This window comes from Nicotiana tabacum, chromosome 3 (assembly GCF_000715075.1).
Source record: "Nicotiana tabacum cultivar K326 chromosome 3, ASM71507v2, whole genome shotgun sequence".
Taxonomy (NCBI): Eukaryota; Viridiplantae; Streptophyta; class Magnoliopsida; order Solanales; family Solanaceae; genus Nicotiana; species Nicotiana tabacum.
The window spans coordinates 85,419,293-85,563,471 of NC_134082.1; positions in this window are offsets into that span (position 1 = coordinate 85,419,293).

Below are 144,179 nucleotides of genomic sequence, written 5' to 3' on the forward strand. Positions count from 1 at the left end.
ACGGGTCTAATTCAATACCCCTCCAGCTAACTATAAATCCCAACAACTTCCCAGATGGCACCCCGAAAGCACATTTCGCAGGATTGAGCTTAAGATTGTACCTGCGAAGCCTTTGAAAGAATTTTCTCAAATCTCTGACATGGTCGGATTGCTGTCTAGACTTCACGATCACATCATCCACGTATACCTCGATTTCTTTATGTATCATATCATGGAAGATAGTTGTCATGGCCCTCATATAAGTTGCCCCAGCATTTTTCAAACCAAACGGCATGACCCGATAACAATACGTTCCCCACGGCGTGATGAATGCCGTCTTTTCTGCATCTTCCTTGTCCATTAGAATCTGATGATAACCCGCATAACAATCCACAAAAGAGCCAATATCATGTTTGGCACAATTGTCGATCAGTATATGGATGTTGGGCAGTGGGAAATTATCTTTTGGGCTTGCCTTGTTAAGGTCTCGATAATCGACGCACACCTTGGTCTTTCCATCTTTCTTTGGAACAGGCACGACATTGGCTAACCAAGTGGGGTACCGTATAACCTGAATGACCCTTGCCTCAAACTGCTTGGTGATCTCTTCTTTGATCTTCACACTTATGTCTGTTTTGAACTTTCTCAACTTCTGCTTGACAGGGAGGAGTGCTGGATCGGTGGGCAATTTATGAACCACCAAATCGGTGCTTAGACCCGGCATATCATCATATGACCATGCAAAAACGTCTTTGTACTCATGCAATACTTTAATTATCTCCTCCTTGAGTTGTGGCTCCAAATGAAAACTTATTTTAGTTTCCCGTACATTATCTTGGTCCCCTAGATTAACTGCTTCTGTGTCATTTAGGTTAGGTTTGGGTTTTCTTCAAAGTGACTTAATTCTTTACTAATTTCTTCATAAGCTTCATCATTATTACAATCCACCCTATCATCACACTCGATCTCTTGTATTATTACTTCTGAACTAGATTGGCTTTTAAAACTGGGCCGAAAATTCCTCATGCATGTCATGTCATTTATATCAGCATAAAAAGAACTGTACAAAGAAAAGAAAAGAAAATGGAAAGAGAATTAGGGACAAAGAAAATTGCATTTCATTAAACGTAAAGACAACAAGGTTTTAACTCATCCAAATTGACGGAACATAACAACTGGATTACAAACCCTGGAATAATCTAGGCGACAAAAAGGAAAACAAAACCCACTACCACGACTCCCTCCGAACTGGAAGAGGAGTAGCTTCCCAATTGTTGATGTTAGCACGTGGTCCGATGTACTATATGTCTGCTCTGCTTGACCCTTCCCCGGCCTCAACCATGTTCACTTCAGCAAATACTTTCTCAAACACCTTATCCAAATTCCCATCCGCCTCAATTAACGAACCTGACATCTTTGCCAATGATTGTTTCTTAATACTCGGTTTGACGAAGGACCTGGACAATCGAGGAATTGGTTTAGGGAGCACCCAAGCTTTCTTCTTCAATTTACGGGCCTTTCTGACATCTGTCACTGTTGGTTTGAACCCTAACCCGAAGGTGTCCAGATTTTTGGGCAAAGACACAGGTTGAGTAATGCCCTGTAGTTCAACCCCCAAACCCTTCCCGGGCACGAACCCGTTATTCAACATTTCTGACACTACCATGACGGTCGCAGCTGACACCCTGGGACATGGCATGCTTTTATCCTCAGGCACCCTGCTCACCGGAACCGTGTCGAGGATCTGATACACCCATGGCCCCTTATCATCTTCGGTCTCTATAAAGGGTACAATGGCATCATTCATGGCGCATGTGGGATCTTCCCCATGTAACACAATTTCTTGTCTGTCCCACTCGAATTTGATCATTTGGTGCAGTGTGGAGGGCACGACTTTTGCCGCATGAATCCACGGTCGACCCAACAAAAGATTATAGGATACTGCAACATCCAACACCTGAAATTCCATCGTGAACTCGACTGGGCCAATAGTCAATTCGAGTACAATATCCCCTACCGTGTTTGTTCCCCCTCCATCGAACCCTCGAACACAAATACTATTTTTGCGGATTCTATCCTCATCAATCTTTAACTTGTTCAATGTGGATAACGTGCAAATATTAGCGCTTGACCCGTTATCGATTAGTGCCCGAGTAACCATTGAACCTTCACATTTGACCGTCAAATAGAGAGCCTTGTTGTGTTCTGTGCCTTCCATAGGCAATTCATCATCAGAAAATGCTACCCTGTTCACTTCAAAGATCTTGTTGGCAATTGTCTCTAAATGGTTTACTGAAATTTTGTCAAGCACATGAGCCTCATTCAATATCTTCATTAAAGCTCGGCAATGCTCATCGGAGTGAATTAATAATGACAACAACGAGATTTGGGCCGGTGTTTTTCTCAGTTGCTCAACAATGGAATAATCTTGTCCTTTCATCTTTTTCAGAAACTCTTCTGCCTCTTCTTCCGTTACAGCTTTTTTAACTGGCACTGGATTGTCTTTCGCGCCTTTAGCTTTTCTTAACTCTTCGGGGGCGAAACAACGTCCCGACCGGGTCAGTCCCTGTGCTTCACAACTTTCTTCCCCAATTTCCTTTCCTTTGCATGCCACCACTACCTTGTCATATTTCCAGGGTACGACTTTGCTATCAACCATGGGTAATTGGAATACCTGTTTTATGACAACCGGTTCTACATAGGCTCCCTTCACAACCACCACGGGCGCGGATACTGACCTTGGTACCACTATCTTGACTGGCTCATGCTTTTTCTCGGCCGCAAATGGTCTCTTTCCCATTACTAGCACTGGCTTGTCTTTTATTGCTTTCGACTGAACCACTGGCCTTGCACTCACTGTCTTTTCTTTGGTTTCCGTAGAACGAATCACCATAACCACCTGCGAAGGTTTCTTAGGCTCTGCCCCCTTATGTATCAGTTCTATCATGTTGGCCTCATAATGCGCTGGTAACGGATTTTGATTGATGTTCGGGGCCTCTGGAGCCTGTACCTCAATACGACGATTATCAATGAGCTCTTGGATTGCGTTTTTCAACTTCCAACATTTTTCAGTATCGTGCCCCGGCATCCCTGAGCAATACTCGTAGCTAATAGAGTGGTCCAGGTTTCTGGGAAGAGGATTTGGTGCTTTGGATTCAACTGGGGTCAGCATCCCCAACTGTTTCAATCTGTGGAAAAGAGAAGTGTAAGATTCTCCCAGCGGAGTAAATATTTTTTTGTTTGGGGCCTTCTCATTTCTAAAAGCTTGGTTTGAGCGGAAGCTGGTTCCTGGTCTGTTAGCCCTGGGAGGTGGATAGGTGTTTTGTGGGTGTGGCTGTGTATTTTGGGGACTTGGTGTATGCCATTGCGAGTGCACTGGGGGTTGAGTGTAGGTCTGGGCGTGGTGAATAGAAAAGTGTGGTTCTGGTGGTGGATAATAGTGTTGTGGTGGACCATATGGGGTATATTGATAGTTTGGGTGGTGGGGTCTGGGTTGGTTGTAGTAGAGTGGACGATTATTGTGCCTGGACCAAATATTAGCTTCAACTGTAGCAACTTCTTCTTTCTTCTTCTTCCCTAGCACACCACCAGTACCGCTTTGGATGGCCTGGGTGGTTGCTTTCAACGCCGAGTAGCTCAAGATCTTGTTAGATTTCAATCCTTCTTCAATCATGGCTCCCATCTTTACCACTTCATTAAACGACTTCCCGACAGATGTCACTAGATGACCAAAATAGGTAGGTTCCAATGTTTGCAAGAAGTAATCTACCATCTCACTCTCCCGCATGAGAGGATCAACCCTTGCAGCTTGTTCCCTCCAGCGGAAACCAAACTCTCTAAAACTTTCCCCAGGCTTCTTTTCTAGTTTCAACAATGACAGACGATCAGGGACTATTTCGAGGTTATATTGAAAATGGCCAATGAATGCCTGGGCCAAATCATCCCATGTATACCATCGGCCGGGGTCTTGCCTCGTGTACCATTCTAGTGCTGACCCGCTCAGGCTTTGCCCGAAATATGCTATCAACAACTCATCTTTTCCCCCGTCCCCTCTCATTTTGCTACAGAAACCACGCAGATGGGCTACTGGGTCACCGTGCCCCTCATATAAGTCAAACTTCGACATTTTAAACCCCGCAGGCAACTGTACATCAGGAAAAGGGCACAAATCTTTGTATGCGACACTAACTTGGTTTCCTAAACCATGCATGTTCCTGAAGGATTGCTCCAGACTTTTGACTTTACGAATCACCTCCTCTTGTTCTGCATTCTTAACCGGTTTCTCAACTTCTCCCGGGATTTCAAAATGGGGAGAGAAGGTATATGGCTCAGGCGCTTTGAAAGTGGGTTCGGGAGGGTAATATTGGGTGTCGTGAGCTTGGAATAGCGGCTCACTGGATGATCTATGTAGTGGAGCTGTGGGAGGTGCCACAAAGACGGGAACCGTGGGTGGTGGAGGGTTTTGTTTGGAGGGTGGAGCTGGGGGAGCATATGATGTGGTACCATAACCCTGAGCCTGATAAGGGAAAGCTAAAGATGTGTGGGAAGTGGTAGGCTCCTGAGCTTGAGCCAAGGGTGGGATGTAAGATGGGTTGGCAGGATATAGTGGTGCTGGGTGTCCCTGCGACCATGCCTGATGCATTTCAGCCATTTGTGCTTTTAATTTCCTCATCTCTTCTTTCATAGCACCCACATCTGTTACCTCAACCTCATTCGAAGGGTCTACGATGCTGATTTCCGAATCCTGCCCTGTCATTTTTACTTGATCTTTCGACCGGGTGTTGTAGGGATGAGTTGCCAGAATTGCCAATCAATTAACCACCTGCCTGGTATCACACATTTAGACAACCACTTTGTTAGCGATTAGGTCTTAACAGATTTAACAACCACACGTTGGCATGAATGCACTTATACAGTTATTCCTTTCTATTATGCGTTTGCCCGATTGCATGCATCATCCCGGCATTTCATTCCTTGTTTCATTTTTCTTCTCCTCGCCTTATCCCTCTCTTGTGCTTTTTCTTTTCTCTCTCTTGTTTTTCCACTCTTTTCTTTCTTTCTATTTTTCTTGGTTTTCCTTATATTTTCCTTTTCATTCTTTTTGTTTTCTTTTCGGTTATGGTCGAATCTTATGGAGATTGCCTACGTATCGTGACCCCGCACGAATCAAACCAAGCGTAGTTCATGAAGATAAATGTAAAAATAAGGGTGGAAATAAAATGCTCAACTTTCATTAATAAACAGACTCTTACAAACTTGACATCTTTTGTTTTGGAAAGAAACTAACAAACGCAATCTGAAAGCAAACAAAAACTCTAAGCTTGCAAACATACTCAATCCAGAAAGATAACGGACGTACAAAAGACTTGACTCAAAATGGTAGACACTCACAGACACGGACTATGCATATTCTAGTGCTTCAAACTTAGGTATCCGCGGGGCGTCGTTCGGCCTCGCCGCGGGTCTGGGATCCAAATCCCTTTCAAGCTGCTCTAACTCATTCATGGTTCGCTTCACATAGATCATCACTGCTGAGATAAAAGTAGTACGGGTCATGTCTTCACAAACCCGACATCTCCTGACAATAGCATGAGCAATGGCTCTAATCCTGTCTTTTGTTTGCTTCTTTTCTATGAGCAAGCATCTTATCTGATCGCTGCACGTCTTTAAAGCTCGGGAGTCTTGCAAGTGCTGGTCTTGCAGCTGTTGCACTTCTGCCTTCATTTGGGCTAACAAGTTGTAACAATGTCCGCTTTCAGTTTCGAAGTCTCTAGCCTGCCTAACCGCTCTACCTTCAAGGGCAACTACTTTTCTCTTTAAATTGGCAACAATTTTCTCATGGTCCCTTTTCAACTGATTCAAGTATTGGCGATGCTCCTCGGTTCTTGTCGCCCGCTGTGCTTTAAGTTCTGCCATGACATTTTCAGCTTTTCCTAGCTCATCCCGCCATTCTCTGACTTCGCTTTCCAATCTTTTTACCAATTGTTCATCGGATCGGCTCCTCGGTTGCTTATCGATGGTTATCTTCAACTGTCGGACTTGGCCCTTAAGAGCGTCATTTTCTCTGGCTAGTCTATTCTTTTCACCTTGATCCTCGGCAACCTGTACACTGTTCTCGAATTTCAGACTCTCGACTTGTTGCTTTAATTTACCAATCTCAACTCGATAGCTTTCTTCCTTTGCTAACCAATCCCACTGCTCTTGGGATGACTTGGCGAAATCTTCGAAATGAGGTCTTTTAGCCGGTCTCCCATATGCCACGACACCTCTGAACCATTCATGATACCCTGGAGCAATTTCCCCTCTGACCCTATCGGACACACAAGTGTTTGCCATCAGATATTGACACTCACTCCAAATTTGACGAACCTCTTCCTCGGGGAATCGACCGTCAGGACTAATTTCGACCACTTGGGTACTCAAATCTTCATCTCTTGGTATTACTTGATATCTACCGAGTTGCCTCAGAACCCGATACGGTGCATAAGGTTGAATGCTTTTGAGTCCCATTAACAAAAAATGCGGTCGGGCTGCTGGCATATATATGACTTCCTCGACAGACAACCATCCAAGCACCCACTATATCTGGCTAGCCTCGAGGTTCTGAAATAATAATGCCCAAGCCGTGACTCCTTCAGGTAGACCAGCCCCTTTGATTCTCGTACAAAATTCCCCTATTCAAGTTTTCTCAGCCGAGCCATAACTCAATAACTGAGAGCGCGGGCACAAATGCTCAATCATCCACATTTGTAACAATAAGTTACATCCCTCAAAAAATTTCCCCCAGCTTTGCACGCAGTGAGAGCTCTGAAGATATCAGCCACAATCATAGGTGCTAAAGTGCTTTTCCCCATGGTTTGCAAAGTACTGACGACGCCTTCTACTTTCCTTGGGAATATTACGAGACCCAAAAAAGCTACCATAAATGCCACTCGCCTGTGTTCCTCCCATTTTTGTCGGCTATTTCTGCTGCAAAGCTTAAAGTCTGGATTATTGAACCCGCCCACATGGCCATATCTATCATACACAAAGCGGAAACTGCAGAAACCCTTTGCAAAATCTGAGTGATGAACTGTCCGGGGTACTTTCAAGGAATCCAGGAATCGATGTATGGTAATGGACCTAGGAGCAATCAAGTATTTGAATCTCAATGGAGATTGGTCACTTCCAATGTACCCCGCTATTTCCTCTATTGTTGGGGTGAGTTCAAAGTCTGAAAAATGAAACACATTATGTGCCGAATCCCAATGGGCGACCAATGCCCTGATGATATCCCCCCGAGGCTGAATGTCTAATAAATCCGGAAGGTCTTTCAAATATTTTCTCACTTCGTCTTTCCCTTCTTTTCCCAAATCATTCCACCACAATTGCAGCTCAAAAGGGATTTTGGTCATTATTGAAAAAGGCTCATTTATTGTCGTGCTCATCCTGCACATTTATTAAAGCGTTTAAGCAAAAGAAAACTTTTATTTAACTCCAAAAACTACTATCTATATTATCGACTCAAAATTAACCCAATATTTCAAATGAAGAACTCAATTCTTAATTCTAATATTTTTAGATAAAAGACCCGATATTGCGACACGGCCTTCCTGCGCCTCAGGGGCGAAAATTTTAAGGCTGTGAGGGTCAAAAATCAAAATACGACCAAAGGTGGCTGTTTATGCAAAGTCAGCCCTCCGGTGCCCCGTTTGGGAATATTTGGCTACTTATGACATAACAACATCACCTGACTTATTTATGACTCTTTTTTTTATTGTTTTCCAAATTAGGAAACTCAATATTGCAAACACGGCCTTTCAACGTCTCGAGGACGAAGATTTTTAAGGCTGTGTGGGTCAACTGGACCAAATCTTAAATATGACCCAAAAGTGGTTGTTTATGCAAAGTCAGCCTTCCGGCGTCCCCTTCGGGAACATTTGGCTATGTCTTGATAAAACAACGTCACCCGACTTCTTAGAAATTTGACATGTTTTTTATTTATTTATTTACTTTTGGCTATTTTAGCAAAAGGTGGGTTGGACCCGATGAGGGTTGCCTACGTATCTCACATCCGGTGAGAATTAAACCCGCGTAGTTCGGGCAAATTAACCGAACTATTTTAAAACATGACTCTTTTCCATTTTTATTTTTTCCTGGCAAGACAATCTATTTTCCTTTTCTATTTTTGAATAAGACAAAATAACGATTTTTTTTATTTTCAACAAACAATATAACAATCTATTTTTCCAAAAAAAATAAAAGACTCTTTTTTTTCCTATATTTTTTAGTAAAACAAAATAAAATATTTTCCTCTTTTTTTTTTCAAAATTTCGGCAGAGTTTCTGCCAGTAATTGGTCATTGATTTTTTCTAAAATAATCAATTAACTCCCTAACTGATATATTCTTTTTCCTCTTTTTTTTTTCTTTTTTTTCTTCAATTTTCCAACATTCCCGAGATTCAGAAACCGGTCAACATGCAAGTTCGAAACAAATATATGTACAGAGCAAGTAGGATGCATCAGAATGGTCTTTTCATTTCAGGTTGCTAGTCCTAGACGGACCCAACCCCTGTGTTGAGTCCCCTAAGTCAAATGCAACGTGATACAAATAAGCGTTCCTACTAGGGATCCGGCATGAAGTCACGTTATTCTATATTCAAAACCTGGGTCAGTGTACTAGACTGTGTACCCAAGCGGACAACTCGAGTCGAGGAGGGGGCAACTTACCGGGAACCAAAAGGCCATCCGGCTTCGTAACTTGTCCGACCTCTTTCTTATTTCAGGGTATAACACTAACATAATAGGGAGTCTCAACCAGTAAGCACATCCCCGGAGGTGAAGAGAGAAGGGTTCGGCACAGTTTATATATACAGTCAAATAATATCAAAGCAGTAAAAGCAGCATTTAGCACATTAGGCTCAAACATGTAAAAATCAGATAAAGCCAAATATAACAATTTATCTAAGCTCGAATCTCTTACCCCGAACCAGTGGTTCTGGGTTACCAACAGGATTCCCCAGCAGAGTCGCCAGAGCTATCACACCTTCTTTTTCCGCCCCCGCGAGGGTACGTAGGGAGTTTTTCCAATTAAAGGACGATCGAAACGGGATTTATTTATTTATTTCAGAGTCGCCACTTGGGAGATTTAGGGTGTCCCAAGTCACCAATTTTAATCCCGAATCGAGGAAAAGAATGACTCTGTATTACAGTCCGCGAACCAGAAATCCGGATAAGGAATTCTGTTAACCCGGGAGAAGGTGTTAGGCATTCCCGAGTTCTGTGGTTCTAGCACGGTCGCTCAACTGTTATATTTGGCTTGACTATCTGATATAATACGTATTATAAACTTATGTGCAAATTTAACTTTTAAAAACCGGTTTTATCATTATTTATTTTATACAAAATTGCAACGTCGTGAAAACGCATCTCGAGCCACGCCACAACCAGTGCACGCGTGATTTGTTGACGCATTTTGACTTCGTCAAGATCGTGATTTGGGTTACATAAATGTACACCCGTATTCAAGAAAATAACCTTATTAAATATGCGCCAAAATACTACGCGTTATGATATTATTAGGTAAGACCGTGAATTTTACTAAATCGCCCATCTTGAAATCTAGGTAATTTCTTATATAAAAATAAATAAATAAATAAGATTGGAGGACTGCAATTTTTTGTATTATTTATATGTATTTATTTGTTAGCGAGATCCTCCCTTATTTTATGAATACCCTTTAATGACTACATCTTTATTATTACTAAGTTTGTCCATAATTATGAAGTCAATCTCTACATACTTAAAAATAACATATTAATTACTAATTCAAAACAAATATTAATGGAAAATAATATTACTAAAATGATAATTACGAACAACATGGAATTTCCCAAAAAGTAAAAAAAAAATTTATCCCATAGTTGGATTAAAACATATTGTTAGTATGACTTAAGCTTATTGAAATTAATTATTTACAAATACTGAAAATTAAAAAAAAAACTTGATTACTAAACCATATTTCTAGAAGTTAAACAATTTAAACTTAACTAACTTTGTTTTAATTCACATCATGTCCTAATACTTGATTCGCAAACTAATTCATGTTTTAACTGAAATTAACTACATGATTCCGATTAACTTAATGTTGACAAAAAAAAACCTTATGAATAATGAATTAATCAATTTTTGCCCAAACTGATTCAATAACGCCATTTTTTACGTTATTTCTTCTATTTTTATTATTAAACAGTTTTAATTAGTAATCCGTCTTGAATATATTTCCTAATAATCCGGTTAAGGCGTTATTTAATATATCGCTATAACATGTCTAATTATGCCAAATGACAGTGATTGACAGAATAATAATACATGAATAATCTAAATACAATACAAAAAAAATTAAAACTAAATTAAAAATTTAACATTCCGTTCTTCATTTCAGCTTACAAAATGCCAAAATTACAGTTGTGTACCTGGTATTGCCAATATAAGAAGAAGAAAGTCAGCCACGCAGTAATAACAATACAGCACAACAACAAAAGTCCAATAGCAGTAACAACCCAGGAACAGAGTTTGCAAACCGGTGGAGTATTAATCTCAAAACAAAAGCTTCAAGCTTTGATGAAAAACAATTAATTCTGATTTCAAACAATGAAAGAAAACAAAAGATTTTTTTTTTAGTTTTTTTTTGAAAGTTTAAATATTTTTCGGAATTTTCTCTCTCTTAAATGTTCAGCCTTTTTTTTCTCTCTCTCTTATTTTCTTTCTGTTCAGATTCGTTCTTTCTCTTCTGTATTCTCTCGTATCTCTATCCTTTTTTTTTCTCTTGTGTTCAAGACTTCCTATATATAACCCATCCCATAAATCTTTCAATCAATTAAAATTAATACTTTTTCTCTACCAAACCCATTATCTTCCCACTCATCCCCATTACATTAAATAAACATATCACACCACCCCATTATATTTTGTCCCCCATGCCTAACATAAATAAATACAAGATTCCCCCACTAAATTTTGTCTTGTCCCCTCTTTATATTAAACAACTATATCACAACCCACCCCATTTCATTTTGTCCCCCATGCTTCACATAAAAAATTACAAAATGTACAATTCCTAAACTACCCCTCCGACCTTACTGAAATTACCAAACTACCCCTGAACGTACTGCAAATTACCAAACTACCCATCAGCTATAACACATCAATTAATCAAACTTAACCAAAATATAGACAATATGATTAATTTCTAACAATGTTCAAACAACAAATTTCATGAACATGATTTCTTCAACATTTCAACAACAAATCACATGAACATGATTTCAACAACATTTCAACAACAAATCACATGAACACAAATTGAACAACCAAGAACAACTAAAATTTGATTGAACAATATTTTAGCAACAAACAATCCTATTTTTCGATTCAACAACAGCAACAAACAAGTATATTTAGATTTCTAAATTCAATAATATTGAACTTAAAATCAAATACTCTAACAACATTACCACAAACAATTCCTATATTAAACTTAAACAAGATTATGAGACAAATTCAAGAAATAATCATAAGTGATAAACAAGAAATCAAACCATACAAATTTCGGATTCAAGAACAATCAAACAAAGTATGAACATGAATGAGTCTATTTTAACACAACAAACATGACGGATTAAATGATTAAACCAACATTAATAATTTCTGGAAAATATATAACAACATGAAACAAATTGAAGAAATAATCAATTAAATTTCAATTTGAATCTAACAAACATCAAACTAACAAATATTTATTCTAACAACAATACAAACATGAAATAAACATGAAAAACAACTAATTAACTTCCATTTGAAATCTGAAAATTAATTTAACAAAACATATGAATATGACTAAAAAAAAAAATCAAATATCTAACCATAGACATGAACAAAACAAACATTTGCCGATTTTAGATTCGAAAATATCAAAACAAAATACGGACAAAATAAAACTCAAAATCTACCAACCGGATTGAAACAACGAACAAACGACCAACCAACAACGAACTCGAACAGTGATCGACGACATCGACCAAAACTCATCCATGTACGCGAAATCGACTAGAGTTGACGCCGAAGTGAAGCAATAGTCGACGCAGCAACGTGGTATGTTTTCAACTGTTCGACGTACACATAGGGTCGTGTGGGCTGGGAGCAGTTGCTTGGTAGAAGGAGGAGAAACAGCATGAACGAGCCTTGATGAAGGCAGAAACAACAGCAGCTCGACGGAGGAAGTAGCGTTGATAGTCGCGGCGACGAAGAGAAGACGCAGTCGCGACAACAGCCATGAAACGCGAGCAGCAGCAGAAGGAAGTTGAAGCAGTAGCAGTGACAACCATGGCAGCAGCACGACGAAGACGATCCGAAGCAAACAAAGAAGATGAAGAAGGCGTTGGACGTAGCAAGGTCGACGGACTGTGGAAGACGTAGCTGAAGCAGCTATGGTCATCGACCTGCTGCTGCGTTCAACGACTAAGGTCGTCGATAAGGAACAGCAACAGTCGACGCAGCAGAAACTGTGCTTGAGCAGCAACAATATCCATGGCCGACGATGAGGAAAGTGAAGTAGAAGCAGCAGCGCTTGGTTCGTTTTTGTCCGAGTTTCGGGACTATTTGGTGCTGATTTTCACCTGAGTCTTCGAGGTTGTTTACTGAGTTTTGGGTTCATTTTAGTGATGCTTTGGAGTAGAGGAAAGAAGAAGAAGCGAGGTGGAGGAGGGCAGTCATGGACGTCGAGCTCAAGCTCGAGCTTGGCGTCGAACGACGAAGATGATGTCGCGATGATGGTCGCTTGGTCGGAGACGGAGACAGAAGCAACTGGTTGAGGGCAGCCATGGATGGGGTGTGAAGAAGCTTGGAGAAGAAGAAGCAAAGGGAAGGGGGGGGGACCATTTTTTTGGTTTTTTTAGTCTTTAGGGTTTTCTTCATTTTTCTTTTTTTGTTTTGTGTTGTTTGTAAGATAATAGGGGTGTTGGGTTATGGACTGGGTCGACCCAGTTTGAAATGGACTGGGTCGTTTGGGACGATTGGGCCATTTTCTGGGTCTATGGCTTGAAATCGAAGAAGAGGCCCAATTCCGACTTTCTTTATATTTTCGCTCTCTTTTCTTCTTTTATTTCTCTAAAACTAAATTATAAAAATACTTAAACTATTATTAAGAATTAAATAAAGTTATAAAAGCGCAAATTAACTCCCAATAACAATTAACGCACAATTAAGTAATAATTAAGCATAAAATTGTATATTTGGACATTAAATGCTAAAAATTCAAACGATTACTATTTTTGTAATTTTTAATTTTTGTAAAACAAATTTAATTACTAACAATTGTAGAATTAAATCCTACATGCAAAATGCGACATATTTTTGTATTTTTTATTAATTTAGAAAATAAACATGCACAGACAAATACAAATAATTATTCAAAATATCACAAAATATCACAAAATTGCACACCAAAGAAAAATCATTTTATTTTTGAATTTTTTGGGAGTAATTCTCATATTGGGCAAAAATCACGTGCTTACAGGTCTTTCCAGAAGGATTTAGGCACACACGTAAATCTCAGCACTGCATTTCATCCGCAGATTGACGGACAGGCTGAACGTACCATTCAGACACTAGAAGATATGCTACGAGCATGTGTTCTCGATTTTAAAGGGAATTGGGATGATCATCTTCCACTCATAGAATTCGCCTATAACAATAGCTACCATTCCAGTATTAAAATGGCCCTATACGAGGCACTATACAGGAGGAGATGTAGATCACCAGTTGGATGGTTCGAAGTCGGTGAAACAGAATTATATGGGCCAGATTTGATTCACCAAGCTATTGAGAAGGTGAAAGTGATACATGAGCGATTGAGGACGACACAAAGCAGGCAAAAATCTTATTCTGATGTCCGACGTCGTGATCTAGAGTTTGAGGTTGGTGATTGGGTTTTCCTGAGGATCTCACCAATGAAGGGTATTATGCGTTTTGGGAAGAAAGGTAAGCTGAGTCCAAGGTATATCGGGCCGTATAAAATTCTTCGACGGATTGGACAGGTTGCTTATGAGTTAGAATTGCCATCCAAATTGGAATTTGTCCACCCGGTATTCCATGTATCTATGTTGAAAAAATGTATTGGAGACCCTTCTCGAGTCGTCCCTATCAAAGATGTACAAGTTACAGAGGACCTATCATATGAAGAAGTGCCAGTGGCGATATTAGATCGGCAAGTCCGCAAGCTGAGAACAAATGATGTAGCTTCCATCAAAGTATTGTGGAGGAACAAAAATATGGAAGAAATGACATGGGAAGAAGAAGAGGAGATGAAGTCTAAATACCCTTACTTATTCCAGAATGAAGATAACAAGGATGCTGGTGGAAGACAGGATACATTGGAAGGTGAAACGGCTCTATGAGGTAAGCAATAATTTGAGAATACTTCTCCTTAATACAAAATGGTGATATGTAGATAATGTAAATACGCATAATGCTTTGTTTAGACTTGTGAAGACATATGTTGGGCTTAATTACTTGCAAGTTTTGCTAGTGACCATTTTATAGGGGAAAATTGATCGGAAATTTCCATTGGAATCCACGATGATTTAAACTCCCCATAAACCCTTACATTCGAGGACGAATGTTCCTAAGGGGGAGGGTGTTACAACCCATATCCACATGTGTTAGTTCATGCCATATATTAGTTAACATAAATCCAAGAAGGAATTATCTTTGAGATGATAAGAAGTCAATCCTATTGGTCTTAAGTGATACAAGAGTGTATAAGGGTGATTAACCAGTATTAGAAGTTAAACGAATCAAGGATGTTGTAACTCGTATTTTCAGGTAATCTAGCGGTGATTAATACACTCAAGAGGTCATTTATTAAGGTATTTTAATCATATAATATCCGTATCATAAGTTTTGAAGTCAAACGAGTTATGAAACAAAAGTCGACAAAAGTTGTCGCAACTTAGGTTAATAATTTTACTTAAACATTAGGTCAAATTTTCTAATCTTTTCTCATAATTTACAAGGAATTACGGGGTGATCTACCAACAAAATTAAAGATCTATGAGTCTAGTTTCCAACGCATTAAACTGTTCATCGATATGATCTTGGAGTAGAGAGATATTCACATTTTTGCGAGACTGCACCAAGCACCTCTCTATGGGGCCCACTAAGGCAGTTTAAGATATTTGGACCTATATAGGATGCTTTCAACCCGTTTTAAGTCATTTCTTCTCACTATTTTCAGACCTTAGAACCCTTGGAACATCCTCTCAAGGTTCTCTCAAGATTCAAGACCCAAGAAAAAGGGCAAACAACACAAATCAAGTGTCGGGAATTCCGTGGCGCTAGTAAGTCTCTTGTTCTTCTTGTTGTTGCTCATTTTTGTGTCGTTCCAGCTCGTGTGGGAGGTTGTTTTAAAGGGTTTATGTTCTGTAAATACTCCCTCATGTTCTTAATATTAATCCTAGGTGATTTCAAGCCTTCTAAAGTGATTCTAGTACCGAAAAACACTAATTGATCGCTAGTTTCGCCTTTTTGTTGTTGTGGCAGCATTGAAGGGATATTTCATGGAAATTTAAGGTCAAATTGGATTTGTTCTTTCTATATAAAGGTAAGGAACCTCTTACTCTATATGTATTTAAGATTATCCAAGTTGTGGCTAAGCCATTGAAGCTAGAACTTGTGAGATATATATCGAAAGGCTTGGTAGTAATGTTATTGTTTTGTGGACTGTTTTGCGTTGTTGTTGGGCTGCGTATTTTACTACTATCTTGTGGAGTTTTGGAGGAGGAAGGGTGTGGATAAACACCATATATATGTAGGGTTATGGGCTGATAGTTATTCGTAACATTTACAGGTTGTTTGACACGACTACGGTGGTCGTCGTATGTATGGAGTGATTAGGCTGTGTGTGGACTATTTTGGGAGGCTCAATATGTTTATTATTGATACTGTTTGGGCTGTTTGGTGACTGTTTTGAATGGTGTGAGGTCATATATATAGGGGAGGTGCTGTCTGTTTCATCGTAAAATAAGTTGTGGTCGATACATAATAGTTATGACGCTTAAATGATAACGATAGTATCGTTTCTCTTATTGTAGACTAAGGAGTTTTGACAATTGCATAGCTTGAGATTGGGGCAGTATATACAAGGTATGTGAGGCTATCCCTTTCCTTCTTTTGCACGACTCCGATTGTACATAATGTAATGAACGAGCTTCCAAGATACTCTACTCTTAGAAGCTAGCAGTACTTACATTATTTTCCCTCTTATGGAACGATTGATGTTAATGTTGCTTCTCTTATTCTTATGTTATCAATGTTGTTCGTACTTCCTAAATCTTATAAGGTTCATAGTGAAGAGTTAGTCCTAATAACGTGTACAGAGGATACCGACTTTACGTCACTCCGAAAGGTTTAGAATGTGATTCTATGAGTCGAGCATGCATTATATATATGTATCTATTTTACTCTACCGAGCCACGCTATAGTTGGCCGGGTACGGCACCTATTGTGCAACCACTGATCAGTTGGGTTTTACCGAGCTCCACGTGGCCGGGTACGATTCTACCGAGCCTTATGATGGCCGGGTACGTTTTTTTTACCGAGCCTATTATGGCCGGGTACGATATGATGATGATGATGCCCACAGAGGCGAATGCTTTAAAGGTTTATGTATTTATACATATGTATCATGCATTTCATGTAAGTAGCCCTCAGAGGTACTAAGATGTTACAGGTTGTATATTCTCTATCCTTGCTTACATTACTGATCGTATTTATGGTTCCTTGCTTACATACTCAGTACTTTATTCGTACTGACGTCCTTTTATTTGTGGACGCTGCATGTCGTACTGCAGGTCCTGATAGACAGGCAGGTGCAACTCCCCCACCACAGTAGACTGTCCAGTTCAACGGTGATTGGCGAGATCCCTTCTCCGGACTTGCCTTGGTCTTGGTATGCAATTTTTGTTATAGACATTATGGGTATGTCGGGGACCTGTTCTGGCTATGTTGCAGCACTTATGTTCTTTTAGAGGCTCATAGACAGGTGTCAGCTCATGTATAGTTTGGTATGCCTTGGCGGCTAGTTTTTGTTGTATAGTCTTTCACAGTAGCGTGGTAGCTCATACCTTATATGTAGTTTCTTGATTGTCTGGTCATCCCCTGCTATGTATGTTCATGCCATCATAATTTATTGCTGGTTGTCCATGATCTAGGTCTACCATTTATATTGATCTCGTCAGCCCTAAAAGATAATAATGAAGGTTAGATGAAATGTACGTTGGTGCTCGGCAAGTGTGGTCGGGTGCTAGTCATGGCCCTTCAGTTTGGGTCGTGACAACCGTGCAGATTACAAAGGTGACAAGTAGGTGTGTCACCTACTTGCTTAAATGAATAGACCAAATAAGTCCACAAAAAGGGGTTAGTTGGGGTCGTCCAAAGGGGAATTTTAAGGGTTTATTTATTTTATATATTTCACTCATTATAGAGCCAAAAATCAGAGATAAATCCCAGCAAACTTCTCCCAAAAATTCAACACAAAATCCTAAATGATTTTCAGTTTTAATTGGAGGAAAATCTATGAGTTAAAGAATAAAGTTAGGAGTTTAGATCATCACCAAATAAGGTAAGTATATTGTCCTATTTCATTGTATTTTAGTGGAAAGGCAGAGAAATTCATTCCATAATAGTAAGAATTCACGAGACGGTGATCGGAAGCCGTGAGTTTGAGTTGTTCAACTTGTAGTGGACTGTTTTGTGGGCTGATTCGTGTTGTTGTTGGGTTGTCTATTTTGCTACTGGTTTTATGTATTTTTGAAGGAGAAGGGTTTGGAGAAACACCACATAATAATAGAGTGGTGGGATGGTCGTTCGTCATAACATTTTCTGATTATTTGACACTACTATGGTTGTCCTTTTGTGTATGCAGTGATTGGGGTATGTTGGGTTGTTTGTGGTATTTTGTGATGGACATAAGGTTGGAAAATGATGTATATATGTTGTTATTGTTGTTTTCTTGTATTGTTGGTATTATCTCGAATTGGGAGGAAGTAAAGATTATATGGGAGATGTTATCCGTTTTAATATAAAATAAGCTTGTCGTTCATTGTGCGATAGTTGTACTTTTCATAGCTTAGTATTATTATCGTTGTTGTAGATTAAGTTGTGATGAGACGAGTTCAATGTGGCTATTGGACAGATTGAGACAAGGTATATTAAGGCTAAACCTTTTCTTTGTTTTGGCATGATCCTATAACTACATGCATTTGATAACGAGACATAAAAAGAAGTTTATATTCCTGAATTTATGTACATTATCCTAGTCTCATAAGCTACATCGTTCTCCCTTATCAGAACTTTATATTCAGTTAAGTATTATCTTCTTTCAGTCAAGTGAGCAGAAGGTATATATATATATACCGTATTACAGTATTTTCACTATCACCGAGCTATAATCAGTAGGCAGGCCCCTATTGAGAAACCTCTCATCAGATGGTAAGTTATATACCATGCCTACTGTGGCTGAATGCCTATGAGCGAGCCCAGAGTTGTCGAGATACCGAGCCTAGTATGCCGAGCGCCTATGAGAGAGCCTATTACGACAGAGCAGTTACACGCACCGAGCCTTATAGGGCCAGACATCTATTTTACTTACTATTTTGAGAAAGTTGAGTCAGTATCAGCACTAAGCATATCTTCAAATCATCTTTGAATCCCAATTACTTTCAGTTATTATATTATCAGTTCTTTTTCAACTTTCAGTTATTCTATTGTCTTATACACTTGGTACATTATTTCGTATTGACGTCCCTTTTGTCGGGGACATTGCATTTAATGCTTGCAGGTCCTGATAGATAGTTGGATAGACCTTCCCAGTAGACAGAGCCAAACATCAGCTTGGTTGGTAAGCTACAATTCCCCAAAGTTACCAGGTCTAGACCTTGGAGTCCATTTTATATATACACTAGTGAAACCGCTCACGTCCTACGTGATTAGAAAAGAAAATTTAAATACTATATTAATAATTATATTTCTTACTTATTAAAAGAGAGATTAATTTTTACTAATTAAACATATCATTATGATTTTACTATGAAGTTCTACAGCAGATAAATTATTTGTACAATTGTACATATTTCACTAACAATGAGAGTTACACATCATGTATAAATAAAAATTCTGATCTTGAAAGTGAAGCCAAAACTTAAAATATAATACCCCTAACTTCTTCTAATGAAACTTCTCCTCCATTTTACTACTATTAGAAAGAAAACTAAGACTTATTTCCTCTAGAACTAAATGATTCTTCCAGTTTTCAGAGAGTCCATATCTTATCTATCTAGGGCTTTGAAATTAAAAACAAATATCATCATTTTATCAAAAAAGTCCACTGACAATTTTGCGGTACGATTTCAAATTAACCTATCTAACTTTCAAATAATATCACCCTCCTTTGATCCCCTTTTATTAATCTGATGATCTATTGACAAAGCATTCATCAATAGTCTAAACATCTGGCTAGTCTTTTTGCATTATCTTGGGCAAAAGTTACCTGCAACTTGCAAATTAATGAGCCAAACCCTTGAGATATGCCTCATATTTGTATGACTGAAACCTTAAGGAATTGTGGCACCAAAAGAAAAAGAGAGAGAGAAGAAACTTGTATACATATAAGCTATACCTGGCTCAATAATCAACTTGTCATTGCCTTACTTAAATTCAATCTTTTTCCAAAAGAGAACTCTAATACTCTCTCCCCATCCGAAAACATAATGTTATGGACAAAGTAAGATGTTGGCATTTGCAATGCCACTTTTGAAGTAAGCAATGTATCAATCTGATAAGCTTTGTAGGAGTCAACACTTCTTTTCTTCCTATAACAGTAGAGTTAAAAGCACTTTCAGATGTTTGTCTTCATCTGTCAGCCTCCCCACCTATGGGATCTCACTGGGTTGTTGTTGTTGTTGTTGTTGTTGTTGTCTGTTAGCCATTGCTTTTTTTTTTTTCTTACGAAAATTATCATCAATTGCCAACAGTTGTTTTGACATAGCTTTCCAATTGTGCCTTATCATCTCCTGAAGGATATAGAGTTGCATCCCCAATCTTGTGCAACTATCTAATACTCTTGTTCCGTGGTCCTCTCTTAATTACCTCCGACGACCATGACACAGTGAAGAAAATAAGCGCCGCAAGAGAAAAAGAAAGAAAACAGAAACTTAAAAATAGATATTTGATAATTAAACACCAATCATACGTGAAGTTTAAACCGTACCATGAGTTTCTTCTCTACCGGAGCTTCCTCAATGATAGTTGATAATTATACCTTTATAAGGGTCTTTATCACAATAATATTCCATTCACAAATAAATAAACTTCATTAGAAGAAAGATGAAAATGACGAAGGATTGAAACGAACGATTTCCTTTTAATTCCTTATTTATTATGGAAAGAGCTCATCACATGGAAAAAAGTTGAAGAGTTGAAGGTTGTAATGGTTCGAGCAAAGAAAAAATGTTGTAACAGTTGAAAATATTGGTTTTCCTTTCCGTGTATTTTGGAGACGCAAAGGCTTAATTATTCCAGTTTAATACTAGATTATTCTATTTAATTGAGTGAGGAAAAAACCAAAAAATTGACAAAATAGATAAATACATTTTCTTGTTTATGAGATGTGCCACATCATCTCTCAATGTCCCTTCTTATATATATATATATATATATATACATATATATATATATATATATATACATGTTTGATGGGTAAGTCGAGGCCCTATCCCGACCATGATACAATTTAGTTATTTCTAGAGACTTGTAGACGAGTCCTGTGTATTTTGTATATCAGTATATGTTTATGGCGCCCTCGTTGACCTGCACAGTTATGTATATGAGCTTTCGGGTATGTTTATCCCTCAGATGAGAGAGACGTTATTTTCAAATAATTCAGAATATAGCCCCGTCAGTCTTGTTTGGTATTGTTAGGTAGGTCTCGTCGGCCTAATTTGAGGTCTATCCCTCCAGAGTTCATAGTTATAGAGTGATAAGTTCGGGCCGAGCATGGTATTGGGTGTCGTCCATGCCTCCTCATATTTGGGGTGTGATAAACTTGGTATTGGAGCAATTTTATTTTAGGGAGTCTACAAGCCGTGTGTATGTACGTTTTTATCCGTTTATCTCTTTGCTAGAATTGTTTTCCCTTTTCAGATTTTTCTCTTTCAATCTACATCGTAAGTATATCTCTTTCCTATTTGCACATCTCTTTATTTACCAATTTTCTTTTCCTTTGTAATTTGGTTTACAGGGGTTTGACGATAGAAACTTTTTGGTAAAAGAGTTTGAAGCAGCGCCTCTACATCGACATTGATCACCTTTTATACCTGTAATATTCCGTTGCTTATTTCCTTTTATTATTATTATTATCTTTATATGTTTTAGTTCATTTTGGTGAGTAATTCTGGCAATGCTTAGCGAGGATTTCATTAAAGTTGCAGTTTTTTTATCCCTTATATTTTATAGTATCTTGGTTTGATTTTTTACGTTAAGACCCAGTTTTATTAAACAATGAGTAACCTTATTTATTGTTGAGTCTTAATTCTTGTCTTTTGAACTATATTACATGGATTCTTCATATTGGATATGGCTCTTGAGAATAGTTTTGTAAGATATAACTCAACATGTTTTACCCATTCAACTGTTGATATTATTTTCTTGCGTGCTCATTTAATGTACTTGAATTGTATAACCACAAGGTAGAATTGTTTTTCGGAAATCTTCTTTTAGTCACAAATTTATAAAAGCATCAGTTTGTCCTATCTACTTGAAATTTTATTTTTTCTAGTTGCCTTAGAGTATTTGAATTGTATAACTAGCCACAAAGTAAATTTGTTTTTGGGAAATCTTCTTTTTCACATGCTAAATCAGTTGTTTTCTGCTTGAAATTTTATGTCTTCAAGTTGCTCGCAGTTGTAGATGTGTCGTTCTTGTTCTGGACTTATTATGCTAAGATCATATATATGGAGATCAATTCTGTGGCTGGATTTTACATAACTGGATACCAGAGATGCTTATGGGTTTGTATAAATGTATCAGCCAGTAAAACAAGACAAATAATCAACCATTCTGTATACGGTCAAAATCAGGTATATTTGATCGAGACAAGGGAATGACATTGGGGGTAGCCTCGTAATGAATCAGACCCGAGCTCGAAGGCGAGGCATCGAGTCTAAAGATCGAAGTGTCTGCTGAGACTGAGGCCAACATTAATCAGGATTAAGTATGACCGACGTCGAGTGAAGTGCAATAACGGAAATGCGAGATATCCGTAACCGGTCAAAGATCACAGCGGAAATCTTGGAACAAATCAAATCAAGGGCGGTTATTTGTACCAATCATGAGATTTACTTCCGTAATTAGAATTGTACTATAATTAGGATTCCTCCGTTATATAAAGGGGGATTCCCATCATCTGTAAACATATTACATTCATAAAGATCAAGGCAATATAATTTTTCTCTATTGTTTATCAATTTATTGCTCTTTAATTGTTCTTACTTTACTACTCTCGAGGGTTCATCAGCTCGAGGGTACTGTCCAAGCATCGGTTTATTTTACACTCTTGTCAATTCCCATCACTTATCTCTAAATTAATCAATTGGTATTAAGTAAAATCACGTATCCTTAAAACTATATTACAAGTTTAATTATTACTCAATTTTTAAGGTAAACAGTTTGGCGCCCACCGTGGGGCTAAGGATAATAGTGGTTGCTTAAATATTAACCTTCATAACACACACTTCTTTTACACTTGTTCTTGTAAGTGTTTTTGATTTCAGGAATCAACATGTCAAACTCTCAAGCAGTACCCACTCACACTGACACCGGCCTTGGTCTTCATGGTGAAAATGAACACATAGTCGCCCCCGGAAATGGAGTGCCTCCAATCAATCCTGACGCACCACATGTCATGGATTCGGTTGATGTCAATTCTCATGTCGCCATTAGTGGAGATTTAGGCGCCAACCCTATAAATAGCGTCCGCAAAGACGCCCGGGCAGCCGATCGGAACACACAAAATGGCGAAGAAGGCAAAATTAGCCTTCGAATGATATTTGACATGCTACAATCCCAGCAGGCCGCGATAGTGCAACCCCAAAAGAAGAATCGATCCCCAAGCAGAATCGAACTCAATACATCACAGGAAGTTGCTCATAGGGTTGAACCCGTACATGAAAAATTGAACGATAATGGATCGTGAATTGATCCTGCCATCATGAAAATGCTCGAGGAGCTCACTAAACGGATATAATCAGGTGAAAAGAAAATCAAGGCTAATGACAAAAAGGTAGAAACGTATAACTCACGAGTTGACCAAATACCGGGGGCACCCTCGATCCTAAAGGGTTTGAATTCGAAGAAGTTCGTGCAGAAGCCTTTTCCTCAAAGTGCGGCTCTGAAATCCATTCCTAAGAAGTTTCGTATGCCGGACATCCCCAAGTACAATGGGACCACCGATCCTAAAGAACACATCACTTCATTCATATGCGAAATAAAGGGAAATGACTTAGAAGATGATGAGATTGAATACGTTTTGTTGAAAAAATTTGGAGAAACTTTATCGAAGGGGGCAATGATGTGGTACCATAATTTGCCGCCCAATTCCATCGATTCTTTTGCCATGCTCGCCGATTCGTTCGTAAAGGCAAACGTCGGAGCAATAAAATTCGTGACTAGGAAGTCGGACCCCTTCAAAGTAAGATAGAAGGACAATGAAATTCTAAGGGAATTTGTATCTCGATTTCAAATGGAACACATGGACCTACCCCGGTTACCGATGATTGGGCTGCCCAAGCCTTTACTCAGGCATTGAACGAGCAAAGTTTGATAGCATCACATCAACTAAAGCAGAATTTGATTGAATATCCAGCGATGACCTGGGCCGATGTGCATAATCGATACCAATCAAAGATCAGAGTCGAGGATGATCAGTTGAGAGCTCCATCCGATTCTGTTTACCCAAACAGGTCCGAAGGCAAGATTCAAAAAGATATCGACAGAGAGCCCCGATCGAATAGAGATCGATACCAACCATATAGCGCAAATCGAAGAAATAACGGATCGGGATGTAATCCTGTTTGAACTGATCGAAGGAATGATCGAGGTCAAAATGCTCGAGGGCTCATGAGTAAGAATGACTTCGATAAACACGTCGAGCCTAAGGAAGCACCACGGTTATTGGAATACAACTTCAATATCGATGCTTCAGGTATTGTGTCAGCCATTGGATGAATCAAGGATACTAGGTGGCCCAGACCCCTGGAAACCAATCCAGCTCAAAGGAATCCGAATCAAATGTGCAAGTACCATGGAACCCATGGTCACAGAAGGACTGCAGACAATTAAGGGAGGAGGTAGCTCGTTTCTTCAACGAAGGTCATCTTCGAGAGTTCTTGAGTGACTGAGCAAAAAATCACTTCAGAGACAGGGATGCAAACAGGAAAAACGAACAAGAGGAACCGTAACGCATGATTCATATGATCATCGGTAGGGTCGTTATCCCTCAGGGTCTGACATTTAAATGCACCAACGTCACAATCACAAGGGAGAAGCATGCACGAGACTACTTACCAGAAGATACCTTATCCTTCAACAATTAGAATGCAGAAAGGATCGAACAACCTCATAATGACGCACTAATAATATCTATCCTTATGAATAAAATTCAAGTTAAACTTGTGTTGGTTGATCCAGGTAGCTCAACAAATATTATTCGATCGAGGGTCGTGGAGCAGCTCGACCTTCAGGATCAAATCGTGCCTGCAGCTCGAGTGCTTAATGGTTTCAACATGGCAAGTGAAACCACCAAAGGGGAAATCATGTTGCCAGTGAATGTGGCTGGAACTATCTAGGAAACAAAGTTCCATGTAATCGAAGGTGATATGAGATACAACGCACTCTTTGGGAGACCTTGGATCCATAATATGAGGGTAGTACCTTCAACGCTTCATCAAGTCTTGAAATTCCCAACACTGGAAAGAGTCAAAATGGTGTACGGCGGGCAACCAACAGTCAAAGAGATGTTTGCAATTGATAAAGTAATATTGGTATCGGTACTAACATCAACAGATAGACCAGAATCAAAGGCAAAATAGAATGTCAAATAGAAACCACAGTTGTAGGCCTCGACCAGATCAGAACAACAGGAAAGTATCAAGGACGATGATTGTATGATACCTCGAACCTTCGCAATCCCCGACGACTCCGATGCCACAAAGTCAACGGTCGAAGAGCTGGAGCAAGTCATACTGATCGAGCATCTACCGATCAAAAGGTATACCTGGGCACGGGGTTAACTCCCGAGCTCAGGGAAAAACTCATTAAATTCCTTATTAAAAATATGGATTGTTTTGCTTGGTCCCACCTTGACATGATAGGGATCCCATAAGAGATCACCACTTATCGATTGAGTTTGGACCTGAAGTTCAAACCGGTAAAGCAAAAGAGAAGGCTACAGTCCGAGGTAGAACATGCATTCATCTAGGATGAGGTAACCAAACATCTCAAAATAGGATCCATCCGGGAAGTAAAATATCCTGAGTGGTTAGAAAACATTGTTGTAGTCCCCAAGAAGGGGAATAAACTTAGAATGTTTGTACAATACAAAGACTTAAACAAATCATGCCCTAAGGACTCTTTTTCAGTGTCAAATATCGATCGCATGATCGATGCCACGGCCGGCCACGAGATCCTCAGCTTTCTTGATGCTTACTCCAGGTACAACCAAATACAAATGAACCTGGAGGATCAAGAAAAAACCTCATTTATCACTAAGTACGGTACTTATTGCTATAATATAATGCCGTTTGGGCTAAAAAATGCTGGTGCTACTTGTCAACACCTAGTGAACCGAATGTTCGAAGAACAAATATGTAAGTCAATAGAGGTTTATATTGATGACATGCTAGTTAAGTCCCTGCACATAGAGGACCATTTGACACATTTGTAGGAAACCTTCAACATATTGGGACAGTACAACATGAAGCTCAACCCCGAGAAATGTGCATTCGGGATCGGTTCAGGCAAGTTCCTCGGATTTATGGTGTCAAATCAGGGAATTGAGATCAATCCCGATAAAATCAAGGCAATCGAGGACATCACAGTCGTGGACAACATTAAGGTCGTACAAAGATTAACAGGGCGGATAGCCGCTCTAGGTCGGTTCATATCGAGGCCTCGGATCAAACTCACATGTTCTTCTCACTTCTCAAAAAGAAGAACAATTTCACTTCGACCCCGGAGTTCCTGTAAGTGGTGTCCTAGTTCGAGAAGAGAAAGGTACACAATTTCCTATTTACTATGTTAGTCGAACTTTGAGCGAAGCAGAGACCCGGTACCCACATAAGCGCCTCTAGGAAATTAAAACTGTATTTTCATTGTTACCTAATTTGTGTCGTAACCACTTACCCCATTCGTAATATTTTTCACAAGCCCGAACTCTCGGGCTGATTGGCCAAATGGGCCGTCGAAATTAGTGGGTATGATATCGAATATCAACCCGAAACGACCATCAAGTCCCAAATCTTAGTAGGCTTTGTGGCCGACTTCATGCTATCCCTCGTACCCGAGGTCGAAAAGGAACTTTTGATAAAAGCGGGTACGTCTTCGGGGGTGTGGACCCTTTTCATAGATGGTGCTTCAAATGTGAAGGGGTCCGGTCTAGGCATCATTTTGAAGCCGCCTACGGAAAGTACAATTAGACAATCTATCAAAACCCCTAAGTTGACTAACAATGAGGCCATGATTGCAAGTCTCAGGCTGAATAAAAGCCTAGGAGAAGAGGTCATCGAGGCCAAGTGTGACTCCCAACTCGTGGTTAACCAAGTCAACAAAACCTTCGAGCTTCGAGAAGATCGAATGCAGAGGTACTTGGACAAATTGCAGGTAACCTTACACCGATTCAAAAAATGGACTCTATAGCATGTACCTCGAGAGCAGAAAGGTGAGGCCGATGCCCTTGCAAACTTGGGATCATCAGTCGAAAATGATGAAATTAGCTCAAAGACTGTCGTACAACTTTCAAAGTCGGTGGTAGAAGAAGGCCACACGGAGATAATCTCCACAAGCCTAACTTGGGATTGGAGGAACAAATACATCGATTATCTCAATGATTTTAAAACTTCCATCTGATCCAAATGAATCGAGGACTCTATGAACGAAAGCTGCACAATTCACTTTGGCCGAAAGGGACATTGTACAGGAGGACGTTCAATGGGCCGTTGGCAATATGCTTGGGTCGGGGAGACACGACTACATCTTGCGAGAAGTTCACAAGGGCACTTGCGGGAACCATTTCGGTGTCGAATCACTGGTTGACAAAGTCATCAGAGCAGGGTATTATTGAGACAATATGGAAAAGGATACTAAGGAGTTCATTTGGAAATGCGACAAATGCAAAAGACATGTGTCGATGATTCAACAGCTCGGGGAGTAGCTCCATTCAATCTTATCCCCATGGCCGTTCATGAAATGGGGAATGGATATCGTTGGCCCTCTGCCATCGGCCCCAGGTAAAGCTAAGTTTATTTTATTTACGACTGACTATTTCTCTAAATGGGTTGATGCATAAGCCTTCGAGAAAGTCAGAGAGAATGAAGTTATAGACTTCATCTGGGATCACATCGTATGCCGATTCAGGATACCCGCTTAGATAGTGTGCGACAATGGAAAATAATTTATCGACAACAAAATAACAAAGTTCCTTGAAGATCACAAAATAAAAAGGATATTGTACAAACAAGCCGAATCAACGAACAAAACCATCATTTAAAACCTAAAGAAGAGGTTGAACGATGCTAAGGTGAAATGGAGAGAAAATTTGCCCAAAGTTCTTTGGACATATTTGATAACGATAAAATGCAGTACGGGGGTAACGCTGTTCTCTTCAGTCTATGGCGCCGAGTCTCTGATACCGATCAAAGTCGGGGAACCAAACGTCAGTTTTCGATACACAATGGAGAATCAAACCACGAGGCAATGAACACGAGCCTCGAATTTTTAGACGAAAAACGGGAATCCACCCTCGTCAGAATGGCCGCCCAGAAATAGTGAATCGAAAGATATTATAATCAAATAGCCAATCTTCGACACTTCAAAGTAGGGGACTTAGTTTTGAGGAAAGTGACCCTCAACACTCGAGATCCAAATGAGGGGAAACTCGACCCAAATTGGGAAGGACCATATCAAGTCCTCTGTGTCATCGGAAAGGGATCTTACAAGCTTGGCACGATGAAAGGTGAACAACTGCCAAATAATTGGAACATATCACTCCTCAAACTATACTATTGCTAAGGTATGACTTTCTCCTTTTTTCATTTATATTCGATACTAACTTATTGCAGGTGTTCGATCAAAGATATCAGGAAATTCTTCATCACGAAGACCTCAGGTTTTAAAGCATGCGCTGCACTCTTTTTTCCTTAGATCGATTTTTGTCCCAAATGGGTTTTTCCGGCGAGGTTTTTAACGAGGCAACAATTATCTGTACTACCTGGAGACAGTTCAACAGTATTCGAGGCTTCTTTACAATCAACCTCGAATACTGGGGGGTATCACTCTCAGATGCTATGTTTTCAAGGAAGATGTTTTGTGTCAACAGGATCTCAATAAGAAAATTTTGTAAAGGGACAAATGGTCAAGTGAAGTGTACCCATGTAGGTTTCCCGATCCCTAATGACAAAACATATACGTATGAATGATCTATTGAAAGAAGTACCTTTTCCTTATCAGATGTTCCATGCCTTAGTGAAATTTCTACTTTACAATTTTGTACTTACGATATTTTACGGAAACCGTCTCAAGAGCCAATCGTAACTAAAGCTCGAGCAATTAACCCCGTACTCGGGGACTGTCGTTCGAAAATCGGCATGCTCAAATTGTTAAACTTTTAAATCTTAAGACCTTAAAAATGCAATCCTCGATTTTATAAGCCATGGCCACCCCACTCAGGGATTGGTACTTCGAACAAGTTTGAAGTATAATCGAGAAACAAGCCCAATGGGATAATATCAAGTTAAAGGCTATGGCCAAACTAACACGGCTCGGAGACGTCCAAATTCCATAATCAAATAGGCCTTCAAATATTTTCATAAAACCGGTTAAAAAAAGGCTACCCTCAGCAAATTTACATAGGGTTCCGATAATATCGACCCTAGAAAACCTTAAGAGGTACCAAATTGAACAAACTTATGCTAAGGCATAACAAAGTTTTTCGATAACACTGAATCCTGATGGGTACAGATCTATCTCATGCTAAGGCATAACAAATTTTTATGATTAAACTTTTATGCCGAAAAAGGGGAAAAAGCCACTTTTTTTGAGGCCATATCAGCCTGATTCGAGAGCCTAAGGGCTATTACATTGTTGAGCTCGAGGACTCGCCCTCGCTTAACCAAAACCCAATGGTTTTCACTACCCCGAGTTCGAGCAAGTACTCACTTGACTATAGAAACTATAGTAATCTGATTCAACAAAATTTTCACAAGGCAATGAAGTGAGTCAAATTTCTCACAAGACCTAAAGTATATCATAATCATCATAAGACGAGAGCAAAACAAAGTTTTCACGAAGTAGAAATCAGAGACAAATCGGAAAGAAAATGATCTTTCATATATACAAAAGTATTTACAAGGACCACTCAGGGTCTTACACAAAAAAACCAAAAAAGAAGAAAAAAAAATTCTAAAGTTCCTAATCTTCCCCGGGAGCCTCATCTTCATCTTCTCCGCTCTCGAATCCACTTGTGCTTCCGGAGTCATAATCATTAAAGAGCAAAGCTTTGGCTTCGACCTCTAGCACCTTCACTTTCTCAATATCGACAGTAAGGTTAAAACTATGAGTTTGAATCTCTTCAAGAGTCTCTCTCCGAGACTGGCACTTGGCATGTCGGCAACGCAGGATGATCGAACCTGAGTAGCATCGGAAATTTCCTTTGCTCGGGTGTTAGCGACTTTAGCATCGGCTCGATAGACGGCCACGACCGCATCCACACCGGCCTTTACTCTTTTTACTTCAGATGCAACCTTTGCAAGCTCAACGTCCAATCCAGTCTCGAGCTCCTCAATTTTCTTGGCTCAGGCCAAGCTCTCTTCCTTCATGCTTTGGAGTTGACGCTAGGCCAAAGATAGTTGAGCTCGAGCAGTATCTTTCTCCGAGGCGAGACAGTCCATGTTCTGCTGCCACCCCAAAGTCTCTGCCTCTTTCATCTCATCCTCCTCGTGAAGTTGCTCAATCTTTTTGGCCTTCTGTTAAACCTGAAGGATCTAAGTGTTAGTCGCCAATATCAAATTGATATGTCAAGCTTCCAAAAATTTACATTACCTGCTCGATGAGATCGTTCTTCTCTTTATGAGCTATTGCCAATTCAGCTCGAAAGTCCCTGACCTCCTCTTCTTTTTGCACATAGAGGAGTTTGAGGGCATTTCTCCACTCCGTGGGCCTTTTGAGATCGGCCTCATACCGGTTCAGCTCAGCTCGGGATTTGGAAAATGCTTCCCGATGAAGCATCACAACCTATGGAGAAAGGAAGGAAATCAGACAAAAAGAAATAAAAGCAAATGTAAACCTAATAATGGGGGTTGGAATCTACCTGGTTCAGGAGTCGCTGAGCCTCATCAAAAATTATTGATGCATCCAGGTCAGAAACATCATCGACCCCCATAAAGCAGCCACAAAATAAGTCATCCCCTTCGTGGGCCATTCCCACATCGGGGGTCTCCACAGACTGGGCCTCCTGAAATTGCCCTTCAGAAAATGTGGGGAGGGGCGGCGAATCATCAATATTGATTGCCCTAAGCAAGACACTTAGGGCACTCTCTCATTTTTGGAGGCCCTTATAATTGGACCCTTCAGGCACACCCACCTATTGTTTGTCACAGCAGACAGGCACACTCGTCGGTTATTTGTCATAGCGGGAGATATCTTCAGCCCCTGATGACTCGGGGACTTTGCTCGAACTATCTTCTGAGATCTCCTCAGTACAAAGATGAACCTCCTCGACCATCACCGGCTCAACTGCTTTTGAAGCTTCGTCGTTTCCCCTCTTTCGAGCTACTAGCTCATAGTCAACATCTTCTTTCTCTTCTTCTTCATCTTGCAGGTTTTGGGCTACGTCGGCAGGCAGACCGGCGCAGTCACTCTTTGACTTGTGAGTCTTGCTTTTCTTAGGTTGTGGAGTGTCAGAAGGTGAGACCCTTCTTCTCTTCTTATCCTTAGCCGATTTTGGGGCCTTCTCTTCCCCAGGCAGGGGTAGCCTCATTTTGGCAACATCCCCAAGACCTGCATAAAAGGGAATCAAGTAAATGAAAAGAAACATTTCAGAGAAGAGCATCAAAAGCGTATAAGATAAGCTTACCATGATTCTTGGCCTCCCATCCGTCCCTTACTAAATCGCGCCACGAGCGGTCAGCATATATGGAGGTCGAAGCCAGCTTTCGAACCCAACTTTCAAGGTTTGGGATTGCATCGGGCACCCAAGAAACCGCTACATCATAAGAAAAAATGTGGGTGAGGGAAGATAAAAGAAACAAAGCAATCAACATAAGATGTTGATGGGTTTGTACTTACGCTTCATGTTCCATTCCTCGGGGAATGGCATCTTCACGGCTAGGATTATATCAGAGATCCTCACTCGGACAAATCGACCCATCTATCCCCGATCCTTGTCGTCGTCTATAATCAAGAAGAACACCTTTGTGGCTCGGTGTTGGAGCCTTATTAACCCTCTTCGATAGAGACAGAGACTATACAGTCTAATGAGGTGGTCGAGGGTGAATGGCATCCCTTCGACCTTGCTCACAAAGAATCGAAGCAAGATAACAATGCGCAAAAAAGAAGGGTGTGTCTGGCCAAGAGTTATTCAGTATTGGCGGCAGAAGTCGAGGTAACTGGATCAACGGGACTCAGCATAAAGGTGTAAGCGTAAACACTTAAGAACCCTTCTACGTAAGTGGTGATGTCCTCTTCAGGGGTAGGAATCACCACCTCTTTGTTTTCTAGTGGCCATCTTTCTACACCTGCTCGAGATCGCCTTCGGTTATCGAGCATATGTATCTCGACATTGGTTCACAATGGCTAGGGAGCGATGAGGGGTTTTCAACTTTAAAATCAAAAGTAAGGTCGCATGACCCAAGAATGCACTCTTCGATGCGTGGCTCCACCGGCGTTTTATCACTGGCTGACCGCGATAAGGAGGCTTTTTCTTTTTGAGGAATGATTTTTGATATTTTTGCCATTGTTATATGATTCAAAGAAAGAAGAAGACAAAACTTGTTGTTTTAAGAAAAGATTGGCAAACAAGATTTGAAGAACCAACAGAATTGTTAAGCTTGGATGGAATAGAAGAGTTTTTGAAGATTAGGGGAAATTTTGACAGTAAAGTTTGAGAAAATTATGAAGATGGTCTATTTATAATAACTGCTATGGAGGTTTGAAAACACTAGTGGCCAACCATCAATTGTCAATAATTAATGATCTTGAGAATTGTGCAGACGCGATGCTTCGGTCGCCTCCGTCACTCACGTCATGAGGGTGACGTTATAATTAGTCGAGGTACTAAATTGAAAGCTTAGTTCATTCCTTCTCATTAAACTCCAAGAAACAAGGGCACTATCTTTATAAAGTCAAAATCGGGCATACCCAATTTTACTATTTGATCGAGACAAGGGAGTTGTATCGGGGTAGCCTCGTAATAAATCAGACTCGAGCTCGAAGACGAGGCATTGAGTCTAAAGATCAAAGTGTCCACTGAGACTGAGGCCAAAATCAAGTATGATCGACATCGAGTGAAGTGCAATAACAAAAATGCGAGATATCCGTAACCGGTCGAAGATCATGGTAGAAATATCGGAACAGATCAAATCAAGGGCGATTATTTGTACAAATCACGAGATTTACTTCTGTAATTAGAATTTTACTATAATTAGGATTCCTCTAGTATATAAAGGGGGTCCCCATCATCTGTAAACATCTTACATTCATACAGATCAAGGCAATATAATATTTCTCTTTTGTTCATCAACTTATTGTTCTTTAATTGTTCTTACTTTACTACTTTCGAGGGTTCATCTGCTCGAGGGCACTGTACAAGCATCAGTTTGTTTTATATTCTTGTCAATTCCCATCACTAATTTCTAAATTAATCAATTGGTATTAAGTGAAATCACATATCCTTATAACCACATTGCAAGTTTAATTGTTACTCAATTTTTAGGGTAAACGCATTCATTAGTGAAGTTTTATCTTTTTCTTTCTTTCCTCAATTCAGAGATGGTTATAATGGTATTATGGCAAGTAAAATTTGACTAGTTTTGACCTTTTCTGTACTTTGTTCTTCTGTTATCATGAGTATAGAAGTTTAAGCCAACTGACCACACTACCATGTTCTTACTTGGACCAAAGACACATGAATCAGTCGTCCTAGTTTGTGCCCGTTGATATTGTCTTCATAGTTACTAATGTATATGCTTGGTGCAGATATTAGTGGAAACTATTATGATGGAACTTATTTTGTGGCTAGTCTTAATCTTTTTGTCCTATGGTTTAAACAGGTAGGATTGAATGGTCTAATGGAGTCTAAGGGTAGGAAGAAAAAGTCTAGCAGTAGTAAATCTGATGTTTTATACTTCAATACCACACAAGAGGAGAATGATTTGTGTGGTGTCCAATTTTTCTCTTAAACTGATTATAGAAGGGCCTGGTTCTTCTAAGTATTCCTTAACCTACTATTGCAGAAATAGTAAATGCGGAAAGTAAAGAACACAAGTATTTCACGTGAAAAATACCTGGCTCAAAAAGTGAAGAAACCACGACCTACTTTCCAGTAGGATTTTCCCAAACTCTCCACTAAAATCTTGAGTCAAAAACTGCATTTAGAAAAACTCTTTTGTAAACCTAGAACTAACTATAATCACGTTGTAGCACACAACATCTGACTGTTGCAACAACTTCAAGTTAACTCTAACTTGAATACTCTGAGTACCTATTACAGTTGCCTCTAGATAAAGCTGAAAGGTACAATATAAAAATACCTACTACAATTGAACTAGAATAAAAGATAAACATTTGGAACTGGTTTTTCTATCTGGTTCATGTAGCTTCAGGTTTGCATACTTGAATCACACACGAACTGCTTGCAAAAAACCTTACTATTTTGCTCTCATTTCACGTTTAACTTCTGCGTTTGTGCATTGCCTGTAAAAGAGAACAACACTGATATTTATAGAGTTAGTAAATAAAGATTAACTAGAATTATGATGCTGCTCTTCTTTGGTGGAAGAGTTCTAGTTGATCTCAACCTCTAACTCCTTCCCTATCTTGAACAATGTTCTCTTTGTGTAAGGAGTCCTTCTCCTTATCAATTATGCAACTTTTCGATCAGGATCAAGATATATCAATTATGTCAAGTTAGGTTTATCTCCTTCACGTGCATCCCACATGCTCAAATCTGTCCGTATCTATGCTCAATAGGGATGGACCTAGTTCATGCATGATTCCTTTGTCAGTCTTCAAAACTAACCTTTACTTGGGCCAACAAATTCCCCTTTTTGATGATGACAAAGTCCGTGCTTTTCATACGCTTAGGCCCTGTTCAAACTCAGCTCAACATCAACACAATGTTAGAAATATTTTTCCTTTTTATCACTTATCATTAAGGACCAGGTTCATTAGGTTATAAACATCACCTTTTCAAAGCTAAACATCACTTGTTTAAAGAATAACCTATTTATTTTCCCCCTTTTGGCATCATCGAAAGTTGCATAAAAATGTGTAGATCCCATATTATAAAGCTTACTCATGGCCACTGGGGCTATCCCAAATGCAATCATGGATTAATCATCATTGATCAAGCTAAGAATTTCAAGCATCAAAGAAATAAAAACAAACAGTTAGAGCAAAAACCAATAGATTTCATTAATTTCATTAAAAGTTGATATGATTCTACCACAATGCATAAAAGGAAATAAAAATACTGAAAACATTAGCAAAAAGCAACAAAACAAACATCCCAAACTAGGTCATTGAAGGAACTACACTAGGCTAGGATTCAAGGTTTGGAAGAGGTAGGGGCTGGGTTATTGCTTGGAGAAGTTTCAGCATGTCTTGAAGAATTCCATCATTCTTCTCCTTTTCCCTTGTAAGTTCAGTTCTAAGAACATCTCTCTCAGACTCTACCTCAGCCAACCGTGTCTTCAGCCTTGCCATCTCAGCTTCCTTTGCCTCACTCTCATGTACCAAGATTCTGACCTTGCTATTGATGGGTGTCTTTTTAGATGAACCAGGTACATTAGGAGCGGCAAGAACCTCATAGTCACAAGTAATCAGAGTTTTTGCCCCAAAGTGATCTTGCTTGTAGCTAGCTCTCACTTCTTCAAAGTCACCTTAAAATGAGCAAGCACAGTAGTAAGAATGAACCCATAGGGAATAACATGAGACTTGGTACAATTGATAACCCTATCAAGAAGCTGGAATATAAACCCAAGCCAATTTATCTGCTTCCCACTGTCTAGACACTCCATCATAAACAAGTCCATGAAGTTTGCAATGTGCCTCCTCTCTAGGCTAGGCAGAACACATTTGATGACAAATTCAAATAGCACCTTGTGGGAAGGCTTCATTGCACTCTTGTAAACACCTTGGGTTCACTTTCCTGATCATGGTCACTGAATTTTCTGGTGATGGTAAGGGCAGTCGGAAGATTTTCTAGGCTTGGCCACTTAAGCCTTGTGTAATCATTGTACCCCTCAGTAGGTACACCTAGAATTTCACCCAACTCCTTCATATTAAAAGAGATTTGCACCCCTTTCACCAAGCTGGTAGCTCTTCCATTCTGCACAACAGTATTTTCCACAAACTCAACTACTTTAGCCCTAGCTAATCTACCATCCATTTGAAGGACCATGTCCTTCCATCCTTGCACCTCTAGCTTTTCCACTAGTAAGACCATCCATTCTTCTTCCGGATCCTGTAGGAGTCTACCCTTCAAGATAGTCCTTTTTGCCAAACTTGGCCAGCTTGTCCACTTCACTGTCTGATCCATCCTCCTCTTCTTCACTCGATTCCTCTTCTTTAGCAATGTTTACTTGTTTAAGTTTCACTACAGACCTGGTCCTCTTTGCTAGGGTAGATGGTTCAGTAGACTTGGATACAGATTTAGACTTCTTAGAAGAAGTCTTGGCTTTCTTGGGCTTGCGGGTCTGAACCTCCACCTCAGCAGTCACTTTTTCACCCTGATGGACCAGGTATCTCATCCACATCAACAGCCTCAACATGATCTCCCACTTTTTCTTTCCCTTTGTCCATCCTTTTCTTCTTACTTCCTTCTAAAGCTTTCTGTAACTCCTCCTCACTTTGCTTCAGCTTGCTCCTTGTGGCTTTTCCTCTTGGGAGAGGAATATCAGTAGTGTCAAAATGGGCACCCTTCTTTTTCTTGTTGGCTCTTGCTGTTCCAGGGGTATTTGTTTTTGGAGTTCTCCTTTTCTTGGAGATATAACTGTATCTGCTAGGGTTTCTTCAAAGGATGAATCGGGTTCATCTATATGCTTTCCAAGATTAACCAACCCTTCAGCGGCTTCTCCTGATCCACTCCCCCCTACTTTTTTTCCGCTTTCCTCCACCTTTTCTGACTCTGCTCCACAGATAGCCATTCTATCAGCTTCAGAAGTAGGTGAAGAATCAACCACGTCTTTCCCTTTTCCCCTCTCATCACTTCGCATAACCTTACTCTCTTTTTCTTTTTCTCTTTTATTTTTACCTCCTGTCCTTCTGGAATCAAGCGTTTCCACATCCACCACAGACCCAACCAATATAAATCTATTTTCTAAATTTTCAGCCAAATCAGAGATGACCTTAGTAGAAGGGTTTGGCACAGATGTTACCTGCTCAGAATCGGAAGACCCAGTTCCTTCCCCCTTAGTTGTAGACTTGAAAGAGTTGTCAGAGTTTTGGGTTCTTGGGCTTGACTTGCCTATAATTGTGCATTGAGTTTCCTTGAAAGCATACCTCTAGCTACAGTTTTCCAATCAAGCATTTTTACTCGTCGTCTCCTAGGTTGAGGGGTACTAGAAGATGAGGAACATGGTGGGGGTGTACCAGGGTTATCTTGAGGATTAGTCATTGTTCTTGATTCTGTGAGGAAAAGGATGGGTAAATTGAATTTTGGAAGAAGAGAGAGGAGAGAAATTTTGACGATTTTTGGGAATTATGAGAGAATGGGAGGAATGATGATGAATGATTTAAAGGAAGGGGTACTTAATGAGTAACAACAGTTTATCAATCAAATAGAAGTCTAACCAAACTGAAATTTCAGTTTTGAAAAGACGGTTGAGGCTTCCCTAGAATCTAGGTGAGTTAATTTTTGTGTGAGCCTTTGAACAAAACTTGTTCACTTATTTATATATGTTCAAAAGAAATTTAGCTTAGGTATGACTCTACTCATGATTCAAATATTATTATTTTAAAATATACAGAGTGTAGAAAACATACCATGTTATCTTGATAAATCAGATTCTTCACTGATAATTCTCTTGTCTAAGTCTAAATTCGCAAAAATAGAGAAAACATCATTAGAGATTAATGAGTCATTTTAACACATGGCATAAGAGTATACTATTGAAAGTATGAGACTGAGCAAGATTTAGTCTACTTATGTACAATTTATAGACTTTCTAACCAATTTTTTTTAAATTTTAATTTTTTTTCCGTTTAGCATTGAACTGGGCCTTTTAGGTGATCTTGATCATCCCTAATTCCAACCTGTTCGTTTCAAAATGATCTCTACTTAAGGATTTTGTGAAAATATTAGCAATTTGCTTATCAGTAACACAAAACTCCACAGTGATCAAGTCTTTCTCATAGTTATCCCTCAGAAAATGGTGCCTAACATCTATGTGCTTAGTTCTCTTATGATGAACCGGGTTCTTTGTCATACTAATGACACTAGTGTTATCACAAAAAATAGGGATGCAACCAACATCAATTTCAAAGTCCATTAATTGATGTTTGATCCACAACAATTGAGCACAACATGAAGCATCGACAACATACTCAGCTTCAGCAGTAGATAAAACAACTGAATTTTGCTTTTTAGTAGCACATTATACAAGACATGAATCAAGAAAGTTTGCTATACCTGAGGTGCTCTTCCTGTCTACATGGAAACCTGCATAATCAGCGTCAACATATCCCACTAGGTTAAAATTCTACCTTTTGGATACCAAAGGCAAAGGTCAGTGGTGTCTTTCAAGTGTCTCAATATTCTCTTGACAACAGTCAAGTGGGACTTCTTTGGATTTACTTGAAATCGAGCACAAAGTCCTAGACTGAAAATAATGTCAGGTCTGCTAGTAGTAAGATACAAAAGTGAACTAATCATTCCCCTATACAACTTCTGATCAACAGATGAACCAGGTTCATCTATATTTAATTTTGTGGTTGTTGCAATAGGAGTATTGATTTCCTTTGATTCTTCCATTTTAATCTTTTTAAGCAACTCTTTCACATATTTCTGCTGATGGATCATAGTTCTATTTGAGTTTTGTTTAATTTGTAAGCCTAAAAAGAAATTAAGCTCACCCATCATACTCATTTCAAATTCACTTCCCATTAGTTTAGCAAATTCCTTACTTAGTTTTTCAGTAGTTGCTCCAAAGATTATGTCATCAACATATATCTGTACTACTAGAAGATCTTTACCTTTTTCTTTCATGAATAAAGTGTTATCGATTTTACCTCTCTTGTAGTCATGTTCAAGCAGAAATTTTGATAATCTTTCATACCATGCTCTAGGAGCCTGCTTGAGTCCATAGAGTGCCTTGTCAAGTCTGTACACATGATCAGGACACTCCTTGCTTTCAAACCCTGGAGGTTGCTTGAAAAACACTTATTCCTTTAAATAGCCATTAAGGAAGGCACTCTTGACGTCCATTTGGTGAACAGTAAATTCCATGTAAGCAGCAAAGGCTATGAGGAGTCTTATTGCTTCCAACCTTGCAACTGGAGCAAAGGTCTCATCATAGTCTATGCCCTTCTTCTGGCTATATCCTTGAACCACTAATCTTGCCTTGTTCTTTGTAATAGATCCATCTTCATCAAGTTTATTTCTGAAGACCCATTTTGTGCTAATTACGGATCTGTCCTTGGGTCTTGGAACCAAATGCCAAACTTGAATCCTTTCAAACTAGTTGAGTTCATCTTGCATTGCATTTACCCAGTCTACATCCTACAAAACCTCAACAATATTTTTAGGTTTAATAAGAGATAAGAAAGCATCAATAGCACACAAATTCTTTAATGAAGATCTAGTTTTAATTCCAGAGGTTGGATCAGTAATTATGTTCTTAGTGGGATGGGAACTTTGGTACTTGTAAGATTTCACAACCAACTGGTTTCCTCTTGTTGTTTCTCCTATGTTTTGTTGCTGAGAAACAGGCTCATGGACAGGTTCCATTGAGGTATTAGATTCAGTTCCTCTTTGTTCAGTTCCCCCTGTCAGGTTGCCCTGAATAGAAGAACATGTTCCATAACCTATTCCTTCTTCTGGTGCAGCTTCAGCCTGAACTATGATTTCATTTAAACTTATTACTAGCCCAATAGCTTCATCTTCATGTTCCTATATCTCATAAAGAATGTTAGTTTCATCAAAAACTGCATGTACATTTTATTCTACACACATAGTTCTTTTGTTGTAAACTTTATAAGCTTTTCTATATGAAGAATATCCCAAGAATAGTCCCTTATCACTTCTGGGATCAAACTTACCTAGGAAGTCTTTTCCATTATTGTGCACAAAGCACTTGCATCCAAATGCCCTAAGATGGGATATATTTGGTTTTCTCCCTTTAAGTAACTCATAGGTAGTCTTTTCTACAAGAGGTCTAGTCATACACCTATTCATGATGTAGCATGTAGTATTTACAGATTCTGCCTAGAAACTATGGGGTTGTTTACTAGAAAGAAGCATAGTCCTGAAAGGGCATACCATTGATGAGTGCCACTCTCTGAACGATAAGATCCAAGCTTTGATTGACAACAAGATCATTGTGGCAAAAGAGTCAGCTCCGAACGTCCGTAGCAACCCTCTACCAGACCACAAGGGTGGAGGAGTTCACATGATTGAGATAGAGGATGATTGGGACCCTAAAGGATCGATCGGATCAATTGAAGAAGGTGATGAGCCAAAGAAATCAACAGTTACCCTTAACCTGATTGTGGTCCAGATTCAGCTTTTTGGGGATGCCGAGGTGAATATGTCTGTACCACTTGAGTTTGAAGCACCACCCCTTGCAAAGACGCCAACACCAATTGAGGTCGAGTTTGGGTCCCCAAAGGCACCTGTTCCATTTGAGGTTGCTGTGTTACCTTCCAAAGCAAGGGTGCCCATTCCAGTGGCAATGACAGCCATAACACCGTTCCACACAAAGGCCATACCATGGGATTACACAGCCGAGGCAAGAAGGAAAGGGAAAACCAAGTTCGGAGAAGTAGTTGCGGCACAGGGTATGACAAGGACTGGTAGGGTTTATACTCTAGAACACTTGGCTGAGTCGAGTAAGCAAGCATCTGGATGGCCAACCATCACTGAAGCTGGGCCTGACAACCTCTAGAGGAAGATACAGGCCAAAGAGTATTCAGTCATTGATCAGTTAAACAAAACGCCAGCCCAGATCTCTATCTTAGCTCTGCTACAAAGCTCTGATGCACATAAGAATGCCTTATTGAAGGTGCTGAGTGAGGCATATGTACCAAGCAACATCACCGGAGGAGAAATGGAAAATATGGTGGGACAGGTATTGGAGAGTCACAAAATCACTTTTCATGAAGATGAGTTGCCACCAGAAGGACTGAGCCACAACAAGGCGTTGCACATCACCGTGCAATGCGAGGATTATTTTATCACCAGGGTCCTGATCGATGGAGGGTCCAGCCTCAACATTTGTCCGCTGGTAACACTCAGAACATTAGGGAAAGGGCAGCATGAGATCAAAGACGGGGCCATTAACGTCAAAGCCTTCAACGGTTCCTAAAGGTCCACTATTGGGGAAATCAGCCTGTGTTTACAGATGGGGCCTACTTGGTTTGATGTCGACTTTCAAGTAATAGACGTGCCGACATCTTACAACGTGCTCTTGGGACGACCATGGATTCATGCCGCTGGAGCTGTAACATCAACCCTACATCGGGCAGTGAAATTTGAGTGGAATCACCAAGAGGCGATCATCCACGGCGACGGTAGCAATCTCATATACAGTCGCCAGACCATCCCAGCGATCGGAGGAAGAAAGAAGATAGGCGGAGAAACCTATCACCATATCGAGCGAGTCAATGCCGTTGACAAGGATAAATGGTGGGACAACAAAATCGAAAGCATATTGAACTGGTGCAGATATGATCCAGGCAAGGGACTTGGCAAGAACCTCCAAGGAATCGCTAAGCCTGTCAAGCTGAAGAAACATGGTACCACCTTCGGTCTGGGATACGAGTACACCTGGAAAGAGTTCAATGAATGGTCGCCGCCATGACGCAGGCCTTATTATCCACTAGAGCATCCGATACCTCGCTTGGAGCAGATTTTCCAGCCAGCTGATGCTATATATGGGTCAAAAAAAGAAGAAGCACTAGCAGCGATGAGGGATTTGTTTTTGGAAGAGGATGACATGGATTTCTGTGTCATTTTCGAGGAGGAGGGGGAGGAAGGCCCTTCCATACAAGCCATGAGCCGAGGAGCGCGCCTCAACAATTGGTCCATCAGAACCACCAGAGCCCGAAAAGCCTCGAGGTAGCAAGGCTGAACAAGCATCATGCACTATTTTTCATTTTTTACTAGTTGACTTTCCTTTTGCCTTTAAATTTCGCAATAAGATCTTCAATGTTCAAAACAGTTATGGAATTTTTCAAAGCATTTCGATTTTCTTATGAATCTTACTCTTATTACTTTCTCTTATTTACTTTATTTACAGTATTACTATTACTTATCTTGATGAACCAACGACTGTGATATGTAACGAGACAACGCGACAAATGGACTCAGAGGAAGATGATATACCAGAAGAGGTTGTTAAAGAGGTGGAGGATTTTAAGAACAAACCTAAGTCCAACTTGGACAAGACCGAGATTGTTAACCTGAGAGATGTAGAAAATGTCAAAGAAACTCGGATCAACGTTCATTTGTCACCGACAGAAAAGGAAGAATACATAGAATTTCTGAAGGAATATGAGGACATATTCGCCCGGTCGTATGACGACATGACTGGTTTGAGTACATGTATTGTGGCGCATAAGCTGCCAACTGATCCGACATGCCTACTGGTAAAGCAGAAGCTCAGGAAGTTCAAGCTTGGCATGAGTTTGGAAATCAAGGAAGAAGTCACCAAGAAAGTCAAAGCTAAGGTTCTCAGAGTAGTAAAGTATCCAACATGGTTAGCCAACATTGTGCCAGTACCAAAGAAGGACAGGAAGGTCAGAGTCTGTGTCGACTACCGAGACCTCAATCGGGCCAGTCCTAAAGACAACTTCCCTTTGCCAAACATACACATTCTAATTGACAACTGTGCCAAACACGAGCTGCAGTCGTTTGTTGATTGTTTTGTTGGGTATCACCAGATCTGGATCGATGAAGAAGATGCTGAGAAAACGGCCTTCATTACGCCGCGTGGAATGTATTGTTATAAGATGATGCCGTTTGGGTTAAAAAACGCTGGGGCCACCTACATGAGGGCCATGACTACCATTTTCCATGATATTATACACAAGGAGATCGGGGTATATGTAGATGACGCCATCATCAAGTCCAAGAAAGCCACTGATCACATGGAAGATTTGAGGAAGTTCTTAAATAGACTAAGAAGGTACAACTTGAAGCTGAATCCCACAAAATGTGCATTCGGGGTTCCTGCAGGAAAACTACTTGGGTTCATTGTGAGTCGCCGAGGAATAGAACTGGATCCGTCAAAGGTCAAAGCCATTCAAGAGTTGCCACCGCCAAAGAACAAGAAGGACGTAATGAGTTTCTTGGGAAGCCTTAACTACATCAGCCGGTTCATAGCACAATCTACTGTCATCTGTGAGCCAATCTTTAAGATGTTGAAGAAGGACGCTGCTACCAAATGGACTGACGACTGTCAAAAGGCCTTTGACAGAATCAAGGAGTACCTATCCACACCGCCAGTCTTGGTCCCGCCCGAGCCGAGCAGACCTCTATTGCTCTACCTTGCAGTATTGGATAGAGCATTCGGTTGTGTTCTGGGGCAACATGATGAAACGGGAAGGAAGGAGCAGGCCATCTATTATCTCAGCAAGAAGTTCACCCCATACGAGGCCCGGTGTTCTCTATTGGAACGCACCTGTTGTGCTCTGACTTGGGTAGCCCAGAAGCTGAGGCATTATTTCTGTGCCTACACTACATACCTCATATCCAGAATGGATCCGTTGAAGTACATCTTTCAAAAGACCATGCCCACTGGTAAGCTGGCCAAGTGGCAGATTCTGTTAAGTGAATTTGACATTGTCTATGTGACTCAGAAAGCAGTCAAGGGACAGGCATTGGCGGATCATCTTGCTGAAAATCCCGTGGACGAAGAATACGAACCCCTGGAAACGTATTTTCCAGACGAGGAGGTATCCTTCATAGGAGAAGACATTGCAGAATCCTATGATGGTTGGAGAATGTTTTTCGACGGAGCAGCAAATTTCAAAGGAGTTGGCATAGGAGCAATTCTAGTATCAGAAACCAGTCAGCATTATCCGGTGTCCGCCAAACTTAGATTCCCGTGCACCAATAACATGGCCGAGTACGAAGCCTGTAGGAATTGCTAGTGATCGGGGATTCAGACTTGCTTATACATCAGGTCCGAGAAGAATGGGCAACTAAGAACTCTAAGATACTCCCGTATTTGCATCATGTACAGGAGTTGAGGAAGAGGTTCAGAAAGACAGAGTTCCGGCATGTTCCCAGAGTCCAGAATGAGTTTGCCGATGCATTGTCTACCCTATCATCTATGATTCAATATCCAGATAAGAACTTCATAGATCCTATTCCGGTGAAGATTCATGATCAGCCATCTTACTGTGCTCATGTCAAGGAAGAAGTGGACGGAAAACCTTGGTTTCATGATATCAAGGAATACTTGGCAAAAGGAGAATACTTAGAGCTCGCAAATCCCACTCAGAAGCGTACACTTCAGAGGTTTTCTAACAATTTCTTTCACAGCGGAGGAATCCTGTATAGGAGGACTCCTAATTTGGGATTATTAAGGTATGTCAGTGCAAGGGAAGCATCCAGGCTACTAGAGGAAATCTATGCTGGGATCTGCGGTCCACATATGAACGGTTTTGCCTTAGCCAAGAAGATACTTCGGGCTGGTTATTTTTGGATGACTATGGAAACAGACTGCGTCCAGTATGTCTGAAAGTACCGTCGCTGTCAGATACATGCAGACATGATAAAGGTGCCCCAAATGAGCTTAATGCAATAAACTCGCCGTGGTCGTTTGCCACTTGGGGAATGGATGTCATCGGACCTATCGAGCCCACCACATCAAACGGGAACAGGTTTATTCTAGTGGTAATTGATTATTTCACCAAATGGGTTGAAGCAGCATCATATAAAGCAGTGACTAAGAAAGTTGTGGTAGACTTTGTCCGTGACTGCATCATGTATCGGTTCAGAATTCTAGAGTCAATCATTACTGATAACGGCTCTAACCTCAACAGTGATTTGATGAAATCTACGTGTGAGACCTTCAAAATCAAACAGAAAAATTCTACAACTTACAGACCTCAAATGCACGGAGCCGTAGAAGCCGCCAACAAGAATATCAAGAAGATACTAAGGAAAATGATAGAGAAGCATGAGCAGTGGCATGAGAAGCTCTCATTTTCTTTATTGGGATGCCGCACCACAGTCCGCATATCAACTGGGGTAACTCCCTACATGTTGGTATATGGTACAGAAGCAGTCATACCCGCTGAGGTAGAAATTCCTTCCTTAAGGATCATACAGGAAGCAGAGCGCGACGACGTAGAATGGGTGAAGAGTCGTTATGAGCAACTAGCTCTTATAGACGGAAAGAGAATGAATGCAGTTTTCCACGGTCAGCTCTATCAGAACAGAATGTCGAGAGCCTTCAACAAAAGAGTCAAGCCGAGACAATTCACACCGGGGCAGCTGATGTTAAAGAAAATTTTTCCGCATCAAGAGGAAGCCAAAGGGAAATTCTCTCCCAACTGGCAGGGTCCGTACATAGTTCACCGGGTTCTGATAGGAGGAGCCCTCATACTTGCAGAAATGGACGGAGAAGTTTGGCCAAAGACGATTAATTCAGACGTAGTCAAGCGATACTATGTGTAACCTCTATGCTTTCTTTTATGATGTAATTTGAACTACGCCTGACCTAATTCCCGTTCAAGAGGGGATACGTAGGCAACCCTATGGGTTCGGTCACAATTCAATAAAATTTCCATTTCCTCCGTTATTGGAAACTGGGGTAGAATTTTGAGGAGGACCATCAAAATTTTGAAGTCGATTCCAACCATTTATCATTAACAGCCGTCAAGAGCAGCATACCAGTAACCTGGGGAAGAATTTTGAGGATGGCCATCAAAATTCTGGAGCAAGCGATGTTGCAATGTCTTGAACCACGTCGCAGTCGTCGGTTCATCTGAAAAAATATTCTTAATTATGCACTTATATTATGCTTTTACTAAATCATGCATGTTCATTACTAAAATTGCCTTGTTTAGCAACGCTACCCTAATGATACGTACAATATCACCAGATCAAAGCCGAGCAGGTTAAGCAAAGCCAGCGGGGATGCGAACTAACTTTTCCCCCTCTACAAACTCATGATTTTTCTTTGGATACAGGCACTTGAGTTGCAAAATCATCAAATGTACTATACGCTCACTCACAAAGTTTAAGAATACAACTCTCCGAACCGTTGCACTTGCTCGTAACTGCTATCCGCACAACAGTGTCCCCAGCAGGCACAATATCCCCAGCAATCACGATACCGCAATCCTCTATCAGCTAAGAAAACTCTATTGCCATTTGCCATTTTTACATCCTGCATAAGGCTACCATTCTGCCTTCCGAGGCTAGGCTCTACCTCCATCTGCATTTTCTGCATTGCATAAGGCTACCATTCTGCCTTCTGAGACTAAGCTCTGTCTCCATTTACATTCTCTGCATTGCATAAAGCTACCATTCCGCCTTCCGAGGTTAAGCCCTACCTCCATCTGCATTTTGCTGCATTGCATAAGGCTACCATTCTACCTTCTAAGACTAAGCTCTGTCTCCATATGCATTCTCTACATTGCATAAGGCCACCATTCTGCCTTCCGAGGCTAAGCTCTACCTCCATCTGCATTTCGTTGCATTGCATAAGGCTACCATTCTACTTTCTGAGACTAAGCTCTATCTCCATCTGCATTTCCTGCATTGCATAAGGCTACCATTCTGCCTTCCGGGACTAAGCTTTGTCTCCATCTGCATTTCTTGCATTGCACAAGGCTACCATTCTGCCTTCCGGGACTAAGCTTTGTCTCCACCTACATTTCTTGCATTGCATAAGGCTACCATTCTGCTTTCCGAGACTAAGCTCTGTCTCCATCTACATTTCTTGCATTGCATAAGGCTACCATTCTACCTTCCAGACTAAGCTCTGTCTCCATCTGCATTTCTTGCATTGCATACGGCTACCACTCTGCCTTTCGAGACTAAGCCCTGTCTCCACCTGCATGGCTGAAATATCGCCACTTTAAATATGTCTTGTGTGACTGAAATATCTCCACTTTATTTATGTCTCACATGGCTGAAAGATCACCACCTTCATCTATATCTTGCACGACTAAAATATCGGCACTTTTATTTTTCTTGCATGGCTGAAATATCGCCACTTTCTATTTACATCTTGCATCGGCTAAAGTACCGCTACCTCATTTACATTTTTGCATTGGCTGAAAGATCGCCTCCTTCTGCATCTCATGGGCTGAAAGATTGCCAAATTGTCCGAAGGTATCATTGTTCAGAGTCACCATTTTCATAGCCAGAGAACGCCATTCCATGACCTGAGGACCCCATGCTATCTTTTGCATATCATTATTCAAAGGCATCATAGCTCAGAGGCATCATCCTCATAGCCCGAGAGCATCATTTCATGGCCTGCGAATCCTTTATTATACGCTTCATAGCCTAGGACGTCATGGTCTGAGGACGTCATCTTAACCATCCAAAGACAGCATTCATGGTCCAACGGGAACTTGCATCACGTTTAAAATTATGCACAATATATGTTCGTATTGCTCATTTGTAGGTAAACCGGCTAGCAACGACCGTCTCAGTAGGAGCGATCCTACTCCAGTTCCCGCAGCCCTACTAGACTATAACCATCCACCCCAACCCGAATATCTCGTCCGTTCTTGAAAAAATCTCCGTCAGCATATTCCGCCGATGGATCCTGAACTACATATGGCCTGATTCCTGTAAGACAAGGGATATGTAGGCATCTCAGGAACTAGAGCACGGTCAAATTCTTCAATTCGTTTCATTCGATCAAAATTGGCCATCATATCTTTACCTGACAACTCTTTCATCCTTCCCGGGTAAAGAGAGGCAGCTGTTGATACCCAATTTTTCCCTGTATATTTTTCATATATACAAAATACTTTCAAAATAACATATGTACGCATATATAAGTATGCCCAAGTGTTTTAGTATTTTTCCAATTTTTAAAACCAATTTATTGTCCATTTTAGCAGTACAAAATCAATAATTACTCCCAAAATCATCAATTTTGGTGAATAATTTTTTATTCCCATATTTATACCAAAATATAGTTAAGGTAATTTTTATATATTTTTATAAATTTATTTGGTATTTTTAAAGCTAAATTGTATATAATTGCAATTCTAGCCTACTTTAAGATTTAATAGCATTTTGTATAATCATAAAATTGTTTTCAAAATCATTTTTACTATTTTTGTAAAATAAAAGGGAAAAACTGGCTATGTAAATTTTAGCCTCATTTCGTTTCAATTGTAGCCCCATTGCATTTCAATTTTAGCCCCCAATTGACCCAATCTTGACCCCCAATTGGACCGGTCCAATTTCAATTTTAACTCGACCCCGAACCAACCAATTAACCCGCCCGGTCTTCCTTTTAATCCAGGCCGTTGATCGTTTTGATCAACGGCCACGATCACCCCTTACCATTTTTACCTTACCCTAATCCCCTCATTTCTATTTCTCAGCCGCCTTTGAATACTCTCCCTCTCTCAAACTCTCTTGAAGGTTCCTGGAACCCTAGCCTCTCTCATCCTCTCCGACCACAACCTCACCGGAATTCATGGCATCTTAGGCCATGGATGGCCTGTACTCTCCTCCCTCTACTCTCAAACATTTGGGGTTCGAAGTTTGAGGTCTGACCTCAATGGTGTCCGTTCAGATCCTCTCAGATCCATGATTTTGAGACCTTTCCAGCCTTACTCCGACACATCCAAAGCATTTCGAGCCTGGTTGTAACCTCTCCGACTCAAGATCGAACTTTTCTTCCAAGCCTTTCTCATTTCTAGGGTTTCTCTGAAACCCTAGCCATTCGAGGTTTTTATCTGGTTGTTTTCTTAAATCTATGCTATGTCTGTGCTATACTGGAGTTTTAAAACGTTTCCCCAATTTTTTCTTTCAAAATTTGTTTCTCTTCGATTTAGGGTTTCTCAATTTTTTTTGAAATGTTTCTCTTCCTCTTCCTCTTCTTTTCTTTGTGTTTATCTGTCTATGCTACGTATGTTTTCTTTTTCTACCTAGCATGTTCTTCTCCTGTATCTTTATGTTTGCCTTATTTTTCATGTTCTTCTATTATGCTCCGTTCTTTCTTCTACTGGTTTCTATATCATGTTTTCACATGTTTATCTTATGTGTTCGTTTACCCTTATGTTCCTTTACTGTATTTTTTACTAAGTTTTTAGGTCTTTAGTTGCCTTCTTCTGGACTTTGTTTGAGTTCTTTGTTAAACATGTTTCCTCTACTATTCTCTTAAGTGCTATACTATCTCGTTTCTCTTCTAAAACTTGTTTAAGTTCCAAGCTTTCTTAAAACGTGTTCTTTATACTTCAAATTAGCTTTCTCACTTTGTTGTTTCAAACTTGCTATTACATTTTTTTTCTCATAAGTCTCTGAAAGACCTCTGAGCCTGTTTTCGTTATTTGTCTTCTTTTCTCTGTATCTGACTCGAGTTGAAAACCCTAGGGTTTGGGGTTTTTTGGCGATTTTCGATCTTGTGTTTGAGACTACAGTTCTATTTTGGAACTCTAAGTTTCTCAGACTCGTTTTGAGTCTTTGTACTGAACTCGAACATCTTTGACTCTGAACTTTTCTATGCTATGCTTTTCTAATTAGCATGACAACTCTTTCTTGATTCACATGTCTGTGCACTTTATATATGATGAATTCTTCCTTCAAAAAAGGTTTTGCCAATTTGTGATTGATTCAGAATTCCTTTTAATAAGGATCGATTGATTGTTACTAATTTTTCTTTAATTAAACCTTTCATCACCTTTTCTGGTTGGATTCATTCATACCAAAACGCAATTTCTAATTTTTTTTACTAGCTGTTGATTGATTGCCTTTCCTTATTTGCACAAACCGTGTTGCTATCAAACTCTTTCCTTAAATAACTTCTGTGTATTTACCCTTCTTGTAATTATCTTGCCCGTTTGAAATCAGAATCCCTTAATTGAAGGGAGACCTTATGTGATTGATTTTGAAATTATTTTCTTACCTTTTCTTACTTTCTTTCTGCACTATAAAGGGCACGACCTTTCTGCACTTTTACACACTTCCAATTCAATATTCTTTAAGACCTTGAGTTCAATACTTATTGAACACTTTCAATTTCGATATCCTACATTCTCAATTCAACACTCTACTCTCTTCTCCAATCTTCTGGCTGTATGTTTGCAATTTGGCTTTACTACTGCTCTTATCTTCTTATTTCCCTGAAACTGGTATGTTCTAATTTAACTTTCGGCTTCATCCCTATGTGTTTTCTTTACAGTTTCAACAATCTTGTCTACTTTGCTGTTTATATTCTGTATGGAATATGCTGTTTTCTTTGCATCTGTTGCTGTGTGAATTCCCCATACCCTTATTCCCTTCTATGTTTTGAGTTAAGGTTCAGGCATGGCAGTATCCAAATTGCTGCTCATGTCTGGACCTAATCCTTTAATGGATCCTAACTCCCAAACAATGTGGCTAACAGGCTGGTTAGGGGTGTGCCGACACTCCTAATTGCTGGGTATGACCACCAGCCTATCTTGTCCTTCCCCAAAATCACCTCTATGCACTTGCACTCTCTCTTAGATTCTAAGTTCTGCCCCCTTCTTATGAGCCTTGCTTTGGGACCTTGAGCTCCCTCTAAACTTGGACATTTGAGGGCTGGCCATTCCACACTTCACTATAATCCAATTCTGCAATATATTTGGATGTAAGATTGCCTGGAGTCCACTTGAGACTCTTAGGGAACTCTAACACATCCTAAATAGGAGAAAGGCTTTGGAATTTGATATTTGGAGTTGATTTACTTCATGCTTCAGACAGAAGTCTAAATCACGCTCTCCTTGGTTGGGATTTTAGCTTTCTGATGTAATTTTTTACTTTCTTTTCTTTATTCTGGATTGTAATAATTTGTAATAACTCATGGGGGCTTATAGTGAAAAGGGGAGGGGTACTCATGTATGCATAAGTGTAGATATCATGCTCATTAGGTCTTTATTTCTGCAAATCATGGCAAGGTGTGCATTTCGGCATCTTTGAAATCCTGTTTTAGGTTCTGCACTTCTATATTTTCATATAGAAATCCTGTCTATAAACTTCTGCACTTTTGCATCTTAGAAATCCTGCCTATAAGTTCTGCATATATATCATATCAATAGCTTTTGCATTTCTGAATCTCATATAGGGAACATGACTACAGGATTCTGCATTTTGCCTGTCATATAGAAAGCATGTCTATAGGGTTTCTGAATACTGCATACGTATCCATCGCTAGGCAAACGATATATAGGCTTAAATAATAAAATCAGCGTTTTAGACGCCATGCCTATAGGATTTCTGCATTTTCATAAAGGTTAAAATCAGTCACACTTAGAAAGTATGCCTATAGGAATAAACAACTAATCTGAATCCCTCAACTTGCTTATAAGATTAAAATTAGTTATAGCATTGCTTAAACGCTTGCAGAACTTATGTTCCTGCTGTTAATAAATCTGCTTCTGAAATCAATATCTTTCTCTCGTATTTAGATATCATGCCTATAGGCTTCACCTAGGCAAGCTATAAGGCAAATTAGCTAATTGAATTAGACTCTGTTAGTTCCAACCAGCAGGCATGTCTGATTCCGGTTTCTTATCTGAAATATGTAATGGACCAGTCTGCCTCCTTAACGTTTAAGTTTAATTCAGACCATAACCAGTATCTGCAAGACATGCTAAACAATCTGTCTTTAAGTGAGGAGGCCTGTCTGAGCCTTTTAAATTGTTATGTGTTTCCCATATCTACCTTATGTGTTTTTGTTTGTCGCTTTAGAATTTTATCCTTTTAAACCATACAAAGCCTAAATCTCCCTTCCCTTTGGGACTAGTAGTCCCAAATGCCTCCGGGACTGATAGGATTGGGGCGGGTGCTAGCATGCAATAAGTAAACGAAACCATTCTGCGTTTAATACCTTAACGAGGTGGGAAAGGGTAGATATGGATATGATGACCGGTGCGCTAATACCAAGTGTAACCCCTCTTCTGAGGAGTGATTACCTAGTATTGCATTGATGTGATCCATATTATTTATAAACCTAGGACCCCCTTCCATTTACTTGTTTATTTTATTACTTTCAAAATTTCAAAACTCCCTTTTCTCAAATTTCAGCTTCCTTGTTTCTTCAAACTTTAACTTATTTGCAATCACAATGTGACAATCCCTCATATTTGAAACCCTTATTTTCTTATTTATTGTTTGTACTTAAGTCACAATTGTAGTATGGACGGGAACCACACTAGTGGATCTCGAGGGGTACCTAACACCTTCCCCTCGAGATAATTTCTAGCCCTTACCCAAACTCTGGTTTTTCTAAACAAATTCTTCCTAGTGTCCTAATGCATTTAATCATTAGATGGCGACTCTTCAAATCTAAAAACTCAATTCCCCAAAGGGAACGAGTTGTCCTCCCAAATGTCATAAACCCAATTTTGCGAGAAAAAGAGGGCGCAACAAACAGTAACAGAGGTATGTACAATCAGCCACGACTATCTTAGTCATGCCCTATGGGAGCTAACAGATATGGTTTAAGAGAAGAACGAGTTATCAGGATCCGGCTAGGGTTTGAATAACCCAAAATAGGGGGTGGATTGGTAAAGTTAGATTGACATTCCCGAAGGATAGTGTAAGTATGGTAATGGATCTCCTTGTGAGACACCTAGATGGTGCACTGCTACAAGATAGGCACTGGAAGCCTGGAAAGGATAAATGTTATTTTAGTATAACTCCCGTCCCTAGTAGAGAAATAATGCTGAGCAACACGAGGGGCTAGTGGATGGAGAAAAGGGGAGCTAAAAGCAAAAGAATATTTTGGTGAAATTTTCAGAATAAAGTGATAGACAGAAATATTAGTAGGATATACGAAGGGAGCTAATGAAGCATTAAGAGTAAGATGTGATACATGGATGACAACGGTAGGTCTAAGAAATGGCGGTATTACAGAGTCTATAGTCAAGTAAAGGAAAAGACTAGAGGTGACAGACTTTGAGACAACAAAAGAATATAGGTCATAAAGTCATATCCTCACTTCGAAAAATAAGTTCGTGATTACAACGCAACTATCGGAAGGAAAAGTTAGACCCTAGAATAATAGAAATCAGTATGGGCTGGTGAACAAGATAAACTAAACATGAATTAAGGACTAAATGATTGGATAATACTCGACATCAGAGTTTCAGATTTTGTTCCGGCGATAATAAAATGGACAAAAGAAGAAGATTCATGAGAAATTTAGAGAATGGTCATCCAGAAAGACGCTTCCTAGGAAGCAATATGAGCATAGTTAAGCTTAAGGGACTATGTGTGCTAGTTACACTAAGTGCCACTCTTGCAAATAAGGAATTTTGTTATCCTTGGTACAGAAGGATTACCACAAGGCAAGTAAGGGTCATCAATAATGTGAAAGGACGTCAAAGATGAAGAGGAAAAACATCTATAGGCAGGTCGTCATAGCTCCAAGTCTTAGTACTCCCCTAAATGGGGGAAATATGAAATGATAAAGGAAGAATGCGATAAAATGAAAAAGGGATGAGATTGCACTTACTCTGTCACGACCCGGATTTTCCATCCTCGGGAGTTGTGATGGCTCCTACTAGTGTGAGTTAGGCAAGCCGACTGTTTGAATAAATTACCTTTTTCCCATTTTAATCCTTTACAAGAAATTATGAGAAATAATTTAAAGACAACAAAATTTATATCAAGCGGAAGAAAAAATACTAGAATTACTGAGTATAACCAATACAACTGTTTAAACAAGACTACCCAGAATTGGAGTAATAGCTTCACAAACAGTCTAAGAGTACTACAAATAAAGGTTTGAAAGAAATAAAAGATACACTATTTCTAAAATAAGTAAAGGAAACATGATAAAAGAAATATAAGAGGTGACGCCAAGGCCTGCATACGCCTGCAGGACTACCTCGGTCGCCTGATGAACAAGAAACATCAATCTCACTACAGTCCGTAAGCTCCGGTACTGGGATCTGCACACAGTGCAGAGTGTAGTATCAGCACAACCGACCCCATGTGCTGGTAAGTGCCCAGCCTAACCTCGGCGAAGTAGTGACGAGGCTAGGACCAGACTACCAAATAAACTTGTGCAGTTAAATCATATACAACAGAAATAGAAGCAGATAATCACAATTAAAATTGGGCGGGGGAAACATGCTGCGGCGAGTAACAAATAACAACAGAATATCAAGAGGAATATAAAGAAACCAAAATCCAATTACTAACAAGGATAGGGAAAACAAATGCAGAGTTCACTTTCATTTCACATCTCGTTGCAGGCGTGCAACCTGATCCCATTTCATGTATCTCATTACAGGCGTGCAACCCGATCCCATTTCATATATCTCGTTGCAGGCGTACAACCCGATCCCATTTCACATATCTCATTGCAGGCGTGCAACCTGCTCCCATTTCACATATCCTGTTGCAGGCGTGCAACCCGCTCCTATTTCACATATCTTGTTGTAGGCGTGCAACCCGCTTCCATTTCATATATCTCGTTGTAGGCGTGCAACCCACTCCCATTTCATATATTTTGTTGCAGGCGTACAACCCTCTCCTATTTCATATATTTCCATGGCGGCGTGCCACCCTATCCCATTTACAAACCAACAACAATCACAAAAGAATCCCGGCAAGGGAACAATTATATTTCAACAACATCCCGACAAGGGAACAATAATATCAAGACAACATCCCGACAAGGGAACAATAATGATAATAACATCCCGGCAAGGGAACAATAATGATAATAACATCTGAAGCGCAATAAACCACAACGGAGTCATAACAATTATAATACAAGACTCACGGGCATGCTTGACACCGACGTATAGATACTCATCACCATGCCTATACGTCGTACTCCACAATTAACACGTAGCAAATAAGACACAACTCATAATCCCTCAAGCTAAGGTTAGACAAAACACTTACCTCGATACCACTAACAGAATTCAAGCCTCTACTATCGCTTTACCTCGTGATTCCACCACCAATTCGCTCATATCTAGCCACAAGTTACTTAATTACATCAATAAATGCTAAATGAATCAATCCTAATGCATGAAAATGAGTTTTCTAAAGTTTTACCCAAAAAGTCAAAAATCGCCCCCGGGTCCACATGGTCAAAACCCGAGGTTCGAACCAAAACCCTATTACCCATTCCCCCACGAACCCAAATATATAATTTGTTTTGAAATCGGACCTCAAACCGAGGTCCAAATCCCCAATTTTTGAAAAACCTAGGTTATACCCAAAACACCCAATTTCCCCATGAAAATCATTGATTTTGAGTTGAAATCATGTGAAAAGATGTTAATGATTAAAGAAAACGAGTTAGAATTGACTTACAATTGATTATGAAGAGAAGTTGCCTTTGAAAAATCGCCCTAGGGAGTTTATGTTTTGAAAACATATGAAAAATAGTTGAAAATGCATCTACGATATGAACTTACAGGTCTCTGATGTCGCAATTGCTACCAGGGTTCGCAATTGTGAACCCTTCAGGATTTCTGAGACTTTCGCATTTGCGAACAAGATGTCGCATTTGCGATATATAAGTCACATTTATGGCTTCAGGCATTAAATGAAAACTTCGCATTTGCGAAGGGTATCTCGCAAATGCGAGATAAGGGCTGGCCTAGGCTATACGCATTTGCGACTCAGCCTTCGCATTTGCAAGCCAGGTGCGAAGCCTGCAGGCCTGATCACACCAGCTAAAAAAACCTGCAATTTTCCAAGTCCAAAATCCACCACGTGGCCTATCCAAAACTCACCCGAGCCCTCGGGGTTCCAAACCAAATATGCACACCAACCTAAAAACATCAAACGGACTCGCTCGTGCATTAAAATCGCTAAAATAACATCAACAACTATGAATTTAGTATCAAAATCATGAAATTTCTTAAGAACTTCAAACTTTCCATTTTTCTCAAATACGACCTGATTCACGTCGTTTCAAATCCATTTCTTACAAAACTTCACAGACTTATCTTAAATCACATATAAGACCTGTAACGGGCTCCAGAACCAAAATACGGGCCTGATACTATCAAGTTTTAAACACATTTAATTTTCTAAAACTCGTAAATATTCCAGAAAACAATTTTCTTTGAAAATTCATTTCTCGGGCTTGGGACCTTGGAATTTGATTCCGGGCGTACGCCCAAGTCCCATATTTTTCTGCGGACCCTCCAAGACTGTTAAATCAAGGGTCCGAGTCCGTTTACCCAAAATGTTGACCAAAGTCAACTTAATTCATTTTATAGTCAAAATTCATCATTTTTCATAGATTTTCACATAATGGCTTTCCGGCTACGCGCCCGGACTGCGCATGCAAATCGAGGTGATGTCTAAAGAGGTTTTTAAGGCCTCAAAATGTAGTCATCACATACTCAAAGCCTACATATACCTACGATACTAGAGCATTATGCAAACATGACGTAAAGCAGAGGAAGTATTATTGATTAATAAGGAGCTAGTGCAAGACGTAAGTTAAGACAAAAAAATAACCCAAGAAAGATTACGCGGAATATTGATACGGGAACGAGGCCGACAAGTAGTTAGTAGTTGATTCAGGAAGAGCCTAGCTATGGTTAGATAAGAAGTTACAGACAAATCAGTAACTCATGCAAGATAAATGTAGTAAACCCCGACATGGAAAATTCAGCCTCACAGTAATGTCATTATAATACTTGAGGTATATTCAAATAGGAGTCGAGGTAGTTAAAAGTACCGTATGAGTGTTACGGGGATAAAAGAAAGTGACACTGGGAAGGCAGTCAAAATATCAGTTCAGAAGTAACCCTACAAGCACAATGGTACAGAGGTAAGCAACTACAAATGATTATAGGCAAGGGAGGACATCAAAAAGGTCCTTAATAAGCTCCTAGCTTTACGAGAGACAAGGGTTCTCCCTAAGTACTACAACGAAAGACTAGCTGAGGAAATAAGGAAGAAGGCTTCAACCTAAGCACAACGACCTAAGGAGGAAATGGTCGTGTAACCACAATCTCGCAACAACATTGTAAGCACTCCAAAGGAAAGTGGCACCTACAGTGGCTAATAAACGGAAAGTAAAATTAAAAGTAATATTTGAGATCATGTGAGTTGTATGAAAACTCTGGCATGTGTGGGCACTCAGATAAGATAAGTATGGACGTAACAAGGGGGTAGAAAAACCAGGAAAAGTAACAGCTTATGCTAAAAGAAAGCTAATATGGAATGAAAGAAATTATTCGATCAATGATCGATAGTGGATTATGTTATGAACGCACTTAAGGGTTCGGAGTTTTATACATGCAGCATATAGGCCTCTTTCTCGCACCATGACTTATGGTCAGAATCCTTCCAATCTCGTAACTTTTGTTACCTTCTATCATCCATCCTGTATGACTTTGACCTTGTAAGTGCTCCTATGCGACTCTTCTCCCCTTTTTCCTCCAACTTTTGGCCAATCTCTAAGACCCACTTTGTAAACATATACAGAACTTGACAAGATGTCCCTCTGGGCATCTATAGGTAAACTGAAGTTCTTCGCTCGGTGCTTTGTTGAACTTACAAATATTGTTATACCTTATTTTATAGATCCGTTTATCCATCCGTATAACTTTACTGCCATATCTCTTACTTTGATTTATCATTACTGAGGTCTGCTACCAAACTCTAGGTCACTCTCTTTGCTTATCCTACATGTATAAATCTATGTCCTTTAATGCTTCTTCATTACAATTCATCTTAAGAATGACAACCTAATCTCACCTCATACATTATGACTTTTGTCCAACCATTTTTTATTCACCTTAAAGTTGATCTATCCTCTATCACTGATAACTTGATCTCTTATGCAACTCTGCCGCTAGGGCTCACGGCTCATCGGGGAACATCTGGGAACATCTGAAGTAACTAGACTGATCCACTTGGGGCGATACCATACTTCCATAACCGCATATTATAGCATCCTAGTGTGATTCAACTTACGTGGGTATTCTACTCCTGTACAATTCATGAAATCTGCCTCTTTTTTTCCTTCAAATCACTGCTCAATCGAAGGCCCAAACGTCATCCTTTATTTATCATAATTATACTCTCATTCCATTATCAGGGCAACATTTCATTTCTTTCTAAATGCTATTAATCTTAGACTCCTTTGAGTTCATTCAGGTTATACTGAACTTTCTATAACTTAGAGAAACCATTAGCTCTCTTTTTTTCATGGGCTTAATCCCGAGGACTTATCCATTCTCGTCACCTTCTCGTTCACCCTTTCCTATCCTTACTCTTGTCTTCCTAAAACTCTGTTGCTTTACCATACTTTATCTTGGAACTTACACATATCTATTTGTACTATTCGTAACCATCCTTGAACTTGTTTGCACCATAGATTTCCTTATGTTATTCTGGAACATCAAGCGAGACATCACATTGTCTCTAACTCTTCTTTACTCTCTTGACTAGGCCTCTCGATACCTAGAAACCATAGGCTGGAAGGTATACCGACGATGTCGCTATCATTCCTAGATATTGAATCCCCGTACTTCTAGCCTTCTATACGAAGTAAGGACTATTCACAACCTTCTGTATTTGAGTATTTCATATGTTGTCCACCTTTACCTTACTTATCTTAAAGTAATCATATCTTCTATCTTTTTCATGACCTCCCTTCCACATAGGTATACTTCACATCCACAACTTGAAAGTCTCTTAGAATACTTGCACCTCTGGTGCATACATAATCTGGTGGTAGCTCCATACTGGTACTCTTCTAACTAGCTCTATTGTAGAGCCGTTATGGAATATGGTGGTTTTGTTGTACTATTCTCTTGTGCCTATTATATTAAGGATGATCCTTCAATGTTCTCAATCATTATTTCTATAATTTTCTGGGGCCAATAATCAAACTTCTGATTTACTTGGTTGATGTAACTCTTTAGTTTCCTCTTTCTTCCGATCAACCTTTATTTAGGCTTAATCTATCTTCCGATTTGTGGCTCATGGTATTTAGTTATTACTTTAGCCTTTCATGGACGCTATGGAAAACCACGATACAATCTTCTAATGATTCAATCCTTTGTCTATGATCTGGACCCAATTCCTTCTTTTAACTTATACCAGAGTCTTCTACAGTTGATCATTAATCGAATAATTCCTTTCGTTCCATATCAGTTTTCTTCAAATGTAAGCAATTGCTTTTCTTAATCTTTTTGCCCCTTGTTACGTGTATACTTTAGCTTATTTGAGTTCTCACACATGCCAAATTTTTTGTGCAACTCATATGGTCTCGAATATTACTTTTGGTTTCACTCCCCGCTCATGGTAGGTGCCACTTTATTTTGGAGTGCATACAATTTTGTAGTGAGACTATTGTTACACGACCATTTCCTCTTTAAGTCACTGTGCTTAGGTTGAAGCCTTCTTCCTTATTTCCTCAGCTAGTCTTTCATTGTAGTACTTAGGGAGGACCCTCTGACTCTTGTAAAGTTGTGAGCTTATTACATCGTATACTCGATGGACCTTTTGATGTCCTTCCTTGCCTATAATTATCCGTAGTTACTTACCTCCACGCCTTATGCTTGTATGGTTGCTTTTGAGCTGATATTTTGACTGTCTTTCTAGTGGCACTATCTTTTATTCCCATAACATTCATATGGTACCTTTAACTACCCCGACTCCTATCTGAATATATCTCAAGGTTACGATGTTATATCTGCGAGACTGAATTCACTATATTGGGTTTTACTATGTTTATCTTGCACGATCTGCTGATTCGTCTGTAACCACTTGTCTAGCCATAACTAGGCTCTTCCTGAATCAACTATTAACTGCTCGTTGGACCATTCTCATATCAATATTCTACGTAATCTTTCTTGGGTTATTCCTTTTGTCTTAACTTGCCTCTCACACTGGTTTCTTATTTATCAAAACCATCCCAGGCCGGAACCCTTACTTCCTCTCCTTGACGTCATACTTGCATAATGTTCTTGAATCATATCATATCTGTAGGCTTTGAATAAGTGCAATCTCATCCCTTTTTCATTTTTTTATATTCTTCCTTTACCATTCCATATAATTACTGAAACCACTAAATTCTGACTTAATTCCACACCACTAAATATCCTCCCTTTTAGAGGAGTACTAAGAGTTGGAGTTACGACGACCTACTTATAGATGTTTTACCTCTTCATCTTTGGCGTCCTTTCACATCATCGATAACCCTTACTCGCCTTGTGGTAATCCTTATGTACCAAGGATAACAAAATTCCTTACTCACGACGGTGACACTTAGTATAACTGGAACATACAGTCCCTTAAGCTTAACTTTGCTCACATTGCTTGTTTTAGGGAAGCGTCTTCTTGAATGACCTTTCTCTGAATTTTTTATGAATCTTCTTTTATTGTTCATTCCATTATCGATGGAATGCAATATGAAATTCTCATAATGCCGACCATTATCAAATCACTCAGTCCTTAATTCATGTTTAGTTTATCTTGTTCACCAGTCCATATTGATTTCTATTACTTAGGGGTCTAACTTTTTCTTCTGGTAATCACGTTAGCGTCATGAACTTATTTCTCGAATTGAGAATATGACTTTATGGCCTATATTCTTTTGTCGCCTCAAGGCCTGTCACATTTCGTCTTTTCCTTCACTTGACTATAGACTCTGTAATACTGTCATTTTCTTGACCTGCCGTTGTCATTCATGTATCACATCTTACTCATAATGCTTCATTAACTCTCTTCTTATTTCCCGCTCACATCTATGTCTATTACTTTATTCTGAACACTCGTACAAGACATTCTTTTGCTTTTAGCTCCCCTTGCTCCATCCATTGGCTCTTCGAATTGCCTAACATTCTTTCTCCACTAGGGACAGGAGCCACACTAAGGTAATATTTATCCCTTCAAGGCTTCCAGTGCCTATATTTGTAGTACTCATATCTAGCTATACTATTTTTGAGAGTGCACCATCTGGGTGTCTCACAAGGATATCTATTATCACATTTGCAATATCCTTCGGAAATGTCAACTAACACAAATATTCCATCCACCCTTTTTGGGTCACTCTAACCCCACCCGGATCCTGATATCCGTCCTTTTCTTATAATACTTCTGTTTGCTTCCATATGGCATAAATGAGATGTGTGTGGCCAATTGTACATACCTCTGCTACCGTTGAAGGTAACTCAAAATGCTTATATCTCCCATCCTGAATGGTAAATAATGATAGTCTTCATTAACTGGGCACCTCGTACCCTTCTTTACCTTGCTTCTTTTACTTGGTGAGACTTGTATCTATCTTCTGAATATCTCATTGCCTTTCACCATAGGGTTGGATAGATATTCTTGCCTTAAGTATCCTTATCAAGAGGCTTACACGTCTTAGTACACACATGATCTACTGAAGACCTTACATTTTCTCATAATAAGCATCATGAAAAATCGAGTTCCTCTGGCTCAACTCTTCCATAGCCGCATTCAATCTCTTACCAACTGGAGGTATCGTCATATTGCAGATAAAATAGAAGCTACGAGTTTGAATTCTTATAAATGAGCTCTACCACACGATCTAGAGTAAGAAGAAAGAGTGATAGTAAATGCCCTGTAGCCTCCTGCTTATAAGTGTGGTGCACTTATGACGTCCAAATCCACCACTAAAAATTAAATGGACATGGTCGCATGCAATATAATTTGCCCAACTATGAGTCGGGGTCGAATCCCGCAGAGAACAATATGTAGGCGATTAGGAATGTAAGAGAATTATCACTTGTTATGCAATGCTAAACACTTAGAAGTGATTTTAGAAAATGTTTATATCTAAATGCAAAAATGTAAACTAACCTAGAAAGCAAGTAAAATAATCAATGGCTACAAGTATGGATACACGGAGAATTACACTCAAGTAACTATCCAATGTATTTCACGATTTTATAAATATGAGCGAGTTTATGTTAATTAGCCACATGTAATAATTCTGTAGTAGCTTCTTCCAAAGGCTAACAAGACTTCCCAATTGAATTATCCCTAAATTAATTAAGAGATTAAGCACACCCGGATATGGCTACAAGTAGTTCAATCCCATCTCTAGGTAGAATCTATAAAATGAGGGTTAAAGCATCAAGTTCTTGTTAATTAATCTTTCCCAACCCCGAATAATCTTTTCCAAAATTAATTCGAAGTTAATAGACGAGTCCTAGGGTTAGCTAATCCCTTTGGAAACATTAAAGAATAAGAATAATTAAAGTAACAATAACTCACTTCATAAAAGATGAAAAATCATTCATTACATAAGCACAACAAGGTATTTAATCCACTCTTTAAATATGATTATTTTCATAGACAAGATTCAAAGTGTTGAATAAAAGACTACATACTTAGATATACAATACAAAGCAAGGAAATGAAGAAATTAACATAAATGGGTAAGAAATTCTCAACCAAAAGCTTCAAATCTTCAAGACCAAAGTGTGTGTGCAAACCCTAGCTTCCAAAACTTGTTCTCTCTAGTCTTTAGAACTGAAAATAAGCCAAAGATATGCCAAAGATATTTTACAAATGAGCTGGTTTGGGTATTAAAGGGTTTGGGGCCAAAAAATGTGCAATGACATAATTGCCCAGAACTGAAGCACGATTTTTGCATTTGCGAACAAAAGTTCGCAATTGCGAACTATGACTATACTGTTGACCTTCGCATTTGCGATCAAGATTTGCGAAGTCTTCTTCGCATTTGCGAGCACAACTTGAATGGTCTTTCTTCGCAATTGCGATGGAATACTCACAATTCCCATCTCTGCTTTCTTCGCATTTCCCAGAATTGTGTCGCATTTGCGACAACTGAGGGCATTTTCCAGATTTTCTTCTTTTCAGCTTCTTTTTGACTCGTTTCACTTGGTTTCTTCAATATCACTTTTAAATCACATAGAACCCCTTAATATAGAAGTAAATGATATTAAGCACATGATTTTATCACTCAAACATAGCAAAAATATAGGCTTAAAGACAACATAAGTTGGTAAAATACCAACTCATCAAACCCCCAAACTTAAACTAGTGCTTGTCCTCAAGCAATGAAAGCGACAAAATCTCTTCTCAAGTATTTAACTCAATATTGCATCCTTATCATGCCAAGCCAAAAAGGTCTACTGTAAGCACAAATACATGACTTCGATTGGTACCAACAATTAATCCAAAGCATATGAATTACCGAACACTTCTCATGAACTTTATTACTCTTCAAGTGCTCAAACGCTATGCAAATCAAAGTAGCAAATCAAGTCATGACACTAAAGCTTCAAAATTTGTCTCTCTATCAAAATTATCTTCCCTCGTTCATTCCTACCAATTGGAAATGGGATTAAATTCACAACTCAAATCTTATGTGCCCTTACACTTAAGAGAGAATCCCACACTTATAATTTGCAATTCAAAACATAAATGAGATATCAAGTGGACAGAATAAGCTCTCACTCTCACAAAGATATTCAGATGCACAAAAATAGTGCCATAGGCTTGCCCTTATTTTAATTCGCCGCCTATTTGCACTTTGCTTCCCTAAACCTTAAAGTATCTCTCTTATTTTCTCAAGACTCCATATTTATATATCTACATATTTTTTTAAGCTATTTTCTTTTGGAGCTTGAGTAATTTCATAAGGACACTTTGAGGTATATGTTTCTCCACTCAATGTACAACCTTATCAATTTTCCAACTTGATACCAACACCCCCAAACTTAAGCTTTTAACCTCAGTCTCAATATCCAAGGAAGGGCGGGTGCAAAAGAGGGAATTATTACAAAATGGTAAAGGTTTGTAATGAGGTGGCCAAAGAAAAGGTTAAAGGCTCAAATGGAGGAAACTAGTGATTATATTTATGCAATGGTAAGCTTGAAAGGCTAAAAAGGCTTTTTCAAAGATCACAAATAATGCCTAAGGTCATTCCAACAACCAAACATAATTAACATTAGCATTGAAAGACCAACCGGGCAAGTTCTAGACTACAAATAATGCAAAAGAACTTCACAATAAGTCTCACCACACACGGCACATGAAAACTCAAGTGGAATACAAATCCAAAATCCAATTCAAACCAATGAATCTCAAGGAAGTTTCGTGTAGCCTATGAAGCTATTTAGTGAATCAAAGAGCCAAAAATTGAGTCTAAAACTCATGGCAATGATTTTTACTTCAATCATTTTTCTTTTTGAAGGATTAAAAATTTATATACCGAGGTTTAAATCATGTTGGTACCAAGCAAGCCACAACTTGTCCAATGGGCCCATACCCCACTCAAACCACTTATTCTTCCTAAATTAACAAAAACTATATCTAAGCTACAAGACTAATTCCCTTAAGAAAGTCTCCTAGCTATCCATCATCGGAAAAAGCTGACAAAAATTTACTAACAATTACCCGGTTCAAGAAGAAAATTGGCATTCTCGGGAAAAGTACCGTGGTACAAAGAAAACCAAAGATATAGCCACCTAAACATACTATATATAAACACAAGAATTCAAGAAGCTAGTAAACATATTAATATAACACATCACATGAAAATACAATAACATCAAATGAAAACAACCAAAGTAACAATCTGCCATATCCACAGTTATCCACAATTATACAAGAACAATAGTTATACAAGAAGCCACCCCCAACTAAAGATGTTGCAATGTCCCCAATGCAACTAAACATAATAGAGTAAAATGGTGGAAAGTGCTTCTTGAATACTGCATCAGGTGCTTTCCTCGCTGTCTGACTCAGAGGCATCCTCCTCTCCTTCTTCCTCGGACCAATCAACTGGAGCATCATCATCATGTTCCGGCTCGGTCAATGGCATTGGGTCTTGAGGCTTTAGGACTTTCCACAGCCCCTTCACACCCTTACACATGCGGGTAAAGAATTTATCTCTTTTCTTCATCTTGGTGTGTGCCTTTGCCAGATTGTCATGAGAACTGCTCAACTTACCATGCGCCTTGGACAGATCAGTGTATGCCTTCTCCATTGTCTTAAGGTGATCCCCCTGCTTTTTTTTTATCATCAAGATATTTTTGAGACTCTTTCTTTGAAATATATGCAGTGGGTCCCTCAGATGTTTCCCCAGGTCCCTGTGGAAGGACAACTACTAGGTCGCGAATTAGCCGCATTTCCTCAGTAAGCACAACAAATGGTCCTCTTGCAGTAGATGATGGCTGGCTACCTTGTTCGATCTGAGAAGAAGACCCCAAATTTCTCTTTTTGCTCTTTACAGCGCCGCCCTCATTTGGACACCAACCACTCCCTTGAGGCACAATCTTTTGCATGGAATGGGGCCATGTCGCAGTCTTGCATGTGATACACTTTATTCACATCTTCAACTCCAAAGTGCACCATTTTGCCGCAAATTCTCATCTTTGGCTTCATTAGCCTGATAGTTGGGAGATTCGTATAAAATTTCCTCACCCATTGCTCATTGGCTCAGCAAGGTTGAGGGGCAAAATAGTTCCATCCCATGTTTACAAGCCTTTGATAGAACTCAGGAAGGCGTTCCGGGACGTTGTCCAGCAGTATACCACTCTCTGGGAGCAACTTCTTCGAAACCAGTTCAGCAAAGTACCGTTCTTGGCACTCAATGACAAGAACCGGTGTTGGTCATAGTTCTACTCAGCTTCCAAGGGGTTGTCATTTGTAGATTCTTCAGAGGTAGAGCTCATTTTCAATTATGGTACCTGTCAACAAATGATAGGAGTGAAAACATGGTATGGCTATGAAGAATATTGCAAAATGAGTCAAATATGCCAAAGGAATGACGAACACTCGAAACCTAGCCTTAGAAAAAATTCCAGGATTTTGAGATTTGCAGGTACCTGCTCTATGATGTCGCAATTATGACATATTCTTTGCAATTGCGAAGTTATCAGGAATCGCAATTTTGGATAATTTATCGCAAGACACATGACACTGAAAGGATCGCAATTGCGAAGTTGGCTGGAGTTGAGATTTTTCGCAATTGCGACCACCTCATCACCAATGCGAAGAGGCCATCGCAATTGCGATATCGTCGTCCATGGCCTCTCCTTTCTCAGAGATCAGTCCTAAGCCCTACAATTTTTGAATACACACACACATCGAGATAACCCAATCATCTTTTAAACACAAAATCATGCAATAGACTTTATAGATAACCATGAATTAAAAAAATATCAATGATTCGGCGAAGAATCTCATTCGGGACTTTTATCGATCACATATTAAGCACAAAAATTCATTTCTATTTTACAAAGCCCTGGTTACTCAGACTTCCCTATTTTTTTTAGCAAAGAACAAGACATACACTCTCAACCAACCTCACCCAGAAATCAACATACAATTTCAACAAATTCTAAACACTTTCGGGCAGAGGAATGTTACCCATTTGAAACCCTAGGTTTTCAGAGAAAACTGAGAGAAGAAGAAGGAGGAGGAGGAGAAGAAGAAGAAGAAGAAGAAGAAGAAGAAGAAGAAGAAGAAGAAGAAGAAGAAGAAGAAGCGGTTAAGCTTTCATACCTGGATTCTTGCAATTGGGAGTGAGAAATAATGGAGTTTTACGGCTAGGAGATTGAGGGAGACAGAGGTTTGAGAGCCCTAGAGGTTTTCTTTACTTTTGTTCAAAATGGGAGCATTACCTCGTTAAAACTCTCTGATATCGCATTTGCGACACTGCCTTCGCAATTGCGAAGTTAAGTGAGCCATGTAGGTGTCGCAATTGAGACAAATGTTTGGGATTTGCGATGGGCTAGGTTCGAAAATGCGAACAAAAGTTCGCAAATGCGAAGACTGTGCCCCTGCAATTCTCAGCTTCTGGCTTTTTGTGCTCTCCGTCGCCCCAACCTACTCAAATCAACTCCAAAAATTATGAAACTTGACAGATTCGTTAGAAACAATATAATAAACTATTCTAAAAAGGAAGATTTCAAAAATGACTAAAATTTTGAAAACGATGGGTTGCCTCCCACCAAGCGCCGCATTTAACGTCGTGTCACGACGCAAATCAACTTTACCGCTTTTCTCTCCACTTAGACGATATGAACTAGGCACCTATCTTGGAATCAAGTTTGTGACCACGAGCGGTGGGGGGTGGTAAATACATGATCAAGCCAAGCATCAATTTATTCATTTTGCGCTTCTTGACTTTCATGTGAGGAATGTCACTTTGCCTTCTTGTTCCCTCAAACTGTAAAATGTATGGCCTTTGTCTTTCCTCCTAGCAATCCCTCATTGACTCGTGTAGTTAAATTCCCATATCACCACACAATTCCAATGTTGAAAAATGCTTGGAATGTGACATCAAACCTCCAAATTTCAATTCTTTCGAGATTTTGACATCCTTTTTCCCCCAAACTAGAGTCAATCTCAACCATATTTTCATTCACACCGGTTGACTCTAATTTCATATTTTTCTTGGAATCACTAACACTCATGGAGTTGGTTGGCATATGTTCAATTCTTGATTAGTCAAAGTAGAGCTCCCTTTCTTCCTCGTAGTCGGACTCTTCTTGACTTCTTTCCACACTCTCAAGTTGGTGGGCATAGTGAACCTCAACCAATATTTTCATTTGACTTTCCAAAGTGCAGATATTATCATTATTTGAGTCAAGACTTGCTTCAAGTCCTCGAGTGCAAAGTTGTGCTTATCCTCATTTGCAAGAATGGTCTCCAACATGAGCATCATCTTCTCATTTTGTGCATTGGAGAGTTCTTCTTGGTTTTGATCAAGTGCCAAAGAAGGATTTTTGGCTTCAACCTCCATGGAAGATTTTTGGCTATCATTAAATTCCGAGGCATTTTGGACCTCTAAAGCTTCAAGCATTTCTTCCATTTGCAAGTTCAACCTTTCAAGTGCCAAGTCATTTTGGAGACTATTTTCCAAAAGCTCCTCCAAGGCACTTTGTTCTTTGTTTCCTCTCTCAATTAAGCATTCTAACATGAGCTTGAACTCTCCATTTTGACCATGCTCAACTTCTTCCACTTCCATAACCCTATCATTTTTATCACAAAAAGTAGAATCATCATAGCGGGGGCTTGGGGAAGGGAAAGACAAATAAGCACAATACTCCCAATGACCATTTTGACGACCACACTTATCACAAATACTCCACTTATGGGTTTGACATTGTACGCACAATCCACCCCCGGGAGAATTTATACAATTTTGCCATGAGTGTGGTCCTCCACAATAAGGACATGGGTCATCAAAGTATGAACAACTACCATCCGACCAATTTTCATTAAATGATGCCATTTTTCAAAACTAAGAAAATAAACAAGAAAAATAGACCAAGGTAAGAAAAATTAATTACACTAATATTCACAAGTTTGGAACAAAGCACTTACGCTTATTTCTTAAACAACCTAAATTACGCCAAATTGTTCCCCGACAACGGAGCCAATTTTGGTGACGTCCAAATCCACCACTAAAAAGTAAATGGACACGGTCGCATGCAATATAATTTACCCAACTATGAGTCGCAGTCGAATCCTATAGAGAACAATATGAAGGCAATTAGGAATGTAAGAGAATTATCACTTGTTATACAATGCCAAACACTTAGAATTATTTTTAGAAAATATTTATATCTAAATGTAAAAATGTAAACTAACTGTTTACCGTGAAAATGGTAATAACAATTAAATTTGATTATGGGGCTCTAAAAATACGTGATCTATTTTTATGCCAGTTGTTAAGAAGTTGATGCTATATGTATGAGACTTAGAAACGAAATAAAAGTTAAGGATAAGGTGATAATCAAATCGATAGGTCAACGATCGGGGCTACGAGCTTGTCGATTCGGGGCCTCGAGGCCGATTCCAGAGCTCAGCTATGAGCTATCGAAGGTGGTCGATGTGTGGCTGACAGTTATAATAAAATTAACGAAGTCTCATTATGGCCAATTATAAACAATAAATGATGAACAATAATGAAGATAATAAATGAAAGCAATATTATCAAGAGAATATGTTAGAGAATAGAGAGAATGTACTTGTATATTTCGTGTGGAGCAATTGAAGCAACATAGGTTTACAAAATGACAAGGATCCCCTTTATATACGAGGGGAATCCAAACATAGTACAAAATGCATTAATTACAAAGATATAAAGATGGGACAGCTAGATGACGCCCTGATTCGGGCTTAAGGTAGTCCACTGGGCTCTGTTAGTTCTAGCCATGTACCTTGGGAACCCCCCATTTCTACTCTAGCTGTGATCATTACTACCCTCAGGTCGAGTGTCTACGGCCCTCGAGGGAGGATACTCGGCCGTGGCCTCGCTCCTTCGAGGTGACCTTTCGAAGTGCCTTAATGGCGAGAAATTGGACCCTCCGATTTCACCGTATACAGATAGTCCCCGCATTTCCTATAACGAAGCGATAGGAAATGATTTTGAGCTTCTATTCCAAGGGCATCATCGTCGTGATATCAGCTTATCAGAGCATTAAATGTCATGCCCAAAAAACTGCGTAAGGGTCGCTGTCAAATGCGACTATCGAGAAGCCCACGAACCGCTATTAGTTTGTCCCTTCCGCTGCCCATTCGGCTCCTATAAATGCATCAATCATTTGATAATTCTTACTTTGTCAACATCTTCAAATTCGCAAAGCCAGACCCATCCCCTTTTGCATCCTTTCTTCTTACTTTCTTAGAGAAATTTCATCATCATCATGGCTAGAACCTCCAAGACGGTTCCTTGTAAAGTTGAGGCTACCTCTTCATCTAGAACATCTAAAGGGAAACCCAAAGTGATACCCACCTTGGGACAATGTACTCCCACCGAGCTTGGTATGTCAAAGGACTTTACCATCAACAAAACCTCATCTGTACCGGGCCGATGCGAACACATATCCCGGTACATTAGTGTTTTGACCAACATAGGGAAGGTTAAGGAAGTCTGCCGATGGAGGGAGGTAGTGGAGGTGGAGATTCCCAGCCCTGATGAGAACATAACAGATTAAAAGGTCGGTTTCCTTCAGGTATGTACTTAACCGTTCACTTTATGTCCGGTCGATCCTTCTAAATCCCCTTCCCCGGGGATAGATCTAGTTATCCTCAATTTTTGTGACAAATACCAAGTGACGCTCAGTCAAATCTATCCTTCTTTCTGGAGGATAGTCTTGTTGCTCTGCCATTTCTCCGATGGGGTTGAGGGCGAGACCTTTACCCTCAACTATTTGATTAGGTTGTACAACCCTCAATTTTATTGAGGTTTGATTAGGCTTCACCACCGATCCAAAAAATCATTTTTCTCGAGCACCGACGAGGACAAGGATCGAGGGTAGATGAGTAGGTTTGTCCGGGTGAAGACCTCGGACATTATTCTAGCCGGGAGGATGCCTTTCCCGGAGAAGTGGAACACACAATGTAAGCATTTTTTTCCTCGGACATGTTTTGTGATCTTCTTTCCTTTCTTCTGGAAAAATGACCTCTTTTTGGTTTCTGCAGCTACCTTATGGTATCCCGAAGCGGTCTCCAATCTGCCGGGATGGATCGAGAAGTTGGATATCTCGTTCCCATATCTTGTTCGGTCTTGGCCCCACCTAGTTAAGAAATGGTGGGTGGCCAAGAATCATGGTTAAGTTTCCTTGCCTCCTATGTCTTAGCCTTATGTTTCTCCCTGTATCCCTTGTGCTGATAAGTTGCGGTGACTGCGTTCGTGCAGGCCTTGGCAAGAGTATGTGGATGAGGCTGCCCCCTGGCGGAGAGATGGAGACTTCGGATTCCACCAAGGGAAAGAAAAGGAAAGGTAAGGCGGCTTCCGATCCTCCCGTTGCAAAGAAACTTAAGTCACGCGAGCCTCAAGCCGTCACTAGGACCGTGGCTTCAACTTCTGGAGTAAGCCTTAGTGCTGAGGAAGAGGATGATGATGGGGGTGAGTGACAGTTGGTATGGAGAATGAGGTTAGGCGCGGGAGCCTTGCATGCACCTCGATCGGAGGCTAGTGAATCGGGAACGACCGATTTAGGTTGGCCCAGTGCATCGAAGACCCTCGAGGAGGGTGTCAATGTGGTCTCGTATCCCATGACCGGATTTGGTGCAGTTTCCAGTGGGGGGACCATTGCTGCTGGTCCTGAAGGGTCGGTACCTGGAGCTTTTTAGGGGGAGAAGTTGCCCATCGGAGACATCGATAATATAGGTGATTTCAGTTCGGGCCCTCAGTTCTCGTCAGGGGAGCTGAGGGATGCTCAGGATACGAATACCGCCAAAGCTGGGGGTCCTCTCAAAGGGGGAGGCGCGCCTGGAAACATTCTTGACGATGTTAGTGAGAACATCGATCTTGATGCTCCCGGTGCCGTCAAGGTAGCGGAGAGGTTCCAACAACAGGTGATAGCTATTTTATGCATATTTCCTTTAGTCTCGAGCATTTTTCTTCGTTCTTCTAACTATTTTGTTTTGTCGTAGTGTAAGGAGATGTATGATCATGTCCTTTCCAAGCTTCATGAGGAGCTTTAATGCTATGTAAAGGAGCTTGAGAGGCTAACCTTGGGACTGCGAGAGTCGAAGGATTACTCTGCTCGAAAGGAGAAAGAGTCAGGCGAGTCCCTTTACTCTGCTTGAAGTTAGGTTGACAGCTTCTTTGGGGCCAATGCTCATGATAGCGAGAAACCCTCGAGGTCTCAACCCCTCGTGAATTTTGCGGGATAGCAGCATTCGTGCGATCTGATAAAGGGACCCCAGGGTGGTCTTGCCAGTACATTTCCCAAGAAAAAATTGATGTTACCGTGGCCAGGTATAATTGGCCCTCTGGGTAGGCGAGCAGTCACCGCTTTGTCCCTATATGTTTCAACTCAAAATCCTTGCCCAAATCTATACCCTCCTCCTCTTATTTTATCGTAGCCATGACTGCTATGTCGATATCCGCCCATCAAGGAGAGGGGAGTTCTGCCTCTGTTCTGTGTCCAGTCGGTGGTACACTGCCGGTGCTCGGCGAGCGGGTCACGAGGTGCTTTGTCTCCAGGAGAGACTTTACATTGGAGAGGCCTCCCAACGTTCAAGGACATTGGGAACACGCGTCGAGGTTCATCTCATCAGTATGTGAGGAACACCTTCAAATTATCAGAAAAGACTATGGATGGGGAGAGGGAGTGGTACTGCAAGTACCTTCCTCTGAGGAGAGCATCATGACCTACGTCGAGGGATTTTTGAGCGTGTATACACGAACTTTTACATCGAGTCCCCCTGACTGGGTCGTGCTTGAGTTCTGTCGGAGATACCCAGTTACTTTGGCACATGCTTACCCATCCCCTTGGAAGATAGCGCAAACGATAAGGTACTTTGCAGATAGAGCCGGGCTTGAGTTCACCCTTAGCCATCTTGTAAGGTTATATCGGACATTATGTTATCACGATTTGATTACCCTGCAGTATCGATCCACCCGATCCCCTGCCATTAACGGTGTAGAGGACGAGGACCGGGGATGGATGAGCTAGTTCGTTCGAGTGCGGACGATTGATATTGTCCCCGGAGAGTTTCTGCCCTTTCATAAGAAATGGAATTTCACACGTAAGTGGCCTACCTGTACTTTTATCACTTTGTTTAGAGGCGGGCTCCATAACGACATTTTTCTGTTTCATTTTTTGTAGCGACTCCTTGGTTGTCGAATGAGGTCCCTGATTTGGCCGAGTGGTCTCGTAAGCTGGCAGCTTGTTCGACCTATGATAAGCTCAGGTGGTGAGACCTGTTCAAGGAAGATGGGTGGCAAAGCATCATGGTAGGCGCTTAGTGACTTATTTCCCCAGAATGGTACTTTTTTTTACCGTACTAACTTAGCCGCCGCAGGTATTGGAAATTTTTCCGAGATGAGGCTGTGTCCTCTATAGGAGTATGAGAGACTACCGACCTCAGGGTCGAGGGTCGATGATAAACGAAAAAGGGTCTCCGGGGTGTGAGGAGGCTTGCAGCGGGGCGAGTCCTTCTCAGCAGTTCAAAAGAGGCAATTCGACTGATCATCCGGTTTCGGAGGCCTCGGTTTTCAAAAGAACATTCCCTATTTCTACTGAGGGTACTTCAAAGGGCGAGGAGCACATGGTGCATCCTTCTTTTCATACCAAAGGCGCTTCGGGGGACACTAAGCCATCAGACATTGGCTTGGCCTTTGGTGAGGCTCAGCGGCTCGGCTTTATGGTAAGCTTCGGTAGCCGGCATGAGATTATTCCAGTTTCATACTCTTCCTTTCTTATTGAATTTTCTTTTGCAGGCCTTTGACAGGCTTAAGTCCGAGCTGCTTTGCTATGAGACTAGGTTGCAGAACGCTTTGGACAGGGAGAAATCCTTTAAGCTTCTTTGCGTGAGAAAGGAAAGCGAGCTGGTATCCCTACGGTGTGAGGCAGATCGAAGTTGGAGCTGCGAGAGCTGCCTCGAAAGACAGGTATCCTATAATTCATGTTGACGTACGCTCCTCCTTTCATTTTCGGAGATTAATGTTTCAATATTTCAGTTGGAGAGCAAAATGTAATAGTTGGAACGACTTTGGGGTGAAGTTGGCCAGGCCAAACGTGAGTTTAACGAGCTGCGGGCTCATGTAGATGCCCCAGTTGCGGCCAAGGAGAGTGCTTTGGCTAAGGCTTCTACCCTCGAGATGTAAGTCCGAACTGCTTATGAGAACGATTATACCCGAGAAAATATGATCACAAGGCTCGAGTCTGAGCTTTCGAAGGTGAAGGCTGAGGTGGTGAATGCCCGGGCTGAGGCTGTAATGAGTGGCACTAGGGTAGGCCAGAAAGTGGTGGCCTATTTGAAGAGCGCTGCCGCTGCTAGAGCTAAGCTGAGGAGAACCCTTGATCGTGCGAGCAGTAGTAAAGAGTAAGTGAAGTGCAAATCTCGGAGGGAAACTCTTGAGGAAATTCACGCCAGGGATTTTGATCTTTCGGAAGAGATCAAGCAAGCCAAGACGGAGGAGTACAATGCCAAGTTCCTTTTGTCTGATGCCGAAGATGGTGAGGATGGGGCCGTCAGGCCATAGTCCCCAAGGGGGACATTTATTTCCTTCCATGTCTCTGTGTATAGAACTTTTCATAGTCTGCTGTAAATGGAGCTTGTATTTTATTACATGTATGTATAAGGGGGAAACCTCGCGATTTTGTATCTTCTAAGTTTCTGTTTGCTGAGATTTTAACCAGATCAATTGGCCTTTGATTTGGTAGGAATCCTTAGACTCGTGATATGGCCTTGAGGCTCATTAGGCCGGCCCGTAAGCTCTTACGCGTTTGGTCGATGCGACCTTTTATTATTAACTATTTTGGGTTCAGTCTCCGAGTTGGGTTTTGACTTGAGCTCATTCGACCCTCAAGTTTTGTATTTGTGCGGGCTAGCTACAATGGCTCCTACGCCTTGGGTAGAAGCGACTTTTTATGTGTGTGGCCCTGAGGCTCATTAGACTGGCGACAATGGCTTGTACGCTTTGCTCTTAGGCATATTTAGTTAACTATTTTGGGTTCAATCTCCTAGTCGAGTTTCGACTCGAGCTCATTCGACCCTTAAGTTTTGTATTTGTACGGGCTGGCGACAATGGCTCTTACGTCTTGGGTCAAAGCGACCTTTTATGCGGGCTGGCGACAATGGCTCTTACGCCTTGGGTCAAAGGTACCTTTTATACGGGTTGGCAACAATGGCTTTTATGCCTTGGGTTGAAGCAACCCTTTATTGGCTTTATTTTTCCCTCGTTAAGGACTTTTTGAAATAATTTTTGCCTGACTCTCCAATGGTTAGGGAAGAACCTCGATTACAAGTCATTTTGTGGTGATGATAGAGCACTTATGGAGGTTTGGCTCGGAGGTTGAGTATCTCGAAGACTATGATTTGGAGCTGATAAGGTCGAAGCTCTTTTGCCTATGTTGAGGGTAGCCTATTTAACTGGTTCTTTTCGAAGTAATTGAAGGCCAGTGATTTTGTAGCGATGGTTAGGCGTCCTCGAGTCGTGTTAGTTTGGCTGGTATAGCCTTATGACCATAGTCATTTGTGCTTAGCCGGAGCTATTTTTGATCCCGAGTGAAGTAGTTTAGACGTCTATATCAAGGGTATGCCTTTTAGGGGTCTTACAAGTTCGATATATAGCCTTAGCTTTCAGATCGGGTTTATGCCTTTAGTAAGGTCTTACGAAATTTTCATGCCTTCGAGGTCTTACAATTTTTGGATACTTGGTACAAGTATGGTTCATGCCTTGCTTGAGGTCTTACATATACTGTAGCTGCCTTATGTAGGTCTTACGAGACCGAGTCTGCCCGCTTGGGGTCTTATGGCCTCAAGTTTTTTAATGAATGGTGATTGGCGATAGTCCCCGAGTCAGCGAGGGTATTCTGGCTCAGGAGCCGTTACTTGCAAACTTGGTATTGCCTCATTGAGAGCTTACGATTTCGGAGATTCCAACCTTGAGGTTGTGCGATTTGTGAGATTTTGACGCCAGGCCCCGAGTGTTCGGGACACTTTCGGCCTTGGAGACTTTTCGTAATTTTCATGTTGCCTCGTTGGGGGCTTATGAGTTTGGAGTCCCGACCCGGAGGTCATTCATGTGTTGAATTGTTGACGCCAGTCCCCGAGTGTTCGGGACGTTTTCAATGGAGGAGACGTTTTTACGAAATAATGAGTTTCTTTTGGAGTGTGAGATGCTTATATAGTGTCACGCCCCAACCTAGGGAGGCACGACCGACGCTCAAGCAAGTGAACCCAACTGAGCAAGCCTTACCATACACTTCCTACCTACCTCGATATGAATAAAGACACTATACTTTTGTTTATCCATTTAGACGGGGAAAGATAATACATTCTACATTGATAGTTCATTTTAAACACCACATTAAACCGTAGATGAGTTAGTTTCTAAGATCCCCATAGAGTTACAATTTATAGGCAACATAAGTTTAGAATTACAACATGGTTCGTAGACCCATCCAACCCCCGTACATAACCCACACATATGTCTACGGAGCCTCTAAGATACAAAAGATGAGTTTGACAACGCCGGCAACAAGGCCCCGGCTATACCTCAAAAGTGAAAGTCCACAATACAAAGATATACAATATAGCCCCTTGAAGGAGAAAGGGGCTCACCAAGATCTTGAGAAGAGGGATGCTTCGCTACACATGACCGGCACTATCCGCTATGGAGTCACCTACATTCATTTAAAAAAATGTAGCGCCCTTAACAAAAGGGACGTTAGTACCATGGAATAGTACTAATATGTATAACTAAGCACCATCAAATTAGAAAGAACTTTCATACACCAATAAGGAATTCACAGGTATTACTCTAAAGCTTTAAATGATCACAACATTATCAACATGAAAGAATTACACAACCTTTACATCATGTTTACATAGCCTTTAGTTGGGCATTTCATATTGTTCCACATCGTTCACATTACCACCGCTATCTTGAGCGGAGTCCGATCTCGACCGGATCGGCTAGGCCGTCTCCCGGAGACGTTACCAATATTCTATTCACACTTTCCAGTCTCAATCATCAATGGATAACTGCCTTGTGTATATATCATGGCATCCGATCACGGGCCGATCGGCTAGGCTGCCTTACTGAGGCATTACCATTTTCCATTATTCATCTCACTCCAATCTTTGGTTACACATGTATTAGTTTACCGGCACTTGGGGCCACAATTTTCACATTCCACAATTCACGTTTCACATTGTTCCCATTTTCAACATTAGGTTTGTAATTCAAGAGAGTATGGCACACAAGAGCAAATAAGGTTGTAGGCGTAGATGAGACTTTATGTAAATGGCACAACAACGCACTTCAATTTCAATCTAAGGTCTAAGCATTTCGATACATGATTCATAGTCCTTGCACCTTTTCAAATTATCAAGAATAGCATGTTGATCAATTTGAGACATAGTTTCTACGCATATAAGGTTGCAATACCAAGTCAAGTGAAATAACAATCAATACAGCAATTCAATTTAATCTTACCGTACTCACACAACCTACGATGAAGCTCAATTTCTAAAAGACGAGGTTTTAGCCATACATACCTTAATAAAGCTTTCCTTATTCCTTACAAAATTCCAGAACTTTTAGCACTTCGATCTATTGTGTAAGAATTACAAATTAAACCGAGAATTAGAGACAAGATTGAGATTCTAGCTTGTTATGAGCATACTATCAAACACTAAAGGTGCATTGTGATCTTAGACCCTTTTTGAGAGAAATTTCTATCATTTTATACCCCAATTGCTTTCTTTTTAGTTCACTACCTCCCAATATTCTATGGTACTGATATGCATGCAAGAAATTTATTCTTATACCCATGAATTACTTCACTAGTGGTCCCTTATTGCTAAGCATAGGAATAAGAGCTGAGTTAATGAAGTCTTACCTCTTGGGATGAAGATTTAGGTGCCCGCACTTGATTATCTTCAAAGATCTGTTTCATGGAGTAATTTGATGGGAAACACTTCTCTCTCTAAGACCCCCTCTTTCTCTAAAAGCATCAGGAAATATGCTCAAAATGAGCTATAACACCGAATATATCGATAAGGGGTCGGGTATAAAATTTAGAAAGTTGGAGCCCCGAGTCAGGTCTGCGATCGCATTTGCAATCGCAAAGTGGAAATGCGGCCCGCAGAATGGACTGCAAAAGTGCTCCCAAAAGCTGAACATTTCGTCTGGGTATGAAGCAGAAATGCGGTCCGCATACCCATTCTGCGATCGCATAATGCACCGTAGAATTGCTCCTTACAAAATCCCAAGGAAATTATGCGATGACTATGTGGTCCGCATATCGGTTATGCGATCGCATAATGGACCGCATATTTAACCTCAAATTTGACTGACACACTTACTCACTTTGCGGTGACTATGCCCCCTATGCGGTGCGCATACTTGATATGGGACCGCAAAATCACACTTCTCTAGAAAACATTATTTCTTGACTTTTTAATGCATTGTTCAATCCAAAGGGGTCCGAACCGCGGCGAACATGCTCCTAACTTGGCACCATGGGATTCGGGGTTCTGAGTAGGAAATTTACGGGGCCTTACAGATAAAAGGTATTCTTTAATTACTTGGTACAAGTATACATGTTGTCGCCGTCGGAGGCCGGCAATACATACACGGTTCACTCGACCATTTGGCCTGGTACATTATTTTCCTATTGGGACCCCATTTGGCATTTCTTGATCTTTCCGAGTGGATGGCCTTCCGGGGGATGCCCCATAGTGTTCGAGGTTGATTGCAAAAGAAGCCTCAAATACTTGTTGAGTCTTCCTTAGGTAGCATGTAAATGTTGCCTTATTTAAAACCTTGCCGGTAAAACCCTTTTCGGGATAAAAACTCGGCTGAAGGAAAAGAGTACAAAAGATGCTTTAAAACCTTAAGGTCTTCGAGGTGCATTAGCGTTTTGACTGCTTTGGTCAGGTGCCTGCACAAAGGTTAGCATGAAATATAAAATGAAAAGGGAGATGGTTACACCTTAGTGGTGATGGCGCTTTTGAACCTTGGCATTCGTTTGCAGGACGCGGTACAGTCCTTTATTCGGATATAACTGAGGGCGTGTCTCATGGTTTCTATCTTATCATTGGTTTATTTCTTAGTCCCTCTGCTGGTGGAGACTTTGGTGTTTCGGCTAGTGGCAGTTGTCTCAAAAGATCGTGTGGATGACATGTTGCGGCTCGTCTGCTTTGTTCTTTTTGGTTGTTTCTCTTTCTCGAAACTGATTTTTGGCTCAGTCGCTGAGGAATTCCCGAAGGTGACCATTGTCGAGTAACCGGGTCACTTCCTCCCGGAGTTACCAACAATCCTCGATCCTGTGTCCATGTGTGTTGTGAAATTCGCATAATAAGTTATGGTTCCTTTGTGAAGGATCCAATTGTACAGGCCTAGGCCATCTGGCGTCTGTGATTTTACTGATGGCGAACACGTTGTCCGATACATTGACATTGAAGTTGAATTCTGATAAGCATGGTGCCTCTGTTGGCTCTGCGTTCCTATCAAACCCAGCTCTGTTACCCAAGGATTATGTCCTCGGTCTATACTTCAATATTTACGAGGTGGGTTGCGCCTCGGGGCATTCCTTCTATCTTTGGTGTATGGCTGATATCTTTCTTTGTTTGGCTTTGGCTCCTTCACCAGGAGCTTGCTTGGGTATACTGAGCCCGAGGGGGCTCCCAACTGGTCTTCTTCAACCATGATCTTCGACTAGTATCAGTTATGGACGTCTGACCAGGTCACAACAGGATACTCGACCAAATTCTATTTCAACTACTTTGAAGCCACCGAGCTTCGTTCATTCAGACCTTGAGTGAAGGCTTGCACTGCCCAGTCATTGGAGATCGATGGTAGTTCCATTCGTTCCATTTGAAAGCGAGATACAAATTCTCGCAGCATCTCGTTCTCCCTTTGCTTAATTTTGAAGACGTCAGATTTCCTCGTGGCCTCCTTGATTGCTCCAGCATGTGCCTTTATGAAGGAATCCGCCAGCATGGCAAATGAGTCTACAGAATTTGAGGCCAGGTTGCGATACCACATCATTGCCCCTTTAGAAAGTGTTTCCCCAAATTTCTTCAGCAGTACAGACTCGATCTCATCGTCCCTTAGGTCGTTGCCCTTTACCGCACAAGTGTAGGCTGTGACATGCTCGTTGGGATCCAAGGTTCCGTTGTATTTTGGAAGGTCTAGCATTCTGAACTTCTTTGGGATGGGTTTTGGAGTCACCTCCTCTGGGAATGGCCTTTGTTTGAACTTCTTCGAATCTACCCCTTCTAGATCGGGGGTGCGCCCGAAATTTGGTCGACCCTGGAGTTGTAGGTCTCGCCTTTTTTGTTGCTGGCTTCTATCATTTTCTCGCCCGATTCGATCCTTCTGGTGAGGTCCTCGAGCATTTTTACGATGACGGGATCGGTCATCGACCCTTTATTGTTCGATCTCTCTGGTACCTGTTCGACTGGGGGAGCTGTCCCCGACGCTACCGGGCTAGGAGTTTTTTGGTGGCTTTGCAGCTGAGCAATAGCCAGCTGTTGTGCCTGCAACATTTCAAAAATAACATGAAGGCTAACCTCCTATTCTTCCCTAGGTTGGGTTTTCTGAGCTTCTTGTTGATCTCCTTGGTGCACACTCCTATTGGTGTGTGAGCTTATATCGACCTGTTGGGCGTCGCGCGAAACTACATCCGCCAGAATCAGTCCTGGTGCATTCTCAAGGTTCCCGTAGTGGCACACCAACACTTGAAGCAGCCACACCATTCTCTCCGTGGTTTTCAAGATTGTCGTTTTCCACTCGATTTACTGAGCTAGGCATTTCGACCTGAAATTAAAGATCTTGGACAAGAAAAGTTGTGAAAGACAACTTGCATTGTGTAATGAAACTAGCAAGAAAATAATCACTATTATTTTTAGCCCCACGGCGTGTGCCAAACTGTTTACCGTGAAAATGGTAATAACAATTAAATTTGATTATGGGACTCTAAAAATACGTGATCTATTTTTATGCTAGTTGTTAAACAGTTGATGCTATGTGTATAAGACTTAGAAACGAAATAAGAGTTAAGGATAAGGTGATAACCAAACCGGTAGGTTAACGATCGGGGCCTCGAGCTTGTCAATTCGGGGGTCTCGAGGTCGATTCCGGAGCTCGATTGTGAGCTATCGAAGGTGATCAGAGTATGTCTAACAGTTATAATAGAATCAATGAAGGCTTTTTATGGCCAATGATAAGCAATAAATGATGAACAATAATGAGGATAATAAATGGAAGCAGTAATATCAAGAGAATATGTTAGAAAGTAGAGAGAATGTTCTTGTATATTTTGTATGGAGAAACTGAAGCAATATGGGCCTTACAAAATGACAAGGATCCCTTTTATATACGAGGAGAATCCCAACATAGTACAAAATGCATTAATTACAAAGATATGGAGATGACACAACTAGATGACGCCCTGATTCGGGTTTAGAGTAGTCCACTAGGCTCTGTCAGTCCTAGCCGTGTACCTTGGTAACTCCCCATTTCTACTATAGCTGTGATCATTACTACACTAAGGTCGAGTGTCGACGACCCTCAAGGGAGGATACTCGGCCGCAGCCTCGAGCCTTTGAGGTGATCTTTTGAAGTACCTTAATGATGAGAAATTGGACCCTCCAATTTCACTGTATACATGAATGCAATGCATGAGAAAGTACATCAATAAAATCTTTTGGAGTGTCATAAGACCATTATGACTTTGATTAATATCATGAAATAACCTTTATCAACTTACATATTTTCTGAGACCCATGAACAAATGATAGAATAATATGACACATGGGGAATCAAGAACATAAACATCTCTAGTATTTCTATGAATAGAGTCATTTATGAAGAGTGTGCATTTGCTCATTTAGTTTGTGTCGTATAGATCATGCCAAAAAGAAAGAAGAGATAGCCTTAACATACCTGAGTTGATTCTCTTGACAATCCCTCTACACACATTAATTTCGACAAAACAGGTGACAACAAGATCGGAGTAGGGAAAAATCCATATGATATTCTTGATGAAGATTGCACCGTACTCTCTTAGAATCGCAAAATTCCGTTGCTATTACCTTAAGGAAAATATCTCTGACCTATACCCGGAATCCCAACTGCATACTGCCTTTGCGGGATTTTTATTATCCCCCTAAGCTCTTAAAGTAGAATTATTTGCACCATTAAAGCTGACGTGGCAGAGTGTTTGTATTTTACTCTCTTTTGGGAGAGTGAGAAGCAAGAAAAAATGATTTTCAAATTTTTGTTGTTGCTTTTTTACCATTTTTTCTTACTTTTCCCTTTTCCTTTTCCTTTTCCTTTTTCTTTGTCTTTTTCTTTTACTTCTTTTTTCGTTTCTTCTCTAATTCCGGTGGATATTCATTCTCTGGTGACTTTATCTTACCTTTTTTTCCATTTATTCTATTTTTATTTTTCCTCTTTCTATCCTTTTCACACACAAATTAAACTCTCAAAAGATCTATTCATAAGCAAAGTAAAACATACTCAGATCGGGATAAAAACCTGTGGCTGGAAAAACAAATCGCCGGAAAAAAATGGTATTCTTGAAATTTCGACGGCCACCATTTTATGCCGCCAATGACCAAAACAAAAAGAAAGAGAATAAAATAACCAAAAAAATGATAAATAAGAAAAAAGGATAAGAAACAGAAGAAAGAATAAAAAATACTAAAAATACATGTGACATCGCGTATACTTCACCACTTGCCAAGAGTTTGGTAGTCTAGTTTTAGGGTAGTATTTATTCCATTTAAAAATAGTTTAGGGGGGTAATAGAATTCCCGCAAAGATAAAGTGTATAGTTGGAAATCCGGGTATAGGTCAGGGGGTATTATGCATTTTCCCATTACCTTATGAAATCTCGTATGAATTTTTGTAGCAAATTCCATATAATCATTTTGTGAATTTGATCACAATTTGGTAAGATGCTTACTGAAGCAACAACGTTAGAGTCTTAAGGCTTTTTGTGAATTCCATATCTTTGCAAATCTTAAATTTAAGAAGCCATTTTTCAATTATCTCTTTAAAGAGTGCCACCTTGCAAAGTTGTTCAAGAGTCACTTAATGACTCATGTATGTGGCTGCCACGTTAATATCTTAGTCTTTATCCAAAGACTTTAATTCATCATCCATTAATTATTAATTAACTTGGTAATCCCTCATTAGTTCAATAATTAATCAATTACCCATATAATTAAAAATTATCTCAAATTACTTAAAATACTACTTACTTTTAACACACCTTATAGACCTTACTATCATGGTCATGTGGTACCTTGTATGGCACTAGTCCATAAATATCGGGTATTTTATCTCGGGCTATATTTTATCCCAACATGTCAAACTTTGACGAAAATTTATTTTCTTTGATTTGCTTACCCTCTCACCTTCACGAATTTACTCATCACTTGTTTGAAATAGCATAATGCTTATAATCTCAAAATAATCTCATTCCTGAACTTACGTGATTAGCTTATGACGAAACTTTAACGTACGAAAATGCGGAATGTAATATCTCATTTTCGAGTTTATACTAATTTACTTATGGCGTACTTTCACATACAAAAACAGGGGCGTAACAATGAAGGAAGCCTCAGACAAGAAATGCTCTACAAAGTGCGGACCGCACAATTCTGGTATGGCCCCAGAAGATAGAGTTCAGAGAGATGGGATTTTAAGGTCAAGAAGAAATGTGGACCACACCATTTTTGTGCGGCCGCATAATCAAGAGCGCGACCACACTCAAAAATGTGCGATCCGTAGAAGTCCTACATTGCCAAATCCCAAGGTCAAGAAGTGCGGACCACACTATAATTGTGCGACCGCAGAAGCAAGAGTGCGGCTGCACTCATAAATGTGCGGTCCGCAAAAGTTGAAGGAGTGCGGCCGCAACCCAGAATTGTGCGGCCGCAAAACTGAAACCTGTCAAGCCAAGTCTCAATGTGCTGATCACATACATAATTGTGCGGCCTCACAACCTCCGCAAGGGCAATTTTGTAAGATATTTTCAGCTTAGTATAAATAGAACCTTTTGTCATTTTTAGGTTCTGTTTTGTAAGTATGGAGCACCTGAGCCATTTTTCTTTACTGTATTAGGAAACAATGTAGTAGTTTAACATTTTTACATAGATTTTCTTCCCTTAATCATCTCTTATGGATTTTATCTTAGATTCTTCTTTAATTTCTTCATTTTTCATGAGTAGCTAAATTTCTAACTAGGTTGTGACCCAACCCTAGTGTGGGTACTTAATGGGTGTTTGATTTAGGGCTTGTTTGTGATTGGGTTAGTGATATTTAGCCTAGTTCTCGCTTGAATTCAAGAATTAATGGTTGCAAACATTGATTCATGCCTAATTGGCTTAGTCTCTACTTGAGAAAGAGAGACTAAATCTAGGAAAACTTGACTAACAAGGAATTGTGGTGAACTCAAAAAATTGATAGCCCCAATTGAATCTAGAGATAGTATGACCCGACTTGAGCATTTATCACTTGTTTTGTACAATACCCATTTGGACTTGAGAAAGCCAAATTGGAGAAAATCACTCTAACTAGAGAGAGGTATCGAGTGGGTAATTGCGTGTGATTGCTATATTACAACCCTGACTAATCAAACTTGCCCTAGAGTTTACAACCCGTTAGGTAACCACCTAGGTGGAAGTCACGTCCCTAGATCTTTTACCAACTTTAAAAACACTAAAAGCCAAAAATATCGTTCTCTTAGCTTTTCAATTGCAAACATTAGCACAGTCATTAGAAGTAGAAAGAAACAACCAAATATGTAGAAGAGCAATCTTGGGCACATCATACAATCACACTAGGCGATACCTAATCCAAAATCTAACTCCCTATGGATTCGACCCCGACTCGCGTTGGTTTTTTATTATTACTTCGACCGCATCACAAACTATATTTGTGGTGTGAGTTTGGGCGACATCAACTTTTGGCTCCGTTGCCGGGGAATTAAATGGATTTAGCTATGTATCTAGGTTTTTGTATAATTTGTCTTATTTTCCTTTCGAGTTACTAACTTTGTTTTTGAATTGATTATAGGTACGAGAATGACTCTCAACAAGGAGCCCATCGGGAATGTGCCATTGGGGGAGGAAGTGGACGATGATCAAGGAGATGAGGTTCTTTCCGAACTTCAAGCAAATAGGCGAGGCCGACCGCCTCTTGCTCTATGGGGAAAGACATTGGATTGGTTAGAGAGATTGTCCAATCATTCCATCCATACATGGGATGAGTTGGCGAAAAAATTCATTGCCAAATTTTTCTCTCTAGGACATATGTCTACACTTCACAATGAGATTCTTGCGTTCAAGCAAGAGCCCGATGAGCCATAGCACGAGATTTGGGAAAGATATCGTACCATGGTTAAAGAGTGCCTGAATAATTATATGACTGAGGCCATGATCCAACAAACCTTCTACAGGGGGATCAACACAACAAATCAATGTGTGGTAAATCAACTCGCTGGTGGAAACTTCATGAGTACGCATTATGCCGAAGTTTATGAAATTTTGGACGAGATGGCGGATACCTCATCGGCATGGCAAAGTAGAGCCAATGTTCCTCAAGGTGACCCAAATGTCATTCACCTACACAAGGAACTACATGATCATGGGCAAGCTATTTTCGAGTTGACAACTACAATGATTCAATTGGCCAAAGCTCAGCTTCAACAAGTTTAAGGGCCGAAACAAGTGAATGAGATGGAAGGTGTGAATATAATGATGAACAAGAGGCTACAAGAAGGTCAACAAATGCAAAGCCATCTGGAACAATTCAAGCAAGATGATAGTGGGTATGACCAAGGTGATTCGTACAATGAGCAAGAAAAAGAAGTGCAATATGTCAACAATTATCAAGGCCAAAGAAACAATGCTCACGGACAAAATCAACAACAATGGCAGTCTCAAGGAAATCAAGGAAATTGGAACAACCAAGGCCGAAAAGGCAATTGGAGTTGTGGTAACAACAATCAAGGCAATTGGGAAAATAACAATAATCAAGACAATTGGAATAATCAAGGAAACCAAGGCAATTGGGGTGGCAACAATCAAAGCAATTGTGGAGGCAACAACCAAGTGAGTTGGAACAATAATAACCAAGGGAATCGGGGGTCGGGATTTCAAAGGCCCCCAATGTTTCAACAATCAAGCAACCCAACTCCGTATCCTTCCCAAGGTCTGAGTTCTTCTAACAATGAAATGGGCCAAATAGAGAATATGTTTAAACAAATGATGGAGAAGAACGCCAACTCCGATGCTCAATTAGCCTCCCACAACACTTCAATTTGCAATCTGGAAGTTCAATTGGGCCAAATCTCGCAAGCTTTGATCACTCATCCTAAGGGGACACTACCTAGTGATACAGTGGTAAACCCGAAGGGTGGGAACAACATGGGACATGCTATGGTCGTGACTACTAGAAGTGGAAAAGGTGGGGAGGCAAACACCTCAAATCAAAGAAGAATTGTGGATGATGATGTGTTGGTGCAAGAAAATGAAACTCCAAGCAATGTGGTTTAAGCCAATGAAGAAGTGAGAATTGACATTGATGAAAATGTATAAGAGACATAAGAAGAAGTGAACCCGTCTAGGGAATACGTAATTGACATGCCAGAACCGGTAGTGCCAAAGGCTAAGGCACCAATGACAAGGTCTCCCTCTCCAAACCCTCAAAGGCTTGCAAAGCAAAATAGCGAGAACCAATTCAAAAAGTTTATTGACATGATGAGGAGATTGTCTATCAATGTACCGTTGGTTGAGGATTTAGAGCAAATGTTGGGCTATGAAAAGTTCATGAATGACTTGGTGACCAAGAAAAGATCGATGAATTGTGAGACTATTAAGATGATACATCAAGTGAGTGCTATTGTGCACTCAATGGCTCCGAAATTGGAAGTTCTGGGCGCTTTCACAATCCCTTGCACTATTGGGAGTGCCGACTTTGCCAAAACTTTATGTGATCTTGGGGGAAGTTTCAACTTGATGCCCTATTCGGTGATCAAAAATTTGGGAATTGGGAAACCAAGACCCATATCCATGAGATTGCAAATGGCGGATCGTAAAATGAAGAGGCCATTGAGTATTATTGATGATGTGTTGGTTCATGTTGACAAGTTCATCCTTCCGGCAGACTTTATGATTCTTGATTATGAAGTGGACTATGAGATGCCTATTATTTTGGGTGGACCTTTTCATGCTACGGGGAAGGCTCTTGTTGATGTGGAAGCCGGTGACCTCACTTTCCGGGTGGGTGATGAAAAGGTGGTCTTCTATGTGTGCAAATCTATGAGGCAACAGAATAGCAATAAAGTTTGTTTGTTCGTGGATTTGGTGATCGATGTGATTGTTGATGATGCTAGTGCCACAATGAATGTTGAGGACAAAATGGAAGCCGTGTTTCTCAACCTTGATGATGATGAGGAGAATGATATCTATGTGGAATGTGTGAATGCATTGTAAGTAATGGAGTCGTACACTTATGAACCCCGCAAGTTATCCTTGGATCTTGAGAACCGGAAGACTCCTCCAATAGCCTCCCACATTGGAGTTAAAGCCATTGCCTCCGCATCTCAGGTATGAATTCCTTGGTCCATCTCAACTTTACCGGTTATTGGTTCCTCTTCTTTAACTAACATGCATGTAGAGTCCACATTGTGGGTGCTATAAAGGAGGAAAAGAGCAATTGGATGGACATTGGTGGATATCCGAGGTATAAGCCCCGCCTTTTGTATGCATAAGATTATTTTGGAGGAGGGTGCCAAACCTTTCATTGAACATCAAAGGAGGCTAAATGAAGCAATGCAAGAGGTGTTGGATGCCGGGGTTGTTTACCACATTTCCGATAGTTCATGGACTTCGCCGGTGCAATGTGTTCCAAAGAAAGGGGGCATGACTATGGTTACCAATGACAAGAATGAGTTGATTCCTACAAGAACGGTGACCGGGTGGAGAGTATGCATGGGCTATCGCAAGCTCAACAAAGTTACAAGAAATGATCATTTTCCACTTCCCTTCCTTGATCAAATGCTAGATAGGTTGGCCGACCGTGCTTTCTATTATTTCCTTGATGGATATTCCGGCTACAATCAAATTCTTATTGCTCCGGAGGACCAAGAGAAGACCACTTTCACATGTCCTTATGGTAATTTTACGTTCTCAAGGATGTCATTTGGGTTGTGTAATGCACCGACGACTTTTCAAAGGTGTATGATAGCTATTTTCACTGACATGGTGGAGGATATTCTTGAGGTCTTCATGGATGACTTTTCTGTTTTTGGGAATTCTTTTGACAATTGCTTGAATAATTTTGATAAGTTCTTGGCAAGATATGAGGAGATGAACTTGGTATTGAATTGGGAGAAATGTCACTTCATGGTCGAGTAAGGCATAGTCCTCAGCCACAAAATTCCGTTTGGTGCTTTGAATTTGAAAAGCAAGAATGGTGAGGTGTTTAGAGTCAATGGGCACTGGCTTAAATATTATCTTGGCAAGGTTGATGATGGCCACATTGTGGCGGTTCTTCATTTCAAATGATTGGTAATCTGCGTCGTGTCGCGACGTTAAAATTAGGAGCTTCTTGGGAGGCAAGCCATGTGTATTTTTTTTATTTTCTTGATTCTTCTTCATTAGATAGGCCTTGTTTTGTGCTAACTAGTTTTGAAGTATATGTAGGAAGGGGTGTGCATTGCAGGGACTGTGCAAGAAAAATTGGCTAAGTGTCACAAAAGTGCGGACCGTACCATAATTATGCGGACCACACAATCACTCTGCAGTCGCACAATTCTGTGTGTGGTCGCATAACTGGAAGTGGATGCTCTACGAAGATTGGCCTGTCAAATTTGATTAACAATTTGCGCCCGTGCACAAAATTGTGTGGTCCACACAAATTCTGAGGCCGCCCTCACTTTTGTGCGGACCGCAGAGCTTCTTCACAGGTTCAAGTAAAGAGTGCGGAGCACACTCAAAATTGTGCGGCTGCACTCAGCTTCATTTTTGACCAACTGGGTCAACCCATAAATATGACCTAAATGCACTATTCACACTTTTCACACACTGAGCTCTGGAACCCTAAGCAAACACACTGCAAACTCCATTAGCTCTAAATCTTCCCTCATTTCATCAAGTTAGGTTCATACCTACATCATTCACTAGTGGTATGTTCAATCCATGTTAGATTTTTGTTCTTTCTTTTAAATTTTTGTTCTTGTTTTCTTTGATTAGTTTAGTTATTTTTAGTCCTATAAATGTCAAATGTGCTTAATATGTGCTTCAAAATCATGTGGGTAGCTTCGTATATGTTAATTAGGGATTGGGTAGACCACTAAGCTTGCCAATTTGTGCAAACCATGTCTAAATTGTGAAAATATTGCATGAACCTAGTTTACTGACCATGAAAATTCAAATTGTGCAGCCGCACACATTTTTGTGCGGTCCGCAGTCCTTTAACTTAGGGCTTCTGTGTGCTTGAATTGTGCGGACCGCACTGAAATTATGCGGACCGCAGTGTAATAGTGCGGTCTGCACTGTTGAATGATCAGAGACCCAATAGTCTAAACCTGGAATTGTGCGGCCACACTCAAAATTGTGCGGTCCGCACAACAAGCTGTGCGGCCGCACTATGAAATTGTGCGGTCCATACTTGGCAATCTGCGGCCGCACTCACTTTTGTACGGTCCCCACTGCCTCTTCTGAGTCTGATTTCCTGCAATTGTCATGCATCTATTTACACTGTTCTGAGCTCTAACTGATTATTATTGCTATGAATTACAGACAATGGTTAGATTACGTGGTAGTGGAGATACATTAAAAGGGAGGACTGAACCCTCCCGAGGCCGAGGTCGAGGCAGAAGTAACCTACCACTAGCCATACAAAAAGCAATAAGCAAGAATGCAATCGCCAAGAGAGTTCCTGAACCCTCCCAGTTCAGTGAGTATCTCCCATCTAGAGAAGTTTTTGAGGATAACTCTGTGCAAGCAATGCCTGATACCCAATCTCAACCCGAACAAGTCCCGAGTAAATTCCACTTAAGAGATGAATCCTCTTCCGCTTCTAGTTCTTCTGAGGGTTTGGAAGAGGGTAGCCATGATTTTGAGCCCTCTTCCTTACATGCCCCGGTTGCACCAATCAATGTCGATGCTGATGATGATTTCCCGGATGATGGTAGAGGGGGAGACACTACAGTGGGAGGTCTAGAGAGGTCTAAGAAGGAGTTATGGGAGGATCAATTTGTGAGCTTGACTGCCTTTACCAGATTCAGAGAGTGGTGTCCCCAGAGATCACTCACACTTAAGCGACAGTTCCTAACGAAGGATTTGGACATTCACAATCCAAATGTCCTTAGACAGTTTTGGGAGTGAAAGGGATGGAAATGGTTCACCCAAAGTGTCATCGACGCAAATGAGCACTTGGTTAAAGAATTTTATGCCAATGTGGCTCACATAAAGAAGGGTACCAAGATAATAAAGGTGTGAAATCTGAAAATCCGATTAGACTCCTGCGCCTTGAACTCTTATGTGGGATTTGAAGAAGTAGAGGCAGTCCAGTATTTAGAAAAGCTTGCTATGGGTGATGCAGATCGCCCGTGGTTAGATAAGATTTCGGCTGCTCTAGCATCACCACCCCTTGGCTCACAACAGGGGTTCCCATAGTCCGGGCCACCCTAAATTTTAAAGCCAAAGGGTGGTAAACATTCGTGTGTAGATGTATTGATCCGTGCATTTTTGTGGCTTCTATTATGGCTGGGTACTCCATAATGTCAACCAACATCACATTATCTGTCCAGAAAGGTAAAAGATCATACCAGTACCCTAACTTCCTCACAGAGTATTTCAATGATCAAAAGGTGGAGCCAAGGACATTTGATACAACAGTGAAGGCCAAGAAGCCTTTCTCATGGTACCACCTGCAGAGTGCTGACAACCCGAAGATCAAGGGTACAACTACCTCTGCTGGCCAGTATAAGGAGCCAACGATAGCAGTTAATGATTCAGCTGTTGAGCCTTCCACAGATGTCGTGCCTTCCACAGCAACTAGTCCTTTCACCGGGATATCAGACATTCCACCACCTTCTTCTTCTAGACCATCAATTTTATTATCAGTGCCAGCCTCATCCACTTATCCACAAACTGCGCTGCGAGTCTCCAAGACATTGGAAAGTCTCAACAACTGGATGCAGGCAGCTACTTCAAAGCTGTCTAACATATCCAGTGTTGTTGCAACATAGTCTGCTACCCTAGTAGCACCTCAAGTACCTCCGTTAGTGGAGGAAACATTTTCAAAGATCTTAGAAAATTAGAAGATCATTATGGAGACCCTGGTGGTGCATGGGGAAGTCATTGATGAGTTGGGAAACCAAGCGAAGAAGATGTAGAAGTCTCATGCGTCGAAGAAGTTAGTGGAGAGGTTGAGAAAAGAGATTACCAAGATAACATCTGCAAGAGATCTACCACTTGACCTGCTTATGGAGCCAGTAGTACCAACAACACAGGAAGCACCAAAAGTACCCGATGCATCAGAGGCAGCAACGACCAGTTTGAGGAGCTGGACGTCATTGCCCACACCGCTGAGGAGATGATCTAGATGCTTACCAACCCTGTTGTCCCTCTACCAGGTGATGCTGAGATACAGTTAGAGGAGCCCGAGGGTGCTGAGGATTCCATGTAGACTTAAACCAAATAGGGAGTGCTCTTAACTCTCTATCCTTCCTTATTCTTATTTTTGTTAAGCATTGGGGACAATGCTTATTTTTATTTAGGGGAGTGGTCTATTTTGATTGATTTGACATTGATAATTGGCCTGTAATATCTCTTATACTCTTTTTCTTTTATCTTTATTTTCTCTTTGGTTATGTATATATTATTCCCTCTCATTTGATGTATATATTCATTTCCTTTTGGTTTGTATATTCATTTGTCTTGCTTTTCATAGTTTACTTCATTAGCTTCTTTAGTTTGTTTTCCTTAGTAGTATAACTTCTTATTACTTTAGTAGCTTCTTTTTGAATGGAGTAAATAGAAAAGGAGAAAAATGAATATCATGACCAAGAAAGAGTGACGTTACGTCTCTCTAGTTCCCCCGAGGAAAAAGGAATTGACTCAAAGAGTCGACAAAGTATGAGCCAAAAAGAGAAAATGGAGTACTTAAGCAAAGATGAACACATTGTATTCCATCAAGTCCTAACTTGATCCAAAAGCCATCATTACATCTCGAAAAACCCCTACATGATTTCAAGAGTGAGCTTACATTAGAGGTGATTTACATGAGGGGAAAGCATATGGCACTTAAAGCTGTACTTGTGACATTCTTTTGAGAGAGATGAGCTAACTTTTCACAATCCTTGAATTGAGTGTTATATATTGTAAATTAAGATATGCTAATGAAGAGTAGAAGAGGAGGAGTTTGGGATTCACAATGACCTACATGAAAGAGCAAGCTTCCTTGATGAATAAAGTCAACTCTTGATGCTCTAGTGTCATATTAGAACTATTGTACTCAAAAAGTCAAATCATTGCATTGTTGATAATTCATACGTGTTGTGGGTAATTATTGGTCCCAATTGATGTGTTATTGATTTATCATAGGCCAGCTGAAATAATTCTTGCCTTGTGGAGGTGGGAATTACCTTATTTGCTTGAGGACAAACAAAAGCTTAAGTTTGGGGAAGTTGATAAGTAGGGATTTTGACTATTTTTTTACTTTCGTTTTAGCTCAAAATTACTTAAAGGTATTCCCGAAAACTAATGAATGTGCTTGCTTGCAGAAGTGTTAGAATATGAGTTAAAGAGATGAAGATCAACTCAAGAAGGAGAAATTTTGTATAAGGACAAAAAACCGGGCTAAGAGGGCATTGTGCAGACCGCACAATATTGAGTGTGGCTGCAGATCATGAAGGAAGCCTCAGAAAAGAAATGCTCTGCAAAGTGCGGATCGCACGATTCTGGTGCGGCCGTAGAAGATAAAGTTCAGAGAGATGGGGTTTTAAGGTCAAGAAGAAATGTGGACCGCACCTTTTTTGTGCGGCCACATAATCAAGAGTGCAACCGCACTCAGAAATGTGCGGTCCGCAGAAGTCCCACATTGCCAAAGCCCAAGGTCAAGAAGTGCGGACCACACTTTAATTTTGCAGCCGCAGAAGCAAGAGTACGACCCCACTCATAAATGCGCGGTCCACAAAAGTTGAAGGAGTGCGGCTGTAACCCATAATTGTGCGGCCGCAGAGCTGGAACCTATCAATCCAAGTTTCAATGTGCGGATCGCACACAGAAATTGTGCGGTCGCACAACCTCAGCAAGGGAAATTTTGTAAGATATTTTCTACTTATAATAAATAGAACTTTTTGTCATTTTTAGGTTAAGTTTTGTAAGTAGGGAGCACCTGAGCCGTTTTTCTTTACTGCATTGGGTAGCATTGTAGTAGTTTAACATTTTAAGATTCGATTTCATCCTTTAATCATCTATTATGGATTTTATGTTAGATTCTTCTTTAATTTCTTCATTTTTCATGAGTAGCTAAATTTCTAGCTAAGGTTGTGACCCAACCCTAGTGTGGGTACTTAATGGGTATTTGATTTAGGACTTGTTTATGATTGAGTTAGTGATATTTAGCCTAGTTCTTGCTTGAATTCAAGAATTAATGGTTGCAAACATTGATTAATACCTAATTGACTTAGTCTCTACTTGAGAAAGAGAGACTAAGTCTAGGAAAACTTGGTTAACAAGGAATTGGGGTTAACTCAAAAAATTGATAGCCCCAATTAAAAGGTTGAATCTAGATATAGTAAGACCCTACTTGAGCATTTATCACTTATTTTGTGCAATACCCATTTGGACTTGAGAAAGCTAAATTGGGCAAAATCACTCTAACTACCGATAGGTATTGAGCGGGTAATTGCGTGTGATTGCTATATTACATTCCCAACCAATCAAACTTGCCCTAAAGTTTACAACTCGTTAGGTAACTACCTAGGTGGAAGTCACGACCCTAGATCTTTTACCAACTTGAAAAACAAGCAAAACAAAAATGTCGTTCTCTTACCTTTCAATTGCAAACATTAGCATAGTCATTTGAAGTAGAAAGAAAAACCAAATATGTGGAAGTGCAATCTTGGGCACATCATATAGTCACACTAGGTGTATCCCTAATCCAAAATCTAACTCCCTATGGATTCGACCCTGACTCGCATTGGGTTTTTATTATTGCATCGACCGCCTCACAACCTATATTTGTAGTGTGAGTTTGGGAGACATCAGGATGTCGTGATGACAGCTAGTATTAGGGACTAGGTGAGTCTAACACTTACTGAATTAATAGCAAAATTTAACAAACAACAATTAAATATGAAATAGAAACCTCTATATAAAACTTACAATCCTAAAATCAGTAGTACAAGTCATATGCTCTAAAGAGTTTGCTAGAAAATCCCTAAATACAACTGTTTTGGAAAAGAAATAAACAGTACAACAGGAAGTTTTAGAAGGTGACTCCGAGGTCTGCGAACGCGACGACCGGTTTACCTTGAGTCTCCGCAGCATTGCTTGACCAGCTAGCTAATAAACAATGACATCCTAGGCACCTGGATTTGTACAAAAAATGTGCAGAAGTATAGCATGAGTCAATCACAACGGTATCTAGTAAGTATCAAAACTAACCTCGGTGGAGTAGTGACGAAGAATGATTAAGACACCACTGGACTAAACAAACTGAACAAGTATAAATGTAGAACTAACATGGTACAATATTAATTTAAAGCTTGACAAGATGATAATAATAATAAAATGTTTTGTGATAGGAACTAAAAGCAACAGTTGGCAACGAGACACAACTGGTAATAACACATTTTTGTAAGCTGAACACAGTTCAAATCCGGTGAAACCAAATAAAGGAAAACAAGTGACAACTCAATAGGAGCAACCGCTTTCACACCAGGTTTATCCAATAATTTCCACGAGGTACCAAACCTCAAAATCACAAATCACGGGTCCCAATTCGTGAACCCTAATCACTTGGCATCTTGTGCCCACATTACACTTCATAACAACACAAATGTCTCATGTGCCAAAGGAGTGACAATATCTATGATCCACAAGGACCACTCATGTGACCACAATAATAATGACTCATGACTGCATGGATAACTTATGTGCCAACAGAATAAGTCTCACACATGGGGCAAGTACACGGGAGTACATGTAAATGGTCAAAACATCAGGATCCATCTTCTTATACCAATATAGGTGATTTATTTACGTGTATTCTTGTGCAAGTGTTCTACCACAATTCAAGTAGACTAGTAAGAGTAGAGACAATGAATGGCACATAAGGAACGATCACCACAAAATGTATAGTGTAATAAAGACAGTAATGAAATTGAAACAATGAATAGTATAACAAGGTTAGCTACACAGAATAAAGCAAATAGTGCAACACCGAGAAAGAAAATTAATAGTATGCTAAGGAAACAACGATCAAAGACAAGTACAAAAGAATGGGGAAATGCCAACATGAGTCACTATCGAGGTACCGCCTCGTAGTCTCAAATCACAAAATGAATCGCAATCTTTCCTTATACCACCGCGAGAGCCTATATATTTAGTTTTGAAAATCATTTTCCCCGAAATAGCATCCCACATTTTATCCCACCTTATCACACCCATGGCTTCCAATAGTTTCCCTACTAGCCACATATATCAAGCCAACCTTATCTCACCGCATGCGTTTCAACATCCAGATCTTATACCACTGCATGCGTATCAATATCATAATGTATCACAAGTCGTACCTCAAGTGTCCAAAATCACAATTTGCTAGAGAAACCAAACAATAATAGAATTTCACAAAAAGGAGCCCACGGCTCAACCACAACGTACATAAGCAACAATAACAACAATAACATGCGAATATGACAAGTAAATCATCATAAGGACTTTAGAACACAAAGAAACTAGAAGAACGATCTCACAAGAAAGACACAACAAGGAATAATGGTCTCAACAAGAATAGCTCAAAAGGGGAGAGATAATGTGTAACAATGACTCCACAAAAGTACAATTCGACGAAAATAGAGATAGCATGAATCAATGATCCCAAATAAGAATGCGTCAACAGTGGAAGGAATAATAAACTTCAATTAAGGCTAAGCAATTACAGAAAAGATAATAGTAATTTCAATCAAGGTTAAGCAAATTACGGAAGAGATGCTAATAACTTCAATTAAGGCACGTAAGAGTTTAATCTGCAATAAGGGTAGAAGATGAAGTAATTAATTCCAAATAAGACATGTAAGAGTGGATTAAGTAAATGGGGGATTTAACATGACAAAACAACTTCATATTTAATGAACATAAGAACCTAAGAGCCCTAAACGGTCAATTTTCCACAAATAAGCCCGAGCACGCACTCGTCATCCTTGCATACATAGCCTTCACACGACACAATTAGCACAAATTACTCAAATCCTAAGGGGTAGTTTCCCCCACACAAAGTTAGGTAACATACTTACCTCAAAGAAGCTAGACTAATACTCTAAAATGACCTTCTCTAGTGAAACAACCTCTGGACGTCTCAAATCTAGCTAAAATAACTTCAAATCATAAATAAAACTCATAGGAAACAAATCCGGATAATAAAGCTTCAATCTTTAATTAACACCAAAATGTCAACCCAAAAGGCCTGTACCTCGGAACCCGATAAAATTCACAAAATCCGAACACCCATTCTGATAAGAGTTCAACCATACCAAAATTATCAATTTCCGACATCAATTCATCCTTCAAATCATCATTTATATTTTGAAAGATTTTTGCAAAACTTCCCATTTTCCTCAACTCAAACCACTAATTTAATGATAAGAATAAAAATGAAATCATCAAATATAACAAATTCCGGATGAAGAATACTTACCTTAATGATTTGCTTGAAAAACTCACGAAAAATCGCTAAAATCCGAGGCCTACAACTCAAGATATGATAAAATTGGCCAAACCCTTAATTTTGGAAAATATATTCTACTGCCCAGCGATTTACACACCGCGATCGCGGAAATGCAATTGCGATCGCGAAGAAGAAATGACTACTGCCCAAAGATGTACCACTCGATTGGGAACAAATTCATGTGAATGCGGAGAAGGGAAAAACTACTGCACCAAGAAATGCAGTACGCAATCGCGAACGAATACATGCGATCACGAAGGAGGGAAATACCAGCTGCCAAGGCTGTGCTACTCGAACGCAAAACTATGAATGCGAACGCGATGAAGGATGGTACACACGTACGCGATCGCGAGCAGAAACATGCCAACGCGAATAGGAAAAAGTCCATCCACCAAAATAGCCTACGTGAACGCCGCTTGAACTTCGCGATCGCATATAAGGGGACGCCAGATATCATATCAGCCATCCAAAACATGAGGAAATGGCCTGTAGTACACGCCCGGAGTCCTGGGACCCCGTCGAAACATACCAACAAGTTCCATAACCTAATGTGGACCCGCTAGAGGTCCCAAATCAGTTCAAACAACGTCGAAACTATGAATCACACCATGAATCAAACTAAAGAATTTCCAAATCTTCTATCTTATAAAACTCGTGTCGAAACATATAAAATCAACCCGTAATGACGCCAAATTTTGCATGCAAGTTCCAAATGACATAAAAGAGATAATCTAACTCTTGGAATAGCATTTCAACCCTGATATTACCAAATTCAACTCCCGGTCGAACCTCTCAACCTGTCAAAACTTCAATTTTTCAATTTTCGCCGAAATGCTTCAAATTACCCTATTGACCTCTAAATCCAAATCCGTACGCATGCCTAAGTCCAAAATTACCATAAAACGCAATTTGGATCATCAAAATACTATTTTGGAGTCGTCTACACAAAAGTCAAAACTCCGGTCAACTCTTACTACTTAAGCTTCTAAATCAAGAATCACTCTTCAAATAAGCCGCGGAACGTGACACAAATTATCAAAAAATGGCCAGCCCGATCGTTACATTCTCAAAGCGTTGTTAGAACCATTAGCGGTTCACAAAGAGGTTTATAAAGCACCATTAACAGTAGGAAACATTATTGGACTAAATTTTCAAATAATCTATTATGTTTGCTTATTTATGAGTCTCAAATTATCAACATAAAATAGACCTAGTATTTTTTTTATATTTTTGTTAATGATTAGTGGATTCAAATTACACACACATTATCGGTTGGGTTTGGATATTTGATTTTGGTTCAAATGTTTTTTTATTAACACCAAATAAAGTTATATATATATATATATATATATATTGATATCATTATTCAACTCAACATAAAATCAAGTCAAGTCAAACCAACCAAAAGTTTTTTTTTTCAGTCGATTGACTCCATTTTTTCATTTGGTTTGATCTTATGATTTTTCTTAAATATTATACCAGCAAAGACCCTCACTTTAGGATGAAGTTTTAGAAGTAAAGTAAAGAACATCATTTTAGTTCAATCTTTCATGGTACATGAGCAATTTAGGTCATAGAGTCAATAGCCGCTCACCCAAGGGCTTAAATTTAAAATAGTCGATGAATGTAAAATATATGTATAATCCATATATAATATATGTATAATCTATACACACACACACACACACACACACACACACACACACACACACACACACATATATATATATATATATATATATATATATATATATATATATATATATATATATATATATATATATATATATATATATCATCAACAACAACAAACTCAGTGCAATCTCATAAAGTGGGGTCTAGAAAGGATAACGTGTTTGCAGACCTTACCCCTACCTTGCTAAGACACAGAGGTTTTTTCGGTAGACCCCCAGCTCAAAAGAATAAAAAACTAAAAAGAAGCAGAAACAACAAGTAGTAACCATAGCAAGCAAAAATGATATAATAATCGAAGCTAAAGAAACTACATAAAGTAAAAAAATTCTTCGGATATGAGAAAAGAAAATACGAGACTAATACTAATGAAACCGACATGAAAATGTATCATGACCCGGAATTCCCAACCTCGGGACCATGATGGCGCCTAACATCTACTTGCTAGGCAAACCGACATTAATAAAGTAATTAACCAATTTGTTTTGGCAATTAACTCAAGTAATGACAATAAACGAGAAATAAACTCCAAATATAACACAATGCAAATATAAACAATGTGATTCTAACTACTCCCAGAAATCCGGAGTCACGAGTACATGAGCAACTAGAGGTTACAAACATAGTCTGAAATAAATACAACTGTTCGAAAAAGATAAACAGTAAAGGTGGGATATGGAAGGGGACTTCAAGGACTGCAAGCGCCAGCAACTCTATCTCGAGTCTCCGTATGAAAGTGATCTGAGCCGACGCGCCACTAAGCACCGTTGGGACCGATACCAGTATTTGCACAAGAAGTGCAGAAGTGTAGTATGAGTACAACTGACCTAATGTACTCCATAATTGTCGAGCCTAATGTCACGCCCCAAACCTGGGCCTGGACGCAACACGGCACTCGGTACCTGACTACATGTGACCGAGCGAACCAACTGGCTGACTGAATCAACATGTGGTATCATAACATACTAAATGCGGAAGATAAACTAACACATGCTGATATACTGAAAGTCTGGATGATATAAATCAAAGTGCGTAAATACTAATATAATTCTAAAACATATTTGTAGCCAACATAGCTTAATATGAAAAGCCTGTGACTCTGTCTAACTATTACTCTAGTTTATGAAGCCTCTATTGAAGTACTGAAAACACTAACTATCTGTAAATACTAAAAAGCTGTAAAGTAATGATAATGCCCCGAAAGAACTGGGGATCACCAAACAGTTGATACGAGAGTCCTAGCACTCTGAATCGTCAACCTGTAAATCATTACCTGCATTGTGAGATGTAGTCCCAGGCAAAAGGGACGTTAGTGCATTTGAATTGCACTAGTATGTAAAGCAACTGAACGAAAGAATTATAAATGCTAAAACTGAAACTAAACTGATAACTGAGAATTGATAATTAAACTGATAACTGATAACTGAACAGATAACTGGTAACTAAAATGATAACTGATAACTGAATTGAACAAAGGAAGTAAGGATATGAATACTCCCTCTTCTGAATGATGAACAACTTGTTTATCTGAATAAGCTATGGCCTCAGACCCAATATATATGTGCACAAGCTACGGCCTCAGGCCAAAGTATACGTATATATAACTATGGCCTCATGCCCAAAATGCATAAAGCATAAACTACGGCCTCAAGCCCAAACATGCGTAAAACATAAACTATGGCCTCAGGCCCAAGTATGCATAAAGCATATAAACTACGGCCTCAGGCCCAAATACAGGTGTTCAACATTTAGGGATTAAAAATCAAGAACTGAGAATCATACTGCAATATATGATAGTGAAGTACTGATTCACGCTGAGTTACATGATACTGGAATACTGGATCACACTGAGTTATATAATACTGGAATACTGAATCATACTGAGATACATAATACTGGAATACCGAATCATACTGAGTTACATAATACTGGAATACTGAATCATACTAATTTATATAATACTGGAATACTGAATAGGACTCGAATGAGACATGTATTCTTGAACTGATTATGAACATTGAAACTTCAACTATTTATTGTATGCTGAGTAAGCTATACTGAGACTTAGTGACATCGAACCGAAGTCTATATTGAATACGAACTGAGCTCACAACGTTCAGAATGAAAGTCATGAACGAGTTATGAAGCTAGAGAATAGAAGCTCTACAACTATTCAAGGAACTAGGCTTAACAATATTTCTGAGGCAATCGATACGTCGTAAAAGAAACGTAGTGTAGGGAGAATCATTAACATTCCCAAACATAGAGAGTTAGCCTCACATACCTTAACTTCCTACTCTTGAGTATAATACAACATTCGCCACCCCTTTCAACTTCAATCTATATCAATACAAGTCAAAGAGATTCCATATTAGCAATAATACTCATGTTTTGGTCACTTAGGCATTTTCTCAAACACTTGGTGGCATAAAGCTTAATAGTCCTTATTAATGGTGTTTATACACCCAATAAGCCATTCTCTTGCTCCTAAATAAATTCTAAAGTCTTAAATGGTTATAATCAACATTATTCTTTCTCACCCATAAGGTAATCAACACCCATAACCAATAATAACCAATCAATATCCCAAACCTATAACCGTTCATGATTTTCTATCAAACCCATCAACTCATATCTCATGAACTAGAGTCTATAACCATTAATTCAATGATAGAATCAATTATAGGGTGAGGATATTACCTTCTTGACGTTCAATCTTCTTGAATTCGAGTTCTAGGATTTCTTCTCTCAACAATGATGTCCAATCGAATATCTAATGATATGGATGGTTTACCCATATTAATAAGATGCTGGAGAATTGAAATAAACATAGAATCACCATTAGAACTTACCTTGGGTGGTGGAGGGACCCTTAAGGAGTTGGGTTTTTGAGAGCTTTCCTTTCTAGGGCAAGTTTTTATGTTTTGGGTTTGTGGGGGACGAAATAAGGCTAAAAAAATGACTTCCCAAGTCGTTCACCGCATACCAGTTGGTGTGACCACGGTACCGACCACGGTAAATCGCTGGAACACTGCCTCACCACCGCGGTCGCGGTAAAAATGCGGCAGAACCGCGGTGGTTGCATACTATTCTGTAAAACGGGCATAATATTTTACACAAAGCTCTGTTTGGGCTTCACAATATATCGTTGGAAAGCTATTCCAAAGCCCTACAACTTTCACGCATTGAGTTTTCGAAAATTCCTTAGACAGGTTTACTAAACTCTGCTGGAAGATGGACCTTCTGCAAACTTAGTCGATTTTGTCAAATCTTATGCACCTCACTTTCCATCTTGATTTTGAAACAACTATTTTCACCCATAATCATCCTGATAGGACTTCATATGTCCAAAATATAACCTTACTATTCCTTTAACTTATTCATACCTAATCTAAATGTGCGGGGTGTTACATTATCTCCCTTTTGGGATCATTCGTCCTCGAATGATTGTCCTGACTGTAACTTCTGCTAACTCCGGACCTTAAATGGGTCTGGTGCAAACATGAACTTTCATTAACACTTGCATACTAAACTGAATGAATACATGATTACTGAACTATTGATATACTGAACTTAATGACTGTTGCATTGAATGAATATTGGTCTGTCATGGATACATGAATACAGAACTAACATGGATATTCGAATATTAAACTGGAACGAATATTTGAGAATTGAACTAACATCAATATCAGAGTACTAAGCTAGTATGAATATTTAAGTATTGGACTGACATGAGTAGCTGAGTATTGAACTGACTTGAATATATGAGTATTGAACTGACATGAGTATCTGAGTACTGAACTGACATGAGTATCTGAGTACTGAACTGACATAAGTATCTGATTACCGAACTGGCATGAGTATCTGAGTACTAAACTGACATGAGTATTTGAGTGCTGGAAACTTGAATGTTATAACATGACACGTGAAATACTGGTTGTACCACCACTAATTCTGGTGGCAACTCCAACTCATAAGCTAATTGACCAATCCTTCGCAAGATTCTATGTGGACCAATATAGTAGAGACTATGCTTTCCCTTATTTCTAAATATCATAATGTCTTTCATAGGCGAAACTTTCAGAAACACACAATCACCAACTTGAACCAACCAATTGGTGATCTACACCTTCTCCCATACAGAGTTTCGCACGGTTCCATCTTGGTACTGAAATGGTAGGTGTTATTATTAGCAAGGTCAATGAGATGTATGTGATCATCCCAATTACTTTTAACATCAAGGACATATCCTCAACTGTTTAAATAAAATGCTCTACCTGGCCATACAGTTTACGACGTTCTTTTTCATGTCGTTCAACCAATAAATGTCCTTGGTCATGATGCATATTTGGGAACCTGGATGGAAACAATACCTAGAATTATGGGCTTTTAACATGATCTTCCCTCTTTAAGTCCATCTATGTCTGGGACACACAATATGTCCTAGTACCTCAAAGTACTATCATCTCCCCCTTATTCAAAAGCTATCATCTTATACTTGTGAATCTCCTCTTTCAACTACAACACATAGGGATCATCAAATTGTTTCTCCTTCTCAATAGCTATTAAGGGGGGAACAAGTCATATTCTAGACAATAACTCCATCATCTTTAGAGTTCGAAGTCAAACTCCTATCTTGGCTGGTGAACTTCTTTTACCAGAGTTCTCGTATCTACCTCAATCATGAGTTATAATTCCCACACTTTATATTCTTAAGAACTTCCTAAAAACACTTATAGAATTATTGCGAGCTAAGTCTATACTCCAAAGGTTAGAGTCGCGTGCAATGGCACTACCCTCGTGGTACATAACTGGCATGATTTTGTAGCTTTTCCGTGATCACTTTTTCATTAATAACTAAGCTCGGTGATCATTCTACTCACCTTGTGTTTCTTACACATGCTAGGCATATTCCTTGTGGTAATTATACAATATTCCCTCATTACCAAACTGATTTTCTTTTTCATATCCCATGCTACTATTCGAGTTTCAGATCTCCAGTTGGACTTACTGATGGTTTTCACATTACCCCTTAGACCAAATGTCTTGTACTTGTGGATCCTTCCTTTTGTTTTTGGAATTCTAACAACTTTTTATCTTCTGCAACTCTTTGCACTCTACGTCAATGACGACTCATCTCCCAAGTTACCTTTGAGAAATCTTTCTTACTAGGAAAAACTAAATTATTTACATAAACGGAAATCTTATGTCTTCATAACTATCATACATAATCGTAATGATTTAACTCTACCCACACTGTCAATCTTAAGGAAACCTCTTTTCGATAACTCTTAAAGGTAATTCTTCTAGAGTTTGCTCTATCACTACCTAGATGATTTCCCTTTCTTCTACTGTACTTCAAGTTTAACTTAAACTCTTTTGGTTCTACCACACGTTCGGTATTTCAAACTGTCATCCACTCACTAGAGTTAACCTAGCTAAGTGAATCAAATTGTACTTCTACTAGCTCTGCTGAAAGTGCTAATTCATTGTATCTACTCAAACATACTCACTATTTTATTACTAACTACCTGCTAGTGTCATGTGTTCATGTTCTGCTTTGAATAACTAAAGTGAAGCATAAGGTTATTCTAACTTCCCTCATCATCCGACCTTGTTATGGGGTCGTATAGTATCCTTTTTTTTTTAACTCGGTACATATATCACACATAGGGAAAGTTCATATATCTTAAACGAAATTGGAATATCTAACCCCCAAACTTTCTATATACTTCAAAATCACTTCAGACTATAAACCTTCGGCCTAAACACATATTCACATCATTTGAAGGGAAACTGTCATACCTTTTATCTCGTAATAATAGCCACTTCTTATAGTAACTTACTAATGTGGTACTTCTAGTTCTGAATTGTATAAATCTAAACAACTTAAAATCATTCCCTAAAATTCAATATTGCTTGCTCTTGCTTCTCATTTTGTACATCATATTATTCTTAGCTATATTTCCCTTAAGCTCTTTTTTGTCCAAAACTATAGTGACCAATGTTAGGGTCTGGCATCTGAACTATCATCATCCAACTTTAGGCTCCATTTACAAGAATTAAATGAAGTTGTTCTAGGAGGTAAAACACATACGAATACACTACCATGCACAAACTTATCTTTGAAAGTATACCATCATCTGATAAATCACTTCATGCATCCTCCGGTGAGTATGTGTCTTAATCCAGACCTAAAATATGCGAAAGATTTCGCTATAACCATTGTTACTTACATTTTCTTTTAGCACCCATAGGTATCACTGCATACTCACAAGTCACCTAGAATTTTGATACACTGAAAATTGGATATTTGGTAAATATCTAACTGAATACTGGCATACTGAATAACCATAAACTTGCTAACTGAAAGACTGTATAACTGGTATTTGAGGTAAACTGATAACCATAAGATATGATAACTACTTTTGTACTTTCTGATAAGGTTATGCTCTAATCTGTAATACTATCCATTGCATCCCACTTTTAACATCCTCTAAAGTCTCATATTTACCAACCTGTACTCCATGATTATACCCCAATGGGCAATTATCCTCTGACCTTACGTTTCTCCTGCGCGTCGCTTGGGAATCCAATACGTTTGGAATTCGATATAAAGAGAAGGTTACATTTTGCTATAAGATTCATGGCATGATCTAGAGAAGAAAGAAATGAGACAATCCTGGATGTCTTGGCAGTTAACCATTTATATGAGTGGCCGGCACACACATATAAAGGAAACTCCACTAGACACGACTTCATAGACTCCCTAGGACTCTTGAGCCTAGTGCTCTGATACCAAGCTTTGTCATGCCCCAAACCTGGGCCTAGATGTAACAAGACATTCGGTGCCTGACTATATGTTACCGAGTAAAACCAACTGGCTGGCTGAATCAACATGTGGTATCATAACATACTAAATATGGAAGATAAACTAACACATGCTGATATATTAAAAGTCTGGATGATATAAATCAAAGTGCGGAAATACTAATACAATTCTAAAACATATTTGTAGCCAACATAGCTTAATATGAAAAGCCTGTGACTCTGTCTAACTGTTACTCTAGTCTATGAAACCTCTTTTGAAGTAGTAAGAACACTAACTATCTGTGAATACTGAAAGGCTATAAAGTAATGATAATGCCCCGAAAGAACTGGGGATCATCAAACAGCTGATACGAGAGTCCTAGCGCTCTGAATCGTCAACCTGTAAATCATTACCTGCATTGTGAGATGCAGGCCCGGGCAAAAGTGACGTCAGTACATTTGAATTGCATTGGTATGTAAATCAACTGAAAGAAAGAATTATAAATGCTGAAATTGAAACTAAACTGAGAATTGATAATTGAACTGATAACTGATAACTAAACTGATAACTGGTAACTAAAATGATAACTGATAACTGAATTGAACAAAGAAAGTAAGGATATGAATACTCCCTCTTCTGAATGATGAACAACTTATCTATCTGAATAAGCTACAGCCTCAGGCCCAATATATATGTCCACAAGCTACGGCCTCAGGCCCAAGTATACGTATACATAACTACGGCCTCAGGCCCAAACATGCGTAAAGCATAAACTACGGCCTCAGGCCCAAGTATGCATAAAGCATATAAACTACGGCCTCAGGCCCAAATACAGGTGTTCAACATTCAGGGATTAAAAATCAAGAACTGAGAATCATACTGCAATACATGATAGTGAAGTACTGAATCACGCTGAGTTACATGATACTGGAATACTGGATCACACTGAGTTATATAATACTGGAATACTAAATCATATTGAGATACATAATACTGGAATACCGAATCATACTAAGTTACATAATACTGGAATACTGAATCATACTAAGTTACATAATACTAGAATAATGAATAGGACTAGAATGAGACATGTATTCTTGAACTGATTATGAACATTGAAACTTCAACTGTTTATGATATGATGTGTAAGCTATACTGAGATGTAGGTACATCGAACCCAAGTCTATATTGAATACGAACTGAACTCACAACATTCAGAATGAAAGTCATGAACGAGTTATGAAGCTAGAGAATAGAAGCTCTACAACTATTCAAGGAACTAGGCTTAACTATATTTCTGAGGCAATCGATACGTCGTAAAAGAAACGTAGTGTATGGAGAATCATTAACATTCCCAAATATAGATAGTTAGCCTCACATACCTTAACTTCCTGCTCTTGAGCATTACAACATTCGCCACCCCTTTCAACTTCAATCTGTATCAATACAAGTCAAAGGGATTCCATATCAGCAATAATACTCATATTTTGGTCACTTAGGCATTTTCTCAAACACTTGGTGGCATAAAGCTTCATAGTCCTTATTAGTGGTGTTTCTACACCCAATAACCCATTGTCTTGCTCCTAAATAAATTCTAAAGTCTCAAATGGTTATAATCAACATTATTCTTTATCACCCATAAGGTAATTAACACCCATAACCAATAATAACCAATCAACAACCCAAACCTATAACCGTTCATGATTTTCTATCAAACCCATCAACTCATATCTCATGAACTAGAGTCTATAACCATTAATTCAATGATAGAACCAATTAGAGGGTGAAAATATTACCTTTTTGGCGTTCAATCTTCTTAAATTCGAGTTCTAGGGCTTCTTCTCTTAACAATGATGTCCCAATCGAATATCTAATGATATGGATGGTTTACCCATGTTAATAGGATGTTGGAGAATTGAAATAAACATAGAATCACCATTAGAACTTACCTTGGGTGGTGGAGGGACCCCTATGGAGTTGGGTTTTTGAGAGCTTTCCTTTCTACGACAAGTTTTTATGTTTTGGGGCTGTGGGGGACGAAATAAGGCTAAAAATGACTTCCCAAGTCATCCACCACGTCCCAGTTGGCGTGACCGCGGTCCCGACCGTGTTAAATCGCTGGAACACAGCCTCACCACTGCGGTCGTGGTAAAAACGCGGCAAAACCGCAATGGTTGCACACCATTCTGTAAAATGGGCATAACCTTTTACACAGAACTCCGTTTGGGCTCCACAATATATCGTTAGAAAGCTATTTCAACGACTACAACTTTCATGCTTTGAGTTTTCCAAATTCCTTACACATTTTCACTAAACTCTTCTGGAAGACGGACCTTCTGCAAACTTAGTCGATTTTGTCAAATCTTATGCACCTCACTTTCCATCTTGATTTTGAAACACCTATTTCCACCCATAATCACCCCGATAGGACTTCATATGTCCAAAATATAATCTTATTACTCCCTTAACTCATTCATACATAATCCAAATGTGCGGGGTGTTACACCTAACCTCGATGAGGTAGTGACGAGTCTATGACAAGATACCTACATAAAAATACTGTGCAAATATATATAAAGCATCAAAACAACAAGAAGAATGATAAAATATTATCTGGCCGGAGAAATGCGAAGGGGGAGATTATCATAAAATGGCATGTACGATGTCACGACCCAAATTCCATTATAGGTCGTGATGGTGCCCAACACCGCTGTTAGGCAAGCCAACACCGATCAACTAGTGAATTCCCATTTTTGTTAAACAATTCCAACATCTAACTTACTTAAATTCAAAGTATTTGATATGTAACGGATTTTTAAAGTAAGCAAAATGGAAACCACTAAAAGAAATCATGACCATAGAAATACAACCCAAAAATCAAGTATACTAATATGTGCCAAGATCTAGTGTCATAAGTGTGTGGGTAACTAGCAGAATATATAAAAGATGACTATCCTACTATCTAAAATAGAACAGACAGATACAGCAAAAGAGAAACTCCGGCATGCTGCTGAACGGATCGGAAGGGGGCAGCTCACCGTGAAGTCTCAGTCCAAGATCAAGTATGTGCATCATGCGGGTAACTAGATGCACCTGCCTCAGATCTTATACAATTAAGTATAGAAACATAGTATGAGTACATAAACAATATGTACCCAGTAAGTATATAGTCTAACTTCGAAGACATAGTGACGAGGACCGACTTGATACTTACTAGGGCCAATAATAATATAATTAAAGTGAGATGACCCAGAAGGTCATCACTTATTTTAAAAGTAAATTATGTGTTTCGAGGCCTTAAAAACACTTTCTTTCTCACCTCTATTTGCTTGCGCAGTCCGGGCACGTAGCCGGAAAGCCAATATGTGAAAATCTGTGAAATATGATGAATTTTGACTTTAAAAGGAATTTAAGTTGATTTTGGTCAACATTTTGAGTAAACGGACCCGGACCCGTGATTTGACGGTCTCGAATGGTCTGTAGGAAAATATGGGACTTGGGCGTATGCCTGGAATCAAATTCCGAGGTCCCAAGCCTGAGAAATGAATTTTTGAAAGAAATTGTTTTGCCGAATTAATTATGAAGTAAAGAAAAGAATTTATGTTTGAAACCATTGGTATCGGGCCTGTATTTTAGTTTCGGAGCCTGGTACATGTCATATATATGATTTGAGTTGAGCCTGTGAAAATTGTAGGAAACGGATTTGAAATGACGTGAATCGAACCTTATTTGAGAAATTTGGAAAATTTGAAGTTCTTAAGTAATATTATGTTTTTGATGCTAAATTCATAGTTGTTAATGTTATTTTGGTGTTTTGAATGTACAAGCAAGTCCGTATGAAGTTTTTAGGTTGGTGTACATGTTTGGTTTGGAGCCCCGAGGGCTCGGGTGAGTTTTGGATAGGCCACGGAGCAGAATTTGGACTTAGGAAAATTGTAGGTTTTCAGCTGGTATGATCAGGTCTGCAGGCTTTGCAAATGCGAGAATTCCATCACAAATGCGAACAAAGGCCTGGGCAGGCCTGATCGCAAATGCGACCATTTGGCTCGCAAATGCGGAAGCCCCCAGATGCAAATGTGATTCCTGCTTCGCAAATGTGAACCCCTCAAAAATAAGGGGAGGTAGCAAATGCAATAAATTTCTTCGCAAATGAGAAAGTTTCATAATTTTGAAGAGTTCGCAATTGCGAACCCTGGTCGCAATTACGACATCAGAGACCTGTAACTTCACACTTAGATGCATTTTCAACCATTTTTCATATCTTCTCAAAACATAAACTACCTAGGGCGATTTTTCAAAGGCAACTTCTTCTCCAAATCGATTGTAAGTGATTTCTAACTAGTTTTCTTTAATCCTTAACATCTTTTCACATGATTTAAACTCAAAATCAATGATTTTGATGGGGGAATTGGGTACTTTGGGTAGAACTTAGGTTTTTCAAAAAATTGGGGATTTGGACCTCGATTTGAGGTCTGATTTCAAAATAAATTATATATTTGGGTTTGTGGGGGAATGGGTAATCGGGTTTTGGTTCGAACCTCGGGTTTTGACCATGTGGGCCCTGGGGCAATTTTTGACTTTTTGGGTAAAACTTTGGAAAACTTATTTTCAAGCATTAGCATTGATTCATTTAGCGTTTATTGATGTAATTAAGTAACTTGTGGCTAGATACGAGCGCATTGGTGGTGGAATCAAAAGGTAAAGCGATAATTGAGACTTGAATTGTGTTCGTGGCATCAAGGTAAGTGTTTGGTCTAACCTTAGCTTGAGGGATTAAGAGTCGTGTCTTATTTGCTACATGTTAATTGTGGAGTACGGCGTATAGGCATGGTGACGAGTATCTACACGTCGGTGTCAAGCATGCCCGTGAGTCTTGTATTTTAATTGTTATGACTCCGTTGTGGTTTATTGCGCTTTAGATACTATTATCACTATTGTTCCCTTGCCGGGATGTTTGTTTTTATATTATTGTTCCCTTGTCGCGATGTTGTTGAAATATTATTGTTCCCTTGCCGGGATGTTGTTATATTGCTCTTGTTCCCTTGCCAGGATTCTTTTGTGATTGTTGTTGATTTGTAACTGGGCTCGGTTGGTACGCCGCCACATAAATATATGAAATGGGAGCGGTTTGCATGCCTGCAACAAGATATATGAAATAGGAGCAGGTTGGATGCCTGCAACGAGATATATGAAATGGGAGCGGGTTGCACGCCTGCAACTAGATATATGAAATGGGAACGGGTTGCACGCCTGCAACGAGATATATGAAATGGGTTTGGGTTGCACGCCTGCAACGAGATATATGAAATAGGATCGGGTTGCATGACTGCAACGAGATACATAAAATGGGATCGGGTTGCACGCCTGCAACAAGATGTGAAATGAAAGTGAATTCTGCATTTGTTTTCCTTATCCTTATTGGTAATTGGATGTTGGGTTTCTTTATATTCCTCTTGATATTCTGTTGTTATGTGTTATTCCCCGAAGCATGTTTTCCCCCTCCCATCTTTAACTATAATTATCTACTTTTATTTTTCCGTTGTTTATAATTTAACTAAATAGGTTTATTTGGTAGTCTGGTCCTAGCCTCGTCACTACTTCGCCGAGGTTAGTCTAGGCACTTACCAGCATATGGGGTCGGTTGTGATGATACTACACTCTACACTGTGTGCAGATACTGATACCAGAGCGCTTGGACCGCAGTGAGGGTGTTGTCTTCAGCCCACACATGCGACCCGAGATAGTCCTGTAGACGTCTGTGGGCCTTGGCGTCACCTCCCACCACTAAGAAAATCAAGTTTTAGAGATGGACAAATTCTGTAGCTAAACAGAAAAATCCGTCGCTAATCTCATTTAGCGACAGATTAGCGATGGATTATCAAAAGATTCTGCTAGCTACGAGCATTTTAGCGACAGATTAGCGATAACGTTCGTAGCTAATTCCAGTTTTTTTTAGTGTCCTATCTTTCCTTTATCCTGTTTCCTTTACTTATTTCATAAATAGTGTATCTTTTATCTTTCAGACTTTGTATGTAGTATTCTTACACCGTGTGTGAAACTGTGACACCAGTTCTAGGTAGTCGATGCTCAAACAGTTGTATTAGATACATATTCAGATAATTTATTGTTTTTTCGCTTATTGTAAATTCCGTTGTATAAGAACAAAGGTGATGTCCAGAGCTGTAACAACTATAGGGGCATCAAATTACTAAGTCATACCATGAAAGTTTGGGAGAGAGTGGTAGAAAAGAGAGTGCGAAGGACGATGTCTATTTCAGACAACCAGTTCGGGTTCATGCCGGGGCGATCTACCACAGAAGCTATCCACCTTATTAGGAGGATGGTGGAACAGTACAAGGATAGGAAGAAGGATCTCCACATGGTGTTTATTGATCTGGAGAAAGCGTACGATAGGGTTCCTAGGGAGGTCTTATGGAGCTGCTTAGAGGATAAAGGGGTCCCGGTTGACTATATTAGGGTGATTAAAGACATGTATGATAGAGCTAAGACTCGGGTTAGGATAGTAGGAGGCGACTCTGAACACTTTCCAGTTATTACGGGGTTGCACCAAGGGTCTGCGCTCAGCCCATTCCTATTTGCCCTGGTGATGGATGCACTGACTCATCATATTCAAGGGGAGGTGCCATGGTGCATGCTATTTGCTAATGACATTATTCTAATTGACGAGACACGAGGTAGCGTCAACGAGAGGCTAGAGATTTGGAGACATGCTCTTGAGTCTAAAGGTTTCAAGTTGAGCAGGACGAAGACGGAATACCTCGAGTGCAAATTTGGAGTTGAGCCAACGGAAGCGGGAGTTGAAGTGAAGCTTGACTCTCAAGTCATTCCCAAGAGGGGTAGTTTCAAGTACCTTGGATCGGTTATTCAGGGGATCGGGGAGATTGACGAGGATGTCACACACCGTATATGGGTGGGGTGGATGAAGTGGAGGTTAGCGTCGGGAGTCTTATGTGACAAGAAAGTGCCACCGTTACTAAAAGGTAAGTTTTATAGAGCAGTGGTTAGGCCTGCCATGTTATATGGAACTGAATGTTGGCCGGTAAAGAACTCACACATCCAGAAGATGAAAGTAGCAGAGATGAGGATGTTGAGGTGGATGTGCGGGCATACAAGGATGGATAAGATTAGGAATGAAGATATTCGAGAGAAGGTGGGCGTGGCCCCCATGGAGGACAAGATGCGGGAAGTAAGACTCAGATGGTTTGGACACATTCAGAAGAGGAGCACTGATGCACCAGTGAGGATGTGTGAGTGACTGGCTGTAGTGGGCATGCGGAGAGGTAGAGGGCGACCTAAGAAGTATTAGGGAGAGGTGATCAGACAGGACATGGCACAACTTAGGATTACTGAGGACATGGCCCTTGACAGGGAATTATGGAGGTCGAGCATTAAGGTTGTAGGTTAGGGGAAAGTTGTGAATATTTCTACAGCACAATAGAGTGAGACTAGCTAGTTAGGAGTTAGACGAAGAATGTCATTGGTCGTCTATTAATGCAGGGCTTTACCTGCTAGTTTTACTATACTAGCCATCTATTTCGTATTTCGTATTTCGTATTATGTATTTCATATCTCTTATATTGATGTTATTTATTATGGATTTTTATGGTACTAATATATCGGCTCCTGTTGCTTTTATTGAGCCGAGGGTCTCCTAGAAACAGCCTCTCTACCCTTCGGGGTAGGGGTAAGGTCTGCGTACATATTACCCTCCTTAGACCCCACTTGTGGGATTATACTGGGTCGTTGTTGTTGTTGTTGTTGTAAATTCCATTGTCTACACGTTATTGCTTTATAATTGTTAAAGAATATAAAAGGGTAAAAAGGTAATTAGTTCAAACAGTCAGCTTACCTAGCTCACATTAGTAGGTGCCATAACAACTCCTGAGGGCGTGAAATCCGGGTCGTGACAAGTTGGTATCAGAGCTCTAGGTTACATGGATCTCACAGTTCACAGACAAGGTTAGTAGAGTCTGAGGGATCGATACGGAGACGTCTATATTTATCCCCCAGAGGCTACAGAGTTAGGAAAAACTTCACATTTATTCTTTCCTGTCGTGCGGTTTGGTTTCTCAGTGCTAAATGGATTTCTACTCAGGGGCAGAGGGTGAGGCCGAGGCCATGCTAGAGGCCGAGGTAGGGGCATAGCTCAGCCCAAAGCAGCAGCACTAGCGGCGAAGCCTTAGGTTGACTTTGATGATGAGGTTCCAGCCCCAGCAGTTCCGGTGGGCCCAGATCAGGTCCCAAAGGGGTTTATTGCTACTCCCGTACTCCAGGATGCTCTGGTCCATCTAGTGGGCCTTATGGAGAGTGTCACCCGGGCAGACTTACTTCCTGTAGCCCCAACCATCTCTCAGGCTGGAGGAGGAGCTTAGACTCCTGCTACTCGCACTCTGTAGCAGGTGGCTCCCCAGTTTCAGACTCTAGTCGCTCAGCCAGTTAGAGCAGTTCATCCGGGTGTGGTAGCTTAGACCGGTGATGGAGCAGCTATGTCTACCGATGCTTTGGGGAGATTGGATAGGTTAACTAAGCTCTTCACTACTACTTTCAGCGGTGCATCTTCTAAGGATCCCTAGGATTATCTAGACAGTTGTCATGAGGTTCTTAGGAACATGGGGATTGTGGAGACCAATGGGGTCGATTTTGCTACTTTTCGCTTGTCCGGATCCCTCAAGACTTGGTGGAGAGATTATTGCTTGGCTACACCAGCCGAATCACCAGCTTTGACTTAGGAGCAGTTTACTCAACTATTTCTAGAGAATTTTCTCCCCATCACTCAGAGAGAGGCCTATCATAGGGAGTTTGAGTGTCTCCAGTAGGGTTCTATAACCGTTACTCAGTATGAGACCAGATTCATCGACTTGGCTCGTCATGCTCTTATCATACTTCCCACCGAGAGAGAAGGTGAAGAGGTTCATTGAGGGACTTATCCAGCCTATTTGACTTCAGATTGCCAAGGAGACGGGGAGTGAAATTTCTTTTCAAGAGGCGGCCAATGTGGCCAGGAGAGTTGAGATGGTTCTATCGTAGGGAGGTGGTCAGGGGTCTGACAAGAAGCCTCATCACTCAGGCAGATTCAGTGGTACTTCGTCTGGAGGCAGGGATTCGTATGGTAGAGCCATCTTCTTAGGCCTTTTCAGTCAGCACTTTAGATTTCTCATGGTGCTTCAGGTGGTCGTGGTTCTTATATGTAGTATTCTGATCAGCAGTCCTACAGTGCACCACCAGCTCCTATTAGTGCACCACCGCTTTAGAGTTTCCAGGGTCGTCAGCCCCAACAGCCGAGGGATTGTTTTACTTGTGGCGACACGAGGCACATTGCTAGATATTGCCCTCGAGCACCGAGCAATTCTCAGCAGCAGGGTTCTCATACTATGGTTCAGGAACCAGGTGTTCCACCGCCCACTCCGCCAGCTAGGGGTGGGGGTAGAGGTGCTAGAGGTGGAGGTAGAGATATTAGAGGTGGAACTCAGGCCACTAGAGGTAGAGGCCAGCCAGCAGCAGGTCGTCCTAGAGATGTAGTTCAGGGTGGTGGAGCCCAGCCCCGATGTTATGCTCTTCCAGCCAGGCTTGAGGCTGAGGCTTCCGATGCAGTTATCACAGGTACTGACCTGGTTCGTAGCAGAGATGCTTCGGTTTTATTTGATCCAGGATCTAAATACTCCTATGTGTCGTCTTATTTTGCACCATATCTGGTCATGCCTAGTGATTCTTTGAGTGCTCCTGTTTATGTGTCTACACCGATAGGTGATTCTATTATGGTAGATCGAGTCCATCGTTCATGTATAGTTGTGATTGGGGGTCTTGAGACTCGTGTAGATTTGCTTATTCTGGACATGTTTGATTTTGATGTCATATTGGGGATGGACTGGTTATCACCCTACCACGCTATCTTGGACTGTCATGCCAAGATTGTGACCTTAGCCTCGCCGAGTTTGCCTCGTTTAGAGTGGAGAGGGACTCCTGTTGATTCTACCCATAGTGTTATCTCTTATGTAAAGGCTCGGCGTATGGTCGAGAAGGGGTGTTTGGCCTATTTGGCCTATGTTCGTGATTCTAGTGTTGAGGTTTCTTCTATTGATTTTGTGCCTGTTGTTCGTGAGTTTCCATAGGTATTTTCTTTATACCTGTTAGGTATTCCACCCGACAGGGATATTGACATTTGCATTGATTTGGCACCATGCACTTAGCCCATTTCTATCCCGCCGTATCGTATGGCCCCGCCTGAGTTGAAAGAGTTGAAGGAGCAGTTGCAAGACTTGCTTGAAAAGGGTTTCATTAGACCTAGTGTTTCTCCTTGGGCTGTGCTGGTGTTGTTTGTTAAGAAGAAGGACGGATCGATGAGAATGTGTATTGATTATCAGCAATTAAAAAAGGTTACAATCAAGAATAAGTATCTGTTGCCAAGGATTGATGATTTGTTTGATCAGCTTCAGGGTGCGAAGGTATTTTTGAAGATTTATATCTGGCTACCATCAGTTGAGCATTAGGGAATCCGATGTCCCTAAGACAGCTTTCTGCACTCGGTACAAGCATTATGAATTCCTAGTGATGTCATTCGGGTTGACAAATGCCCCAGCAACTTTTATGGATTTGATGAACCGAGTGTTTAGGCCTTGGATTCGTTCGTGATAGTCTTCATTGATGATATTTTGATCTATTCCCGTAACTGGGAGAAGCATGAGCAACATCTTAGAGTGATTCTTCAGACTTTGAGGGATAGTCAATTGTATGCCATGTTTTTGAAGTGCGAGTTCTGGTTGAGTTCAGTTGCATTCCTAGGTCATGTTATATCAGCATAGGGTATTCAAGTTGATCCAAATAAGAACGAGGCAGTCAAAAACTGACCTAGACCAACATCAGCTACAAAGATCCGGAGTTTCTTAGGTTTGGCAGGCTACTATCGTCGGTTTATAGAGGGGTTTTCGTCTGTTGCAACCCCGATGACCAGGTTGACCCAGAAGGGTGCCCAGTTCAGATGGTCGGACGAGTGTGAGGCGAGATTTTAGAAGCTCAAGATAGCTCTGACTACGACACCGGTGTTGGTTTTTCCCACAGGTTTAGGGCCTCAAACAGTTTATTGTGATGCATCTCGTATTGGACTTGGTGCGGTGTTAATGCAGGGTGGCAAGGTCATTGCCTATGCTTCACGGTAGTTGAAGATTCATGAGAAGAACTATCCAGTTCATGATTTGGAGTTAGCAGCCATCGTTCACGCGTTGAAGATTTGGAGGCATTATTTGTATGGCGTGGCTTGTGAGGTGTTCACGAATCATAAGAGTTTGCAGTATTTGTTCAAGCAGAAGGAGCTAAATTTGAGGCAGAGAAGGTGGTTGGAGCTATTAAAGGACTATGATATCACCATCTTATATCATCCAGGAAAGGTCAATGTGGTGGCCGATGCTTTGAGTAGGAAGTCAGCCAGTATGGGCAGTCTTGCTTATATTCCAGTCTGTGAGAGACCTCTTGTTTTGGATGTTCAGGCATTGGTAAATCAGTTTGTGAGGTTGGATGTTTCTGAGCCTAGCCGTGTGTTATCTTGCACAGTCTCTCATTCTTCCTTATTGGAGCGTATATGTGATCGGCAGTATGATGATCCCCATTTGTGGGTACTTAGAGACACGGTGCAACACGAAGGTGCCAAGCAGGTTACCTTAGGTGATGATAGAGTTTTGATATTGCAGGGTCGAATTTGTGTACCTAATGTGGATGGATTCCAATAGTTGATTTTAGAGGAGGCCCATAGTTCCCGGTACTCTATTCATCTGGGCGCCGCTAAAATGTATCAGGATTTGCGGCAGTATTATTGGTGGCGGAGAATGAAGAAGGACATTGTTGCATATGTGGCTCGGTGTTCGAACTGTTAGCAGGTTAAGTACGAGCATCAGAGGCCTAGTGGTTTGTTTTAGAGGATTGAGCTTCCCGAGTAGAAGTGGGAGCAGATCACTATGGACTTTATTGTTGGACTACCACAAACTCAGAGGAAGTTCGACACAATGTGGGTTATTGTTGATAGGCTGACCAAGTCAGCACAGTTCATTCCTATGGCAGTCTCTTACTCTTCCGAGAGATTAGCTGAGATCTATATCCGGGAGATTGTTCATCTTCATGGTGTGCCCGAGTCTGTCATTTCGGATCGAGGTAAGCAGTTTACCTCCCATTTTCGCAGAGCAGTTCAGTGAGAATTGGGCACACGGGTTGAGTTGAGCACAACGTTTCATCCTCAGACGGACAGGCAGTCCGAGCGGGCCATTCAGATTTTGGAGGATATGCTCCGAGATTGTGTCATTGACTTTGGAGGCTCGTGGGATAGGTTTTTGCCTTTAGTAGAGTTTGCCTACAACAATAGCTACTAGTCGAGTATCTAGATGGCTCTGTATAAGGCTTTGTATGGTAGGCAGTGTCGGTCGCCGGTTGGATGGTTTGAGAGTGGGGAGGCTCGGTTGTTGGGTACGGATCTAGTATAGGATGCCTTGGATAAGGTCAGGATAGTCTTCGTACAGCTCAGTCCAGGCAAAAGAGTTATGCCGACCACAAGGTTTGTGATTTAGTGAGTATTGCTTCGCGTGTCGCCTATGAAGGGCGTGATGAGATTTGGGAAGAAGGGCAAGCTTAGCCCTAGGTTCATTGGCCCGTTTGAGATTCTTGATCGAGTGGGAGAGGTGGCTTATAGACTTGCGTTGTTGCCGAGCCTATCAGCCATGCATACAGTATTTCATGTATCCATGCTTCGGAAGTATCACGGTGATCCATCCCACTTGTTAGATTTCAGCACTGTCCAGTTGGACAAGGACTTGTCTTATGAGGAGGAGTCGGTAGCTATTCTAGACTGGCATGTTCCTTAGTTGAGATCAAAGAGTTTTCCTTCTGTTCGTGTTCAGTGGAGACGTCAGCCCGATGAGGCATCGACCTGGGAGTCTGAGTCCGATATGCGGAGCCGTTATCCCCATCTTTTCCCCGACTCAGGTACTTCCTTCTTCTGTCCGTTCGAGGACGAACGTTTGTTTTAGAGGTGGAGAATGTGATAAACCACTTGTTTTAAAAGTAAATTATGCGTTTCGAGGCCTTAAAACCTCTTTTTGTCTTACCTCAATTTGCGTGCTTAATCCGGGCGCGTAGCCGAAAAGCTAATATGTGAAAATCTGTGAAAAATGATGAATTTTGACTTTAAAAGGAATTTAAGTTGATTTCAATATTTTGGGTAAACGGACACGGACCCGTGATTTGACACTCCTGAAGGGTCCGTAGGAAAATATGGCACTTGGGCGTATGCTCAGAATCAAATTTCGAGGTCCCAAGCCCGAGAAATGAATTTTTGAAAGAATTTATTTTGCTGAATTAATTATGAAGTAAAAAAAAAGAATTTATGCTTGAAACCATTGGTATCGGGCCCGTATTTTGGTTCTAGAGCCCGGTACAGTCTTATATATGATTTGTGTTGAGCCTGTGAAAATTGGTAAGAAACGGATTTGAAATGACGTGAATCGGACCTTATTTGAGAAATTTGGAAAATTTGAAGTTCTTAACTAATTTCATGATTTTGATGCTAAATTCATAGTTGTTGATGTTATTTTGGTAATTTGAATGCACGAGCAAGTCCGTAGGAAGTTTTTAGGTTGGTGTACATGTTGGGTTTGGATCCCCGAAGGCTCGGGTGAGTTTTGGATAGGCCACGGGGTGGAATTTGGACTTAGAAAAATGGCAGGTTTTCAGCTGGTATGATCAGGTCTGCATGCTTCACAAATGTGAGCTTGCAAATGCGAACAAAGGCCTAGGCAGGCCTGATCGCAAATGCAACCATTGGGCTCGCAAATGCGGAAGGCCCAGTCGCAAATGCGACGCCTGCTTCACAAATGCGAACCCCTTAGAAATAAGGGGAGGTCACAAATGCGATAAATTTCTTCGCAAATGCGAAAGTCTCAGAATTCTGAAGGGTTCGCAATTGCGAACCCTGGTCGCAATTGCGACATCAAAGACCTGTAACTTCACACTTAGACGCATTTTCAACCATTTTTCATATCTTCTCAAAACATAAACTCCCTACGGCGATTTTTCAAAGGCAACTTCTTCTCCAAATCGATTTTACATGATTTCTAACGAGTTTTCTTTAATCTTTAACATCTTTTCACATGATTTCAACTCAAAATCAATGATTTTCATGGGGAAAATTGGGTGTTTTGGGTAGAACCTAGGTTTTTCAAAAATTGGGGATTTGGACCTCGATTTGAGGTCCGATTTCAAATCAAATTATATAGTTGGGTTCGTGGAGGAATTGGTAATCGGGTTTTGGTTCGAACCTTGGGTTTTGACCATGTAGGCCCGGGGGGACGATTTTTGACTTTTTGGGTAAAACTTTGAAAAACTTATTTTCATGCATTAGCATTGATTCATTTAGCGTTTATTGATGTAATTAAGTAACTTGTGGCTAGATACGAGCGAATTGGTGGTAGAATCAAGAGGTAAAGCAATAATTGAGACTTGAATTGTGTTCGTGGCAGCGAGGTAAGTATTTGGTCTAACCTTAGCTTGAGGGATTAGGAGTTGTGTCTTATTTGCTACGTGTTAATTGTGGAGTACGACGTATAGGCATGGTGACGAGTATCTATACATCAGTGTCAAGCATGCCCGCGAGTCTTGTATTGTAATTGTTATGACTCCGTTGTGGTTTATTGCGCTTCACATGCTATTATCATTATTGTTCCCTTGCTGGGATGTTATTGTCATATTATTGTTCCCTTACCAGGATGTTTGTTTTGATATTATTGTTCCCTTGTCGGGATGTTGTTTAAATATTATTGTTCCCTTGCCGGGATGTTGTTATTGTCACACCTCCTTTTTTCCTATACCCGAAGGTGATATATGGGAGTTTTTTCTAATTTAAGTGACAATCGAAATGGGATTATTTTATTAGATTCAGAGTCGCCACTTGGGATAATTTTATGGTGTCCCAAGTCACCAGTTCAAATCCCGAATCGAGGAAAGGATTTACTCTGTATTATAGTCTGGGAACACAGAAATCCGGGTAAGGAATTCTATTAACCCGGGAGAAGGTGTTAGGCATTCCCGAGTTCGGTGGTTTTAGCACGGTCGCTTAAACTATTAAAATTAGCCTAATTATCTGACTTATTACACGTTTTAAACCTATTATGCATTTTTAGCTTTTATAACCACTTTTTAATTATTTTATACCGCTTTTAGGATTTATGAAATTATTTCTTGAACAAGTTACGATTGTCGTACACTTGCCGTTTTGGCACACACCGCGAATCACGCTACATGAAATGCACCCGCGATTCGCGACATGTTTATTTTATTATTGTTTGAAGTTGTTATGATCGGGCCACATGAAATGCACCCCCGAATTTCCATGCAAAATGTGTGCTAATAAACCAATAACGAACATTACCAAGCAAAACAGAGTTGAGTCACTGAAACTTGATACGCGAACTTCAAACAAGAATAATAGGGAATTGTGGCAAAAAAAAATAATGGTACACCAATTTATCTCTAAATTTCTCACTACTGCACAATCAACTAATAGCAAATAATAAGCTAAGAACTATGAGCTGCTAATTTACAAGCAAAAGCAAAAGGGTGCTATTATTTTAGCCGCTTTTAATATTTTAGAAAAAATTCAAAGTTATTTAAAACACATCGTAAGCTACGCTACATAAATACTCCCGCGGTCCATGACACATTTTATTTGTTGAGATTTGGATTTGGGTCACATAAATGCACACCCGAGTTTAGGAAAGTTAATTTAAGTAGCGCGCCTAAAGCAACTACGCACTTTCAAATTTGCGAGGGCCACGGAAAATTCAACTAATGGCACACCTCGATTTATAAAGAGTTAAAATTAATTATATGAGGGCCATGGGCTATTTATTGAAAATGGCACGCCTCAAATTTTCTATAAAAGCTAACTAGTTTTGTGAAGGCCATGGGCTTAGGGATTTTATTTGGCATGGCATGCCTCATATTATTTTACAAGATTTATACTCAATTAAGCAATCCAGGCACGATTACATAAAATTGGATTGCAAAGTAAATCCAAGAAAACCTAATGTGCTCAATGCCTACAATCAAATAGATGGTAGTAACTCATAATTACCTCTATCAGTTAAAAGTTAAGTTTAGACATCTTCAAGTGGATTGCAGAACTATCCAAGAAAAAAGAATACTAAAACTTAACACAGACCAAAATAAAATTCAATCAGTAATATTGACTCAAAGTTATCACAAATAATGATGTACCTCTACTACTTTTTTTAATTTTAAAAAAAAAAATTAAGCATGGAAAAATAGCCAATCGAAAAACATGCTACACTTAGCACCTATGAAACTAAACAAATCTAGTCAAAGTAGTCATTCATTATTACAATAATATGAAAATCATGATTACCTCTACTAGTCGAAATGGCAATTAAGTATAGGAAAATAGCGGTCTTTAACAAAGTTTTGCCATCCATGCCCTCATGACCAAATTTCTTTCAATATATGAATTTGATTACAACTAAGCTTTGGTAGCTTCTTTCAGCAAACGTGGAACAAGCAACAGAGCAACAGGAACTGCGGACTTCTGCCGGAATCGCAGCCGGAAAATGGTCGACACAAACAGAACCTTCAACGACACCGCAAACTTCCTGCTATATCTATGCGTGTGCTAGTGTGTTTTCTTTTATATGGGAATCAAAGGAGAGGGGGAGCCTCTTCTGTACAGAAGAAGAGCTACGTTTAGAATGGGGATGGGTCATTTGTTTCGTGATGTCTTCATGAAAAATTGGAGAAGAAGAAAGCAGAACGTTTGAGAATTTTCAGTCCTTTATCTGTGTATCTCTTTGTAATCCGGCCTCTAGATTTTTTGCTCTGTATCTTTGCATATGTCGGAGTTCCGAATCCAGATATGTCGATGGCTTTAAAAAATATATGTGATCGTGTGTGTGTGCCAGTGATTGTGTGTGTGTGCATGATGTGAGACGTGAGGGAGTGAGCACTAACATGAGGAAGTGGGGATTGGGACATGACCACTAACATGAGGAAGTGGGGAAGTTACTAATATGAGGAAGTGGAAAAGTTACTAACATGAGGAAGTGGAAAAATGGGAGTTAGGAGGAGAGATCGCGGGGCAGTTGAGGAGATCATGGGTAAAAGGGATATTATTTTGTATCTTTCTTAATTTACTGATTCTTGTTCTTCCGTTAGTTTATTATTTATTTTATTTTAACTTTTCTTTGCACCCTTTTTTCTAAAGTAAAACATATTAAAAGTAAGATAAAAGTTTTAAAATATTAAGATTAGACCTAAAAGAAATATTTATAATAAACTAGTATAAAATTTGAGTGTGGTCAAAAATAGGTGTTCACAGTTATATTGCTCGTGTTCCCTTGCCGGGTTTCTTTTGTGTTATTTGTTGATTTGTAACTGGTATCGGGTGGCACACCGCCACGGAAATATATGAAATAGGAGCGGGTTGCACGCCTGCAATGAGATATATAAAATGGGAGCGGGTTGCATGCCTGCAACGAGATATATGAAATGGGAGCGGGTTGCACGCCTGCAATGAGATATATGAAATGGGATCGAGTTGCACGCCTGCAACGAGATACATGAAATGGGATCGGGTTGCACGCCTGCAACAAGATGTGAAATAAAAGTGAATTCTGCATTTGTTTTCCTTATCCTTGTTAGTAATTGGATGTTGGTTTCTTTATATTCCTCTTGATTTTCTATTGTTATCTGTTATTTTCCAAAGCATGTTTTCCCCCTCCCTTCGTTAATTGTAATTATCTGCTTCTATTTTTCCGCTATATATGATTTAACTGCACAGGTTTATTTGGTATTTTGGTCCTAGCCTCGTCACTACTTCGTCGAGGTTAGGCTAGGCACTTACCAGCACATGGGGTCGGTTATGCTGATACTACACTCTGTACTGTGTGCAGATACTGGTACCGGAGCTCTTGGACCGCAGTGAGGGTGCTGGCTTAAGCCCACACAGGCGACCCGAGGTAGTCCTGCAGACGTCCGCGGGACTTGGCGTCACCTCCTATCTTTCCTTTATCCTGTTTCCTTTACTTATTTCAGAAATAGTGTATCTCTTACCTTTCAGACTTTGTATGTAGTATTCTTAGACCGTCTGTGAAACTGTGATACCAGTTTTGGGTAGTCGATGCTCAAACAGTTGTATTAGATACATATTCAGATAATTTATTATTTTTTTCCGCTTATTGTAAATTTCGCTATCTACACATTATTGCTTTATAATTGTTCAAGAATATAAAAGGGGTAAAAAAGTAATTGGTTCAAACATTCGACTTGCCTAGCTCACATTAGTAGGCGCCATCACGACTCCCGAGGGCAGAAAATCCGGGTCATGACATAAAGTGTTATGTTAAGCATGGATACCATGAACAATATTGACAGTTTAATAACAGGAAGTGATAAGTTCTTCTTTCATAAATAAGATTTCAAATTTCAGTCATATCATTTAACCACTTACATTCCATGGCATTTAGGTAGTGTAAATAATAGAGAATTTCCAAATAATTAACATACGCAATTATGCCGAGGTAATACAGCCCGGTCCAACATCATATTAAAATGTGCACTGTCGGAGAGTCGAACAGCGCGGATCATAGATGCATCTATTTACTAACGCGGCGCTCGGCCCGATCCACAAATAAAAATTTATTTTCAAGAAAGCACACATTTCCCATTTACAATCAAGTATTTCATACAAATCCTTAAGTAAGTGAGTATAACCTTCTATAATTATTTTACCAATTTCCAGCATGACTTAACTGATTATAATAGCAAGTAAGGACGCAAGCATTTAAAATATAGCATGATACAGGTCCTAAACTACCCGGACAATAACATGATAGTAGCTATGTATGACTTCTCGTCTCCAAGTAAGTACGTAGCCCCCACAGATGGGCACAAACATTTATCTAATTCACCTATGGGGTTAATTCTCTCTTACAAGATTAGAAAGGAGACTTACCTCATCTCAAAGCCTACTTCCCAATTCAAGAACGCGCTCAAACCTCCAAATTTGATGCCAAACAACTTGAAACTAGTCAAACATTACATAAACTAATCAATCTATGCTCAAAAGTTCATAATTCTACCATTTAAGTGATTTCCCAACCTAAATTGCAAGATTCCTAAAATTAACCCTCGGACCCACATGCTCAGATTCCGGAAATATTTAAAGGAAGTTTTTACCCATAATCTTAGGAACACAAATATATGATTTCTACTAAATTCCTTAACAAATTTCGTGGCTAAATCTCATTTTTATCAAAACTCTATGTTTTCACCTAAACCCAAGATTTCCACTAAATTACATGTGATAATCTACTCATAAACTATGTATTTAACTCACATTTTATAGAATTTACTTACCTCAAAGTGCTAAGTAGAAAATCAAAATCCTCTCTTTGAGAGTGTCCCAATCGCCCAAATGTGTAAAGAATGGGAGAAAAATGCATAACTACCGTATTAAATGAAGGCCACTGCCTCCAGCTTTTCCGCACATGCGGTGCTTGGGCTGCACCTGCGGATTTGCTTTTGCGGACCAGGAGTCTGCTTCTGTGGAAATGGCTGGCCCGGTTGAGGTCGCTTCTGCGAACGAACTCCCACTTCTACGCTCCTTCTTCTGTGGAAAAAGATCCACATCTGCGGAACTTGGGCTCCTCTCCTTGGGCTGCATATGCGAGGTGTTAACCACACCTGCGAGCTCGCACCTGCGGCTGACCAACTGTAGGTGCGGTTATGACAGCAGCTGGAACTTCAGCTCTTGCCCCAAACTTTCAACTTGGTTCAAGCCTCGTTCGAATGATGTTCGGGGCCTCTTAGGCCCCGTCCAAACGTACCAACTAGTTTGGAATCATAAGACGGACTTGCTCAAACTTTCGGAATGCCCGAAACAACATCAAAACTAAGAATCACACCCTAAAACCAATTGAATCAAACTTAAGAACTTCAAGGTTTTCAATTTACTTCTAATGCGCCGAAATGTACTTATACTACTCGGAATGACACCAAATTTTGTGTGCAAGTCTTAAATGACATTATGGAACTATTCTTTGTCTTAGAATTCCATTTGGACCTCGATATCACCAAACCATGCTCCAAACCAAATTTAAAGAACTTCTAAAAACCTTCAAGAACCAATTTTCACTATTAGGCGCCAAAACGCTCCCGGATCATCCAAAACCCGATTCGAACACATGCCCAAGTACGAATCATCATACGAACCTATTAGGACCTTTAAATCCCGATTCCGAGGTCGTTTACTCAAAATGTTGACCGAAGTCAAACTTGGACTTTTAAGATAGCCTTAAGGAACCAAGTGTTCCGATTTCAAATCCCGAACCAACCATCCCCGCAATTCATATATCAGTAAAAGCAAGTACGAAAAGTCTTATTTAGGAGAATGTAATTCTAGAAAGCAAAATGACCAGTCGGGTCGTTACATTCTCCACCTCTTAAACAAACGTTCATCCTCGAACGGGTTTAGATTCATGCCTGAAGTGTTGAATAAGTGCGGATATCTGCTCCGCATGTCCTCCTCGGACTCCCAGGTGGCCTCCTCGACCAGTTGGCCCCTCCGCTGAACCTTTACTACGGAAATCCTTTTGGATCTCAACTGGCGATCCTGTCTAGAAACAATAACAACTGGCTCCTCCTCATAACCCAAGCTCTCATCTAGCTGAATAGTACGGAAGTCTAACACATGAGATAAGTCGGCGTGATATCTCCGGAGCATAAACACGTGAAAAATCGGATGAACCCCTGATAGGCTGGGAGGTAAAGCAAGATCATAAGAAACCTCCTTGCTTCAACACCTCAAATGGGCCTATAAACCTTGGGCTCAACTTGCCCTTCTTTTCAAATCTCATAATCCCCTTCATCAGCGAGACTTTCACGAGAACCTTCTCGCCTACCATAAATGATAAATCAAGCGCCTTCTGATCCGCGTAACTCTTCTGCCTAGACTGAGATATGTAGGGTCACTCCTGAATCAACTTTAACTTTTCCAAGGCATCCTTCACTAGGTCAGTACCATATAACCTAGCCTTGCTGGGCTCGAACCACCTGATGGGAGAACGACATCACCGACCATATAAAGCCTCAAACGGAGCCATCTCGATGCTGGATTGATAGTTATTGTTGTAAGCAAACTTGGCCAATGGAATGAACTGATCCCACTGCCCTCTAAAGTCAATCACACATGCCTTGAGCATGTCCTCCAGGATCTGAACTCTCCGCTCTGACTACCCGTCGGTCTGTGGATGAAATGTTGTGCTGAGCTTTACGCGGGTACCCAACTCACTCTATATGACTCTCCAAAAATGGGAAGTGAACTGAGTGCCCCTATCCGATATGATGGAAACAGGCACACCGTGCAACCGAACTATCTCCCGAATATAAATCTTGGCCAACGTCTTTGAAGTATAAGTAGTCGCATCCAGAATGAAGTGTGCCAACTTGATCAACCTGTCGACAATGACCCAAACTGCATCAAACTTCCGTAAGGTCCACGACAATCCAACTACAACATCCATAGTGATGCACTCCCATTTCTACTCAGGTATAGTCATCTGCTGAAGTAGGACACCTGGCCTATAGTGCTCATACTTGACTTGCTGGCAATTTAGGCACCTAGCTTCATACTCCACTATTTCTTTCTTCATCTTCCGCCACCGATAATGTTGTCTCAGATCACGTTACATCTTTGTAGCACCTGGATGAATAGAATACCTTGAACTGTGTGCCTCCTCTAGAATCCTCTCCCTCAAGCCATAGACATTAGGAACACATAGACAACCCTAGAGTCTTAGAACACATAGATGACCCTAGACCCTAGAGTCGCAAAACACCACCCTAGAGCCTTGATCTGCCCCAATAGTGTAGACTGGGCAATAACATATGCAAGAACTCGACTGTGCTCTGAAATATCCAACCTCACAAGTCTGTTAGCCAAGGACTGAATGTCCAAAGCTAGTGGCCTCTCCTCTGCTAAAATGAATGCCAAGCTACCCATACTCTCTGCCTTCCTGCTTAAGGCATCCGCAACCACATTTACCTTACCCGGATGATAAAGAATGGTGATGTCATAATACTTTAGTAACTCAAGCCATTTATGCTAACTCAAATTGAGATCCATTTTTCCTGAACAAATGTTGTAGGTTGCGATGATCCATATAAACCTCACATGATACCCCATACAAATAGGGCCTCCATATCTTAAGAGCATGAACAACCGCGGCTAACTCTAGGTCATGCACGGGGTAATTCTTCTCATAAATCTTTAGCGGACGTGAAGCATATGCAATAACTCGCCCCCTGCATCAATACACAACCCAAGCCAACGCGTAAAGCATCACAATACACTGTATACATCCCCGAATCGGAAGGCAACACTAGAACTAGTGATGTAATCAAAGCTGTTGTGAGCTTCTAAAAGCTCGCCTCACAATCATCAGACCAACGAAATGGAGCACCCTTCTAAGTCAATCTAGTCAAGGGTGCTGCTATGGATGAAAAGCCCTGCACGAACCGGCGATAATAACCTGCTAATCCTAGGAAACTCCCAATCTCAGTCACCAAAGTGGGACATGGCCAACTCTGAACTGCCTCAATATTCTTGGGATCCACCTTAATACCCTCTCTTGACACAACATATACCAAGAATGCCACAGAGTCTAGCCAAAATTCACACTTGGAGAACTTAGCACATAGCTTCTATTCTCGCAATGTATGAAGCACCACTATCAAATGTTGCCCGTGCTCCCCCATGCTACATGAGTAGATCAAAATGTCATCAATGAAGACAATGATGAATGAATCAATATAAGGCATGAACACCCTATTCATCAAATCCATGAATGCCGCTGGGGCATTATTCAAGTCGAAGGACATCACCAGGAACTTGTAATGGCCATATCTAGTATGAAAGGCAGTCTTCAGAACATCCGAGTCCCAAATCTTCAATTGATGGTACCAATCTCAAGTCGATCTTAGAAAACACCCTAGCACCCCAAAACTGGTCAAACAAATCATCGATACGCGGCAATATGTACTTGTTCTTGATGGTGACTTTGTTCAACTAGCGGTAATCAATGCACACCCGAATAGTCCCATCTTTCTTCTTCACAAATAACACTGGCGCACCCCAAGGTGATACACTTGGTCTCACAAACCCCTTTGCTAACAACTCCTCAAGCTGCTCCTTCAACTCATTCAACTCTTTCGGAGTCATACGGTACAGTGGGATAGATATAGGCTGTGTACCTGGAGCCAAATCAATACAGAAATCAATATCACAATCTAGTGGCATCTTGGAAGGTCAGAAGGAAACACACCGGCAAATTCCCGGGCTACTGCCACTGAATCAATAATCGGAGACTCTATGATGGCATCTGGAACATAATCTAGATAAGCCAAACAACCCTTCTCGACCATATATTGAGCCTTCAGAAAAGAGATAACCCGATAGACGTACTAATAGAGGAACCCTTCTACTCCAACTTTGATATAGCTAAAGTAACAGTCTTGGCATGGAAATCTAGGAGGGCATGATATGTGGATAACCAGCCCATGCGCAGGATGTCCTCAAAGTCGGTCATATCAAGCAAAAGAAGGGCTGCTCTAGTCTCGTAACCATAGAATGTGACCACACATGACCGATAGATTCGATTCACAACCATAGAATCACCCACATGAGTGGACACATAAACGGGAGTACCCAAAGACTCACGAGGAATATCCAGGAAATGAGCAAATAGAGATGATACAAATGAATAGGTAGACCCTAGATCAAATAGTACTGTAGCATCCCTACCGCAGACTGAAATAATACTTGTGATCACGACATCTGAGGCCAATGCATTTGGTCTGGCGGAAAAAACATAAAATCTGGCTGGAGCGCCGGCTGGCTGGCCTCTGCCTGACTGAACAGTAGTTGGCTGCCCTCCCTCTACCTGGCCACCACCTCTAGAACGGCCCCTACCAGTCTGCCCTCTGCCTCTGGACGGTCGGACGACCACTGCTATAATTATAAGCTGCTAACCCTACTGCACTACTGTCACGCCCCAAATTTGGGGAGGCGTGGCTGCCACCCAGCGTCGTACTGGCCCGAGTGAACCACTTTGTAACTTTTTTTTCTTTCTTATCTATCATGGGCCAACATTGCCAACAATTGTTACTATACTATAAGTGGGAAAACACTATATCAATGAACCATCTTTCTTAAATTATGAATACATATGGGAAGTCAAGGCCTCTGACATACTGTACAAAACGAACCTTTGTCTACAAAGCTTCTAAGAGTATTAAACATCAATCAGGACAGGGCATCGGCAAACCCATATGTCTGTATTCAAACTCTAATATGATGACTCATAGTCTGGGCTGCACTTCGAAAGAGACGGAGTCTTACCGATCCTTCGCTGAAGGCTAACCTCGTCTGCTATGAGGGCTCGTCAAACCGATAACCTATACCTGCAGGCATGAATGCAGCGTCCCCAACAAAAGGACGTCAGTACGAATAATATACTGAGTATGTGAGGCGGAACGCAAACAAAACAATAAGTCAACATTAATTAAAGACATAGAATAATCAACTTGAATCTCTGAAGTGCCACCGTATATGCATACTTATTATACTTACATATATAATGTTTCTCTTTGAGACTATTTCTATTATCCATATCGTTTGATGCATGACTTCCCAACTGATCAGTGGTAACTACCCGACCGACCGTCGCATGGTGGTAAATGTATGACTGTCCAACCGGTGGTAACTGCCCGGCCAGCTGTAGCCCGGTGGTAAATACATGTCTACCCAACCGGCCATAGCATGGTGGCAAATATGTAACTGCTCAACCGGCCGTAGCTCGATGGTAAATACATGACTGCTCGACCGGCCGTAGCTCGATGGTAAATGCATATGCGTATGTCACAATACTATTAATATTAACATCTTTATCAAATACCTTAACAGGGAACTAGAAACATACTTAGACATGCTTGAATATCATTTTACAGGAATGAATAACGTAGGCATCCTTAACTGCTAAGAGTAGAAACACTTATGAAATAGCATTATATTTACGTATCGTTACTTGGATCATGCCAAAAGAAGGAAGGGTTAGCCTTAACATACCTGGACCAATTCTCTTGACAATCCCTCTAGCACACGTCTTTTGCAAAGAACATGTAACGCTAGATCAAAGTAGGGAAGAAAACTAACTAGCTGATGCTTTGGCAAACAACTCCACTACTACTACCACCACTATAACTACTTCTACTTGTATTAGATGCAACTGATCTACTGCTACTACCATTGTTAGGAACAAATGTTCAAATTTTGTTGTTGTAGTGACCAGTAGGGTTTAGTATGTTGTAAAACCCTTCAAATTTTGTTGTTGATCAGGTCACTAAGGATTATTTAGTCTTAAGAGTCACGAGTTGTAAAAGACTATGATGCTCCTTAGTTATATGTAATATTGTTTGTTTAAGCAAAGCCGAGAAAAGAAAGGAAGAAAAGCTCATAAATTGAAAAACAAAAGATTAATCTTTCTAGGCACAGAGTCATACATATTTATGCACCCACATCGAATCCACCACACACTTTTGGTTTTGCATTGATTGACTATTGTTTATGATAAGAAAGAGACTTAATAGGTGAGACAAACCATTTTTCCTCTCAGTTTTAGTAAAAATATCCAACTTCTTGTCACATATATTAAAAATGTATGAGTCATATTTTCTCTAAGCCAAAAGTTGCCACGTTGAAGTTCTTATCCAAATATATTAATTAATTAGGCAATATCCCGCTACCTAGTAATTAAGTAATTACTCGCATAATTAAGAATTATCTCTAATTACTTAAAATTCTACTTACTTTTAATACACTTTATACATCATACTATCATGGTCATGTGGTACCATATAAAATAATACATACACTATTATTTTATTAAAACATCCATGTAAAAATACATATATTTTCTCAACTTCTAATCTTCCTAATCTTATACAAAAAGTATAAATTTTCGTACGTTTAATTCTTAAAATGATAAAAAAATAACCTTCTCATTTTTTCAACAGTCAAAAATACTTAAAAATGATGGGGAAGTGGTAGTTTAATATATGAGTTGGAAAAACAAAAAGCACGAGTTATCCTCATGAAATAGTTTGTCTATTCAAATGTCCACCAGTTGTCCCTCAATAAAGTTAATTACTGATTTGGTTTTGAGAAACATATATGCAAAGACAATTGAAACTTTATTAAAAGAAGACTAAAAAATAAAATTCTAGTTCCCAAATACTACAACTTTCTCATTTAGAATAAAAGAGCAGCCAAAAAAGAAAGCAAACAAGTTTGAGAGCCAAATTCACATGGAATATTAGCTATATTGTTTAGGGGCAACTTATGGGGTCTTATAATAATATAGTCACAATTCTTCTATAATCGTATGAATGGTCTTCATCTCTTCCAGCTCATATGGATTACTCCAACTCATGCTAATATTAAAGTACGGGATGTAACATCTGCCTTGCCCCAAAGCCTGGGGCAGTATCTCCTCATGTGACCGAGATCTCCGCACTCGAAACAACCCTCGGTGCGGCGACCTGCTACCCTGATGTCTGATCCTGATGGCATGTAGACCCACTGGAAGAAGCATGAATAGCCGATGGGCGGTATGAACTCTCCGATATGGCACTAAAATAGGGGCGCGCTGGAGTACCTCGAGGATGTGGTGGTGCTGAATATGGGGGCCTGCTAGGCTGACCCCTCCCAAACTGATCTCTACCCCTAGCCGAGGCACCTCTAAACTCTCCAGAGAAATGGGTCCTCTTGTCCTGCTGCATATGCTCTCTACCCCTCAGATGGTAGTCCTCAATCCTCCAATCAATCTCCACTACCAGCTGATAAGAAGTCCCCATCTCAACCTCTCGGCCCATATTGGCCCTAATACCGGAGTGCAGCCCCACAACAAACCTCTGTACTCTCTCTGCGTCCGTAGGAAGTGTCATAAGTGCATGGTGAGACAACTCAGAAAACCTCGCCTCATAGTCGGTCACTGAAATCTGACCCGGCTCAAGCTGCTCATACTGATACCGCAACTCTTCCCTCTTAGAGTGTTGAATAAACCTATCCAAGAAAAGCTATATGAACTGGCCCCAAGACATGGGAGGGGAACCTGCTGGTCTGCCAAGAAGATAAGACTTCTACCATCTACAGGCCCTGCCCTCAAGTTGGAAAGTAGTGAAGTCAATCCCATGAGACTCCAATATCCTCATGTTGTGCAGTCTGTCCCTACACCTATTAATGAAATCTTGGGCATCCTCATGACGTTAACCTCCGAAGAAATGAGGGTGTAGCCTAGTCCATCTGTCCTATAACTTTTGCGGATCACTGTCTGAAGCTGGTCTGGGCTTAGGTGCCACTGCTTACAACTGGCTGGGTCCTATCCATGGGTAGTGCACCCAGAGTCTGATACACTGCAATTGCATGCCCAGGAGCCTAGGTAGTAGGGGTCTGTGCTCCCCCTCCCACCTAAGATATGGCCGGGTCTGCTGGAATAAACCAGCATGGGTCATAGAGTCCATGAACCGCAGTATACGGCCCATGATCTCCTGAAAGCTCGATGCTGTCATAAAATCCGCTGGGGTAGGCTCTGCTACGGGCACCTGACCCTGCTCCTCAATGATGGGATCCTTTACTGGATTTGCTGGCGGTGAAACTGGGGCAACTCTGGGACGTCCTCGTCCCCTACCTCGGGCCGGTTCCCTTCCCTGGCCTCTGCCTCGGCCACTAGCAACAAGGGGAGCAGCTTCTCCCGAGTCCAGAACGTCAGTTGTATGCGTCCTCACCATCTGTGAGAGAGTAGAAGAAAGAAACTTAGTATACTACCAACTTCACAATAATATATGAATAAAAAGTAGTTTCTTAATACCCTATAGCCTCTCGAAGATAAGTATGAATGTCTCTGCACTGATTCGCAAGACTCTATTAGGCCTGCCCATCACTTGTGAGAGCTACGTGAATCTAGTGCTCTGATACCATGTTGTCACGACTCAAATTCCATTATAGTTCGTAGTGGCACCCAACACCATTGTTAGGCTAGCCAACACTAATCAACTAGTGAGTTCCAACTTTTATTTAAGCAATCCCTTACTTAAAGTTAACACATTTGCTAAATAATGGATTTTTAAGGCTTGCAAAATGATAACAACTATAAGAAGTCGTAATTATAGAAATACTCCAAAAATCAAGTTTACTAATATGTGCCAAGATCTAGTGTCACAATAGTGTGGGTAACTAGCACAATAGACAAAAGATGACTATCCTACTGTCTGAAATAGAATAGACAAATACAACAAAAGAGAAACTCCGGCATGCTGCTGAACGGCTCGGAAGGGGGCAGCTCACCGTGAAGTCCCAGTCCAAGATCAAGTATGCACGCCGAGCGGGTAACTAGATGCACCTGCCTCAGATCTTGTACGATTAAGTACAGAAGCGTAGTATGAGTATATAAACAATATGTACCCAGTAAGTATCCAGTCTAACATCGAAGAAGTAGTGACGAGAGGTCGACTTGACACTTACTAGGGCGACCAATAATATAATTAAAGTGTTATGCTAAGCATGGATATCATGAACAATATTGACAGTTTAATAACAGGAAGTGATACGTTCTTCTTTCATAAATAAGATTTCAAATTTTGGTCATATCATTTAACCACTTACATTCCAAGGCATTTAGGCAGCATAAATAACAAAGAAATTCCAAATAATTAACATACGCAATTATGCCGAGGTAATACAGCCCGGTCCAACATCATATTAAAATGTGCATTGTCGGAGAGTCGAACGGCGCGAACCATAGATGCATCTATTTACTACCGAGGCACTCGGCCCGATCCACAAATAACTACTTATTTTCAAGAAAGCACACATTTCCCATTTACAATCAAGTATTTCATACAAATCCTTAAGTAAGTGAGTATAACCTTCTATAATTATTTTACCAATTTCCAGCATGACTTAAGTGATATAATAGCAAGTAAGGACGCAAGCATTTCAAATATAGCATGATACGAGTCATAAACTACCCGAACAATAACATAATAGTTGCTACGTACGGACTCTCGTCGCCACGTACGTACGTAGCCCCCACAGATAGGTACAAACATTTATTTAATTCACCTATGGGGTTAATTCCCTCTTATAAGGTTAGAAATGAGACTTACCTCGTCTCAAAGCCTACTTCCCAATTCAAGAACACGCTCAAACCTCCGAATTTGATGCCAAACGACTTGAAACTAGTCAAACATTACATAAACTAATCAATCTATGCTCAAAAGTTCATAATTCCACCATTTAAGTAATTTCCCAACCTAAATTGCAAGATTCCTAAAATTCACCTCCGAACCTACATGCACGGATTCCGGAAAATTTAAAGGAAGTTGTTACCCATAACCTTAGGAACACAAATATTTAATTTTTACTAAATTCCATATGCGGACGGGCTCCCGCTCCTACGGTCCCGCTTCTATAGAAAAGGAGCCGCATATACGGAACCTGGGCTCCTCTCCTTGGGCCGCATCTGCGAGGCGTCGACCGCACCTACGGCTGACTAACTGTAGGTGCGGTTATGACAATAGGTGGAGCTTCAGCTCTTGTCCCATACTTTTAACTTGGTCCAAGCCTCATCCGATTGACGCTCGGGACCTCCGGGACCCTGCCTAAACGTACCAACAAGTTTGGAATCATAATATGGACTTCCTCGAACTCTCAGAATGCCCAAAACAACATCAAAACTAAGAATCACACCATAAAACCAATTGAATCAAACTTAAGAACTTCAAGTTCTTCAATTTACTTCTAATGCGGCGAAACGTACTTATACTACTCGGAATGACACCAAATTTGACGTGCAAGTCTTAAATGACATTATGGAACTATTTCGGTCTTAGAATTCCATTTGGACCGTGATATCACCAAAACCTGCTCCAATTAAAGAACTTCTAAAAACCTTCAAGAACCAACTTTCACTATTAGCACCAAAATGCTCTCGGATCATCCAAAACCCGATTCAAACATACGCCCAAGTCCAAAATCATTATACGAACCTGTTCGGACCTTCAAATCCCGATTCTGAGGCCGTTTACTCAAAATGTTGACCGAATTCAAACTTGACCTTTACCAACCTTAAGCAACCAAGTGTTCCGATTTCAATCCAAACTCTTCCAAATCCCGAACCAACCATCCCCGCAACTCATAAATCAGTAAAAGCAAGTACGGGAAGTCTTATTTAGGGGAACGAGGTTTTTGAAAGAAAAACGACCAGTTGAGTCATTACATACGATGTCCCAAAATAACATATTCCGAATTAAGCAACAATATAACCAAAACCAGAAATTAGATAAAGCAATGATATGAAAATGAATGGCATGGCATCACACTTTGAGCTTTTACTCTCATCCTCACAATGTAATATCATGAATATAATGGTACCACATCACCCTTCATGTATTTACTCACCGGTACAACATCACCATTCATGCTTTTACTATCAAATCTCTTAATATATGATAATGAATTCAAATAAGGCACGATAACACCATTCATGCTTCTCTCTCTTCCTCACCAAGCAACGTTTCGAATTTAAATAATAAAAATCAAGGCGGGAAACAATTTCACTTCAAATATAGTGCCACGATATCAAACTCAACTTTCAAAATGTACAACATTTTTGAAGTAAACAATAAATGCGAAACGAATAATTTAAAGAAGTAATAATCTAACCTAAGCATGGATAACATGATTAACGAAACAATTTAATACAAAGAAATAATTTTCACCCGCATGCTTTAACCCAATGACAATGCATAGATACTCGTCACCTCACATATATGTTGTCCCCAAGTAAAGGTTAACCATGATACTTACCTCACTCCGCAACCAAATCAATGCTCAACAACGACTTTTTCTCTAAGATTAGCCTCCAAACCAATCAAATCTAACCAAATATAGTTCAAATAATTCAAACTAGGCTTTAGAAACTACCCATTAATGAAACAAGTTCAATTTTGATCATTTTTTGAAAAAGTCAACAAAAGTTAATCCCGATCCTGCTTGGTTGAAACCCGAGGTTCGGACCAAAACCCGATTGACCATTCACCTCAGAGCCCGGTTAAGTGATTTGTTTCAAAATTTTCTAAATCTTAATTTTACAAAAATCTCCAATTCTACCCAAATCCCTAATTTCTACTATGGAAATCCTAAATTTGATGCTGAAATCTCATGAAAAATAATGGGGAACTCAAAAGAAATGGATTAAAGTCTCTTACCAATGAATTTGGGAGGAAAAGTTTCTTATCGGGGCATGTAATTCACATCGCAATTCTGAAGGGCAGTACAACGTGAGTTAGGCACAAGAGTTGAGTTGAGTACAACATTTCACCCCCAGACATACGGGCAGTCTGAGCGCACCATTCAGATATTGGAAGATATGCTTCGTGCCTGTGTTACAGATTTTAGGGGCTCTTGGAATCAGTTCTTGCCACTTGTGGGGTTTGCCTACAACAACAACTACCAATCGAGTATTTAGATGGATCCTTATATGGCCTTATATAGAAGGCGGTGTCATTCTCTAGTTGGTTGTTTTGAGCCAGGAGAGGCTTGGTTGCTGCGTACCGACTCTCTCTGATGGGCTCATACAAAGAAGACCAAGAAACCGTGCAAGCAAGAACCCAACTAGGCTCCAAAATATCTAACCTCACAAACTGATTGGCCAAGACCTGACATTTGATGTTGGCGGTCTCTCACCAATTGGAATATATGTAAGGCTACCCATACTCACAACCTTTCTACTCAAGGCATCGGCCACCATATTGGCCTTTCTGGGATGATACAAAATGGTAATATCATAGTCTTTTAACAGCTCAAACCACCTCTGTTGCCTCAAGTTGAGATCCTTTTGCTTAAAACAGTACTGTAGACTCCAATGATCTGTGAATACCTCACCCGACACATGGTAGAGGTAATGCCTCCAAATCTTCAATAATTGAACAATAGATGCCAACTCTAAGTCATGAACAAGGTAATTCTTCTGATGAACCTACAATTTCTGATACGCGTACTCAATCACCCTACCATCCTACATCAATACTACACCAAGCTCAATATGTGATGCATCACAATACACATTGTAGGATCCTGAATCTGTGGGCAACACCAACACTAGGGCCATAGTCAAAGTAGTCTTAAGATTCTGAAAGCTCAACTGACACTTATCGAAACCCCAGAATGGGGCACCCTTATGAGCCAATCTAGTCAATGAGGCTACAAAGATGAAAACCCTCCACGATTTAGCGATAATAACCTGCCAAATCCATGAAGCTCTGAATGTCATGACGCCAATTTCCCTCCATTAGATGTCGTGATGGCACCTAGTCTCTACAACTAGGTAAGCCTAACAAATAATAATAACTAAACAAATATAATTAAAAAGTTACTAAAAATAACTGAAGAATAGATGAAAACCTTCTGAAAACAGAATCTCATCAATATACATCCCAAAACCGGTGGAACTGAGTCATAAGCTCTATAAAATAACTCTAGAATATCTAATACATCACTGTCTGAAAGAAACACAATAGGAAATAAAATAGGGAAGGTGACTTCGAGGCATGCAGGCGCCGAGCAGGCATACCTTGAAGTCTTCGATAAAGGCAGCTAGCAGGTAATCTTTAACGACCGACACGAGCAGATGTACCTGGATTTGCACCAATAAAAAGTGCAGAAGCATAGTATGAGTACACCACAATGGTACCTAGTAAGTATCAAGGCTAACCTTTGTAGAGTGGTGACGAGGCTAGGTCAATACACCTACTAGGATATAAATAAAAGTATAAAGTGTAATACGGATATGAAATGGAAAGTGAAGGAACAACTAATACAGAACAAGATGATAGCATGAACTAGTACGAAAATCAACAATAGAAATAGCATAAAAGAAGCAACTAAAGGGTCTACGATGATCATGTATGGACAATAACTACTAGAACAAATAAGAGTGAAACAACAAGATATATTCCCACCAAAGAACTTTGCGACATGAAATAACAACAAGAATCACAACAAGGTACTTCCTCGTGTATAATGAAATCAAAACTGAGGTACCTCCTCATATAATTAAGAAGCACAACCGAGGTACCGCCTCTTATTCACTTTTCTCAATTTCAATCACAATCTTTCCTTGTAGCGCTGCATGAGCCTTACATTTGAAAACAGGTTTAGAAAACGATTTTTTTTCAAAATAGATAGTACTTTAGCCCATCCTATAACGCCACATGGCTTCACGTAGTTCCCCTAAAAGTAACACGCACATAAGTCACACCTTATACATCCGCATGCACATCAACCCAAGCCTTATACGGCCACATGAGCGTCAATATCATATCACAATAACAATTTGCACCACAAGTTCCCATATATCATAACTTGCCAACAAAAACAATATCAATGTTTCAACAACAATAGCCCATGGCTCCACCACAACGTATACAAGAATATCAACAACTACAACAATGGATGAAAAATGCTCAATAAGATTTGTTTCAACAATAACCAACATCGCCTCAATGTATTAACTTCTTTCACAACTTTAACTCCAAATAACTCAACAATGAGAGAAATAATGTATAATCACAATATTAGATAAGACTAACTCATAATAAAAGAAATAATATTCGACAATGAGTCTAAAATAAGGGAAATAAACAAATAAAGGAATAACATGAACAATTAATTCAAGTAACGAAAATCAATAAGGAAAGAGATAACACGGACAATAACTTCAAAATTGATAATTAACAATGAAGAGATAGCATGTAACAATAAAGGAGACAACAAGTTCAACTAAAGCATGGGAGCAATTTAGTAAGTAGGATGTAGAACAAATACTAAACAAGTCAACTAAGGCATTTAAGGATGGTCTAACACAATTAGGTATAAATTGACTCTGAGAATTTAGAACATAATATGACATTTCAGTTAAAGCATGGAAATAGTCTAAGTAGCCTAAACCGGTCAAATACCATGTACAATCCGTGTACCCACTCGTCACCTTGCATACACGGATTTCACTTAGCTCAATTGAATCTAACAATACCAATCCTAAGGTGTAATTTCGCCACGCGAAGTTAGGCAAGACACTTACCTCAACTAGGCCAATTCAACATTCGGAAATAGCTTTTCTCTTAAAATCTACCTCCACACGGCTCAAATCTAACCAAAATTGACTTAATATCATCAAACAATGCTAGGGAATTTAATTGCAATAGATAAAGTTATTATCTTTACACTTTTCCCAAAATGTCAACAAAAGTCAACCTAGGCTGGCCCGGTCAAAACCTGGGTACAAATCAACCCAAAAGCTTCCAGGAACGAAATTAACCAACCCTGCAAGTCATAAAAGCATAAACTCACTAGTGTGAAGCAATAAAATAGGTAACATATCACAATTACACAAAACGACCGATCGGGTCATTACACTAAATCTCTATAGCTGAAATAGGTCTAGGCCAGTTCTGGATTGCCTTAATCTTCTTAGGATACACTTTAATGCCCTCGATAGATATAACATACCCCAAAAAGGAAACCGAGTCCAACCAAAACTCACACATTAAAAACTTGGCATATAACTGACTATCTCTCAAAGTCTGAAGTACAATCCGAAGAAGTTGCTCATGCTCCTCTAGCCTGCGGAAGTAGATCAAAATATCATTAATGAATATTATTACAAAAGAATCCAAATAGGTCTTAAATACCCAATTCATCAAATCCATAAATGCTGCTAGGGCATTTTCAAGCCAAATAACATCACTGGGAACTCACAATGCCTATACCGAATCCGAAAAGTTGTCTTAGGGACATCCGATGCCCTAATCTTCAACTGATGGTAGCCATATCTCACATTAATCTTTGAAAACACTTTGGCACCATGAAACTGATCAAATAAGTCATCCATCCTCGGCAATGGATACTTGTTCTTGATAGTGACTTTGTTCAACTACCGATAATTTATACACATCCTCATCGAACCATCCTTCTTCTTCACGAACAACACTGGTTCACCCCAGGGCGAGACACTATGCCTAATGAATCCTTTTATCAAGCAAATTGCAACTGCTCATTCAGTTCCTTCAACCCAAGTGGGTCCATACGGTATGGTGGAATAGAAATGGGCTGGGTGTCCGGAGCCAAGTCAATAGAGAAGTCGATATCTGTCATGTGGAATCCCTAGAAAATTTACAGGAAACACTTCTGGAAACTCACACACATTTGGTACTAAATCCATGGAAGGAACCTCCTCGGTAGGATAACCGATATAGGTCAAATATGCTAGACATCCTTTCTTAATCATGCGCCGAGCCTTCACATAAGAAATAACCCTACTAGTAGAATGGCCAAGAGTCCCTCCACTCTAATCGAACAAACCCCAACATGGCTAAGGTCAACATCTTTGCATGACAATCCAATATAGTGTGATAAGGTGACAGCCAATCCATTCCTACAATAATGTCAAAGTCCACCATATCAAGAAGTAGGAGATCTACACTAGTGTCAAAGCTCCTGATAGAAACCACACCCAAGCCATAATCACTTTCTACAATAGTAGAGACTCCCACAGGTGGGGACACATATACAGGAGCAATCAAAGAATCATGAGGCATAACCAAATATGAAGCAAAATAGGATGACACATAGGAATAAGTAGATCTAGGATCAAATAGGACTGAAGCATCTCTATGGCAAACTGGAACAATACCTGTGATGACGGCGTCAGATGACTCTGCCTCACGACTAGATGTAAATACATAAAAATAGGGTTGGCCCCCACCACTCTGACCTCCACCTCTAATGGATTGACCTCTACCTCTAATGGCCTAACCTCCACCTCTAGAAGCCTAACCCCCGCCTCTAGCTGGCTGAGAGGGCGGTGAAACAACCAATGATCGAACCGTGGAACGAGAACTCTATTGTACATGCCGCCCTATGACCTAGGGCAAAATATAGCAACGTGACTTGAATCTCCACAAGTATAACAAGCCCTTGATTGTTGTGACTGTTGACCCTAGAACTGGCCCTGTCGACCTGGATAAACACCTTGGTTACTATGGATCGGAGGTGAACTAATAGGAGCTAATAGTGCACTAAAGGCTAGCTTCTCAGGATGAAACACATAAGAACCACGACTACCCGAAGCACTGTGGGATGCTTGAAGCACTAACTGAAGTGTCCTAGAGATGGCCTTCACCAAAAGAACCTTTGCCTCCAGATGAGGCACCACTAAAGCTACCGAAATGATGGGGCATCTTCTCAGATGTCGCTCCTCTATCCTGACCACGAACTATCTCGATCCGTCTAGCAATCTCTATGGCCCTCTAGAAAGAAATATCATCCCCGATCTCCTTGGCCATCTATAGCCTAATACCGAAAGTAAGTCCATCAATGCACCTCCTCACTCTCTCCATCTCAGTATGGAGTAAGACAACTGCATGGAGAGCTAGGTCCACAAATCGGTTCTCATACTGGGTAACATTCATGCTACCCTTCTGAAGGCGCTCAAACTGCATGTGGTACTCCTCTCTCAAAGTGAAAGGAATAAACTTCTCCAAATATAGTTGCGAAAAATTATCCTAGGTAAGTGGAGGTGAACCAGCTGGTCTGCTCCGCTCAAAATCCTGCCACCACCTCTCGAAAGAACCGGTCATCTAGAACATTACAAAGTCAACTCCATTGGTCTCAACAATACCCATGTTGTGCAACACCTTGTGGAAATTGTCAAGTAATCTTGTGGGTCCTCAAAAGGTGCACCACTAAAGTGAATAGGGAGGAAATTTGCAAATCTCATAAATCCCTCAGAAGACATCCCGGGTCTCTCCCCAGTATGTGCAACAACAACAGAATGAACTACCCAACCTGGCCGGACTGCTGGAGTTTGATATATGGGAGTCATCTGCTCCGGAGTGTGAGTAGCGGGAGTCAATGATCCTCCCCCAGCCTGAGAGATAGTTGGTGCCATCAGAAATGCACCAGTTTGGGACACACTCTACATAAGGCCTATTAAACAGACTAGATCATCGTGAAGCACATGAGTGGCTATAAACCCCTCCCGGACCTAAGCGGGTTCGACTAGTGGTGTGTGAGATGGGATCTCCTCCGCATGATCAATTTGAGGCTCCACTGTGGGTGCTTCTTCTCAAGCTCTAGGATGAGCTCTGCCTCTTGCTTGACCTCGGCCTTGGTTGTGGGTGATCTCACCATCTGCGAGAGAACAAGAATGGAATAATTCATACATCAATTATAGAACAAAACCGCACAATAGGTAAAAAAGAAGTGATTTTTTTCCTAAAACTTCATAGCCTCTAGAAGATAAATATAGACGTCTCCATACCAATCCTCCAGACTCTACTGATCTTGCTCATGACTCGTGAGACCTAAGAAACCTAAGGCTCTGATACCAGTTTGTCATGACCCGGAATTCCCCACCTCGGGACCGTAATGTGTTGCATCCACTTTCTAGTCAAGTCGACGTTAATAAAGACATTAACCGATTATTTTTAGCAATTAACTCAAGTAGTTACAATAAATGAGAAATATACTCCAAATCTAACACAGTGTGAATATAAACAACGTGATACTAACTGCTCCCAAAAATCCAGAGTCACGAGTATATGAGCAACTAGAAGTCAACAAACATAGTACGAAACAAATACAACTATTCAAAAAAGATAAACAGTAAAGGTAGGAAATGAAAAGTCTTACCTTGGTGGGTGTGCGCCCCACTAGGTGATGACATAGCAAACACCCCCTCAATAAGTTGCCACCTTTTTTATGTGAGTTAATACTCATCACCAAGGCCCCTTTGGGCAGCCACGTTAGGGGGAGGGGGGTTTAGACTTATCCAATTGTTGTAATTAATTAGCTAATCTCCCACCAACTTACTTAAATTACTACTTACTTTTAACACACCTTATACACCTTACTATCATGTCCATGTGGTACTTTGTATGGTACTAGTCCATAAATACCGGGAATTTTAGCTCGGGCCGTATTTTATCCCAAAAGGTCAAATTTCGATGAAATTCATTTTCTTCGATTTGTTTACCCTCTCACCTTCACGAATTTACTCCTTGTTTGAAATAGCATAAAATGCTTATAATATTAAAATAATTGCATTCCCGAACTTGCGTCGATTAACTTATGACGAACCTTTAATGTACGAAAAATGCGGGATGTAATCTCATTTCCGAGCTTTCATCAATTTACTTATGGCATACTTTCACGTATGAAAACATGGGGGGTAACATCATTCCCCCTTTGGAACATTCGTCCTGGAATGTTGGCTGGTGCACTTAACATTTTCATAACCTATAGATCTTATGAATACTTTAGTACTCTCCTTGCCATCTCGACAACTGTTCTGTGAATAAATCCAAAGGTCGGGGCATTCCCCTCTTTAGGCCTCTTCTCACACCACAACTTATGATCGAAATCCTTCCAATCTCATAATTGTTGCTACCTTCTATCATGCAGGCTGTACGACTCTAACCTTGTAAGTGCGCTTATGCGTATCTTCTTTCCTTTTTCCTCCGACTTTTAGCCATTACTAAAGTTCTTTGCTTGGTATTTTGTCAAACTTATGAATATTGCTATATCTTATTTCATAGACCTGGTTATCCATTCGTATGACTTTACTGCATCTAAGTAGGTCATACTATACCATACTTCTTACTTCAATTTATCGTTACTGAGGTCTGCAACCAACTCTAGGTTACTCTCGTTGCTTAGTTTGGTTGAGGTCCTGGGGGCCTCGAGTGGATTTCGGATAGTTAACGGATTGAAATATGGCTTGAAGAATTGCTTAAGTTTGTTGATGCATGTGCTTCTGGTTTCCTTATATGCGCTCGCAAGTGGAGGGTCGTGATTGCGAAGAGTATTTTAGGCAGCTGGGATATTAGTGCTATGCGTTCGCGTGAAGGTGTTTGCGATTGCATAGCTTGGGAAGGCAGTGCATCGCGAACGCGTGAAAGAGGTCGCTTCCACGAAGAAGGAAAGGAAGAGACTGGGGTTCATGGAAGTTGTTCTTCGTGATCGCATCAAGAGGTTCGCGATCACGTCAAGAGATTCGCATAGGGTTATTCACGTTCTCAGAGAGTACATTTTGGCAGCTTGAGAATTTGTGCTTCGCGATCCCCAAACATTTTCCGCGATCGCGATGAAGGGGCATCCGGGCAGAATATAAGAATTCAAAATGAGGGTTTGAGTTATATTT